The following is a 143,023-nucleotide window of genomic DNA, read 5'->3' on the forward strand; positions in this document are numbered from 1 at the left end:
AGAATTTGTTATGTTTTAATTAGTACTTTGCATCTGCAGAAATACAAATTTAATCAGGGGTTCCCGAAGGGTCGTTTCTCCTCAGCTCTGCTCTTTTTAACCTCTACACACTCTTGCTTGGTACTATAATAAAGATAATAATGTCCTCCCATTCCTATGCAGATGATACATAGCTGTACATATTTTTCTCTGATGGTGTACAAACTAATGAGCTCCACTGCTTGACATTAACAGCTGGATGTCTTTCTAGAACTGAACAAAGACAAGACATAAATACTGGTCCAGGTTCAGAAAGTCAGAGATAGAAAATGTGTCCATATTTATAATTTATCATCATCTATTTCTCTAAAACACAGCGAGCAGGTCAGGCACCTTGGCATCATTTTAGTCAATGATCTCAGTTCAGTTCAAATGTATTTATATACTGCCAAATACTAGTAACAGTTTTTTCCATGCACTTTATAATATAGTGTAAATCCATCCATCCATCCATTCGCTTCCGCTTATCCTTTTCAGGGTCGCGGGGGGCGCTGGAGCCTATCCCAGCTGTCATAGAGCGAGAGGCAGGGTACACCCTGGACAGGTCGCCAGTCTGTCGCAGGGCCAACACACAGGGACAGACAACCATTCACACTCACATTCACACCTAGTGACAATTTGGATTAATCAATTAACCTATCCCCACAAGCTGCATGTCTTTGGACGGTGGGAGGAAGCCGGAGTACCCGGAGAGAACCCACGCAAACACGGGGAGAACATGCAAACTCCACACAGAAAGACCCCGGCCTGATGTTGGAATTGAACTGAGGACCTTCTTGCTGTGCGGCAACAGTGCTAACCACCGTGCCACCGTGCTGCCCTATAATGTAAATGCCCTGCAATAATAATAATTATCAATAATTATAAATATCAGTTTTGATAATCATATTAATAAGATTACCAGGATTTCCTTCTATCACTTAAGCAGGTTAGACTACTGCAACTTTTTATTTGCCACATTATCCGAATTGTCATCAGGACGACTTCAGCTTGCTCAGAATGCTGCCAGAGTCCGGACATGTACACAGACATTTGAACATAATACCCCCAGAATTGAAGTCACTTCACTGACTCCCAGTTCAACAGAGAATTATATATATATATATATATATTTTTTTTTTTTATAAATACTTAGATTACTTTGTAATGCTCTCACTAAGCACTGAGCACAAACTGACTACATTCAAAAACAGACTCAGAATTTTTTTAATCTCCTGGTAATAAATGTGTGTGTTTGTGTTGTATGTATATTTGTATTTATACTTGCATTAGATTTCTTTGTAAAGTTTCGTTTTATTATTTTTTTAATTCTCTTATAGAGCTACATAGATTTCTTAATATCTTGTAATGATGGGCAGATTATGTTTAATGCACATTTAATGTGTAATGAAATATGCTAGATAAACAAATGAAATCTGCAAACAGAACCTGGTGCTTGTCACCAAACACATCCTTTTTTCATTTGTGTGGAAGTAGTGAAAACATACTTAAACATAATCTATTCAAGTATCTATGAAATATTTGTTTTATTTTGTTTGTTTGTTTGTTTGTTGTTTGGAAAAAACTCCAAACTCCAAAATTATGATAAGAGGTATTTCAACATCAGCTCATGTTGAGCAGGTAGTATGTATGAAGTGGTGACAGAAGGCTGAGGAGGACATGAGCTGATGTTATCATGGCTATCATCCAGGTGGAATTTAGCGAGTGAATCTCATCTGCTTTATTAACTTAAATTTAAATAGATGTCTCCTGCCGTTCATTTTGAACACCACATTCACTCTGCAGCAGGCCACCATAGTCCTCTACAGCAGACTTCATCACAAGCTTTAATTTTTCAGTTTATCAAATATCACTAAGGGATCCTTACCTTTAAAAATAACTATCTCTTTTTTTAGTTCTTCTTCTTCTCCTGTCCTGTCTTTGTTACATAGTTCTCGATGTCTAAGTTATCTCACATTCTTGTCTCCCTGGGAAACATAGAAGCTGCATCTTTAGCTAATAGATACACTTTGCAACAAACTACACAGAAACAGTTTGTGTGTTTGCTGATATGTTTTGAGCTGTTAGAAATATTGCATTTAAAATGACCTGTCATTTAAAAAGAAAGGTTCTTCCCTTTATGCTCGCTCGTCTTCTCCAATGCTAAGTAGCTACTAAATTACCACAATAAAAGTTCTGGACACCTGCACCAAAAATAACATTCCAGATCATTCCGGCACACTTTAACCCCAGAGTATAGTACAGCACATCATCTTGGTATGTGCGATAAGTACCAATGATGGCTACATCAACAGGATTGTCTTTGTTATTGTCCCTTCTTTTAGCTGAATTCAGTTTGAGGGCTGGAAGGCATGCAGTGACATGAAACAAAAACTTCCCTTATATGCAAACCTAAAATAACAAGTTTGTTATGAAAGTGTAAGCAATAGCAAGCACAGATGATTGTGTTAAAATTTAAGGAATACAAGTTAAAAGTTGCCAGAAAAATAAATGCCTAAAGTATAGAACATATACCTCTTTTTAAGTACAGTAACAAATAGGCATGGCAATCGTAGTCACATTCCTTAGAATTGTTAATCTGCTTGGCTATCGATCCTGTGTGCTACAATCAGCTGATTTCAGTTCTTCTGCTGGAGGAGGAAATTAGTGGCAGAATCTTCAGTGCAGATATGAAAAATATTTTAATTTTAATACACAAAAGTACAAGGGCCTGACGGTAAAGTGAAAACTGCATCAAGGACAGAAACAACTGCATGATGCTGCTAACACAACTTCAGCTCTTTGCAAGCGCCAAGCAAAGACAGCATGCTAACGCTACGCTCGCCAAGAGCCCAAAGTGATTTTCGTATATTTTGTATATTATCGTATGCAGACTCCAGCACAGCAGAGCTTCAGGGGCACACAGTCTATATGTTAAAATATACATCTGTGTGTGCTTCTTAAATTTGCACAGCTGAATGGACACTGAATCAGCAAAAGTGAGTCATCGCATTTAATTAGTGATGCAATAGTGCCAGGAGAGCCGACACACACATTTACACAGTCAGGCATATGGACATAATCCCTCCCTCATTAGGCGTATTGTGGAGATGCTGATGTAATGCAAGTTAATCTGTTGGCCTCTGGTTGGCTCAGCAGCCCAGCGGGAGCTCTTTGTGTGGGACATTACCCTAGCCCCGCCCCCTGGAGACAGGTTCATTAAGACTGACGCTGATACCCAAGTACCAAACCTTTTGTGTGTGCTTGCGTGCCTGTGTATGTGTGTGAAACAGTGTTTCAATCAGTTATACTGGAGACAATGCAATGAGGAGGACAGCCATAAAGGCCCTGTTTTCTCAGCATGTGCCGGAGCTCACGTAGGCCACAAACCTTGATTGTTGTGCAAGTGGATGTATCACTTTGTGTGTGTGTGTGTGTGTGTGTGTGTGTGTGTGTGTGTGTGTGTGTGTGTGTGTGTGTGTGTGTGGCTCATGAGACATGGTTGTGTGAAATCTGTGAAAGTGTGCCCCACACACACAAAATACTGCCGCCTGGATGTCTCAGAGTCATAAATCTATGATGCATTCATGTTCTGTGTTCATCAAATGGGAATGCAAAGGGTGCATTGCCAGTAAGCCACTGAATAAACAATATGCAGTTCCAATGACCTGGTTTGACATTTCCAGTATGTGCTTCAGACCGTAACGTCTCTAGTAGTTTAGAGGTGTAAAAAAATGTGAGACACAATTGTTTCAGCCTTCCTTTAACCTGCTAACTTACATGTAAAAAGTCAGAGCGATGCCAGGTTGCCTCCTGAATTTACTGCTACCGAATGTGCAGCCTCATGCAGCTCCAGGCAGCTGAACTGTTGAATCCTTATGGAGTATTTCCCATAGTAAGAAGTCATCAGCTGTGGAGTGAGAAAAGACAACAGTGGAAAATACTGCAAAAAAATAGTGAAATACTGAAGGTCATGTTTAAAAAGTGCTTAAGTGGCAAATCATAGGTCAAGGTTACTGGGTTTCACACTGACTGTGGATGTTGTTTTAAGATACACACTAAAACATTACAACAAGACTGTCTTCCTTATATGCATGCAAGACGCCAGTAACCTTACAGCAAGCTTCTTCTGGTGGTCTTCAGCTCACTGTACCACTTACGCTGCCAAAAACCTGAATAAGGAATGCTTTGTGCTCATGTTACCAGTATAAGGATCCTAACATCCTATAAAAGATACTAGTTTTAATTTCTGCTTCATCATTTACTCTCTACATCTACACAGTGTGGGGATGCCTCAGACAGTTGAGAGTCAGTGCTAGCAATGTTTTACATTTACAGCCGGGTTGTTTGTCCTCAGTTGCAGGAACTGTTAGTGAAGGAAACGGTTTCCAGGGCCTACTCCGTGGATCGACTTCCTTCGAGGCGTGGACGTCTATCAGCAGAGAATGTACCTTCACCTATCAGCAGAGAATGTCCCTTAGTCTGTAACACAGTCAAATATATTCTCAAGTAATATTCAAGCATGCCATTCAGCGTGTTAGTACGAGCAGCTCGGGAGCAGCTTGGGAGAACAAGAAAACAGAGACTGCTTTAGATTGTCTTCCCAAATTGACTCAACTTTATTCACAAGTACAACAGTTTATATAGAGGGTAAAATTCATGAGACAGCAGATTATCAGTTTAAACCAGTACAGACCAAGATAAGGGAGCGTCTTCCTGCCCTTGGGTGAAGAAGCATCCTTTGTGTAGTTTATTAGTTCAGCTACAATTGTGATTATCTCAGCGACATATTTTCAAGGCACAAAACAAAGAGTTCTTACATTAGTGAAATCTGAAACAAACCATTTGGCCTTCAACAGGCGTCTAAAAGATTAAGAAACTAATGTAGCTGAGGGAGTGATCTCTGTGGTATTTCAACCTTGTACCAGCCTGTGATTCTCACACATCAATTCTTGGGTCAAAGAGAAAAATAACTAAAACAAAGGGGCCTTATTGAATGACAGAGTTTTCCTGCATAATGTCACTATAAAACAATATCCAGTAAATGCTACCATGGTACTAAAATACCTAACAGTTAGTAAAACCTGGACACTAAAAATGCCTAATGCTTGATTCCTCAAACTGATTAAAGACAAGTTTCTAAATATAATTCTACATTTGAATTATCAGAAAATTTAGTAAGCCAATGTTGTACATTTCTAAGTTGAATGTGTTCCTTATACAATATCTCTATTCAACATGTTACCATAGCTGTCAGATAAAAAACAAAAATAAAAAAAGTCAATATTTAAATATTTAGTCATGTTGGTTACTTGACGTTTTCCCCCTGTAATTAGCTGTTATTATATACCGTCTAATCAGCCAGGGATGATCATGAAATGACACATAAACAAAATCAGCCCATCTTTCCAGTCATCCCTGCAGGCTATATCCCTTCAGCCCTGCTCAAAATAAAAATAGGAGAGGGATTATTTGTGGTGTGGTTTTACCGTGCGAGATGGAGCGTGTGTTTGCTTCCCTGTGCAGCCAGCAGCACACTTAGCATGGGCTTTAAATAGCTAACTCAAATAAAGTGAGACGAGGCTGGGGATCAGAGGCTGAGAGGGACTCTGTGAGGGTGGCATTCCCCAACGGAAGCTGGTCTTTGGATTTCCAAACACCATTCGGGGCGAGCAATGCCAGGAATGTGGTGTCGTCCAGTAGCGGCGGCGGCGGCGGTGGTGGCTACTGTGAAAACCACCGTGCGACCAGGTGCCGGCGGGCTGTCTGACAGGAAGTGCAACAGGAAGTGCAAGAAGATGTCCAGCTGGGAAACAAAATGGCGGCAGGTGACTCAGCAAAGAGGGAATGAGAGCCGGGTTGAGGGTCGCTGCTGTGAGCAGAGTCTATGTCAGGCCTGTCAGAGTGAAAGCAGAGCCTCTATCAAGCCTCCAAATCTCTGAATTGCTGAAAAGGGAACACGAGTCCCCCTTCGACACAGCCTCCTTTTTTACACACTGTGTTAAATTTCTATTCTTTCTCATCCTTTTTACCTTTTGACGGCCTTCTTTGTGTTCAGGCTGTGGGAAAGTTTCCCGTAATGGTGAGGTCATCCACCACCAGCAACTACCCCCACCCCAACACACACACACACCATAACTACCCCAACCCCCCACCCCCACCCTCCATGCTGTCCCTCCAAGCCAGGCAGGACTGCAGGACGGCAGCGTGTCCCACTTCCAGTTCCTCAGCACTCCCCACTGAGCAAGAACTTGAATAGAGCCCGATTCAGAGCTGGTATCTGATGATCTGGCCTCCTAAAGCAAGGCGCGACACACAGACACAGACAGACATCAGTCAATCTATGAGGCCCCCTGAGACCTAACAGGCATGTAAAGCACCCTTTTATGACAAGTGTCCCAAAGATACTCCTCATCCTCTTGAGACACAAGCTTGGACACACACTGGCATCGGCTGGTTTTCAAGAGGGTGGTTCCTCGCGCATTTGTGGACCTGCTCAGTTTGGTCTGCAGTATTCTAATATGAAAACGAGTGCAGTCAGGAAAACGAAACCAAGAAACATCAGAAAATTAAGCAATACTTGAGAGTTCTGGATTCAGTATAAGATATGGCGACTGACTGCTACCATCTGTTGACAATGCTGCAAACTACACAATGGTTTTTAAAATCCTCACCCAAAATTACTGAACATCGTTTTTCACATTATATACACCAAACACACTCTTTCTAGTTAAATAAGTAAATTAAACTAATTCGGGTTACATACATCAATGAAAAATTGCTCTTCCTTTTTTTATAACAACGGTCAAATATATTCATCTATGCGCTCAACTCATCCATAAGGAGGCTTAGTAGAAATATTAATAAATAGTGAATGGCATTTAAATCACCTTATTTAATAGTTTTTTACTGCGCAACTGTTTCTGATCAGTCACTCAATCATTCTCAAAGTGTTAAAAACCAAATTAAAACTTGATTAAACCAAGCAGAGGGAACATTATTATTGCTCCTAAGAATGAGAGGAAGAGGAAGCTCTTGTGGGATTTTATCATATTGTAAAATTAAGAAAAGGAAGGACATGGAATTAATTTTGAAAGGAACTTCAAAATAATAATCACAGTTAACTAGTTTTTGCTAAAAAAGAAAAAAAAAAGAAAAGAAATTTTAGTCAATAACAATATAGTTAAAGAAGAATGGCATTTCCATTCTTTTATACATTTCTGACACTCATCCAGACTCGGGCAGCTGTAGCTCAGAAGGTAGAAAAGGTCATCTGCTAATTTGAAGGTTGGTTCAAATCCTTCCTGCTCCGGTCTGCATGTCAAATATCCTTGGGCACGATACTAACCCCAAGCTGCTCCCTGATGCATCCATCACAGTGTGAATGTTAGATAGAAAAAGCACAGAAACAAGTGCTGGTGTGAATGAGGCAAGTTCTATAAATAAAGCGCTTTGAGTGCTCATGAGTACAAAAGCAGTGTGTAAGAATCAGTCAATTTACCACTCCACCTTCTCCAGTTTCCAGTCCCCATTTAAATCACTTCCACCTACAGTGATTTTAATTTTGCAGTATGGCTCTGATCTAAGACTTCTCTCATGAGGAAACCAGCACAGGGATGACAGTGATTAACTCAGATGGAGCTAGAAAGAAGGATCTGAGGGGAAGGTGGGTTGCAAAACGGCTTGCAGATACATAAATGTAGACAGGCTACAGGAGCTTAAATACTGTGACCTAAATGAGTGAGCCAATGTGATGACACTGAGATCAGTTGATCTGAAGTTACTTTCAGCTTGCTTAATCATAAGGGGTCACTACACCGGGTAGCTCTGCATGTCTGATTGGGCAGAGTTTGAATGGGCAGATAAAACTGTCAAGGGACACGTGTCTGCTCTCAGGATCAAACTGTTAAGCTGCGGTGGACTGAAACGGTACACTCGATTTCTGGCTTTACATCAGAGCGACAGAAACAAACAAAAGTTAATCTTTGACATGCTCCAGTAATTGAATGGAAAAAACCATTTTGTAACATGGAAACAGTAACAATACATCAGAGATTCATCGACATTCATCAAAAGATCCAAAGAGAAAATTTAGGGCATAATAACTGCACACAAACCGGATCAATAAAAGACACATGAACAACTGTATATGTAATAGCTCACTGTGTAAAACATTACAAAGTATTTTTCCACAATTTGCAAGAAAACTCCATAAATTCTTAAGTTCACTTCCTTTAATGCTAATGTACAATATGTGTTAATATACAAAAAATATATGACAAATATATTTTGGGAAAATAAAGACAATGACACATCTTTAAAATGGATAAATATCTCAACCAATACATAAACATGACATAAATGATTCATCTTAAGTACAGGGAAACCAAAATATTGCCTGTCATGCTAAAATATTGTTGGTTTCACTGAACATAACAATTAGTTTACAAAAGCTGATGATGAAACCTGTTTTGACTCTTTTTACAAGTAAAACACAGAAAAATCAGAATTGAAATTGTGTTTAGAATATGTGTTTGTGTGTGGACTATCTAATATTCCTTGATTTGAAATAAGTGTGTTACAATGGGCAGTTTTCACTGTCTGCCACAAGCAAGATCAATGTCATAAGTGTGTTTAGAATAAGTTTCAAAATAAAATTTCAAGAAAATAGCCAAAATGTGAACTGACTTTCATACTTTTGGCTCCCTCTGGTGCTAGCATCCTGCAGTGCAAAAGACAAATGTACTCCGCAGGTAGGAATAGGAGCTGAAAGCGCTGGAGTGTAAGGGTTCAAAGTTTTTCATATTTATATGCCTTTTGGGCAGGATTCCTATAAGTCCAAGTTCTTTACTCCACTGCTCAAGTCTCTTTCTCGCTACTTCTTGTGCGACCCGATCATGACCTTCGAGACAAAGTTGACAATGGCGCTCGCAGGCTGCTCAGGGTCGTGCTCAGCAAACAGATGGCACACGTTTTCAGTCTCACTCTGAGATTTTCTGGCAACAAATCCAAAGATCCTGGAAGAAAACGAGAGAGACACACAAGAGAAATTTACACAACAGCAGGGAAACTTTTCACCTCTCAGAACAGAGACTTAACGCCAAACATGGATTAGATGGAAACGAGCTGTGGTCCTCACCAAAGTACAGTAAGACTCCATTTGTTTGACATTTTTAGCAATAGTTCAAAGATTAAACAAAACAACTGGATTTTCAAAAATGAGTACCACTGATATTGATCGATATTAATATTGATATAGAACCAGCTCTACAGTTTAATCAGCTTTAGTACATTTACAAAAGAAATTCATATGATTTTTCTAATGCACACTCTGATTAACTGACAACATGCACGAGAAGACCCTTTCTAAAGCTGACTTACTTTGCAGTGGAGCCGCTGTCTCGTGTCCACCTGTTTGGGACAGAAGAAATTAAAATCATGACACTTGTGTCAGTTTTTGACACAATATGTTCAGTGAGTTGAGTTTAGATAAGGTAACCCTGATGAATGAAATGAAAGTCTCATTGATGCGAAAAAGGACATTTTAGGTACAAACTGAGGATGTGTTTTTCACCACTTTTCCATGAAACGTCTCCCATTCTTCAGTAATATAACCTGTTCACTTTTTTGTACTCATTTTCCTGTAAACATTGGCCAGAGTCTGTTTCGATTCTTTAAACTCTGTGAATTCTTAAAAATTTGTTTCCTGTTTTGGAAAATACACATTCTTCCCATGCATCCATCCGCAGTAACGTTAGACTATTAGGCTTACTGAATTAAATAACAAATCGTATTTTTCTTCAATCATTTTGAGAGACATTTTCGACTTGGAAGTTATATCCATCTTATATATGCAGTTTATGGAAATGCATATGTGGATATGCACTGATATCCATGCTGCTACCATGGCGGAATTATACTAGTTGTGTTATTCCAAAGCACACTTTCTGTTCATGTTGTCTTTAGTAGCAGTTAGCATCCTATGTTTCTCACACAATGCCTTTAAAGTGGGTCATGAAGGGATGTTAACAGTGACCCAAGAAGCTTTTGTTTCACAGTTTGAAAGCCATGTTTCAGCCATAGTCCTGTAAGTATCAGACGCCTACTTCATGAGTACAGACTGAACCTGGAGAAACCTCTCTTTGTTTTGTTACACAGATGCCTTGAAGTGTGTGCAAAGCTGTATTTTTGTTATCCGTGTCCAGTACTCACTTCCTGCCCTGCGGGTCCAGAGAGCAGAATATGACAGTGTTGACAGCGTAGTGTCTCCTGAAGAACAACCTGCAGAGTCAAACAAAGAGTCTGTGTGAACACATCAGATTTCTTATCGGTGTGTGTTTGTGTATGTTTGGCCTGCAGGTGCAAAAAATGCTCACTTCCGCTGGTTGTCAGTGAGTGTGATTCCCTGCGCTGAGACTTTGAAATGTACGACAGTGGAGGGAGGTGGCGGATCCATGGAGAGCGTGACTGTGGTCGCCTTCTGGACCGCCTGGTGGCCCGTGAGAGATTCCAGCTCTACGGAGCCCAGGTACCACACATTGCACGCTACAACGGCACAAAGAAAGAACAAGTCTGACAAGCTTCTGCTGATAATAAATGAATATTCTGTGTGCACAGATTAATTTAAAATGTCATACCTGCTCCTTGTTTGAGAAGCTCAGCTGCTGAGTTCGTTGCTGTCTGTGTAGAGGAGTCATTCAGCTCCTCTAGTGGATCTGCAAACACAAGATAGTGATGAGCTCTCTTGAAAAAACTCACAAATTACACCAGTGCGTTAACAAAACAAACTGCATTTGTAACCAAGCAGACACGAGGTACGTAACTCCTGCTTCATCTCTAGTACATGGTAGTGTAAAAGTTTGTGAATATTCAGAAGCGTGGGGATAAACCATCTAACTGAAGTATTTTTCTCAGTTTGGGCTTTTTGAATATATCGTAGTCACATGTCGAGACGTTGGAAAGAGCATACAAAGACTGTACATGGCAACATTCTTTAGCCCAATTGTGGCCCATCCAGTTTTCTTTGGGCCACAGTCAGCCTTGACTGATGGAGTTGATTCAGGGTAGGTTTGGTGTAAATGAATCCCTAAAAATACAAGCGTACTGACACGCTGGGAGAATCTGTAACCATAACTGTACAAAAATATACAAAAAGGAAAACAACAATTGGTTGTTGTTTTCCTTTTGGAAAGTCTTGCTGTTTGCAAACGACGTAAAACCTACTCATAAAATTCAGTTCCTAATAACTATGACAAGCGTGTTCCAGATAAAATGATTTGGAAATCCGAGTGACTTTCAAAGACCAGGAACTAATTTGAAAATATTTGTCTTGCATATTTTGGAAAAAGTAAACAAAATGAATATATAAGAAAATATAGATGGAAATAAATGTAAGCAGATTCAGCTCCATCCAAGCAAAGTGTGGAGAGAAATGTAATGGTGTGAGATATGGCCCATGAGTTCTTCAGCAAAATGTATCAAAGCATTTTTCTTTGTGCTACACTCCATTTGGAAATGTATTTAGGTATTTACTGCACTGTTTTGTGAAGTCCTTTTTCATATACAGATGTCAAACAAAGAATGAAAACATTTAGGAAAAGCAGTGACTTTTTATGATAGAAAAAACTTGCTCTGAAAACGCTCAGGGAGTTTTGCACAGTACTGTATTTAAAGCATCTTCATTGCAGTGCCCCTTTTGTAATATCCTGTGCTTAACTGACTGAGGTAATCGATTCCCTGCTCCACTTGTGTTCCCATTCTGTGATATAAATTTATATTTCGTTACCTTTGTCAGGCAGAATGAGTTTACAGGGCAGAGCCAGTGGCGTGATGGAGTGTTGACACACCAGCGCTGTGAGACTTCCTGTCAACAAAAATCATCATGCGTATGACTATTGAAATGAGTCAGCTGCACTCCAGTGTTATGACCAGTAGGGGGCAGCATGGTGCTTGTCTGTTATGACCTGGGATGGACTATAAACAGCTATGAGGAAGCATGCTGCTCTCCTAGCTGTCGTTAGACTTTGATCAGGTCAAGGCTGTTATGTTTTACTTGGGTATTTAATCTGGATCATAGCGTGTGAAATGTTTCTCACCAAAGTAAGGCTCATTGGGGCATCCTTTAAGCCGAACACCTTTCTGTGTGCACTCTATCAGGAAGTGTCTCACCAGCTCATTAGACAGATCTCCTCCTGCAAAACATGGCCTCATGGCTTAGTTTATTCATATCTATAAATTACATCAAAGGTTAATATTTAATTAACATGAACTGTAAATTAAAATAGTGATAAAAGTCCAAAATACTAGGAAGCACACTCCCATTTAGCTGACTCACAGTGCTGAGGTTTGCACCTTTAAATATCATTTTTGCAGTGCTCTCTTGGCAGCTCACAGAAAGTTTGTGTATGCAGAACATGGCATTCAACCCACCTTTTTTGCTCTGTATCACTGTTGGAGGAGGTGTAGCCACCTTCATGGCCAAACCGTATGCGCCACGAAATGAATGGCTGTCTCTGACAATGAACGAACCCGGCTCTTTGTCCTTCAGCACCGCGATGGCTGTTCAGTAGGTCAACAGAAGGAGGAAGTAGAGATAAGCTAAAGTTAGACTCAGTCTGCATTGTACATAGAGGAAACCTTTGCACGAGGGTGTATTATCTTCTCACAAGTGGCCATTAACCACTGTGGTCCAAGACCAATATTTACCTTGGTCTCTGGAAATGTCGGGCTTGTACCAGAACTTGGAAGTGTCCTGAACAAACTTCACAGTGTCCTGCTTACTGCCAGAGTCTGCAAGACACAGGTTAAAGCTCTCTGTTAGGTTTCACACCAACTTTGAGCCAAATATGACCAGACTCACAGTTAAAGGGTGAGCACATCGTGTAGCCACACAGACAAAAATATCTTCAGTTAGCCTGATTCGTGATTTTTGGTGCCACCACTTTGCAACTTAGATTAAGATTGCTCTTACTCTTTCTATAACAAAACCTAACTAGTGACCAACGGTAAGTTAACAGCCAACATGTGGTCACGTTTGAATCATGTTCCTAAAGAGCCTTGATCATTTTAACATATTATAATATAGAACATGAAATTAGCTAATTGGATTGAAAAGGCAAAAGACCTGTGAGTGACTCAGCTTTTTCTCCCTGAACTGAGTGACTATGCTGGACAGATAGTAATGGGATATCATTATGAAACAAATTCTGTCTTCCAGATTTGACTCTGAAAACAGCTTTACATTATACATGTATTATACATATATATTTTGGGCTCTTTGTTATTACATTTCAAACACTCTTACACCTTAATTAGCTAGCTGTTCAATTTAGTGATGCCTGTTTTGACATATTTGAGCTTTCGAAAAACACTTCTCATTGTAAATGAGGAGAAGTGCCCATCTTATCTTAAAGACCTCATAGTACCACAACATCACCCCAACAGAGCACAGACTGCTCTCAGACGTCTGGATCACTATTACTGTTGCTCCCTCTATTCCTATGACATTTAAAAGAAGAATGGGAGGCGGAGCCTTCAGCTTTTAGGCCGCTCTGCTGTGGAACCAGCTTCCTTTTTGATAAAACATATAGTCAGAGCTGGATCAGATGACCCTGAATCCTCTCTTAGTTACACTGCAATAGCTGTAGGCTACCAGGGGCTTTTCCTTAATGCAGAAGTGTTTCTTCTTCACTACCTTTCTCACCCACTATGTGTTTACAATCCTCTCTGCATTCATTTATTAGTTATTATTAACCTCTGGTTCTCTTCCAAAGCATCGGTTTTGTTCTGTCTCTCTTCTCTCACCTCCAAGTGGTCATAGCAGATAGCCACTCCTCCTTGAGCCCTGGTTCTGCTGGAGGTTTCTTCCTGTTAAAAGGGAGTTTTTCCTTCCCATCGTCACCAAGTGCTTGCACAAAGCGAGTCATCTTATTGTTGGATTTTCTCTCTATTATTTGTAGGGTCTTTGCCTTACAATATAAAGCACCTTGAAGTGACTGTTGTTATTTGGTGCTTTCCCTGATGTGTGCATTTAGCCTTTTTTCTCCTTTAATTGTTGTTAACTCAGTGAAGCATTTTCTGTTTTACTTTAATGTAAACAAAGATTCTTTTGATATTAGAATCCACCTTCAATCCTGAGGTGGAAGCATAAAATGTCCCACTGGATCAACTTTGTAATATAAATCTCTCCTGTTTTTACCATATCCTGTAACAACCCCAGCTCAATAAACCAAAAGGATAGCTTTGGATGTTTGATTTGACAAGGACAGTTCAAGAAAGCCAATTGGTGTAGTGCACAGTCTGATGTATCTGGTCAAGGAAATGAAAGTCATCTTCAGTTTAGGATGCTTGCTGCATTTGTGTGGTTCTGGTTCAAAAAGTTGTTAATAGTAAGACTGGGTTTGGGGTGATGAGTTTTACAAAGCTATCTTTATAGTTTGAAATGTTCATGTCAGGATCAGAGAAAATAAATTATCAGTGACACATTCAGAGAATCTATGTGGGACTGTTTACCTGCTCCAGGTGACGAGGCCCCACTGATTCCTCTTAAGGGGTCAGGGGTCATGGAAGATGAGAAAGGGATGCTGAGACTGCTTCCACTACGAGGGCTAGAATATCCACTCAGTGAAGGGGAGCGGGAGCTAAGCTCTCCCCCTTCACCTCCCCTTCTTTTCTCAGGCAACAGTGGAGCAAGGCCCTCCTCTCCAAACAGGTTAAAACTACCAAGGCCCTCCATTGCCTCCAGCAGGCTCTCCTCCAGGCCACCATTCCCCAACAATAATGAGGACAAGTCTGTGCTGTCCCTCCCCCTGTGGGCCCCTGCGGGCCCATGAGGAGAACTGTGGGCATTGGGAGAGTTGAGAGATAGAGGAGGTGATGGCTGGGAAGGATACGGGGAGTTCAGGGAGTTTGAAGTATGGTCGTGCCACACTGGAGGAGGAGTGGAGCTGTGGGAGAGAAGGTTATGATGTGGAATTTAAAGCATACACGTAAAAAAGACAAAAGAAAAACACAAGGTCAGGCAGTGCATCAGTGTGAAGTGTTACAGCCAACATACACTATATTACCAAAAGTATTGGCTTCTGCCTTCACAGGCCTATGATCTGGAGTGACATCCTGTTCTTAAGCCACAGCCTTTAAAATGCTGTCAACCCACCCTTTGCAGATATGCGAATTTAGGCTTCTTATCAACCAATCAATCATGTCTCAAAAGCCACAATCAGTTTGTTTACATTTAGCATGTATCGTTATTGACTATGTGCATCATGTTATATTGGCTATTTTCATTCATCCTAAACTGGTTCCTTGAGCATGAAAATGTGCTTCTGTGGCTGGACCAGATCTGAACTCAAAAGAACACCTTTGTGCTTTTGGGGTGTGGTAGGAATGGAGACTTACAGCATTTGCAGCTGTAAAACTTCAGAAATGATTCTACCCAGCATTCATATGGTCATTCAAAACTGCTCGTTGGAAACATACCCGGTGAGTATGGGTATGGAAGTGTCTGTGTACCTGTCTGCGTGTGGGAGGTGGCTGCCCGATGACACTGAGCACATGGAGCCAAAGATCCTCTGACAGGAAGCAGGAACGTCTGATCTGAATATCTCTCCCTCTGTGGAGCTGCTGCCGTGGTTCATGCTGTCCAGGAAACTCCGGGAATCTGGAAAAAAAAAAAGGAATACAAAATGAAGCAACTGCTATTCTACTGTGTTTAGTGTCCAAAAAAAAAAAAAAAACATACGAGGGTTCGACGTAGTTCCAGAAACTAGCCCACAAAATCACTGCTAACTGGTGCTTGTTTAAGCTTTTGTTTGGGACCCTACCTTTGTTTGGATTATAGACTGAGAGTTGAAACACACCTGTTGAGGTTTGACAGAAACTGTTCATATAAGGAATAATTCTTTAAAGTATATTAAAGTATTTATTATTTATTATTTATTTATTTATTTGTTCTCACCTTTTATGGAGACTTGTTTAGATTGTGTAGATTTCCGTTGTTATATTTTATTCTTGGACTCTAGTAGACTAGCTCTGCATGATTCATGATCCAAAATAATTTTTGTTTGTCCTAAACTGAATCTTGCACACCTCACGTCACACAGTACCGTATATTAAGATCACACAACCTTTAAGCCAACTTTATTCTGATTGGCTGCCTTTTGCAAACAGAAGGTATGAACAGCACTTGGTTATTTTGTTGGACACTCAACAAATCCCAGTTAGAAATCTCTGGGAGAATTCTGCATTGATAAAGAGAAAGCTGACTCTCCTTTTCTTCGCCCAAGACAACCAATTAACAGCTGAACTACAAAAATATATGAGCCAATCACGTTGTTGCACAGACACATGCACACAGCTGAGGTTGTAGTTCACAACAGTTTGGCCAAGATACATACTGTATTTGTAAATGTTCCAGTCTATAGTTGTTGTGCTAAAGATGTAGGTAAGGTCAAACTTGTGGTTTTTCTTGGTTGACTATCGATAATGTGAATTAGCAATTGCTCAGTACTGCTGGGATGGACTATCACCTTGGATTGCTAAATGGCCAGACTATCACAGAAAATGAGGAAAACATAACAGGCCCACATGGCTTCTGTTTTTAATTAAGTTGCTACGTAAAAGAGCTAAAAGTAAAGGATACATGGCTGATGTTTCGGTAGTGCTGACTTTACCAAACTGACCATTTTTTAAGCTCTGTTTAAGAAAAAATTCTGTGTAACCATCGGGACTAACATTCAGTTAAAACTCAAATCGCACATACAGAAGAGAGTTAGGGAGAGGTTATCGGAGCCAGTCTGCCAATAAAGTACATTTCTGTGAATTGACAGTGTGTGTGTGTCTGTGTGTGTGTTCCAGGAGAGATGGGGGTCACTCCAAACATCCACACTGGGCATTCTGATCATGCAGTGTGTCATTCAGCAAACATGAGGGCAGGCTTCCTCAGACTGCAGACAGGACTGTGAACTACGATGAGTCACCGAGAAAATAGTCAGTCACTATAAAGAGCTCCTTGTTTGGCTGGCTGCCCCCCCCCCCCCCCCACCTCCCCCTTCCTCTCTTCCGCTCGTTCTCTCCATTCAAGTACTGGTAGATGGAGGCATTTTGACTGAGCTTTGTTTGTGATCATACTGGACAAGCGGCATCATCTCAAGTGGATTATATAATCCTACATGCTGACAGTGAGTTAATGAATTCAAAGAATTTGTTACAAATAAGGCCCAGTGTGTAAAGTACACCGTGTGTGTGTGACAGAATAAACTGTGCAACAGTTTAAAGAGTAAAACTTAAAGTTAACTAGCTTACATGTTCTCTGTCCTTAAATTCCTAAGGTTACCTAAAAGACAATATCAACTCTCTGGGTGACAAGTCCTGTTATTATTAACTAACCGTGTCTGGATTCTGGTGCATATCAACAAAAAAAACAAAAACAAACAAAAAACATAGTGGTATAAAGGAACATTTCTAAATTAAATCCAGGAGTAATATAGCAAATAATGAGCGTATTTTTCATCAGCCACTAGTGAAATGCTATGGCTTCTTGCCATGATGCTATGAATTTCCCACAGCTTAATGTTCACATACATTTTTACAGTGCCAACACTCTGTATGGCATAACAAATGTCCTAAAGTTTAAATGTAAAGTGTCAATATAATGGCAGCTGCTGTGGTAATGGCTCCTTTCAAACATATCAAAAAGTTTATTTTGTATGCTTTAAACTAGAAACTGGTGCCACTTGAACTGGCACTTCTCTGGTCAGTTGGTGACTGAATTTCTAAACGCGTCTGACAAATAACAAAATTTGAATAGAAGCTAGGTACAGCTACCTGTGCTTCGGCTAAAACGGCTTCCTTTTCTTACAGAGTTTTGAAGGGCTTTTGTTTGTGTTGCAGAGTGACTTTTACAGAGTCATATCTGAATGCTTATTCATCACAGCTATTTGTCTGCAGGTCTTAGAGAAAACAAATGGGTTCTTGCATATGCAAAGATGCTATTTTATGTTACAAGGAAAAGTGCATCACAGTCCAGAAAATATACTAATAAAAGTTAAAGATAAAAGTAGTTCATGCAAAAAAAATAATAGATTAGTGTTATAATATCATTACTTATTGCAAAAGCACCCACATCAGATACTTAGAGTCAAAAGGGACCTCTTCAAATTAATTGTTCAGCACAACTAAGAATTTAAATATCTAAATTATTTTTGAAAAATTAAAAGAATGAAGGAAAAACAGTGAACCCTTCTTCCTGAAAACCTAACACCATGAAATAGTTGGTATGTTGCCTGAAAATTAAGAAACAATCTTCTGTGAATCAGTTTTTGTAGAGGAATAAGTGCGACACCAATCACTGAAATGTGGTGCAGTATCAGAAATATGAGATGGATAAATATGTAAAGAAATGTACTTATTGACAAACACCACATTCCCACACAGTATCCGATACACCAAACAGTAACAGTTGACACTCAAATTGAACTCTCGAAGGTTAAAGGTCAAGAGCTCAGTGCACAAAAAGTTACATAAATAAAACCAGGCGCACACAAACACACACGCACATGTACACACATAAGCGATAATGTGCAGTTCAGAAAGCAAAGATAATCCCGGGCTGTGTTGGTGTCGTTGTCTCTTACGGGGAACACACTGAAGGGAGAGCAGCAGCCATTCCCACAGTCACTGTCTATATTCCTCTCTGGGGATGATTCCAGGAATGCAGCCAATTCTCATCTCCCCACCGTTCCCACGGTCGATTATCTTCACCGTGATTTTTCACATCTGTGGCTCATCTCCCCTCATCCCAGCATGTTTGCTTAATTACAGAACAGCCATACGTGTGGCAACACCAGCTGACCCCAACCTGACCTCTGACCTTAGATTCTGCTCTGTGACTGAATCCACAGCCTGCTTTACACCTTTCACTGGCAGCAGCTATGCTACACAGTATCCATAGCTACACACTTTCAGGAAGGTACAAATTAAAGATGAAAAAAACCCAACCTGTGCTACGCATGAAAATAGAAAACTGATTTTTCATGCAATATATTTCTTTACAAGTTTCTTATAAGACTGCATTGCAGGACAGGACATGTATCTTTAAGAGCATATATATACAGTGGAGCAAAAAAGTATTTAGTCAGCCACCGATTGTGCAAGTTGCCCCACTTAAAATGATGACAGAGGTCAGTAATTTGCACCAGAGGTACACTTCAACTGTGAGAGACAGAATGTGAAAAAAAAAATCCATGAATCCACATGGTAGGATTTGTAAAGAATTTATTCGTAAATCAGGGTGGAAAATAAGTATTTGGTCAATAACAAAAATACAACTCAATACTTTGTAACATAACCTTTGTTGGCAATAACAGAGGTCAAACGTTTACTATAGGTCTTTACCAGGTTTGCACACACAGTAGCTGGTATTTTGGCCCATTCCTCCATGCAGATCTTCTCGAGAGCAGTGATGTTTTGGGGCTGTCGCCGAGCAACACGGACTTTCAACTCCCGCCACAGATTTTCTATGGGGTTGAGGTCTGGAGACTGGCTAGGCCACTCCAGGACTTTCAAATGCTTCTTACGGAGCCACTCCTTTGTTGCCCGGGCGGTGTGTTTTGGATCATTGTCATGTTGGAAGACCCAGCCTTGTTTCATCTTCAAAGTTCTCACTGATGGAAGGAGGTTTTGGCTCAAAATCTCACGATACATGGCCCCATTCATTCTGTCCTTAACACGGATCAGTCGTCCTGTCCCCTTGGCAGAAAAACAGCCCCATAGCATGATGTTTCCACCCCCATGCTTCACAGTAGGTATGGTGTTCTTGGGATGCAACTCAGTATTCTTCTTCCTCCAAACACGACGAGTTGAGTTTATACCAAAAAGTTCTACTTTGGTTTCATCTGACCACATGACATTCTCCCAATCCTCTGCTGTATCATCCATGTGCTCTCTGGCAAACTTCAGACGGGCCTGGACATGCACTGGCTTCAGCAGCGGAACACGTCTGGCACTGCGGGATTTGATTCCCTGCCGTTGTAGTGTGTTACTGATGGTGACCTTTGTTACTTTGGTCCCAGCTCTCTGCAGGTCATTCACCAGGTCCCCCCGTGTGGTTCTGGGATCTTTGCTCACCGTTCTCATGATCATTTTGACCCCACGGGATGAGATCTTGCGTGGAGCCCCAGATCGAGGGAGATTATCAGTGGTCTTGTATGTCTTCCATTTTCTGATGATTGCTCCCACAGTTGATTTTTTCACACCAAGCTGCTTGCCTATTGTAGATTCACTCTTCCCAGTCTGGTGCAGGTCTACAATACTTTTCCTGGTGTCCTTCGAAAGCTCTTTGGTCTTGGCCATGGCGGAGTTTGGAGTCTGACTGTTTGAGGCTGTGGACAGGTGTCTTTTATACAGATGATGAGTTCAAACAGGTGCCATTCATACAGGTAACGAGTGGGGGACAGAAAAGCTTCTTACAGAAGATGTTACAGGTCTGTGAGAGCCAGAGATTTTCCTTGTTTGAGGTGACCAAATACTTATTTTCCACCCTAATTTACGAATAAATTCTTTACAAATCCTACCATGTGGATTCATGGATTTTTTTTTCACATTCTGCCTCTCACAGTTGAAGTGTACCTCTGGTGCAAATTACTGACCTCTGTCATCATTTTAAGTGGGGGAACTTGCACAATCGGTGGCTGACTAAATACTTTTTTGCCCCACTGTGTGTGTGTATATATATATATATATATATATATATATATATATATATATATATATATATATATATATATATATATATATGCTCTTAAGAATAAAATTCTCCACTTACTGATTCTTTGCTTTGTTCATGTTTGAATGATTCTCAGTTCAAAATAAAGCTTGTTCATGTAGTACTGGGCTTTGGTGAATCTCCTCAGTTGTTTTAAAGATACAAAAATATAACACCTTAGACCAACTGTATTATTCTATTAGTCAAATCATAGGATATAACCTTATGTATAATTACATACAAACAGACTGGATACACCGAAACTACAGAACCCAGAGCACAATTTCCAAGCAACAAAGGTGAGTTAATCTGCATTTATCTTTCCGGATAGACTGAAGTGCATGAACACATTTTTATTTGGATTGTGTCTCATTCAACATGGATTCACTTGAAGCATCTACTGAATAAATAAACATAAGCTAAATCACAGGTGCAGAAGGTATAACAAGAGCAAGCTTAGTGCTAACTGTAACAGAGTGTGTAGGCAGGAGGCTGCTTGAGTGCAAAAGATGCAGGAAGATGATATTTATAAATGTACAATACAATGAATCTTGCCAGTCTAAAGAAGCTTGGAAGAAGGTAAAGCAGAAAGAAACATAACTCCAGGAAAGAGGAGCTGAAAGGAATTATGTGTGAAACATCTGTCCACTGAATTTTGATAGACAGCTTTCATCCAAGTCCAGGAAGATCACAGCTATCATCCAAATAAAGGCAGACATAGACATACAATAGAAAAAAATGTATAAATTAATGGACTGAATGTTGCCAATGAAGTCTAGAGTCAAATATACTCCACAACAAACTAAATGGACAGTGTAACCATCCAGGTTTGCCAGATACTATACACTCTGGTGGTTTAAGTAAAATGATGAAAATTTGATGCTCAAAAAAAAAAGAAATAAAAAAAAGTGTTGGCATGTAAGACATCAACTTATGTTAATAGTGTGGGTTAAAAGAAGAAGATGATGTTTTGGGAAGGATAGTCATTTCTTCATTTGAAACAGAAAAAGCAACAAAATCTTTGTCAAATCCAAACTGCTGAGCCAACCTCCACTCTCAGCAACCTGTGGTTCACACTGGTTCATGTTTCCGCTCACAGTAAACAAGAGTCATTACTATCAATGGCAGCTAGAAGTCTCAGTTATTTGCTGGAACTAATGATTTAATCAGATTCCTTGTGTCATCCTTACTCATGTTCAGGTGAAAAATGGTCTTTTGCTAATTTGCTAAATACATTAATCAATCAATAATCAAGTATACTTCTGACTAAAATCACCATTCAATAATTATTATTATTATTGTTTTTGATTAAGATGGTAAAATACAGTTATTTACCCTGAACTGCTGAACAGAAAAAATAGTTTTAGTCTTTGAATGTTGTGCTTTATTAAAAAGAAGTCAGGAAACATGTAACTTCTAGCTGCTTAAAGTTTATTTACAGAAAAATATGTTTCTGTTCCTAAAACAGTAGCTCAAGATACCAGAGTTATATTGGTGGGTCCATCACTTTGGTCCAGACCAAAAGAGCTCAAGTTTTCACATGACATTTTGTGTTTCAGTTCCTTCCCTGTTGCACTGTAAATTTGTTCATTTCGTCACTTTCAGCTCTTAGCGTGATATGCTAAACTTGGTTAGTAACCAATTCAGTTGCTGAACAAACTATGCATTGAAACTTTAGGATGATTTTTTTTCCTTTAGCGTTTTCCTGTGCACTGTTTTGCTCTCACTTGAACAAAGCCTCTTCAGTTTACCATTAAACCATGCAAAACATTTTCCAAATGGCACAAGCCCATGTGGGCACAACTGCCAAGCACCTCCACCCCTCCAACTCCAAACGCACACACACACACACACACACACACACACACACACACACACACACACACACACACTTTTCTGATCACAGTGAGTGATGGTTAGGTGGATCAGACTGTGAATGCGTGTACTGTATACCTTCTTGCTTAGAACAAATATGAATTCTATTCAATAAAATAAAACCTGATCTGGAGATTATATTTTCCTCAGACTGCAGAGCCTGCTGAATAAATTAGGTAAGATACAGCGGGCTAATGTTTTATCTGACAAAGAAGAACTTTGTGTGGTGCATTATTAGCAGAGAAGGCTGAGCCTACGCACATACATAAACACAAGGATGCATGCAGCTCTGCTGGAGAAACGGCATGCTGACCACAGGAATGCAGAGTGCAAGTATTCAATACACACACATACACACACACACACACACACACAGACTTAGGCTGGCACGTCTGGAGTTTCACAGTATGTTACAGTACAGCTGTTCACTGGGATCACAGACTGCAGCTTCTCAGAGAAACAATGGGGGAGGAAGACACCTGCTGCTACCCATATACCCAGTGAGACTATGTATTATGAAGAAATAATAATGTCAAAAATAGTTTAGCTTAAGTAAGGTTCTTGTTCATTCCGGTGAATTTAAAAGTTAAGCCCTGACAGCAGAAACCTTAATTTTAATGAGAACAAGTCAAACCCCGAGTTGAAGCTTAATTTCTATATAAATCTGCCAACGTGAGTTTTTGGATGATTTAAGTACTGGTTTCCTGTTTATAAACAACTCCAATTCCGAGTGTGCAACAGGAAGGCTGAAAATATGCTGAGGTCTTAGAGATGGACTTTTTCTGTGCGTACACAGCATTTCTCATACTTTTTGCCTATTTGATCGATACCTGACAGCATGCAGTCGAATTTTGATGATAAATAGCAAAATACTTACAATCACTTAAAAGACAAAATGAAATCTGCATTTGTTTAGAAATCAACAGCAAATCTATTAAATAAGTTCAAAGTAACATTTGCATATGTAAGTACCAAACCTCTTGTAATTTATCAAAAATATTTACAGACTACATACAATGGATGGTATATATGTGCAAAAACTACAGCAAATTTTTAAAGCATATTGAACAAAGCACATGAATCACCATTTCCATCTGCAAACTGATGATGTTTAGGTTGGGGGAATAAAAACTGCTGGTGCTAATTCTCCAGTTGAGGAGTATTCGTCCATTACAGAAGAAGGAACAACAATTACTACATCTCTAACAAGACGTCTGTCCTCTAAAAGAAAGGCAGAAGGCATGATGAAAATATCTTTTCAGCTTGTTTAATATATTTCTGTGAAGAATCTCCACACACATTAGATGTATTTTAAGTCAGTTTTTGCTAAGTTGGCTCTTGTTATGTTTTGCTTTTTATCTAAAAGCCAAATTTCAGTATATAGTTTCATATACTCTCATTGGGAGAAATTGGTTGCTGTGCTAAAAACCTGCTAATGTTTGCTTCTGGTGCTAACAGATTTTAATGGTTGCCTATAATTTTTCATGTTTGTCGCCAAACACTCACTCACTACTAGACGAGCAGTAGTAGCACTTGGGAAATGTAGAAGATTTGCCTTCAAGTTAAAAGCCTTCAAGTTAAAAGTTAGCTAATGGGCTTTGAAGCCAAACAGTGTCAATCTGCTGTTCATTTTGCAGTTTTCACTATAGATCAGTGTTTGTAGACAAGTCAGTTTCTTCTCTTCAAATGACAACCACAGCAATGTGCCAGCAACCAACGTGATCCACATCCAACTCATCTGGCACATGTAAAACATTTGCTTCTGTTTTTCTTTCTTGATTTTCTAAACTGAACAATACAATTATGATTAAGTCTCCTTACTGTATGGGCAATTTAGCCAGGACCTAACCATCAATGAAGATGATAAGCTGCCAAAAGTATCTCCAAAAGCAACTTTAAACAAATTTAGCCCATTTTTCTGCAGTCGGATCAACTGTTTGTCTGAGTCTGGGGAGAGAAGGGCATGCAGCTTTCTCTTTGGTATCACCTGGCCCTAAATCAGAATGCAATCAGCTGTCTGGTAAGGCCTTACTTGGAAAAAAAAAACTCAATCAATTTGAGTTTCTGCGGTGTCCTCCTTCCTCCTCCTCCTCCTCATCCTCCCATTCAGCTATTCAGAAACTTAGTGTCCAAGTTGTGGGGAGGGCAAACTAGTAGGAGGTTGTATGTGAAACAGATTCCTTTGCTCTCTGTTAGTGTTCAGACTGACAGTTTTATCAACTCAGTAAATTGGCAAAGGAGAGGGAGTGACGAATAACAACACTGTAACAACAGATTTCTCATAACAACACTGGTGAGAAATCAGCTCAAGAGGACGAAGGCAAGGAAGGCAGCAGGTCCAGATGGAATCTGCTCCAGACTGCTCAGGGACTGTGCAGAGCAGCTCTGTCAGGTGGCCCTGTACATCTTCAACCTGAGCCTGAGCCTGGAGAGGGTTCCTGAACTGTGGAAGACTTCCTGTGTGGTTCCGGTGCCAAAAATCGCACACCCCAGGGAGCCCAACCACTTCAGGCCTGTTGCCTTGACTTCTCATCTGATGAAGACCATGAAAAGGCTCATCCTGCACCACCTTCAGCCACTGGTGGGCTCAGAGATGGACCCCCTGCAGTTCGCCTACCATTCTGGAATTGGGGTGGATGACGCTGTCATCTACCTGGTGCACAGATCCCTCTCTCACTTAGAGCAGGCGGGGAGCACTGTGAGGATCATGTGTTTTGACTTCTCCAGTACTTTCAACACCATCCAACGTGCACTACTGAGAGGGAAGCTGGAGGGAGCCGGAGTAGGCAAACAGCTGACTGCATGGGCCATCGACTACCTTACCAACAGACCACAGTATGTGAGGCTCCATGACTGTGTCCGAGGTGGTAATCTGCAGCACGGGGCCACCACAGGGCACGGTTCTCTCACCTTTCCTGTTCAGCCTTTACACTTCAGACTTCTGTTATAATTCGGACGATTGCCATATACAGAAGTTCTCAGATGATACAGCCATCATTGGATGCGTATCAGACGGGAATGATCAGGAATACAGGGGGGTCATCAGTGACTTTGTTGGCTGGTGTGAGACCAACGTACTCCGAATCAACGCCGGCAAGACAAAGGAGATGATCATAGACTTCAGGAGGAAGTCACCCCCTACAACACCGGTGAACATCCAAGGGAAAGACATTGAGATAGTGGACTCTTATAAATACCTGGGTGTTCACCTCAACAATAAACTGGACTGGACTACAAATACAGACGTCCTGTATAAGAAGGGCCAGAGTCGACTCCACCTGCTGAGGAGACTGAGGTCCTTCGGAGTCTGCAGGACTCTGTTAAGGACATTCTATGACACTGTGGTAGCATCTGCCCTTTTCTATGCAGTGGCCTGCTGGAGGAGTGGATGCACGGACAGGGACAGGAGCAGGATTGACAAACTGGTGCAGAGGTCTAGCTCTGTGCTGGGATGTCCCCTGGAGTCTGTGGAGGTGGTTGGTGAGGAGAGGATGTTAGTAAAGCTGACATCCATCATGAACAACCCACATCACCCACTGCATGAGTATGTGAGTGGGCTGAGCAGCTCCTTTAGTCAGAGACTGAAACACCCTCGCTGCAGGAAGGAGCGCTTTCGCAGATCATTCATCCCAACAGCAGTTAGTCTCTATAACTCCTCAATCACGATGTCATAAGTCACTGGACACTGTGAACATCCACGGTCACCACTTCATGCATAATGGACCTTCCATGACCTTCCAAGCTATATAGTTTATGTCTTCCATATTTCCAACTATATCCATAATCACATACTGTGTATGCTACCATTGTATATAGTGTATTATCTTACTTTTTTCATTGATTGTACTTATTTGTATTTTTGTATTTCCTTCATATATCTGTACCTGAGCTGAGGCGACGCAAAAATTTCCCCGCTGTGGGATCAATAAAGTCTTATCTTATCTTATCTTATCTTATCTTATCTTATCTTATCTTATCTTATCTTATCTCTTAAATAAAGTCCAGTAATCAAGACTGTGTTTGAAGGGACTAGACCATCGCTCGGGCTTTTATTAGGGCATTGTCATGATGACAATGATTTTATGGACCACAGTCAGATTCAGTGCTATGGTTTCACTCATAATATAATGACATAACTATGCAAATCAATCATCACATGCTCATGTTATTCAGTTTTAGCTCCCTCAAGATGAAGATGAATATCAGTATTCTTCATGTATCAGTAAAGCATGTAAACAACCCAGATATTTGATCAGTTCAAGTGAAATTCCTCAAACTTGACCCGTCTGGAGAAGTAATCACATGTTGGAGCCTTTCTAACACAGTGGAGACATGCTAACTAAAAAACAACTTGTCAATTTATTTTTTCTGTCTCAAATCACTGTAGGTCAAATAGACATGTTGATAAGTCTAATACAGCCATTCATTCAGTTTAATTCAAATTAAATTCAAATTTAACACAACAAGTAATTAAAATGCTGCACTTTTTTTAATCTGTCTGTGTGGAAATAATAGTTACAGCAAAATAATGAATACAAAATAACTGGATGTAAGTCCTCTTCTGTGAGCATTTCTGCTGCTCCATAAGTCTATATCGTTGTTTAGTTCTTCTGAGAGATAAACCTTACCCTGTTCAAATCTGGCCATAAACTCCACCCTTGTGCAAAGATCATGTCATATGGACTGCCTATAGATTCCATACTTCCTGCTTTGTCATATGGTTCCAAAGTGCAGATGTACTAAAAATGATTGCATCATCAGCATTTGCATGCTAGACAATGTATGCTCTGGTTAGTCTCACATAGCCAGAGCTTTAACACGGACCAGTTGTTGATTAATGGTTGGAGGAACAAAATCCTTGTTTCGGTTTTTCCATCTTGGTGCCTGTGTCCTGAACAGGCCCTCTGTCTGCTCTGTTGTCAAAAGTTTCCATCTTGTGGTTTGATTTTCTCAATCTTTGCCCTTGCTTTCCTGCGCCACAGCAAAAGTCAAACATCTGCACAGTGTCTCTGAGCAGCCTTTGTCAATAAATTTGTCCCATAGGGAAATGGAGCTTTTTTTTTAAACTTCTCTAAATTCTGAACCTGTTATTGACACTGTGCAGCTACTTATGCTAACAACAACTATCTTCAGATTCCTTGATATTTTTGTCTAGTCCTGTTCTGTCTTCCTTCCTTCAGCCCCAACTGGTTGCAGCAAGTGGTCGGTTTGGTGTTAGCTCACAGGACTCATCTAGTTGTTGGGGTTTTCTGTTTTCTCTGTATTGTTGTCCAGTCTTTACCTTACCATATAAAATGCTTTATGTAACTGTTTTTGTGATTTGGCACTATGTAAATACAACTGAACTGAAAATTTAAAAAACAAACAAAAAACTTAGTGATTAGTGATAGTGCTTAATTTTAGTGTGCAGTATGGTAATAAACGAAAAAAAATTCTTGAATTGCTCTACTTTAACCATAGTACTTAATTCTTACTACTTAATAGTGTCAAATTCTCATTGAATACACTTTTTTGGTGATTATTTAGAATTAATTAACTGAAAATAGCTACTTGTTATAGTTATTAGTATTTGAAAAAGCTTCTACACAGTAAAAGGGCTAAAGTCAGAATACTTGAACATTTGAGGGCAGCAAAAACATATTCTGAATGCAACATCGAGGAAACATCATGACACATCCACTTCACCATAACACTCAACCATTTCTGTGGCTGTGGCTTTTATTTCCGCATGTCATGCAAGAGACTTTTGTACGTTGCCAGTGGTAACAAAAAGAAAAGAACCCACCTCCCAAGCAGTGCATAAATGTTGCATGCGACATAGTTTTGGCAATGATGTCTGGATACTGGTGGAGATGGATTTCAAACCTGAGACTGGTGCAGTCGTTGGAAAAGACACTGTGCCAAAAACTTTGAAACCACTTCTTTCACTTTTATCCTGACTACAGGGCAGTGTTGACATCATGCCAACAATTACCAATGCATCAACCATAACAGCATCATAACAATTGTCATAGAGAGATGACTCTGTTTATTTGTTAGTTTGTAGCTGTTCTTTCTCTGTGGTGTTGAGTTTTCATGTTTCTATCAAGACATTTTGTGCTTTTGGTATTTTACTCTTGTCTGCAGTTTAAAGCAGTTTAACATTTTGTAATGGAATTACACCTGTTCTTTGCCTACGCCTGACAGACTATCTCTCTTTACCCATAAATGTTGGACTGTTTTCATTAACCACAGGTGGGTAACAAAATAAAGGGAAACAGTGACCCTTTTGACCCCTATTATTTAGGGATCTGGTCATCATGCTGTTGGGGGCAGTTTCCTGTCTATCCTGAAGGGACAAGTGAACCAAAACTGCACTACAAATCAACCCAGTGTTGTTCTGAGGGATCACCTTTATTCTGTGCCCAAGGTAGTGCTCTCTTTTACGATATACAATGCCTCCTGTTCATATAGGAACAAAGACTCACTGAAAATCCAAATCATGTGAATCATAAAACTGGATCTCAACATAGTTGATTGCCTATGGGAGACTGTGAACCACTGTGTTTGGAAAAACTCTATAGCAGTAAAATGATGGATCACTTCTCTATGGAGATGTGGAAAATCCAAGTCAAGACACACTGAAGCTGTTCTGGAGGCATATGGTACACTCAAGACCTGAACTCTTTCCACCATAAAGAAGTACCCTCAATGATCAGTTTTGACACCTCTGTATATATAAATAAAGATTTTGTTTGATGATAATTAGAATATTTTTTCTAGGATAGCTGCATAGGCAGAGATCCCCCTCACTAACTTCTGATGTAAACTCAGCCATTTTGTTCTACAAGCTGGCCTGAAATATGGCAAAGAAACCACCCATTTCATAAAAGGGTTACTCAAGGAGTGATTTTGATAATGAAGCAGGTGATTTTCTTTTAATGTGCCACTCTTCTCTAGTTATGTCTGTGCCTAACTTTCCTTCTCTGTTGCAAAGCAGGGATTATTATTAAGTGTGCCTATGCCAAAAGGCACACTTATTACTATTGCTCGGATTTATTATTATTATTATTTGTTTATTACTTCTATAGTTTTTTAAATATGAATATTTTAATGCAAGTTTTTGCCCATTCAAATGAATGGGAACGAACGAAAGTGAAACTTTACTTACTTTGTGGTGTGTTTGCTCACTCACTTAATTTGTGGTGTGTTGGCTCACTCTAGTGGTATGTCCCCGTATTTGGATTACCATAATGACAACAATATGAACGGCGCGCACAGCGTCGGTGCTTTCAGGAACCATTGGAATTCTTAAGGTTGCACGAAGCATTGAATAGTTACGGTAACGGCAAGGGTGTATGCTTGGTGGAAAACTGCATATCCCACAATTCAAAGCACGCCTCTACCAGTCAAACAATGGCGGCTGCCACTTGGTTTAATATATTCCTCTTATTTGTGTTTCTAGGTCACAAAGTAAACTTTTAAGATATTTTCAGGTGAGAATGTAGGTGTGTAAACGTCAAATATCTGCTCGTTTTGTCAAAACATCCCATATTGGCAACAGATTTTTCACGATGTTGGCTAGCTAGCGCCGCTTCACTCAAAAGCACCCAGGCTTGGCTTTCAGTGAGGCGTCTCTAACTCCTTTCATCCCCGATAGCTCCGCAAACAGTCTTTGTCTTAGCTGGACTTATTTTTCGTTTATATGGGCCGATGATGCTGGTCGATGAGGAAAAACTGAGTTGTTTGGTGGTGGCTAACGCGGAGCTAGCTAGCCACCGGTATGTGTCTCTTTCCCCTCATATGTGGGGAAAGAAACATGTGAGGCGGCCGCCGATTGACCGGTTTTCAGGTGAGAATGTAGGTGTGTAAACGTCAAATATCTGCTCGTTTTGTCAAAACATCCCATATTAGCAACAGATTTCTCACGATGTTGCTGCTAGCCGGCTAGCTAGTTCGGCCGGCCGGCTAGCCGGCGCCGCTTCGCTCAAAAGCACCCAGGCTTGGCTTTCAGTGAGGCGTCTCTAACTCCTTTCACCCCCGATCGCTCCGCAAACAGTCTTTGTCTTAGCTGGACTTATTTTTCGTTTATATGGGCCGATGATGCTGGTCGATGTGGAAAAAATAACTGAGTTGTTCATATACCGGTGGCTAGCTATCTCCGCGTTAGCCACCGGTATATGTCTCTTCCCCTCGTATGCGGGGAAAGAAACACCGATCGACCGGTGGTGGCTAACACGGAGCTCAATCGTGGATAAGGGAAACCCAATGCAGGAGAAGCAGGCGGCTGGTGAACTGAATTTCAGGTAAGACGTTATTAACTGCACTCTATTTGGGTCAGATATAAACCGAGTTTAGGTGTAGTTTATTTTCGTTGTGCTGACAGTTACAATAACTGTACTGCGTGCTAGCTAGCACGACGGAGTTTCTATACAGCTGTGCGCGCTAAGTTACTGATTTTGAACTTTATGACAGCCTCCCCTATTTTCAGGCGAGAATGTAGGGGTGTAAACTTCAAATATCTGCTCGTTTTATCAAGAAGTCCCATATTTTATCAAGAAGTCCCATATCTCTCACGATGTTACTGCTAGCGCCGCATGGCAGCTAGCTGGCTAGGGCGGCTTGGCTGACACCTAGGCCGGGCTGACTGATACCCAGGCCGGCTCACGCTCTCGTTTCACCGCCGCATGGCAGCTAGCCGGCTAGCTGGCTAGCGCGGCTTGGCTGCCACCCAGGTCGGGCTGGCTGACACCCAGGCTGGGCTGGCTGACACCCAGGCCCGCTCACGCTGTCGTGTCACCCCTAGTCTTTCGTGATGACTCTTGGTTGGCTGCTGGACTTATTTTTCATTTATATGGGCTGGTGATTCAGTATGAGTGTCCGGTGAACTGAATGTTAGGTAAGACGTTATGTATATGTAAGGTAGTGACTGGAATAAGTCACAAGGTGTCGCTGTTGAGCTGCATATATGTTGTAAATTTTAGCAATTTTGACCATTTGTCCTCTGCAGGACACCGTAGTTCAGATTTCGCCATCTTGGTTCAGTGTTTACTGTGATGTGCAAAGGTAAGCACTGTCAGTGGCGAACTGCATTGGTTTTGTTTAAAAATAAGTGTTCCACTGTGTAAAATAGCGGTTTGTCATTTAAGCCGAGCATATATTTTGTTTATTGAGAGGTTCATGTATTGTCTGATGAGAGTATGAGACAAAGATATACTTTTCTTTCTTACTCTCATATAAAATATTTAGCTTTTATTAAATAGTTATCTGAATCTTACAACCAAAGTTTGTATAATAATACACAAGATTGGCTGTAGACCATTGTTAATCATTCAGAACACTGTGTAAAAATAACAAAAAACAAAAAGTGAATGAAAAGTGCATAAATATTTATTTTACGTGTTTGATGTGTGTGGCAGGGCGTGGTCTGCAGTGCCGCTGCAGGGGAGGTGGACCCACCTCAGCGGCATCTGCAATCACGCCTCTCAGGTGTAAAGTCTGTGCTCTCTCTGCTTTTTTTTTTTTTTTTTTTTTTTTTTTGTGTATGTGTCGGGCTATGAGATGAAAAGCTACAGCTGGCTGTGTGGGTACAGCAACTATGTGTGAAAAGTGGTCCATAACGTAATGCTTCAAAGTGTGTTCATGCAAACATTGTCGGGTCTGCTTATGAACCTCTGCGCACAGCGTCTACAAATTGGGGCTGTACGAAGTCACCTCATCTTTACACAAAACTGTAAGCTGTCATCTGTGAGGCGCGAGCGGTGTTTGGTTTTACCATAGTTCATGGTGGAGAATGGCTGCTCTGCTGAGTTTTGCTCTCTGTAGCCGTTTGAATGGCAAACTATACTGATTAGCGGCGGCATAGGCACACTTAAAATTTCTTCAGAAATTTTCGCTTTCTAGTTTATTATTATTATTATTATTTCCACCGCACTGAAGAAGTCCTGGTGACCAGTTTTGCAAATTTGTATCTCATTTCCTTAAGCTTTTCATATATTTTTGCTTATCAAATGTCCAGAAAATGCATCAAATTCAAAGGATGCACCATTTTGCAATTTCATTTATCCAGTATTATAAAAATATCAAAAAGACCAGCTGTACTTACTCCAAGTTCAAAACCTGACTTCAACACTTAGAAATTAAAACCAAGACAAAGATTGTTCCTGGAGGAAAAATAAAGTTGAAGTTTACTTGTGGCTTATTTTGTTGAGTGTGACATCCCGGGGGAATGCTGGGAGCAATAAGCACCCCAACAAAAATGAAAATCTTCAAAGACTTTTCAGTTCAACCCAGGTCAGTAGGGCAGAAAAAAAGGGGGAAACGGGACCTCCTTCGGTTAACCACCAATACATCAGCCTCCATGACTGCACAACACAGGCCATAATAGCCTTTAAAGGGATGACATCATGAACACGGCAATGGAACAAACCACCTCACCATCCCACCGAGTGTGAGATGTCAGACGGGCTGCACGCTAAATCGTTTTTTCATGCACAAAAAGAGACAGAATGTGGGGTTTTTAAGGAGGGATGGGGGTGGATGAAAAAGGAAAAATTCCAGGAAGCGTTGGCTAATACCAGAGACCTGGATTAGAGAGAAGAGAGGGGAAGTGTTTCTCTGCATGTGCGCCTCCTTAAAAATTCCGCGAGGGACTGAGGGAGAGGTAACATTTCATAAACAAGAGACAGAATATAAGGAAAACTGAGAAAATAAAAATAAAGAACACAAGGAAACCTGTTAAAAGCTCACCGGTGTATCATGACTGTAGGTGGTTGCAGCCGGTGTGTACGCACACTTGTGAACAAAACTATTCAATCATACACAATCATTCAGGCTTTCTGGTATATGTGTGTGTGCACGTACATACCAAGAGATGCAGTCATGACGGTGACACTCTCAGAAGTTGTCCTCCTGTTTGTAGGTTTCCTGTTTACCCCCAAACTTCCAGGATCTCCCCTTCCTGTTCCAAAAACCTCTATCTCTTTCTACTACGCTCTGCCTCACTGTGTGAATGAAAGCCTCCCTGTGACCAAGAATCTCCTCCTCTCTCTCTCTCTCTCTCTCTCTCTCCCTTTTTTCACTTCTGTATGCAACAAAGCAATGTGAACTCAACTCACTGGAGGTTTCGTGTGTGTGTGTGTGTGTGTGTGTGTGTGTGTGTGTGTGTGTGTTCAGGGGCTGGATAGTTTCGCTGCCATGCCCAATTCCTTTCGTATCCCAGATGGAAAAATGAGCTCCCCTGTTTGTTCCTGGCGTGTTGTGACTCCGCACAACTTCTGGGTTTGTATGAAGGGAGGGACAGAAAAGAGAGGGAGGAAGAAAGAAGAGGTAGGGAATCCCCCCCGCCCTCCCAACCCCCCACTCCCTCCCTCTTACTGACCACTGAGCATTGTTCCTGCTCAGCTACTGTGAGCACTTTCCCCCAATCAGAGTGGATACCAGAGGGGTCAGAGGTCACTTGTGGCCTTTTATGGACCATAGAGAGAGAGGAGGAGGTGGTGGGGTTTGAAGACTTTCTATGAGCTCTCTGTCAGGGCATGTGTGTCCACTCCCACCATCTGCTCACTACAAATGCAAAGGAAAAAGCATGCAGACACACTGACAGCGTCTCCTGCCATGTGTCTAATCTTAGCACCTCGTAAATTACACCATAAAGCTCCTGATGAATTGAATTGTGTTTACTTTTGCTTGAAATGAAGCATGTGCTGCATGCCTGGTTTTGACAGGAAATGAGATGGAATGGATTTTAGTTTTATCTTCATTGTTTGTTTTTTCTTTTTCCTTTTTTATTTGTAAAATGCATGCTAGTTTTACTGCTCAATTTGCTATACACTGCTGTAACATTTACAGAGATGAAGTTGACTTGAATTGCTGACTTCAGTTATTCATCTACACACGCCTTAAACAGCATCAAAAAGAGTTATCGAGTGTTGCATTAGCTCAGGCATGCTGCATAGTCACTCAAGCTCAGCTTGCAAGCCACTTTGAAACCCACCTCCAGCTGCTTTTTGGTGTTAATGATTTCATCTTTGTCATATCTCTTATCAGTGATGACTGCTCAGTTTTGTAATGGGATCTTGCTGTTGCTCTCCATGTGGAAGAATGTGGAGTTTTATGGCCAAATATAAATTACTTCAAATGAGAAAACAGTCTTCTTTTGACTATCAGACTCCAAGCTGAGATGCACTGGGACACCCCAAGTGTGACAAACTAAGCAAAGTACTTTAGTTGCTTTGTATATCCATCTTGTATATAATCGTAACTTCTATGAGACACATGTGTAGTGAGTGAAATTATCACATTATTCATTATGCAAGCTATTTTGCATGACACTGTGCATACTACAGGCAACTTTCAGTCTTTTGTTGACATCTGGATCATTATACTGCATGTCTACACAATGACCGTTGAAATATTTAGCTAAAGACCCTTTAGCTCACTCCTATTCACTAAGCACAACAAAAAGCAACCGTTTGAAGAGGTCGTGCTCCCCTCTGTGCTATACCCTCTGACTTGCTCCCGACCTTTCACCCCTGAGGTTCAGAAAGTCAAGTGTCTATCTGAGCAAACCATCTGACTCTGTTAAACCTCAGCTCGTAACTACATCTACATTCCTTGGCTAAAGCCTGCTTCCGCTGGCTGAGACCTTCTGTATATATATCAGTGTTTATTTTGATTCATACAAAAGTACACACAGAAATTATCATTACATAACACTTGAATTTGAGCTTGCCATCACGAGGATATGAAAGTACACAAGTGCAGAAACCGCAGCAGAGTTCATCTTTAGGTTGATGATTGCCTGGTACTGTAATGTTGGTTTCCCAAAGGCTTAGATGTGAGTCTGCTATCCATTTTAAAAATCTTAGTGTTGTTACTAAACAGCCTTAAAGCATATAGCATGTGTGGGGTATCTCTGTTTTGGTAAGAAATCTCTGTAGGCACTCATATAGTAGCATATACGCAATGCATTGACTGGTTAAAACACTTTTTATAACAACATCCCATATGTTATATGCAATGTTTGAATAATTACCACCTAACTCTGAAATCAACCCTAGTTCTATCATGTGTTTTACCCTACTATCATTTCTGGGTATGGTCCCCAACTTTATAGTTTTGGTTCAGCTTTATGATGCAGCAGCTCTTCTCTTTTGGCTATTTACCTTTAAGAAATAAACAATATGTTGTTTTCTGCTTTATATTATACTTTTAGATTTGGCTTTTGTGCTACTAGGGTGCTAGTAAATGCATTAAGTGTAACTGGCAAATTCTGTGACTGCTTTACCTGTTTCACATGTTTTTTTTGTTTTACATTTTTTGTCTTTTCTTTATTAGGAAATGAGAAACACTATAGTTAGATCATTTTTATGGTTAGATAAGACTTTCAAGTTCATATTCTGGTTTATTATCTGTCTAACTCTATATTGCCTATGTGTAGCTGCTTTTTATCTTTGCATACTTTTGCTCAAGTGCTAACTGCCCTCTAACTCCAGAGATATAGAATGAGTAATAGCATCTCACTAAACTCTTGGCAAAGAAGCAAAAGACAATTCCCCCTAATTTATATTTATTTAAATAAAAAGAACTTTCACATGTTAGTTTAATAAACTCAGTTTTCCTTTTAGACTCAAATTAGAGTAGACTTTAAAAAAGTCTATCAAATTCACTGGAATACTAAAATGTACACTATAATTCTACGAGCTTCATAAAAATACCAGCACATATGACACACCAGGATCTGTTGTGAATTAGGGCTGCCACGATTAGTCGACTAGTCACGATTACGTCGACTATCAAAATCGTCGACGACTGATTTAATAGTCGACGCGTCATTTGAAGCTTTGTAAGATCCCAAAAGCAGGAATAAGTAGCAGGATTTAAGAGTGTAATAACGGACTGAAACAGAAGATGGCAGCACTGCATGTACAAGGATGCCAGCTGCCGTTAAACCCCGAAGAAGAAGAAACTGTGTCCCAGAATTCATAGCGCGGCCCAGCGCAGTTGTCAACAATGGCGGCAGCTAGTTAGTTTTAATATTACTCTTATTATTCTTTCTGGGTCACAAAATAAACGTTTAACATATTTTCAGGCGAGAATGTAGCTGTGTAAACCTCAAATATCTGCTCAGTTTATCAAGACACCACATATTTTCAAAAGCGCTCCGACGTTTTCGGAGGCGTCTGTTACCCACTAGCTCGATAGCTAGCCGGGGGCCATGAGAGCACCGGACTCCCGGCAGATAGTTTTCAAACCCACCGCCCTACTCAGGTTAAACATATACAAGTCACTTAGATAACTTAAAAATGTTATTGTTTGGCTTTTTTCAGTATTTTATTTGTTCCTGAGTAAATCGGCTGAGTTTATTAAACTCCACCGAAACAATCTGCACATTTAATTAGAATTCAATTAACTATCATCTTGTCTTTATTTTTAGTTAGCACAGACCTTAAACACTTAAAGCTGTAAGCTAATGATAGTTATATAAGAGCAGATGCTGCTGGTGCAATAAGCTGTACTTTTACGTTCAATGGATGATGATCTGATTAGTCGACTAATCGCAAAAATAATCGGTGACTAGTCGACTATCAAAATAATCGTTTGTGGCAGCCCTATTGTGAATACCTCGGTAGTCGTTACTGGAGCGTTAGTGTGTCTGACTGGGTGCGCCGTTGTTTTTTTAGCTGCCTGATGCTGTCCACAGCAGTAGCCTAAGGTCAGACTGTGATTACAATAATGACTGTAAACATTAAAAAAATATTTCAAATGTGGTACGTCACTGTTTTGTTCAGACAAGGCAAACTGTTTCCCAGACTGCAGTTTAATTTTAAGTTGGGGAACAGGAAACTGTTGTCTGATCCCCGAGCGAAAGATATTTGGTGTTGTTTGTTAATTCATCCATGCAGTAAAGAAAAAAAAGCCTTTTTTTACATAACTGATGATTACTCTTTCAGCAGCTATTACTCCATCCTGCTGCCGCTCTGCTTTGAAAAACGTGTTTACAATAAACAGGCAGACCCGCTGTTTCAAAGCTCAAACTAATCTGCCTGCAATACAATGCAAAATGCCACCATAAATATCACTTTAATTACTATCTCTATAATAGGATATCACCATTGCAACCAGTGTTCCAAACCGCCTCTGCCATTGCCATCAGCACAAGAACTGTGCACCAGGAGCTTCACAGCATAGTTTTGAATAGCAGAGCAACTCCTGTACATAGGGATGGGTATCGTTTAGGTTTTATCCGATACCGGTGCCAAATCGGTACTTTTGAAACGGTGCCGGTGCTTAAACGGTGCTCGAACCGGTGCTTAAAGAATGGAGAACGCAAACTTTGTCCAAAAACCTCCCATGTTCAGCTGTTTTGTTTTTTGTTTTTTTTTTTTTGTAAAAAGATAACAATGTTAGCCTTTTCTGCAGCTATGGGGCATATATGGTATCACTCTTGGCTGGAAGCAGTGCTTAAACAATGGAAAAAAAAACACAAACTTTGTCCAAAAACCTCTCATGTTCAGCTGTTTCCCACTTTTTCTTTGGTCATTTTAGCCTTTTTGTCCAGGGTGAAAGGAGTATCTGCCATCAAACAAGAGGACAGCCGCATGTAGCTATGATGATGTTTGCTAGTTCACCTTACATGCATTAATGTAATAACGTGGTTAGCCTACTCAACGTAAATTACACACGAACAACATTTAGCTACTCACGCAGAGAAGAACGGCTGCTGCCATCATCATCCTCATCATTTCTGCTACACTGGCAGGGCTAGGGGCCAGGACTCTATTCTTCGGGTTTTTGGGGGATGTTGCTCCGGGTCCGATAACTGGCAACCCACCCAACGTGCACAGTGTGAGGTCTCGCAGCAAGCTATCAAATACGGCGCATTTCTCGGCTTTTAAAAAAAACGCTATGCGTCGCCAGGTGTTTCATCAGTTTCGAGGTGTTACCTCCTTTGACAGTATCACAGTATCAGCTTAAAGCACTTGTTGCAGGCTGCTGAGTTTGCATATTTTGCTGTGAAGTACAACCAGACTCTTGACCGCTTCGCCTTGGACATTTTTAATCTGTAGCTCTGCTCTAACTGAACGTACGTACCTGGCCCCGCCTACTATCCTGGGAAACGTAAAATGATTGGCTAGAAGTGTATCACAGCTCAGGAAAAAAAAGCACCGAAATAAAGCACCGAAATGTGCGCTGCTTTTCGGTCTGGTTACTACCGTTTATGTCAGAACCGGTGCCATCATGGCACCGGACACCGGTACCCATCCCTACCTGTACATATAATGTGCGATTGGCCTTGAGACAACATCACCATGTTGCCTTAGTATGATTAAATGCTCATTTTTACTCATTTCTGACAGCACAATAAACTCCTCCAGCAGCTATGTGGTACGCACCTTCTTAAGCAGGATGTCCCAACAACAAAAGACCCTCCCCTCTCCCCCTGTCCCCTCCCAGAACAGGACATGAGTGGACATCCTGCCAGCAGTGGTCTCTTCCTCTGTTACCGAGAAACTATTATTAGCGGATATCCAGCATCAGCTGTCCTGCATGACAAGATATCGAAATCCTTTTGGTTTACCGTAAATAATATAAAGACATAGATGAAAATAATGAAGACAAAGGTCTAGAAATCAGGCATATATCTACCCTGACCACACACAAATGACCAAAAACAAAAGCCATGCCAGCATATGCAGCTAATAGCAACAAAGCATAGGTTAGGTATGTGTATGAGTGTGTGTTTTTGGTATCCTATGCCAGAAGGACATTCCAGCCAACTCTTGAACCCTGTCCAACAGCAATCAGGAGCTCAAGTGTTTGGATTGAGTGCTTTTGTCAGTAACACACTCATCTATGTTTTTGGTCTCTCACACACTCCTGGCAAAATGTACCTTGTGTCAAGCTGTGTTGGTCAAACTGCCTGCCTGTCCTGAGCTGGGAAAACTCTGAGAAATGTTTCACTGGAAAGAGAAGGAGAACACTGATAAGACTTGCTAATGCGAACACACCCACGAGCACAAGTGTTCATTCTGACATGATCTCTTACCATAAGGCGTTGGAGGAGACACTGGGAAGGCAGGAGTGGGAGGGACGATGTCAGAGCTAACTGTCCGTCCTTGATAGTCCACACTGTTGTATTTATAGAGATGTCCGTGCTATTTAAAAAGAAAGAAGTAAGAAAGAGGTATGAAAAAGGGGAGACAAGTAAAAAGCCCATTTTTCCCCACAAAGTCTTAAAAGATGACAAGACACACACACACAAGCAGACATCAGTCTTGTGATCTGTGTGTGGCTGCAGCCTGTGTTTTGGTGTAAACACTTGGGCCATTCATTCCACCCAGCTGTAAGACTGAGTGCAAAACTAAAAGACTGATAATAATAATAATAAAAATAAGAGCAAAGACAAAGAAACATCAACATTAAGATGTAGACATTGTTTCACAATCAGGATCTCTTTATCTCCTTCTCTGTAACAAAATTGAAAGTGCTACATCTAGTAAAGCCCTGTCCACACAAACATGGGTAATTTGGCCGTTCACTAGTGACGAATGAAACACGTACTTTTGGAAAGAGGGCATTCATGCATTTTATGCGGTTGCCAGCATGTAGCATAACAACCACAGCCACTGGAATAACCCCAGACGTGCTTGTAAAAGAATGGGTCGAGTTTGACTACTGATTGGGCATATGCCTTGCATTCAGAAGGAGACACATTGACTACTTTTACTCAGGCATGCATTTTAAAATTTATAGCATGTTTCTAGGGTGATTACTTCAAAGAATGTAGCTTTTTGAAAGCAGATGATTATGCATGATCCAATGCAATGTTAGCTTTATAGCCAATTTGCTCATGCTTTTAGCTTACCCCTGCTTGATTTTGTGACCTACTGTATTAGATTTGCTGATTCTCTAGCACTGCTAATATTTTCTTTGCATTGTTTCAAATTAGCTGATGATGATTTGCTGCTTTTTGCTTAGTTCCATTGGTGATATTTTAGCTTTGCATATTCCATTTATAGTAATGTGCAAAGCTAACGTGATGTTACCTTTGTGTCACACTAGCTAATGCTATAGCTCAAATATTTTAGCTCTATTCTTGATAGTTTATCTGTTTCATTTAATTCTACATTTCTAATAACCCACTTACCATAGCTTACATCTCATTTCAGATTAAGCTTCTTAACTGAGGCTAGATCGTTGGCAGGTTTGCTGTGTTGTTATTTTATGTGTTATTTTATGTATTAAGGTTTAAATAAAATTGTTTTTACAGATATATCCCAGTATGTAGTATATATTTTACTAAAATGAAACCTAAAAAGTGTGTTTACCTGAGAGGGCAAGGAAGGACTGTAGCCTGGGGAACTCCTTAGGCTCTGATGTCCACCCTCTCTCCATACTGGACTATGATGACCAGCGTAATCTGTAACATCAGTGACCTGCTTCTGTTGTATCCAACCTGATTGGAAAGCAAAGTGATAACGAGGGTTGAGGTTGGGGAGGGCAGTGGTGTGTGAGGAAGAAAGGGAGAGAACAGACAGTCAGTCAGATTATGATCTGAAATGCAGTCAACCACAGATTCAAATTCAGTCATTCCTTTTTCTTCTCCATTGCATATGCTTAAAGTTTTGTCTAATCTAATACAAACAACACTGAACAGTAGTTGGACTTTATTCTGACCGGTTGCAAATTAAGAAAGAAAAGCTGATGACGGTGATTCCTCTTTGACGTGTTGCCTCTGACAAAAAGCTTCTATTAGTATACATGTATCAACAAAGCAGGGAGACTATCACAAGGGCAGAGCTTATATGACTAAGCAAGACTTCACTGTGACCAGATGGTGGAACATCGGGGCGGCTTCTCTGGAAACCATCTGCTGAAACAATCAGTTGTTCTCTTTTCAAATATGAGTGGATAGCCCCCTGAGCTGGATCTTATCTAACATCAGAAATACTTAAATGATCTTTCTCAATAAGTACAACATTTGTTGTATGGAACTATGAAGAGAGTATAGTTGATAGCTAAAGATTCAAAAAGAACCAAAAGTCAACCAATTGATAAGGAAGTATGAGATAACTACAATATTACTGTAACTTAAATCATCCTAAGAGCCTGCAACAGTTAGCTTAGTATTGGCCTCGCTGAGTGCACACAGCTTAGAAAAACAACTAGATACGTCCTGAGCTGACTAATCAAATGTAGACTGTATGAAGCCTCTCACCATCGGCTTATTGCTTAGCGCATTCCCCTTTCCTTATGGTTAACCTTGCAGTTCCAGAAATCACATCACTTTAAGAAACAACAACATCCAACCTACGCACATCTGGATGGAGCAAAAAGGCAGCACTGCTTGGTTCTTTCAATGAACAGCTTTAAAGTCTTACAAAGTATTAGTCTTGCAAAACCTGATCTAACTCCACAGCTTTGTTCACAATGGTAGCGCTTGCCTCCCCATGTGCAAAACTCATCAGCAACCCACGCCACCAACCAACCATTCACTAGGTTCTTCTCTCATGTGTTGTAATAGAGGATTGTATCCCTGTTTTGGGGTTTTTAAATAAAATATTATAACTATAAATCAGTTACCCAAATTTGTTGACAGATATTTAAAGTCAAAGTGGTAGTGCCACAAACTGACATTCATGGAATGTCTACATTAAAGAACACAAAAAGTAAGAAACAATTCCCGAGTTGCAAAAACAAAGCCAATGGTGATAGCTTCTGTCTTGACCTCTGCAAGCACTTTTCCTGATGAGTTTGTGGGCTCAGACACTCATTTGGGGTCTTTGTCCTAGTGAGTCAATTCCCATAGGTTCCCATATTAAAATGTATCACTTCGAAGCATTAAAAAGCATATCTACAGCTAAAGAAAGGGGGGACAGAAGGATCATGGTTGTTTTCACTGAAACAGGCACTGTTAAAGTTAAATTCTATAATTTGTATCTTTATATTTATATGTTTATGTTTACAGCACTGTCTGCAGCTTGCTAACATTGCTTAGTAACACTAGTACACACTGAGTACACTCCTTCCTCTCACCACAGCATGATCCCTTCTAGGTATGAATTACAGCAGTCAGAACACTGACACTGAGTCCAGAAATCAGGGTTTTATGCTGTGGAGATTACATCAGTAGATTACACACAGTTCTATATGTTTCAACCAAAGAAGAAAAATATTTTTACATGCAATTGTGACCACAAAGTAAAGGCGGATTTTTTTAAAACTATACTTGGGCAAATATTTTGGGATTATTGTAAGTTATAAAACAGTCTTACTCAACAGCAATCACCAAAACCACACCATAACACAGCAACCACAGACTGATGTGAGTCACAATACAGATATACTGTACATGAGATCACCCTCAGTTGTGGATTCATGTATAAACAGTGACAAGGAACACTGTGAGCTCAGCTTTCACTGTGAGTATTCATCATCTCAGAATCACATGAAAGCAAAGCTAAAGTGGACCAACTGAAACTAATCCAGTTACTGTCTGTCACACACCGGCGGGGCTGCCGAGGGAGCAGTGTCGAGTATCACTTCGTGCCCACCGTGTTTGTGAGAGGGCTATTCTCTTCTGAAGATGATGAGAGGGAGAAGGACAGCAAAGTGTTGTGTCGCAACTTCAAAAGCATTCCTGATTGCTCACACGTTCCTACCTCGAAACATTTCCACAGTAATTAAGCAAGTGAAGTGTTAGTTACAGATCAACCTCCAGCCTACTGATACACTTCATCAGCTACAAACATACATTTTAAGAACTGATATGAACGATTTAGGAGCTGTCAACCTTGCAAGCGCTCAAGTGTTGGGGTGGTCTTACATGAACCACTGGTGGATGATAACATCACTTGTACACTTAAAACCCACTGACCACAGATGACTACCAACTCAGTGGTTGGCTGGTAAATGCATTGAATTCTTTCCCATTCAGATTGCAAGTAATTGCGGCAACCATCTGCTCATATAGCGGTTGAGGGTGTTGCACGTTCAACCTCTGTGCAACCACTTTCAATTGCATTACACAAAGATTTCAGAGTTAAGCATGCCAGATATAAACAAGCCAATCAAAACTTACGCACCCATCAAGTAGTCTGCTGAGTTAACCTGTGGGGATAGGGCCACATCAAAGTCTGTAACTATTTAACGACAAGTAAATCAGTAAACCTTAGTCCTAAATCTGCAATAAGACTAAACTGTCTCCTGACAAATGTATAATATCTTAACTTTATCCAAGAGCATCTGACATTCCCGACTGAATTTTGATAAAATTAAATTATGAAAAAGGATTGTTTTGATTTCTTTCACTGGCAAGAAGTCGAGTATGTCTGTAACCACACATACCTTATTTATGTAACCTTTTATTTCTGCCTCTGTATATTTCCATTCAAAATAAGACAGACTGGAGGGCAAACACATCATTGCATAGCAAGCAGTGAGGGCCTGATTTTACACTGCTTACATAGCAAGAATATGTAAGGCTGTTTAATCAAATGCTTCCTCCTTCTCAGGAAATACACTTACAAACACACCTTCTGTAAGAAATGCAGATGTAGCTCACAACCAAAGAGTGCATCGGCACTGCAGGCAGGGTTATAAAAGCTTCCATGTGTTCAGACTGAACTGAGCTTAACGATATATAAAATACAAGTTTCATCTGTCCACAAGCAATTTTCACAGGTGTGGTAATGGTAAATGAACTGAATCTTATATAGCGCTTTTCTACTCAAAGCACTCTATACAACATGCCACATTCACCCAATCACACCCATTCACCCTTCTCTCTTTTCATACAACACGAACAAATGTGTATTGTATTTGCTACATCTGGCTTTTTAAAAATTGTTTTTATCCATCATTCTGACGTCCATCATTTGTCCTCTGATTGCCAAGAATCTCGAGAACAATTTTATAAAATGACCTATTCTGATCAGGTTAGATGTTAAAGTCAACACTGATGCTAATCAATATTTTTCACTTTTATAGTAGTATTCGCCACACTTCTGTGTATAATAAGTGGAATTTCCATTTATTTGTTCACAGAATATATTAAACTTAATCTATGTTACTTGTTAAGCACCTTGGCATACCCTTGGTTTTTAAGTGTGCTTTATAAATAAAGTTTATCATTATTATTATTATTATTATTATTATTAATCCTTAGGGGAACATAGTTACAACTGTGTGGTGGTCTTTCACTCCAACACACAAATGTCGACCTCTAAAATGTCCCTCTGGTGTTGGAGATATCTCGGATATAAGAGAGGAATCGCTAAAATTTGAGGCTTCCCATTCATTGATGAATATATTACTTGTAATAGCTGATGTGCCATGCATTGTGTTTGCTTTTACCTGACTGATGAGTTCTTCCCTTGTTGCTGAGGCCATTGCTGTGTAGGGAAGCAGAGCGAGTTAAGGGGGAATAGCAGGTAGGAACAGGAACAAAGGTGGGATCCAAATCCAGAATCAGCTGATTGAGCTGCTCTATGGACTCATCAATGTCTGTGGATAAAGACGCTAGTTCGTCTTCTTGACAAGCTGACGTTTGTGTGGTATTAGCAGAGTGTATGTTCTGTGTTTTATCTATGATATGTGCATCATTCTCATGCACCAGCCCTCTCTGCACTGCTTCCCTGCTGCTGAGTCCTCGAGGTGGAGTGTCTGGAGCAGCCACAGATGCAGCCAGAGGTGGTGGCCTCCCTTTCTTTATCCTGCTCGACTTCCCATCCCCATCAACTGTAATGAAGTTATCACTGACAGCAGCCTTTTGTTGCTGCTGTACCCAGGAGTGCGTCAAGTACTCACTTTGGGCTAGATTCTGAGTTTTGGGCAGATTTTCGGACGAGAGGGAGCAAATACTACTTGAGTTCGGAATGTCTAGAGCAGGAACTGCACCACTATCTGCTTCATCCTCATCATCCAATATGTCAGTCTCCCTCTCGCTGGACGAAGCCTCTCCATTGATTGTGTGTCCCAATCCAGACTCATCTCTAGCTATCTCCTCCTTTCTTCCACTAGTTGAAGCCAGCTCAGTCATGACTTCCTGAAGACGCTGAGGAAGCTCAAAGTCCACCTCAGAGACCAGCTTCCCTGCTTGGGTGCACTTGTCCTGGTTGGCTTCTCTCTTCAGTCTGGCTCCAGTCAGCCCCTGTGAGGCAACAGACAAGCCAGAATCACTGCTGGCAGATGGAGCTCGGTCACTGCAACTACCACTGCAGGTAGTTAAAGGGAATGAAGCTCCTTCCTCACTACTCGTCTTCCTCTCTCTGCCACTCAAAACAATGTTTCCAGGGTCCAGGGCATGGGGGGGAGCTGTGGGTAGATGAAACAGAATTATACCATCAATTTTTTAAAGCAAAATAAAATAGAAAGTAATTTAGTCAGAGATAATATGGCATTCATATTTCTGACTTTTTTATGCCACTGGAGTTCTTAATGTTTAACTGCCATTACAGGAGAGTACAACAGACAACTGGCTAATTACCTCTTTTGAAGCAGATTTTTTTTTTCAAATTGCTAAACTGTATTACGTCAGCAGCACAATCAGAGGACACAGATGTGATATTTCAGCATAAAATGGTCAAAGCTGCACTCGGACAACTGTATTTAAAGCTGAAAACAGCACCTTGGAATTGAACATATTCCTGCTACCGGTGATTCTGTGCCTGCACAACTACTGTACATGACTCATTACGGCAGACACACTCCATGGAGATAACACAGAGCCCCATTGTGTTTGCTGGTAGATGCATGTGTCACACAAAGGACGTGTCTTTCATAGACGTCTACCTTGGGTCAGATACAACCGATAGCATGGTCACGCACACAGCTTTTCTATCCTTTAACTGGGTGTAGCAACAAGAGAATATATTTGTCTTCCTGCAATTCCTGCAATGATATAGCTTCAGAAATGGGACAAATTGCTATTTTTTGTCATATACGGTGCTTAACAAATTCATTAGACCACCTGTCATAAAAACAACAAAAAACTAATATGTTAGAAATCCTGTGTAAAACTAATAATGACTGAATTCATGTTTTATACTTTGCTGAGAAGTCACAAATTAGGTAAGTAAGGTTCATTCAGGTAGCGCTTTTCACAACAAAAGAGTGCTTTGCAATACAGAATGAGTGTAATTCAGTGTAACAATCATTACTGGTAGTTTTATTTTAGCATTAAAAATATTATTTTGATTTAAGAGCTTATCCATGCTGGTGGATTAACCACTAAAGTATTTAATATAGCATCATATTAGATTTTCAATACTTTAAACATACTTTTATGTATAAAGTATTTATGGTTAGAACATAAAAGCAGTCTAATAAATTTGTTAAACACTGTATATCATATGACAGTAAGCTAGGTCTTTGACATTGTTATAGACCAAATGAAAATATCTGCACATTGTATCCGTGAAACACAGAAAACTAAACAGTGCTGTATAACTAAAAGAGCAAGTTATCTTCCAAAACAGGGTGCTGCACTTCGACAGGACTGCCCTGTATAGTAAATACAACAATACGTACAGTGCATACCAGAGCTGTATGAAGATAGCCTCTTAAGTCCAGAGAGGCAATAAAACTCAAATACCAGACATGCATGGTAAACCCTCACAGCTGGTCTAATAGCTCTCTCACAGAGAGATGCACACAGTTTCCAAACATGCTGCATAACTCCACAATTTACAGAACTTCATCACTTTAATAGAAGTAAATAAATAAATAAATGAAGTCGAGCTTACTTTTTCGACTGCTAGGAGTAAACTTTCACTGGCCCCACTGCAGACTAGAAACAGGATGGAAATGCTTTGCTGAAGCCTAACCACCCGAGTCACAGAAAGAGGAAAACAGGAACAGATGACAAGCAGAATGGAAAGAGACACAGGGACGAGGGTAGAATGAAAAGGATGGAAGTGAAAGCAAAGTGAAAAAAGATTTAGGCTAGCTTCTCTTCTTCTTACAGTGTTTGTAGTCCTCACTGTCTCTCAGGCTGCCACAGGAAGACAAGCAAAGAACATTCTTTCTCTTAAGGTGCTAAGAGCTCTCCAGTGTCCCCCCTCCTACTCTCTCTTTCCCCTCTCTCATGTCATTCTTGCACTCAGTCCTTGCACTATGAATCCCCGCCTTTGCCGTCAACACGTAATTCGCTCTGCTTTGCCTCCTTTTTTTTTGCCCTCCCCCCTGCATCCTGTCCAGGCTGCGACAGGTAGGCAGAGAGAGAGTGCACTCATGCATTTTTATGTCCAAAGGGGAAACTGGAGAGAAAGGAAACTGAAGGGTGGATCATTCACTAGACTTGCAATCACACACACACACACCACACACGCACGCGCACACACACACACACACGAACACACAGGTGGAAAAGTGTGTACAACACACATATTGCACTTTCAAGGGAAAAAAACACACACACCAAAAAAACAAAAACAAAAAGCAAACAAAGCATAAGGACCTTGAGCTCTCCAAATATGGAGAGGGGAATGTAAACATGGAGGCGGGCTTTGGAGAGATTGTCTGGAAAAGGGGGATGGGGACACATTGGACAAATTGCAACCTGTAACTTGAACTTGAAGGTAGAAAGAGTGAGATAGGAGATTAGATAAAGGAGACAAGAGGAAGGGAGAAAGTACAAGAAGATGAGGAGATAAAGTGAGGAGGAGTGTGTGGGAGGGCAAAGCAGAAACGTCTGTGATTGAAAACAATGTTCTTGCAAGTGTCTGTGCGGCTAACTGGCATTGCACCTTCATTACGCTTATGTGTAACGTGTAATGCCTATTTGCATTCATGTGAGCGTGTGTCTATGTGTGTTTACATGCCGCTTGTAAAAGCTCTATCTAAATTACATGGCTGACCATGGGCAGGTTTAGCAAAACAGCTGGAACCGAAGCCTTAACCTTCCACTTACAAGTGATTGTTTCAGCTGTCTCGATTTTGAGGTCTTGTTTTGTATTGTTTATTTCCTGTGTGTGAACATTTATTCCACCTAATGTATAAAAAAAATTTTAAAAACCCACACCCGCCTCCAAAACACACAGCTCTGGTCTGGCTGCGCTCTCAAAGATTGGCATTACACCCGTTCCCAGGAATGTCAAAGAGGCCTTTGTGACCACAACAGTTGTAAGCTGTCACACTGATGACCAGGCAATTACCCACAAGACTGGCCACAGCAATCTCAGGGATCTAAGGGTATTAACTACTACATAACAGCCAAAGGTACTGTAATGGAAAGGTTACCAAAAAAGCTACAAAACACACACAGATATATAAATATTTGACATATCATCACCTTGTAAAAAATTCTGGGATTGGACCTTAAATTCGAAAGATATGCTTGATGCAAATTTGCCAGGCGTGGTCTCTTCCATCTCCAGATTGCTTGGAAGAACTATGTTCCTTGGACCACTTTCTTAATTGCATTTTCAGCACAACCTTCAGACAGCAAACATCACCTTCTCTTTCAAATTGAGATAAATATTATTTAAAGGGTATCTCTGATATATTCCAGTAGTTTTCAGCAAATGTCAACAAAATACTTTTCTAGTCCATTTTTGATATCAACAAATCAGGGCACCATACATTGGTCCCTTGGGGAAAAGGCTCTTGGCAGGAATATGGCATACAGGGGGTCTCTATTTTGCAGAAGATTCAACTCACATGGTAGAGGCACAGATAGCCATAAAAGGATTACAAGTACACAATTTAATAGTATGGGCTGTGTTAAAAGCTGGAGACGGAAAAGGATATAATATTGAAGGGGAGGTCATCGAAGTCAGAGAAGTTTTCTTTTAAAAAAGTAACAAGACAAAGTTACACCATTCCATTTGGATAAGCAAGGCCACCAGTCCTTGCCCAGTGAAATCTAACATTGGACATTACTTAAAAACAGATTAAATGAAAGTGATCACTTTTGTTTAACCTCAAACAGGATATTTTTATAAAGCTCCTGAGATACTTGCATACTGCTTTAAATTACTGTTAGTAGCTGTAATTGTGGCTGCAGTTGGCTGCTGTCGAGGGAAGCTGGCTTAACTCTGGCTGCATACAGAGCTACTGCAATCACTTTTTAAACCTCTGTCCTTCCCTAGTAGGCTACTTGAGCATTACTATAATGCTTGCTCTAGTAAAGGGTTATTTCACCAATTGTAAGCTTTTATTTTGCATTTGTTTTTCAACGCAAAAATATTCTTTACAGTCTTTGCTATTGCTATTGGTGTGGCTGTATTTAGGAGGTAGAGCGGGTTATCTACTAATCAGAAGGTTGGTGGTTTGATCATTGGCTGCTCCAGTCTACCTGCCGAAGTGTCCCAAAGCAAAATACTGAATCCCAAAGAGCTCTCTGCTGTGTCCATTGGAGTGTGAACGCTCTACTTGGGTGTAGAAACAAGGGCTTGTACAAAGGTGTGTGAATGGGTGAATAATATAAATCACAAATTCTCACTTTGGACAAAGTTAACCCAGATATTTTTATGCTTTATACTGGTCTGCTTTATTTCACTAAAAGCCTTTGTGTGAACATGAGCACGATATAGAGGGATTATGTAATCCTAGATTTTGTAACATTGGACAGGGTGGCTGTAAAGCAGGTACTAAAGCTATCTGCCCATATGGAAATTGCATCTTTACTGGTTCACTACCTGCTTAGATGTGTGTAACGTTTTTTTTAAATGTATTTATTTTTACTTTTATTTTGCGACTATTTCTCTATCACAGACATAGCTTTATTGTTTTTTTCTTGTTGTATTTATATATACTATGTTAAAGCAGTGAAGACAAGCTAATCTATCTCCCAAAAGGGGTATTCAGATAAAATGTTATCCTGTTCAACCCTGGGTAATAATAAATTCAGAGGAAGTACAGAAATTCAAAAAACAGGAAAAGAAACTGAAAGAAGGAGAAGAATGTGGGGAATTTCTGATTAAGAAATATTAAAATACACCTCACCTGTTTCTAGACAAGATGTGTCCTGATAAGAGTCTCGTCTAACCAAAGGGTCCAAGGTGTCATAGTCCACTGTCACAGAGCGTCCATTGTGCCATAGCTCTCTGCCTGCACATGACAAACAGTGCTGGTCAGGAGTCAGTGAAACAACAACAAGACACACAAACTCAAACACTGGTGTTAGGGCAAATCCCCAACAGCCGATCCTGCAGCAAATCTGCTTCAAATATTGCTGTGAGCCTTATTTTGGGTTAGACTCTGATTTCTATCAGCTCATTAAGATCTGTGTGTCTGGATGTGTGTGTTTGTGAGTCCGGCTGTATATATTTTCCTGTGTGCACAGTATCTACAATCCAAATTCCTGTCAGGTGTGTGTGTGTGTGTGTGTGTGTGTGTGTGTGTGTGTGTGTGTGTGTGTGTGTGAGAGAGAGATATCTCTGTGTATTGCTTCCTGTTGAGAGGAAAGGAGTGTGACTACAGTTGATGATGGCCAGTTTGGCCGGTGTGGTGTCCAACACTGCCCCCACCTGGCTGACCGATCATTTCATTCACAGGCAATGTGTCAGAGTGTGTTATTCTTCAGTTTGACTCCTGTCTTGTCTGCTTGAATTAAAGACACATTGAAGCCTGGTGCAGCCTTTTAATCCAAATAATATGAATATAGTCTTGCTGCATCAATTAGAGAGGCTACATGTTTGGATTTTTCAAGGTTTTTCACCAAACAAGAAAATAAAAGTCAGAATATCTGAGGGGTATCGCAGAGAGACAAAAACAGTAGTTCTCCAGGCATCTTGAAGGGCATTACTAAGCTCTTCTTTGGATCTTGGGTTCACTTTCAAGTGATAATGTTGAGGTCCAGGCTCTGGGGAGGCCAATCTATGACTGACAGTGTTGCATTGGGTGATTTTCTATCCAGGTATGCTTTTACTGCACTGGCAATGTGTTTGGGGTCACTGTCATGAACCTGAATTCCAAAAGGACCTGTTGCCACTTATTTTTCACTTAAAATTAATAGAAAATTGGCCAAAATCCAAAGCAAAGTTGGAGAGCTATTACTGAAAACCATTTTAAAACTTAGAACAAAGTCCAAATGTTGCCATTAGGTTGCTGACTGACCAGTCTGTAAGCCAAGCTAACTGAAGTTAAGTTATGATAGATATATTTCAGTGCTTAAAGATGGGTGTGATAAGTGACATTTTGGGGCATATCATTGCTGGTATGATTGCCATAGAAACACCCCCAAAAAAGATCTAGCATAGTTTTTATTAGCCATTAGCATGAGCAAAGCTAGCAATCCTTTACTAACTGTACAGCACAGCACAGAGCTCATTTTCTTTTTCATTTCCTCTTGGAACATATTTATAATGTGATTTGACTAGCTAACTGCAGCTCTGGAGCAAATGACTAAACATAGTTTGTTTGGATGGCAGCGCTGATGCTTGAAAAAATGAAAATGAAAACTCTAAAAGGTTATCTATATGTCATCAAGGGCTACACAACAATCAAACAAATTACAAGTAGGCATGTTGTATAGCTGGTTGCAATACTTGTCTAAGTGTCTTGTTTTATCATCACCATTGGATTTCATCTTGTCAAATTGTGAGACTTTGCAGGAACGCTTGGAAGTATACATTTAATGTAGTCCTTATGCTAGAGTTTAAGTTGTTTAAGTTGTTCCCTCAGTGCTTTTTCTGTGTGGGCCTTCAGGTTATTCATTCTATAAAGTTCTTGTCTCTGTCTATATCTATTTCACTTCCTCTTTTATTTAGGTAGTCTTCTGTCTTGCATTTTTTGCTTCTTTTGCATCACTGTCTTGATTAATTTCAACCCTGCCTGGTTCCTTTAATTGTGTATTTATAGCCAATTTCTGTTGTTCTTTTTCAGATCATCTGTTAAGCTCTCCTCATCTGCTCCCTGTTCTCTGCAGAATTTTGGATTTTGACTTTTCCCTCTGTGGACATTTGCTTTACTGCATTACAGATTTAATTAAAGGTTAGTTTTTGGTTTAATCTGCTGGTTACCGCATTACCGCATTTGCATTCTTCTGATTCCACACTTCATGACAGCTCACAAACACATATACAAAAGCAAAGAGCTGTTACACAACAAAATGCACAATCAACACAAAGATTACTCATTTTTAGTAATTTAAACATTAAAAATGTAATAATACAGAGTTACTATCTAACTTAACATGGAAACTCTCATCGATATGTTCTTTGTAAAATTCCACTATTTTATTACTTTTATTGGTAATATATGAAAAAAGAATATCACAGTAGAGTATCTTTCATGTTTTTTGGATTATCAATTTAATTCAAGAGTTAAGCTGTATGCTGACCCCAGACAAGCAGCTATCACCTAAACTCAAACAGGTAACAGGTAGCAGTAGGACTTTGTTGCTACCATTTCCAGTACAGTCGCTGTGAGGATGGCTGTGAAGTGCTCTTTGTGCTGCTTTTCAACTTTGCTGTTGGGGTTTGTGTTGATATAGAAACACTAAAAGAAAGACCTTGTGCGCCCTCATCCTCAGGATAGAGATTTGTGTCAGTGTGTGGGACTCTAGCATAATTTTTGTACTGTTAACTAATAATTATACAACGGCGCATTTCATGTCCTGTTACAGAGTAACACTAAAGTAGTGTAAGAAATGACTTTCTCCAGGAAGTAACTGAATAATTTAACACATTAGTTCGTAATAATTAGTAAAGAATTATTACTACAATAATAACTAATGTGTAATGTGCACTTATTTGGAGTAATGACTCCGAGACTGACTCTGGATCTGGCATTAACAATCTAATCTAATCTTTTCTGTATCTTATTACTGATTTAAAGAGTAGCGAGACATATTTTCTCATAGCTAGTGTGGTGATATGTAGTGTGTTCTGTGACCTGAATTATAAATGCCTGTAATAAAGGCTGCAATCAAATACTATTTAAAAAAAAAAAAAAAACTTCCTCTGTTTCTGTAAGACACCAAATATTTCATCTCACTTTCTCCATCACTAGGCCAGTGAAATTTAAAAGACTGCAGCAAACAGTGAACAAGGAGCTGGTGATGCTAATGTTATTGGTGCTGTTCCAGAATTATTCAACTCCAAATTTGGAGTGGGGCTGAGTTGCAAAGTTGCTTAAAGGCACACAGAAACTGTGGGCAAGCTAAAGTGATATAGCATTTATTTATTTGTGAAATCCGTTGCAAGGGTACAAGCTGAGCCAAAAGTATATATATATTTAAAAAAAAAGGCAAATGTGGTTTGGCAATTAAATCAGTGCAGGTGAGCTAGACTAGACTTGATCTAACAGTATGCTTGACTTCTAGGAATCTGTGTATGAGTAATGCTTTCATATGAGTAATTTCTTTCTACCCTGACACTAATACCCATGTGCGGTATTGACCCACTATGTCTATGCTCTTCTAGGGCAACTGTCATGCAGCTTTAACTTGGCACTAGTACATTCGTGAGTCAGATCAAGTTTTATATGAAGAAGAAATCTTTCGCTTGAGACCTGCAAATACATTTCTTTTAAGATACAGTACAATGTATCTTGGTATATAGTATTGCTTTATATTTTCCTTCCAAGGAGCCAAAGTGCTTTAGAGCAATAGTTTTCCAGGCATCTGAAAGCCTTAGAACGTTTTTAGGAGAAAGTCTGACTCATTGGTGGAGGCTCTGTCATGGTTTGGAGCTGCATTTCAGCCAGTGGTGTTGAAGATTCTGACAACACCGATGGAAATATGAAAACAGAAAAGCACCAGCTGTTTTTGATCAACCATCCTGTATCATCTGAAAAGCATCTGATTGGCAACAGCTTAGTTTTTCAGCACAACAATGACCCCAAACACACTGCCAGTGGAGTAAAAGCATACCTGGATAGAAAAACTGAATATTCTCAGTCATGAACTGGCCTCCCCAGGCTGGCCTCCCCACACTGCTTCGATAATGTACTTCCACATTATCGAAGCAGTGTGGGCTCATCTCGACAGAGAACAGAAGTCAGCCAACGTTCAAAGAAGAGCTTTGAATGTCCTTGAAGAGGATAACTATTCCTGGAGACTACTTAAGAAATTACACCCAAGCTTGCCTAAGAGAGCTCAGGCTGCGTTGAAAAATAAGCTGTCATAGCAAATATTGATTTCCAAGCTTATTAGAATTGCACAAACTCAGTTTTTTACCTTATATCCTGTATTTCCATACTTGTGCAAATATTTCAATAAAGCGCTGCATCTTTTTTCTATTTCGTAAAAAAATATAAAGAAATGAGGAGTGGGTCAGGAGTTTTGAACAGTACTGTAGTTATTCTACAAATGGCAGCTGCCAAACGATCTGCTTTTAATGAGTGGTGGAGTATATAAAAATGTTTTATGTTTCTAAACAGGATCAAAAGACTTTAGCTGGCTCAATGAGAATTCTTAATATCCACCAGAAACTGCAACACCTGCATCATATTTTAACCAAAATTATGATTATGCATATACAAGCTTTACTGAAGAACACATCAAAGGAAAGTTTTTTGTGAGAGACAGCCTACCTGCAATTTTTTCAGGACTTTCAGAGAATAGCAGCTCTACTTTTCCATCTTCTGGGAACCGGGCATCTGGAATGTTAAGGGAGAGATCAGAGAGCTGGACAGTTAACTTGGCATTCTGTGCATATTTCCATGTGCCCTTCACACCTGCAGAGCTGATATGGTTCCAGGGTTAGTTCAGGTAGATGGAGAGCAGACTGGCTGATAGATTTATCAGTTACTGATTAAGCTTGATAGTGGTGCTGCACTAAGACTGCACCTGGCAGTGTGTAGGCTGAGGTAGCAGGTCATAAATACCTTCTCTGGCACAGTCAAGGTCCGCCTTTGAGAAAGTGAGGGCGTGTCCACATATGAGGCCCGTGTGAAACTGGAGTCGGAAGACGACCTGACGACTAGCTGACCGGCTGTTTTTGTCATAACAAACCACCTACAAACAGACAGTGAGACGGTAATAAAAACAAATAAAAAATAAAACATGACTGTTCGTTTTTTTTGTAAAGACTTTTAAAAAGTTACATTTAAAATTTAGGCAGATTAAAACAAAGATAGATTTGGGTCTGGCATTAGACAGAATGGTCAGTTCTGTTTAACTTGTCCTGTTGGTGCTCAAGCAAAAAAATGTACACTCATGCATACATGCAGATGCACAAATAAACCATTAAAACCATATATATATACATATAACTGCAAGTGCAATATTCAAATAATGCAACACAGATGTGTCCTCCAATTACAGAAATGTTTATTATTATTAGTAGTAGTAGTAGTAATAGTGCCGGAGGGGTTAGACATGGGGCTAGATATTCAAAAATCAGTCCACAGGGGAGCATTAGATTCAGGTGAAAAGTTTTAATAAACTTTTCATTCATGAAAGTTCATATTTCTTGAAGAATGAAAAATTCAAAATCAACACATGTTCAAAAAATTGTTTACAAAATTAAACAATAGCTCCTTACTCTTGTGTAAACATCTGCTCATCAGTTAGCTGATAAAAATCAAAATATACAGAGTATCACAACTCACCATGATGTCCCCTTTGAGCAGCTGAGCGGGCTGAAGCACAATGTAGAGGCGATCTGTCTCAGCTGCATTAACATGGCTGAGATGAACATGAGATGCACATATTAGTACCTTATGCTTTATGTAAGCTCCACGGTTACTGTGTTTACTGTGTGTAGATTATGTATTTCTTACTAAATTGGAGACGTGCAAACAGCTTGTAGACTTTGGTAGACCCTCAAGAACAGGAAACATCCTGAGACAACATCAACAGAGATATTATAATTCAAGTTAAACAGGGTAGTTTAAGAAAACTTTGACTAAAGATAGACAGATAAAGCAAGTTCACAACAACAGTGACTCCAAGGCACTTTATATAGCAAGGTAAAGACTTAGACCGTCACTTTTCAAGCACTTCACAGTGGACAGCAGCAGTCTTTGGTGTACAGGCTGGGCACACAGCCTTACACTAGGAACACTCAGAGAACCCTAAGAATCCATTTACAGATTTTTTTTTTTTTCATTTTCTGTTACAATAACATGCAAGGCTCACCTTGGTTTTCACTACCTTGCTGAATTTTGAAATTGTGTCATGTTATGTGTAAAGATCTGATCGAGGTGTTGAGGATCTCTAGATTAAAACAATGGGTATCTTGCTAGGCTCATAAAGGCTCAAATCACATCTCTCCTTCCTCTACATTGCAAGGGAATGTCACAAAGTGCAGTTGGTGAAATAACCACTTGAGGCTCGCTCCAAAACAAAAAATCCATAGATTTTCATGTCAAAATGGCTGAAATAAACAGACTGGTATAAAAAAAAGGTTTTGATTCCTATGACTACTTTTTCACTTTCAATGTTTATTTAGCTCACCTGTTTTAATTTTAATAAGCCATAAAGTTATGCACAAGTTTACCTTGTTGAGTTGTACATTCAGTTTTTTGGGGTGTGTCTTAAGTCTGTTTTTAATCAGCTCATATCTGTGTCCCATAATCTTATAGTGAACTACAAATGAGCTTTGCTATCCCAGCTATCCCAGGTTAAATATATGGTCACAACTAATTGAAAAAAAAAAAAGAGAAAAAAATCAGGATTGCATGAGCTAAAATGCCAAACCTGTTTGTGCTGCTTACCTCCATCTGGTCTTAGTTTGGGGAGACTATAAAGAACAACACAGAGCAGGAAAGATGGAGAAGGAGACATCTTTAGTCTGCCTTTTAATATGCTGCCCAGCATCCATACATACCTGAAAAAGCAGAAAGAAAGTCTGTATCTATAACATTATTAGAAATGGAAGACAGTATAGTTAGATTTTCACTGAATTCCCTGGTTCCATTGGTTCTCAGTAGCTTTATTATGTTAACTGTTTCACAAAACGGTCAATCAGGTGATCAATGAGCATGCGATCTGAGGTCAATGGCAGATGTTTTGGTCACAGAGCAGAGGTTTAGAGTTGAACCACAGTTGAACTTTGACCTCCAGGAATCAGTCATGTAAATCTTTACCGTTTCTGTGAAGGGGTCATAAGAGCAGAGAGCGTGTCATTGTAGAACCTCCTCATGGCGAAATGGTCGAGGGAAAGGTCTGCACTGAGAGACAGACACATTTTTAGATAATGTTCTAGTGTTTCATGTTGATGTGTATATATATATGTATAAGAGTGAGGTGTTCAAGTATGGAACACATGCACTGTCAACGTGTCTGAAGTTTCCTCTTTTTCTGCATTTTTTTTAGTGATTTGCCTCAAATTGAACTTTCCCAACATGCCATAATAAGATGTGGCAAAACAAGGACATCATTTTAATAGTTCAGCTGTGGACCATAAAATCACACATAAGCTATATGATGATGCTATGAAGGCTCTTGTGTTTGCTCAGAGTCGGTGTAAATGTATTCACTGGTGTCCAACAGAAACAGGATCCCTGCCCAAAAATCAAACATAATCACAGTTCAAAGTCTCTACTGTCAGCCGTGCTGCCCTTTGCCTGGTGGAGACACGCAGCAGATCAGCCACTATTCCCTCTGTCTATTGTTCAATCAGCACTCTTTGATCTGCAAACATGTCCAGCACTAAATGTCACTACTGGCGCAATACTTCACAGCTCCATTTCCTGCACTTTGATGTAATCAGAGATAACATTACCAACATGTGAAGTCCAGAGCCTGAAAGGTTTTTTGGACACAACAACATATGAAAATATTCTTTTTGCATCACTCCGAGAAGTCCATTTTATGAGAATTTAGGATGAATCCTTTGCAAAACTTCAATATCTGTATCAAAATGTAAGGTTATACTCCCAAGAAGAGAAGAGGCCTGTGTTTAGGCCTGATCCCAAATTTTAAAAGACGGTTTATTGATCCAGCTATCCGTGCATAGTTTCTTGATTTATTTCAGAAGCCAAACACCAAAATGAAACAACAAAGTTTATACTAACACTGTTGCAGAAGGTCTCAAAAATGTTTTAGTCCTGCTTAGTTTCTCCCTTCTCTCTAGTTCATCCAAAAACCAACTTAAGGTTTGACCCTGGAGATGTGTAACACTTCTCTCATATAAAGCCTAGACCGGTGTTGGGCAACCAAGCCTCTGGAGAACTTCAGGACATGTTGAGGAGGTTGTTTAGCCATTTAAATCAGCTGTGTTGGATCAAGGACACATCTAAAACCTGCAGGACACCGGCCCTCGAGGCCTGGAGTTGCCCACCCCTGGCCTATTATCTTGCTGTAGGATGAACTCCTTTGAAAAACCTCGAAAACTGACAGCAGGCTACATTTTATAAACCAATATGGCCTGAACCCAGTATGATGACTAGGGTGATCTAGATCCCTTTATATTAACTCCACCCCAAGGACACTAGTGTAAGATGAGACCTAAGCCATGTGATATTGCTTTGTTTTACATAATGGCAGTGCAGTTATTTAGTCCCAATACACAACCAATATCCAGCACAGCAGAAACTTTCCCTGCTGTTTAAAAATTCAGTGTTACCTGGCTGAGATGGAGGTGAAGTGAATGTAGGATGCCACCAAAACTCCAAGTCGACCTTTTCCTCCCTGTTAGGAACAGTCAAAGGATCAGGATAAATAAAATTTAGGTGCTTACGTACATCGCACAAATGCCTTTAGAGAACATGCCAGTGTCAGTGACTACAGTGATGTTTACCCTGCAGTGTAACACGAGGACATGCTTGAGATGGGCGTTCAGCCAGTTCTCTATTGCTGTGCACACACCGATGATCTGATCCAGGCTGGGAGCCAAGAGATCCACCCATCCTGTGTCCAAAACCTGACGGAAAAAGCCCCAGTTGCGCTATAGTACCTGCTTACAGTTTTACATTGTGACATTTAAACTGAGTGCATTAGAATTACCTTGTGGTTGAGTCTGCTCACAGTGTCATGCTTCCGGGAGAGGTTGATGAGCTGAAAAAAGGGTTGTTTGCATGAGATAAAATAAATCAATCACTTCTGCTGGTTGCATACAAGATTTTTCTGTGGTTTAACATTTATTAACTAACATTTAACCTTACAGTTACCTGAATGTTTGCATCTAGGTATGAGGAACATGATGATTAGAGAAGCAAGGTCAAGTAAGGAACTTTTATAATATTTATCCTAATATAGAGCTATATGTAACTTATAAAACATATCCAGTCATTCAAGGACAGAAAACAAAGACTTCCAAACATAAGACAAATTATACTACAACGAAAGGAAGAGTGTAATGAGAAAAATGATAAACTAAATAAAATGTTTTAAGTTTCTCATAGTATGCATTTGATTTGTGTTATGTGGTTGTTTTGATGCTTTCCATATTGTTTTGGAATAAAGAAATTAGTAAAACAACTGAATGTACGAACGGGAAGCGTCATAATTGTTTAAATTATATTTAATTTTTTATAAAAGCAGGCCACTGTCTCTCAAATCTCTGAATCAGTTTGGTTTGCTTTTCAATTACCTTTAAAAATAAAATTTCTCTAGCTACCTTTATCTCATCTACTTGTCTCACCATGTAGTTTTGTCCATGCTTGGACTGCAGCATGGGAATAATCTCCCATAGGTTCTGCAGATAGATCTCCTCTGGACACCCGGGAGGGGAGTATATGGTAATGATACGTTCAGTGATGTAGGTCAGATCCATTCTATGTGCTTCCTCCATAGTTGGTTTCAGTCACACAGTTGCCTGCAAAGACCCAAGTAGTGATACAGAAGGTGAAAAAAAGAATAGCTGAAGAAAATTTAGAGAAGTGAGACTTGCTTGTGTCACATCGGCTGCACTTCTGCATTTCAGCTTACACAGCATGGGACTGAGTTCAAATGCGATCAGTCTTACAAAGCCTTTTACATGATGTGTTGCTAAAACAAAGCAAGGTCATGGACAACCAAAAGCTTAGTCACCGGAAGCCTTACTGAGCTTGCAACCACAGAAGAGTTAACAATGAGCCACAAACACCAAATCTTAACCTCATTACTCATCAGCACTAAACCTGAAAACACTGATTCTGACAAGACATGGAAAATGTGGCTGAGCTGTTTTCAGTCTCATGACTGGAACAGCTTGACAAAGGTCTTTTTTTTAAGTTTTAAGCATTACTGGCCCTATATTTCGAAAAAAGAAAAGTCATATCAGCAGGAACCTTTTGACTAGCTATGCTACTTTGTTTTCTGTTCCGTTATTTAGCTGACAAAGTCAGTCATTTCACTCAGTTTCTCTTTAAAATAGGAACAAGTGGGTACTAAAAATGATAATTCTAGAAAGACAGTAGCACCTCTTAGAGTTTTTAAACATGTTGATATCCATTTCAAGTGTATAAATAAATGTTTTGAACCTGATGAGATTTACTACTAAAAATGCTTTTTGCTAACTAACACTTCACTATGTGGACAGCAACTAATATTCATACTATATTACACATGTAACATTAGTATAAAATGTCGAAGTAGCTTTCTGTCCTTAATAACATGCTTTAGACATTTACTTTTGACGCCATTTTTAGACCATATAATAATGTTAACAACTCAGCAAGTCACAAATCAAAATTTTGTCACATTAATGCAAATATTGTAATAAGTTATAGAATTCTTCATCACTTAAAGTTATTGACAGTGATATAGTGGATAAGTGGATATAACCTGTAGTTACAAAAAGGCAGCTTCCATCTTCTACGACCTCAGTAAATATTTTAAGTTTATGGGTTTTGCTGTTATTTTCAGGTCAAAGAGAGAACATTATGTCAATTTTCATGAATTTCCAAGAATTTCAGAGAAGAATCATCCTTGACATGCTCAACCAATGAATGTGCCGTTTCATAGTAAGAACTCAAAACAAAAATGTGCAAAAAAAATATATATATATAAAAACATGTTAAAAGCAATAGCAGAGAGGTATCGTTTGACTGTGTTTATATATGTTTATATATATATAATATTTTTATTGTCAGTTGTGAAAGTGTGAAAAGTTAAGCTGAAAAGCTGCGCATACAAAATTATATTAAAATTAGAACAAAGAAATAAAAGGTCTACCCTTTAAAATCCATTGGATAGTCAAGTTACTTGAAAAAAGTAATCAGTAACTAATTACTGATTACTTCCCCAAAAAAGTAATCCCATTACTCTACTGATTACTTATTTTCAAAAGTAATTAATTACTTAGTTACTTAGTTACTTTTTAAAAACACGATTTACAACCTGAATAGGTGATAAAGTGATAGATCTTTCAGCCCAATTCTACTTTTTCTGCATAATCCATCATACAAAATGTAATCAAATGGAAAAGTCTCTTTTTAAAACTTGTTTTATTCGTTTTATTCTTTTAACTTTATGCATCAAACAAAAATTAAACTATAAGCAACATTCTCTGACTTGAATAAATTAGTTTAACATTTAAACCTATTTTCTACACATTCCAGCACATAAAAAAAAAAAAAATTGTGTTTACACTCAGTCTTTCAAATAGATGCAAGTAAAACACAGCAGAAAATAAATAAAGTCAAAGACTCAGCGGTCCTGTTGCTCTATTTTCACCTGTAAAGCAGGACTGTGGTAGGCGGAGGTTTACCCTGGTGCAGGTGTGCCGCGGTCAATGGAAGAATCCGCGAGTTTCTCTGTGAATTTCCCATTACGTGATAGGGCACTCAGTGTTTGCTCGGAAGTTTAGGGGTTTTTTTCGCTGTAAAAAGAAGTTTTCTTCCCACGCACAACGGACACTAATGTTTTTGTCCCTTTTTATGGAATCAAACTCAAAGTAAGGTCAGTACTTCCACGCTTTAAACGCTGCACGCTCATACTCTCTCCCGCACTCATATGTGATCCATTGTTGATCTGCACACAGCTGTTGTCACTAACTGCGCACTCGCTTATGTCACTGTCGTGAGACATTCTCGCAAAAAATCACGGTTTTAGTAACGCAGTGTTCCTACGGGAAAGTAACGGTAATCTAATTACCGTTTTTGCAATAGTAATCCCTTACTTTACTCGTTACTTGAAAAAAGTAATCAGATTACAGTAACGCGTTACTGCCCATCTCTGATATCTAGAGGAGTGATACCCACACACAGTAGAAGAGAAATTAGTGTGACAAGAGCAGTGGTTGACCTGCTTTTATCTTGACCATGTGACCACAGCAAAGTAAACAGAGACAGGCATTTTCATTGAAACAACATACAGGAATAATCTACTGCAGCAGCAGCCTGCGTCATTAAAGGAACTACATTTTTTTAATTTAGCTGCCAAAAATTAAGCTCTAAGTTATGTTGTGTGTCCAAGAACTGCGTAAAAAAAAGTCTTCAGGACGTTTTGGAGAATGATACAGTTTTTGGGGTTTTTTGTTATTATGTTGTCTCCAATTTTGAGTGTAGTAAGCAAAAAAGACTGGCAAAGGACCAGGATTTGTAAACCTCAAGCTGCTCAAGACTGAACCTGAGAATCTAGAGTTCTTCAACAATGAAAGAAATGAATATGCTAGGATAGCTGACAGCTTTACTGTAGCCTCTAAAGACTAAATGGCAGCAGAGAGATGCAAAATAAGTGCAAACAGACATGAACAAATTGCAAAGAGATGCAAAATGAGCTGACATTGATGCGAAATGACTCCAAAGAGACACAAAACCACTTAAGAGAAGCAATAGGCTGCTACAGCCTATCTCAGGTACCACAGGCCAACAGGTGGGGTACACCCTGGACAGACCACTAGCCTGTTACTGGGCCAACACCTAGAGACAGACGACTTTTTTTCTTCTTTCATTCACACCTGTGGGAAATTTAGAGTCACCAATTAATGTAACCACACTAACTCCATGTGTTTCTACTGCGGGTGGAAGCCGGAGTACCAAAAACTAAGGGGAGAGGACGCAAAAACATAAAGACAGACTAAGAACAACACAAAGACAAAAAAAGGACTAAAAAGAGATAGCTAATGCTTAAAATGAGATACAAATCAGATAGAGTTACAAAATTACTATAAATAGATAAAAAAAAAATAAAAAACCTACTCAGCCATAAAGGTAACCAAGAATCATTAAACTACTGCAAACTACTACACACACCAAAAAGACTGCGGGGCAGGGGTGGAGGGGGGGCTTTTACACATCTGTGCTCAGGGACCCGTTGGCCTCAGAATGCACGCATACATATACAGCATGGTGGTTTAAATCTTAACTGTCTGTGAACTGGACTTGTTGCACTGCTGTTTTCGAGTGAGCCCTTTCTGACAGGGTTGGGTAAACACTCTTAATGACTGACTGCTCTCCAATGATGTATTTCTGGGCTGTTTTTCCAACGTTTTAAGACTGCTGCAATCTAAATTTGTCCGCGCTCCGCCTGTGGAAGCAAAACAAACGGAAGTGTGCGACTTAACCGCACACATGCATATACACATGTTGCCATAGGGAGCCCAAACTGGTCACATCCAATTACAGCCTCTCTTTCCCCTTTTAAAGGAAGGCATTTCAAAATGGATTAGCCATCTTTATTTCTCTATTTTTCTCCTCACAAGCGAAAGACTTCCCTCTTAAATGCAGAAGGAGCAGAGCCAGGGTTTGATTTGTTAACTCAGCCAAACGGGCTGTTTGAAATTGAAAGTGTTTTCACAAAATAACACAAGTGAAATTGACAGCGATGTCCCACCATGGTTGTGGTGGTCAGGATCTATTGTCCAATTCTGTGCTCTCCGTTAAAGTCTCCTTTGTCCTGAGCTTTAAGCTAATCTCCATTTAGTCCAACTGATCCCCACAAAGATTTTTTTATTTTCTTACACATTCTCCCACCCCAACCCAGAGATACACTGAATTGAATCCTGCAGCAACATTTGTATCAAAATCATGTCACTTCACTCAAAGGAATTCTCAAAGCAAGTTGTTAGCAATGGAAATGAGTGGAATTATCACAGCCCCACTGGCAATGTAGGCAAGATTTTAAGACTTAATATAAGATTAAATGACTTAAGACGGACTAAAGCCCAGTGGAAACACGTCTCCTGGGATTCAGTGTCTTAATGTGTCAGTGGGTTAATCTTTGCATCTGCGTGGGAGTGGTAATCCTAGCCCCCCGTTTTGAATTTACCATCCATCACATGCTACCACTAAAGAGATTTGGACCAGCATCAGAGGCTACTGGATTTCAAGGAAAGCTTTCAAGCGGGAAAGCAGGATGTTGGCTAACACTGCCGCACACTTACTGTAACGTGTTAAGAGAGAACAGGAACAGGCTTACCTTGGCCTCTGGTGCTGCAAATAAGAAGTCAAATGTACAGCCTGATGAGTGAAAGTCTGTGTACATGTGTGTGTGTGTGCGTGTGAGAGAGAGACTTCACAGGAGGTGGGAGGAGGGAGGAACGGAGAGCAAGAGAGAGCGTGATAAACTGCACTGTTACAGCACTGCTTGCACTTTGCCCTCTGTTGGACTGCAGTGTGACTTCACTGTGTGTCCACCCCTGTTTGTGAAAAAGACAGCTGGAACAATCCAATCACAGTACTCTTAAAAAAACAGCCAGCAACACACATGGGAGCTGACAAAAATGTTTGTTCTAAGTTATCTCCACTCCAGGGTAACTCTATTCAAATCTACTGCATATTCTCCCAACATTTCAATGTTAACTATTCACATTTTTTTAAACTAGAGAGTGGAGAAACAGAGTCCTCTAAGATATGATTTACCTTGTAACGTCACTTCTTAAATTGTTGCTTGTATGGTTTATGTCTGCCAAGCCCTTTGAACCTTCATGTGTGATAATGGGTTATACAAATAAACTGAGTTAGGTTGATTTGACTTGTAAAACTCAATAGTTGGTGAAAAATGACTGTTTTGCATGCAGTTGAACAGTTGCAATGTTAAATCTAATGTATGCAAGACCCACCACTAGATAAATAGCACAATGTTTTAGCACTGATGTGGCTACTTCAGTGGATGCTTACATTTTACTGCAATAGCATTTTAAACACATATTTTTGGTGCTATTGGACACTAACAAATTTATTTCTATAGGCAGTTTCATACAGATTAAATGCATTTCATAGTGCTTTACCAGAGACTGATCACTGATCGTTATGGTAAATCGGGGTTAGGAGGACAATATGTATAATGAAAAAAACAGTACAACGACTATAACATAGTGTCGGCAATATCTCAATAATAACGTCCATTTTCCACTAGATGGCGCCAGATGACGGGTTATTGATTAATAAGACCCGTACGGCATTTAACACAAATATCATCGACAGAACAATTATAAATGTACACTCTAAAAAATGTTTTGTTGGCTCAACTTAAAAAAATTGAGGTAACAATTTCCACTCAGCTTTTTAAGTTACAAATTTTGCATATTATTAAGTAAATCCAGCAAGTAATTTTTAGGTTTGGCTAACTCAACTGGTTCAACAAACCAACATGATTTACTTTGACCTGTAAAAGCATAATTAAGTTTAAGCAACCTAATATTAATTTAGAATTTCTGGTAATATTGAGTTGACAAATTACATTAGTTGAGTTAATCTAACTTACTTTTTTACATATATCCTACTCACAATTATCCATGCAAACATAGCCATTTAAATTATTCCAGCTGATGAAACAGTTTATTGCATAACATTTTCGAAGTAATACACTTCTGTGTCATACAACATAAATCAAACATTACAGCAGCCCTTTAATTATAAATGAGTGGGCAAAAACAATAATATATTTCAGTACAATTCCTCCGCAAACAACCTCAGTAACAAAAGAAAATGTAGCATGTTTATTACTTGGACAAGGTGTGTTGAATCAGAAGCTAAAACATACCAATTCACTTCGTTTTTCTTCATCCACAATGGTGTCTACAACTTCTGATTAACTGAACACACCAGCCAATCAACAGTGTTTAGTTATTAATAGAAACAAGCAGAGCAGTGGGGCCTGATGACCGACTTTGAGAACCACTAAGTTTGTACTTAAGAGACATTACCCGTGGGCTGGCTTTAAGCCCATCAAGTTCCAGAAACACCTTCTGGAATACCTCTAGTGTTCTTTACTTGTTTGGGGTAGCTCAGATTGAGAGCGTATATAAGTCCCATCATTAAGGCACATGCTCTGGGCACATCAAGGTCTTCCAGGACAGCTGTTCCTTCAATCACAATTTTAGCGACGGCTGGAAGAGACACTGCTGCACGTCTGGTGACTACGATCTTTACCACTTCTTCTGAGAACTGTTCTTCACCATCCTGGCAAGTAGGTTAAAAAGAAACATGTCGGTATTTTATATGCTATTTAAAAATATAACACAAAACAATGTGAGATTTACCTACCAGCTGTTCTCTGAAGAGATCCTCTTCTTTCTCTTTCAAATACACCACCAGGCAACGGATTGCGACCTCTCTTCTTGTTTCCACCGAACTCTGGAGAATAAAAAAGTTTACTAGGCCAAAAGTCAAACACATTACATTCATAGGACTAGCGTTTTGCTAATTATTGATTTAATTTTTGTTTTTAACAAATAAACAATTAAATTTTTATAACTTGAATTTAATCTGTTACATACTGCCCTGCTTTCAATGCACCCTTTGCTAGCAGTAGGTTAAGGTGAGTGAAAGTAAATGTAACCTAGATTTGGAGACTATTTCAAACAGTTTTTGTTGAGCTCTAAGGACTATAAAAGACTACAAAGGCTTACCAAGGCTTTTGAGTTAAGTTATTTTAAGTATAAAACCTTCTCTAAAACACCACAATGAAACACTGAAAAGATGAATCCAAAAACTAAATAAATAAATAAATCTACAGACTGTAATTTAAAATTGGAAAAATTGTGTCATATCCAAATGTGTGAGAGAATTTTCTTTTTAATTATTTGAAGACCACTGTTGACATGCTACAATCCCACACTTCACATTATGCTTACAATTACAGAAGGTAACGAAAGCAAGTCTTGTGTGCACACACACAATTTTGTTTTTTTCTTGCTAGGTCAACTAACTTTAACCTCAGGCATATTTCACATTTGAGCTTAAAATATCAATACATTTGATAGAAATACTTTTACTCACACTCTGTCAGTAATTAGTTACCTCACCCAAGACCGTCGAAACACAAATTTACTCTGACACCATGGTAGATAAAAATGCAGGCAGCTGCTGACTGGTTAATTTGAACATATACAGGTTCAAATTGAACATGCTGTGCTGTCTGCAAGGTCTATCAGCTAACCAAATGCACCCTGACAAGTGACAAATTTTAAGTATAAGTGGAAAAATTGACAATTGCGAGGAACGTTTGCAAGCTAAAAGAAAGCTAGCTAACAACTTTAACTTTAGCAACTTTACTATGCTAAACTATGATTAAAACCATCAAATTTAAAGTGTACAAATATAACTTGTAATTAATCTATTTTGAAATTCAATGCTTGGTTAACTCACCGAACACAGTCTAGGGGAAACACACCTCTACTCCCACAAAGTGATAAGAATGCAGACAACTGCTACGCCTGTGATGATACGAACATATGCTACGGGGTTACCCTCTGCTGTATGCATGGTCTCATACACACCTATGGCTAACCAAAGTAACCACCAGAGTGACAGATTTAATTGACAGATTTCATTAATAACAGGAAAAAATACAAACGCTCTTTTATACTTTTATAGAGTAACAACTAGCATAACACAGAGTGTCAATTCACATCATGTAGCTGCCATTGTCAGACTAAACTTAAGCAGTAAATTCCTGTAACTAGTACATATTTATAAAAGACTATAAAACAAGAAACTTACCAGGTAGTGGTGCCAACCTCTGTTTTTTTTCCGTTCCGTCTTTTTTTATGGCAGTTGTAATTATTTTTTCGTTATGGTCCAGTTATGGGCAGGTCAAACACGAAGGATGTTCAAGCTCACTTTTACATGTTACACAAACTTAATATTTTGTGTTGTTGATTGATGACAAAAGTATTTTGTTCAATATACTCAAACATTTAAGTTAAGGAGGTGTTTATTAATTTCTGTGTTGCACTGACTTATAACATTGATTAGTCAACTCACTGAAACGTGTACATGTAGACAACTTACTTTTTTAAGTAGAAAAATGCTTTTTTGTTAAGTTCTACCTACAAACACCATGAATATTTTTTAGAGTGTATGTTGAAGAATTAAAGATCATTAATACCAGTAAAAAGATACTTTTACTGTTGAAAATTAACACGCCGGGTGTGTTAACACAAAATCAACTAATGTAGCTACAGTTTATGTTTCCTTCACTGGCTCCTACGAAGCGGATCGTAAAGTGAATTAGATGAAAACATTTCTGCAAATCATATAAGAACTGCAACTGGCAATCAATTCCCCTCTTTGTCCGTCTGCTGATTGTATTCTTTTGGATAGTCTTCAAAATATTGTCAGATCCTTTAATCCCTAGCTTGTTTTGTACAAAGCCTCAAACATATAATAGATTTACAAATATTTACTTCTAAAAATAATTTCATTTCCATATTGTATTAGACTAAAAAAAAAAACTACATAAAGCCAAGTAAATATTTCGTAATTTCGGGATTAAAGGTTTAGGGTGTGGTGTAGAGCTTTAACTGTCAGGCTTTTTTGTTCCTTAAAAGCCAGCGTTGGAGAAAATAGGATTTTCCCCGTTATTTTAACTACGTTGACTGATCGTGAAGCTTTTCGTACGTTCACTGGGAAAATTCCGAGCATTCTGGTAGCAAGCGAATGTGTCATAATTCATATCCGATGAGACCCCGCCCTGTCCACGGTGTGCCTCTGACCATTCGTGAGCAGTCTGTACAGTGGTGGTCGCGCCAGCTTCCATGGCGACCAGCTAGAAATGCGTTTTCTCATCTCCACCAGCCGGTAAGCTCCCGTTAGAGAGCTAACGGGCGTCCGATGTCATGGGAAGATGTAGCGTACTAATTCTTTAGAGCAATTGCGCTGTACATTAGTATGCTAAGCTAATGTTGAGCCGTTTACGTTTACCAGCCAGCAGTGACTAGGGCGAGCTAGCGGCTCTAAGCTAACTGCTAGCGTTTACCTGCGGGCTGCTGCTAACTACTCTACGCTGCTGTTGCAAGCTAACAGAATGGAAAGTGTGAAGGGAAACGAGTGTGGAGCGATTTCGTCTTCTTCGACACTGCAGGGAACACTTGATTCTAGCAGTGACAGTAACTCCGTGAAGCCAAGCGGATTATCGCCGCAGCACTCTGGAAAGAGACCATCTATCGGGGAGGATGACGGAGGAGGCGCAGAAGCGAAACTCTTCGGGAAGGGGCTTGCGGCCACCTCCCTTCTCCAGATTGCGATAAGGAACGGGATTTATCAAAGCCAAGTTGCCAACGCTATCGGTGGAGCGGCCAAAAACGCAACCATGTCCGTTGTGAAAACGGCCAACATTTACAGTCTGACATCGGTGAACAGTTCCACCTCGGTAAACTCTATGCTGAGCAGGAGGCGGCACAGGCACAAGAGGAATCTGTCTCTGGGGGCTCCGCCGACCACCGGTTCGACCGGAGCGTCCTCTGCGGAGGCGGCCAGCCCAGCTCCCTCATCCTCGCCGCTGAGTACCCTCAGTCTTGATCGAAAAACCTTCCTCCGACAGAAGCAGTCGAAGCAGCTTCAGGCCTCTGATAAAACATGGGTGAGATCGGACCTCCGGCGGGGTTGCATTCACGTCCACGACTGGCTCACGCCCTCCTACCCGCGACCAGTGCTGTGTACAGTGGACACTACTTCTAAAGAGGTAGCCTGTAAGCTCGAAGGAAGTAAAGCTGGGGCTGTGTTGAGAATTAACTGCAAACCTACTGCTTTAAGTGACCTCAACGATCTTTGTAAAGATACTAATGGCCATGCTGATGACATGAAAAGTCTCAGTGACAGTGTGGATATTAAAAATCTCCAAAGTGAGGAGAATGAACTCACAAAAAATGTGGAACTGCCTTCTAACTTGCTACTTGATGACAAAACTGCTAGTAATTCTTCATCTGAGGTCTACCTGAATGACATTGGCGTGGATTTGAGTACTGGAGACTGTTATGGAGTCTACTCAGGCTCTGACATAGAGAGCAGCACCTGTGAGGACTTCAGTGCAGGGGGACCAAGAAGCATGGAGCACGGGGACTCACTCAGCGATGGGTTGGGTTTGGGCACCGACTCTTCTGTGCTGAGCCCAAACTGTGACAGCGCTCCAGAGGGACCTGACCCATTTGAGAGCTCCTCTGATGAAACAGACCTCATCTCTTCTCCCTCACATTCAGCTATCTCTCTCTCAGACATCCCCAAGACTTCAAACCAATCCGCAAGACCAAGTGTTGACACTGAAGCTGGGGCTGGTGACCACACAGATACACACATATTAATCAAACCTCCTTCTAAATGCTCCAGCAGCTCACAGGCTCGCCCTCTGACCAGCCAAGCTTCTGTCCAGCCTGAACAAGAGGTCCCTGGGGGGAGCAGAGGATGGCTTGAGCCCATCAATATAAGCCCAATGCCGGCCCTCTACATCCAGCTGCACGGTGGAGCTGTGAGGCGGCTTGGGGATGATGAAAGACCTCTGCAGATCTTAAATGAGTACCTCACTAATCTGGGGTTTGAAGATCCATGGCGAGTGCAGGAGGAGGGCATGAATCCTGAAATTGGCTGCCTGATCCGCTTCTACTTTGGTGAGCACTTTATTTTTAGTGAGAAGGAAAGGCATCTTCTCTCAGTAAAGACAACAGTTGTCCCAATTCTTATTAAAACATCCTGCAGTGTTAGATGTAAGAGCACCACAAACTAATGCAAGCCACTTTAGTTGTGCTTGGCTTGTCTCTACACAGTCATTGTTCTTCTGTTCTCACCATACCATGAGTGCTGTCATTATGTTTGGTCATTCAGACCGTTAAACAAGTGGATTCAATTGTCCCAGCAGCACAATAAGCTGTGTTGTGCGTGTAAACTGGGTAAGGCAGGGAGACACATCTGGAGGTAACAGGTGTACTCTGTCAGCAAAGACCAAATCCTGATGCATTATAGAATCAGTTTGTCTTCTTCCCTCTTCCTCTTGTTGTTGTTGTTGGTGTTATTGATAAAAGATCCTGTTTTGTCCACTGTCATGGTAAGAGGATGGAAAAACAGGGACTCTTATGGGATTAGCATTGCTGGATATTGTTTTTTGACCTCATTTTTGACCTCATCAGCAAAGGCTGCAAAATAAGAGTCGGGAGGAAATGATTGGACTTTGATATGTGCTAAAATTCCTTATATTTTAGCCCCCCCCTCCCAAAAAAGAATAAATAATTAAATAGACCATTACACATACCATTGCAACCCTCATAGACACACTCGTGACATGCTACAAAACTGGTTTCTCTGCACTCTGAAAATGCAGCTGGACAGATTCCCCTGCCCGTCATTCTCCTTTTATGTCTCACAGTAGTAACATAACACTAAATAGAGTTGTGCAGCTGACAGTGAGGGCCCTTCTATTAATTCAGGAGAGGACATTTTTGCTCTACGTTTTTTTTTTTTTTTTTTTTTTTTTTTTTGTTGTCCCGTATGTGTTTGCACAGCACGAGTTGGTTAATTCTGATGTCCCGAGCTGAGCCAAAGAAGTTTGACTCATCTGAAATCCCAGCAGCCAAATGCACATTGACACGTTGTGCTTACGCTAAGAGAAAAGTGACCTTAGTGGAACTCAAATTTCACCTCCTCAGTGTTTCGGCTACCTCTGAGACAGTTGCAGCTGCAGGCTCCTCTTCAGCCTCAAACTGCAGCATCCAGAGGTCGCAGCTTTACTCTCCCAGACTTTACAGCCTTTTTTTTGAGTCTGAATGTCTGAGTGGCATTTCCAACTTGAAACTACAACTCTTATCCAGATTTGGCTAAAATTCAGCAACTTGACACGAGAGGTGGCTCAGGATGTCAGATGCTTTTTTTTTTTTTTGGACACAAGCAAGAAAAAGTTGAGGTCTAGCATCAGTAGGGTGTGGCTGTTGCCTGCTTCATGAGAGACAGGATGTTCCCCATTCAGAGAACTAGACGGACGGAAAGGGCATGTATGTGTGTGTGTATTAACAACCAACATCTTACCTCCTCCGCCTAGGAAAGGGTGGACACACACAATGCACATTCCTCAATGTTGTTTAGTGTAAACTGGGCTCTGTTCATTGTGTTCATGTTTATGTTAATTATATATTATTTTTTGGACTAGATACTGATCAATCTACCAATAATGACAACAATTTTACCAACCAATCATAAGGTTTGTTAGTTTAAACCCAACAGTTCACACAGATCTTTTTCTTCTAAAGCTGCAGGCTAATGAAATGAACTATAGTAACTCTTGGCTGTCTTCTTTTCAACATTGTTTCACTTTCAGAGAAACTCTTCTCCTTTATTAGGTTCTAGCTTATCTACATTTCAGTGCACCATTGGTGTCTGCAGAGTCAGACCTCACTGTTTCTGTTTGTAATGAGGAAATGCGCAGAATTTAGAAAAGGGGAAAAGGACATGTTAGTAGATCTTAATTATATGTCAGTCTCCTAAATGATTTCAAACACAAGTAATGTTGAATGATATGTTAAAATATTAGCTATTTTAAAAAAAAAATTTTTTTAATTTTTTTTAAATATTCAAGACATGCTGCCTCCACCTTCTCTGGGATTTGCTCCTGTTTCATCTGATATTTAGCAGAAAACTGAAATGTTTGGTGTGTAAAGCAGCAAATTAAGTATATAATCTTTTTCCATTGAAAGCATAACGTATTTTACAATATATAATAAGAACATATGTTATAATATTAATATATAATGTTTTGCAGATGGCAAATGAATTGAGTTTCCTCAGATTAGGTGTGTTGCCATGGCCAGCTTTGCATTTTGCACTACAAATGTCTGCGTCAGGTTTTGAAAAGTGTAATAACACCTGAGGTGGCGTTCAGCTTGCCATTATTGCACTGTGTTTTTGTTTGATTTCGCCACACTTCAGAAGTGACATCATGGTGTCATTCTCCATCAGATGGTACTGGTACTAAAATTTTGCTGCTAATTAGGGTAGAGACGTAATTCAGTTGGTACCGTTAAAAAGTATAGAGTTTGGTAACCAACTGATGATGGATGATAAAATTTGATTTGAAAAAACTGATTGCTCCATCAGTTTAAATTGCAGATGATACAGTGACGGTGAAGTTCTGGACAACTTTTTCAGGGTTGTTGTTGTTGTTATTTCTCTTTTTGTGAGATTCTGGTTTTAGCTTTCCAGGTGTGCTGATTTTCCTCCCCTTTTTTTGGTATACTGTAGGGGGTCGGCAACCCTAGGCACGCGTGCCACAGTTGGCACACGAAGGGTTAACTGATGGCACGACCATAGCTGGACTGGCCATCGGGCATACCGGGCATTTGCTCGGTGGGCCGATGATTTTATTTAATTTTTTTTTGGTAACGGTATAAACAATGAAACGTGGTGGATTGGTGTGTAAAAATAACTCAGTTGTTTGGTGGTGGCTATCGCGGAGCTTCCACAGATTCAGTAACATTAGTAAGTGGTGGAGGCCAGCAGGTGGATGAAGGAGAGGGGAGGCAGGAGGAGGAGAGACCCGAGGCAGCCGCCGGTCCGAGTGTCAGGTGAACTGAACTTCAGGTAAGAAGTTATGACCTGCAGTCTATCTGGGTCAGATATAAACCAAGTTTAGGTGGAGTTTATTTTTGTTGTGCTGACTTTTTACAGTCAGTTACAATAACTCATACTGCGTACTAGCTAGCACGACAGAGTTTCTATACAGCTGGGTCGGTGCTATGATGTTACTGATAGTGAACTTTATTTTATTCAGAAGGTTAGTTAGTAGAGTTGCCAACCGTCCCGTAAAAAGACGGAATCGTCCTGCATTCAGAGAAATTATTACGTGTTTCGTGATGATCTGAGAAGGGTTTGTCTAGGATGGAAAAAGACACAAAGGTGGATTTATTCTGTCGTTACGCTGCACACCTGCCTCTTTTTCTCTCATTCTCTCCCCCTCTCTCTGCTGTTGCTACTTTAATCATGAAACTGATCAATGATCAGCTGATCGGCTTTTCTCTCCTGTTTGTTTATCGCCCACTTTGCGCCAGAAAGAAGAAACTGCCGGATGTCGCGCTAAACAGCAGCACGTTTAAGCTTGATCAGCTGTTGTTAGAATTTATTTAATATTAATTTCTAGTATCAGCTGATTTTTGCTGGAGCCACAGCTGTAAAGCTGCTGGTCATGATATCGGTTTGTATATCTGGTGAGAGGGAAACATGAAGATGAAACCAGGAGATGTCCTTACTGAATCATCAGAGCAGAACAGGTGATGGAGAAACAGGTTTACCTTTTAGGTGACATAAATGAGTTGAACGGAAGCTATGAACTGTTTCTGAGAGACAAATAACACCAGGATCCTTTTCTAAGTAGCTGACAGCTGGTAACTGTGCAGGGGCGGGTCTAGCAAAGTTTTGCCAGGGGACAAGGTTGGGCATTAACAGGGAAAGGGGGGCACAAAGAAATACTTTCTTATTCTCATTTAAAATGTCTGATAAATAATTATCTGAAGCTTACAACCAAAGTTTTTATCTGACGTAAAATGTATAGAAATCATACATATACCAACAAGATTGTACATCACTGTCACAACAGCATTTGTTTTCATTCAAAGGCTTTATGGCTTTAATACCTGGTGGGCCAGTCTTTAGTCAAGCCGGGCTGTTTTTTTTTTTGTTTGTTTTTTTGTCCCAGTCCAGCCCTGGGCACAACACGCAGTGAATTAATCTGAGAAGGTGCATCAAAAAATAAATGGCCGCGCCAGCGGTGCACATCGCAAATTAGCTCGCATAGACACATTAGTTGTGCCTCTTCTTAATGACGGTATTAGCTAACAACCCAAACTACCAGATTCAACTTGTAATTGGCTAAAAATAACTTAGCCTACTGGTGAGAGGGACGTTGTTAGCTTTCCACTTTCCAACACTTCAAAAGCTTCAGGAGCTTTCTGCTCAGCACAGCATCAGCACCACGGAAAGACACGGATACATCTGTAAACTCGAGACACAATGCATTTTTGGGACTTTCAGGTGTGTGGACCAATGTTTGATTTTCTGAACAAACCAGAAATCTTTAATGAGCAGCTGGATTTGTCTCGCATTAACTGGCTGAGTTAATGCCAGTTAATGCGACATCGAAGCAGCTGGAATCCACAGCTGTGCGTGTTCATGGAGCTTGCATTTTCACCTGCTGAACATCACTACCTGACAAGTTTGACCTTCTTCAGAACATTGCAGAGGCGTTATTGACGGTATTTGGCTCTACATATCTGTGAGCAGATTTTCTCTCACATGAGTGTCCTCAGGTAGCCGTCTGGATGCTGGACACTTGGAGACCTGTGTCTCTGAGTGGGAGACCAGAGATCACATAACATGTGTGTCTCTGTATTAACAGACATGTCATATTGGCTTAGTTTATTTTTCTTATCATTGTTATGAGGAGACCATAAATAGCATTTGTATTTTCTGTTGTACAGTTCATTTGCTGTTATGGAGTTCTTGTTATGGGTAAAAGGTGTCTTTTTTGTTTCAAAATAGCTGATAACTATTCACTGATAGCTGCCAACATCTGCGAACAAATATAATTCTATAAAGTGGTTCTATATAGTGTGTAACTGTTCATATAGCGCGTTATTAAATTTATTGCTAATGCAATCATATGGCACACTGACTTCTGAGGAAATTTTAAATGGCACTTGCCATCAGAAAGGTTGCCTAACCCTGCTGTAATAGATACAAACCTCAGTGTTAGTGCTGATCATGGAAAGCATACAATTGGAAGATATTGCACTGATATAGGGTTTTTAAAATTGATGCCAGTGTTTGGTGATTTAAAAATCCAATATGAATATTGAGGTCTAAAGATGTAAATGATTTTCAAATGATTTGATAAAGAATATAATCTCCAGCAAGGGCAGGAGTCAGTGAGTAATTCATAAGATACATTTTACATGATGATACAGTGATTCTATGATATGTTAGAACACAATAAATCATGATGTGCGTGAAGCTGAATTGGAAAAAGTAGCCCAAATGTTTAGTTTGCATGCTTGAATTAAGAGTCTAAAATAGGTTTAACAAAAAAATAAAAGATTCAGTTTAAGACTCTATATCTGACAGATTTAAATCCTTTGCACTTTACAGATTTCATTCAGTACCATTAAAGCACTGAGGTTCACTGAAGCATTACTGATGAGTCAGCTAGGGCCGGTGAAACCTAGGTGATGTTGTGTGTAAGTCACTGGAGGAGGCAGTAGGGAGGATGTAGGTGCTGGCATTGTAGGACGTTACATAACAAGGTAATCTGATTTCAGGCCTCTCAGTGGCTCAGACTCTTCATGTGTCTCCCTTTTTCTTATTCACTGGTAAGAGCATATAAAGTAACTTTGAGTTTCCAAGAATTTAAAAACCCTGGACAATGTAGTCAGTGCTTTAAAAGACCTAGAATGTATTCTGGCTTATACTGGCAAAAGTCAGCTCCAATTCATTACTGAAGCTAATTTGTGTCAGCAAAGGGTTAATGTAACAAATGATGACTGAGTGACTGCTCTCCGCCAGCCCACAGGCTATTGAGCTACAGTTCTCTTACATAACCACGCAGCTCTCACTTTGTGAAAGAGAAGACCATTGAGAGAGAGTTGATTCACAAAATCCCATAGAGCAAACAACAACAAAAAATACAGTAACCTCTATAATGCTGTTATGAAAAGTCTGTTTCTGTCATACTGTATTCTTTCCCTCCGCAGGTAAACCTCGTAGTGTGGGAGGTTCTGAGCGCGTGCAGCTGTCCGGGGTGTTTAACGTGCGGAAAGGGAAGCTGGCACTGCCCGTGAACCGCTGGTCAAAACGTCAGGTCACTCTGAGTGGAACCTGCCTCATTGTCTCGTCTGTGAAGCATGCCCACACTGGCAAGATGCACATCCTCCCTCTCATCGGAGGAAAGGTACTTTGTGAGACGTTTCATGTCTTTGACACACAACAAGCAAGTACTGTGGCTGGGTATCTGTTTATCAGGGACAAAAATACTCTGCGGTTTAGACCAGAGGTCTTTTTGTTCCTGCTGCATCAGGATCTTCTTTCCTAGGTCTTCGTTCTAGCTTAACTGCAAGCCTTTGTTGAGATTTGGATAATATTGACCTAATGAATCATTCAAGCTTAAAAAGTGTTTTCTACACATAATAGACAACTTGCCAAAGAAACAAGTTTATATTGCATCTTTAGGCATTAGTACTTGTTGCAAAAACACATCATTGGTTCCCATGTCTTCAATTGAATCTACAAAAAAATAAATCCCATAGGTGTGACAAGTGTAAAAGGGTATTTTTTTCATCAGTAAGGTGATTCCTTAGTCTCAGTGGAAGAGTGGCTGTTAAGAAGGTATTTTAATGATGGAAACAGGGAGAAAATATCCTAAAAAATATAGACGGGAAATCGGTGGCAACAAGGTATGGAGTGACGCATCCATATTTGAGATTTTTGGTTTAAATTGGAGTTCAGGAGAGAGGTACAGTTACAGCCATATGTAAAACATGGTGGAGGCTCTGTAATGGTTTAGGGCTGCATTTCATTTGAATGATGAGAATGTCATTGGAAAGATAGATACTCAATAAATGTAATTTTTAATGCAGGTGGAGGAAGTGAGAAGACACAGCCACTGTCTGGCTTTCAGCTCAGCTGGTCCCCAGAGTCAGACCTACTACATCAGCTATGACTCCTACACAGAGAACCTCCGCTGGCAGAGGACAGCCTCAAAGGTACAAAGTGCAATTGTAGTCAGAGGCACATCTGAACATTTAAACAATTTGCTGTCATCATTGCTTCTGTCTGTACTGGTTACTAGCAGTAACTTGCTATGTGCTTTGTATGCAAGTGTAAATCTAAAGCTTCTCAAGTGCAGAATTGCCTTTTTGTGTTAGTATCTCTTCTGCTAAAGAATAATACTGGATATTGAGTTTCAAACTTATGGATGTGTACTCTGTCCACATTTCTAAAGAAAATACATCATTATCTGTGTGAATTTAAGGTTTGAATTTAGGATTAAAACAGTATGAAACTATGGATTTATGTGACTAGTAGACTATGTTTAAGCATTGCAGCTCATGCTTGTTGGTTCCAGAAATATTCTATAATTCCAATTTCATTAATATATAGTGGCAGAATCTGGTTTAGAGATGTTACAGGGTTAGGGTTAGCAGAGTGTTTCTGTGGGTCATACGGACCTATTTACACTTACATACCACCAAACAGTGATCACCATCTTGAGCAACACGTGTCTCAGTTACATGCTCAAAGGACAGTTAAGCACGTGAATGAGAGGAGTCAAAGATGAATCTATGAACTCATTTGACAAATATGAGCATTAGCCTCATAGTTGACATACTTGTTGAGTGTTGTGTAAACAGGAAAAATAATTCCAGTAACACAAAACCGGTTTTGGTGTTGTACGAGCACCTTGCTTTCGTTTTTGAAAGGCTTTTGAATGTTTCCTTTAAATGGGACCGATTCTGCTTTTCATTATTTCCTGTCACACCATTGTTACTGTTACAATATCAGAATTTATTTAATGAGTTTAGTGTGTGTACGAGTAATCCATGTGATCTAATAATAATAATAATAATAATAATAATAATAATAATAATAATAATAATTTTGTTTATAAAGCGCTTTCAAACAAAGTGCTGTACAGCTATTTGGAAATGAAGACATAAATAAATAAAAGTGATACGTACAAGTTAAAAACACAATAACAAGTTCAAAACATAATAAAAGTTAAAAGCAATAAAAATTAAAAAAAACAAAATGGCATAGAATCAAGACATGCAGGATACGGTAAACAAGTGGGTCTTCAACTTAGCTTTAAAAACCTCCACAGAGCATGCCTGCCTAATATCTTGAGGGAGGTTGTTCCACAAAAATGGGGCACGAAAAGAAAAAGCACGCTCCCCAGTAGTCTTTTTTTTTCTGGCTCTAGGAACTTTTAAAAGGCCAGAATCCTGGAATGGGAAAGCACGGGATGGAACATAAAGGTGCAAAAGATCAGAGAGGTATGAAGGTGCCAAACCATTTAAAGCCTTGTAGGTGAGCAGCAGGACCTTATAATCTGCTCGAACCTGACAAGGTAGCCAATGAAAGGATTTCATTACAGGGTGCTCAAATTTTCCATTTTTAGTTAAAATGCGAGCAGCTGCATTTTGCACCATCTGTAAACCTAAATACTCACACAGTTTCATACCATTTTGTTTTGTTGTTGTTTTTTTCTTTAGTAAATATTCATTAAATATTCAGTAAATATTCCTAATATGGTCATCTCAGGCACAAAGATGGTTGTAAGCACAGCAGCCCCACTCACTATTCAAACTTTCTGTTTATGAGGGGTAGCCAATGGGAAGAAACTTAGCTGAAAAGCAGAGGAGCTAAAAGCGTGTGTTGAAAACAGAGGATTAAGGGCAGCACCAAGACCTATTATAATGAAAATAAGGATCATTGAAGACTTTGAGTGTCAAAGAATAAAAATTAGTCTGAAATGAACTTAATGGATCCCGATTATGGCTAGTCTCTCTCTCTCTCTCTCTCTCTCTCTCTCTCCCCCTCTCTCTCAGATCGCCTCTCAGAGGGTGAACTCGGTGGACCTGTCATGCTGCAGCCTGGAGGAGCTGCCTGCTCAGCTGTTTTACAGCCAGGACCTTACCCACCTCAACCTCAAAAACAACTTCATGTCCCCTCACAAAGGTGTTCCAGCACTCACCAGGTCAGTTTCTCACATCAGCTCTCCTGCACACACCGATTCTCAGAGTACGTCTCTCCCTGTGCGTTTAATGATATGGCACGGGGAGGATCTGGTAGTAAACATTTTGTGTAGTTACCTCTTTTTGTGTGTGTGTGTGTGTGTGTGTGTGTGTGTGTGTGTGTGTGTGTGTGTGTGTGTGTGGTTTCGTGCATGGTTATCCATGGGTGGTGGAAGCATGATGGTTTTTGGGTGTGTGTGAGTGATTAAAAGAGAGCTGCAGCAGTGATGAGAGATTTGACGTCAGCTGTCTGGCCTCTCGGGTAGAGGGCTTCTCTGTGTTTTCCAGGTCAGATTAGGCGACGTCAGCTGCTGATGTCACGGTTTTATGAGGTTTAGCAGTCTTTCTCTGACTTTCTTTTATCTCTGGCTTCTTTTTTCCACACTACCTTCATAACAAAATATTAAGTATAATGTCTTGCAAAATTGTCTTGCACAGTTTTCCTGGTGTACAAACAAGCTTTTACAAAAGCTTGATTATGAGGTCTTGAAACCCGTTTAGTATCACGGAGGAAAAACTTTCCAGGTCTTGAATATGAATTACATTTACTTCTTAATTACTTTTCAATTGGTTCATCATGGAAGTTTTCATCAGTTTCTCTTATTTATTTCTCGCTTCTGCTATCATGTACAGCAGAAGTGGGAAAGTGAGGTTTGGTGCTTTCATGAATCACAGAGAAAGCACCAAACTTTAAAGTTTGTTTACACAGTGAGATGCAAGATCTAACATATCAGCTGAACAGATAAAACACTATTAACTCGCACTGTAAACTCATCAGGAAAACACTAATAAAATTTGCCTCGCTCTTTAGTCCCTTGCTTTATTCCGTTATAGTTTTTTTGGAGGCTGTTTTTATTTTGAATTTTTAAAAATAAAAAACGAAAAGCAGGTTTTGTTTTTATAACGTCAATTAAAAAAGAAACTCACTGACTAAAACTCAGAATAAGGTAATTGTATAATGCTTTACTCTCAGCAGGGAATCAAAAAGTTGTTTTCCCCAACTGTACTTTGCCATGGTAGTGTGCTGCTCCTGAGCTTGCTCTGTTTAAATAATGGATTGATCCATATAACACCACAAACTGACTGATTATCTGGAAATGCCCTTTCATTATTTCTAGAAAATCACTTAGACCTTATTGTGCAGATAAAAGCATTCCTAGTTTTTAGAGATGTTCTCACTTTACGCTGAGCATCAAAGAGACGTGTTCTCAGCAACTGAGACTTGGTCCTTGTGTCATTTTGTTATCTTGGCAGCAATTTTAAAGACATTTGACCATTCTGTAAGCTTTGATTTGCGACGTAGAGCACGAAAACTTTTCACTTTGGATAAAAATGACAACGACAGGGGTTGCACATTGTTTTTGACATGTGCGTCTTTTCAGAATTGACAGTAGTGCAGGTGTAGTCTAAAAAAGTGTTTAGTAATAGTTTTGTGCTAATGAGGACATCAGTATGAGACAGTACAATCTCTATTTTCTTAAGTTTTGGTACAAAATTTGCATAGATAAGTAAAAATGCCCTGATCCTCAAATATAGCTTACACTTCTAGCATAAACTGTCTGCAGATTGTCTTGTAAAGTGACCAGCGTTACGTTTTATGGTAAAGTGGGTAAGTAAAGTGACCAGCACTGACAAACCTATTATGTACAGTCAGAGATTAGCAGCATTCATCTGAACAGCCTCGTTTTCCTTTCTGTCTGCCTTTATTTTGGCTTCTTGCATCCATGCCTGTCAAGGCAACATGACATCAAAACCTGAAATTTGCCTGATGGCAATCTCTACACGTCATTGTTTTGGCACAAGCATATGCATATCATGCAGTGTTTTAAGGACTGTATCCTTGCTGTGGTGGGCGGGTGAGTCTAACTAAGAAGAATGTGGGCCTGGATCAGCCTTTCACTCTGATTGCTCTGTGAACTGGATTAGGAGGAGAAGAGCGCAATGAATATAAACAATATACACAAGCTTCTTACCTGAAGCACAGGCTGCATTGTTCTGTTGAAAACTTGATACTTTGTGTCCTTGAACCTTTGTATTAGCTTCTTCTGTGCTGATTTTACTTTTTTAATCTGGCAGGTGTTATGTAAGTAATAGTTGTTCACTGTGTGTGTTTTTTGTGTTTTAAAGAAGGCCAGAGTCTTATTATAGCACAGAGATGAATATCTTTGTCTCTCTTTGTCTGGCCCTGTTCCTCTTGCCCTTCCCTCCTCTCTCACACACTCTTGCTGAATACTTCTCTCTTTCTCTCCCCTTTTCTTTAGGTTTTGTAAACTGAGAAGCCTTAGTCTGTCAAATAACGCTCTGTCTGAGTTTCCTCTGGCCCTGTGTGACATCACCTCCCTCACGGAGCTAAACCTGTCTGGAAATCGTCTCTCCTCCGTGCCTGCAGAAGTAGGAACAATGCACAAGTAAGTAAATGACGATCCAAGGTTTGCAGTTTCATAAGAATGAAGCCTAAAATGGGATGTGTCCTCACTGACCTGCATTTTGCTGACAGAGACATCAGTTTGGAGTTGTTGTTGTTAGTACCATTACGGTACATCAGCGTTGATTAATCCATCTCTCTATTGAGCGAACAGCTGGCTGTGCACCAGACTTCTGTCGTAGAAATCTAGAGGTGTTGTCCAAGTGCCCATAGTACACAGTGACACTAACAGTGTCTCTGTGTGATGTGGGAGCTTGGAGTTTCTGCGCATATGCTGGCTTTTTTTTTTTTCCTTTTGAAATTTTCTAGGAATTTCAAAAGGCAAAACACAATTTTTATGTCTAACTTGGAATCGGGGCGTTTATTTGGAAACAGTATTTTACTTTTAATGTAAAATACTCAGCTATGTTCCATAACTGAATATAAAGTAATATTTAAAAGTTCCAAATTAAGCTTGTTTATACTTACAGACAAGTCAGTACAAAAATGTCAGAGTCCTGTTTAGTGTCTGAAGTCTTTTCTTAACACTATATTTGCATAACATGTTTTTTACACACAGTATCTGTATTACAGTTTTTCTCAAATGTTAAAACACAAAAGCCAGTCCTGTAACCCAAATGACCAGTAGTCTAAACACATTTACTAAATGTAGCCACCATATTCCAGTACCATAAACACATGTCACATGAAGACACAATTCACAAAACACAACCCTCTGTACTCATAAATCTAAACACATTTTTCCTTGCTAAAACACATGTTGCAAAACAACTCTGCTCATATTCTCAAATGAAAGCCCATGTGATGCAAAATGCTTGCCACAGTCACCAATCTTTGAACACAGGGAACACACCTGGCGTCATTCACTACACACAATGACTCAAAATTGAAGACACTTGTTGCTAATGCTGTACCCACATGTAAAAGCAAGTTCAGAGTGCACAGTATGCTGAAGAGTCCAAACAAACACAATGGATGAAGGCAGAGTCAGGGGAAGAGGAATTTGATGCAGAGGAGGGAGAAGAGCTGGCCCTGGAAGAAGAGGAGCAGGCCAATGAGGAAGAGGATTTCAAATGAGAGGAGGAAGAGGAGCGACCAACGAGGAAGAGGAGAAGGCCAACATGGGAGAGGAGAAGGTCCAGGAGGGAGAGCAAGACCACCTCGCACCATCATTACGGACGAGATGCGAGCAACAGCTCAGCGACATGATGCCGCACAGTGATTGTGGTGTGTGTGTGGTGTGAATAACGTAAATAAAAAAACTTCACACCCTGTTCATGTTTTCAAGATTACTGTTGTGTGCAATAGATTCTGTTTTTGCATTGAGTTGTGTTACAGTAGTGTACGTACATGCAGGATTTTCTATAGATTTATACTACTCATATGAAACTCACAAATCTAAATGCCTAATCCTCTGCAGAGATCTACGACGATCCGTTACTGTATAGTTTCTAAAATATGCATTGGCAGTTATGAAACAAAGAACCTTCTCACAAATTGAGCATTGTGTTTTCAATTGTTTTGCTGTAGTGTGTAATGCTGTGTATAGTGTTTACAGTTTTGACAGCTTCGAGCTGCTCTATTGGTGTGGGAGTTTGAGTTTTGCAGTGGGAAGGTGTGGTTGTGTTTATGTAGCTTTAGAGAAGGGTGTTGTGTTTGGACATTGGGGGACCTGGTGGTAACGTTTGTGACATGTGTTTTAGCATTTGAGAAAAACTGTAATTACGACTAAATGCCCTTCCCTCTGTTTGGCTCTGGCCAGCCTGCAGACTCTTCTCCTGGACGGTAACCTTCTGAGTTCACTGCCTGTGGAGCTGGGCTCTCTGGAGGGCTTGACCTACCTCGGCTTATCCTTCAATTGTTTCAGCTGTGTGCCCCCTGTCCTAGAGAAACTTGGAGGGATGGAGAGACTCTGTCTGGCAGGGAACAAGCTCTCTGTCCTGGACTTGGCTGGCCTGCAGTGGCTGTCTGCTCGCTACATAGATCTCAGGTAAAAATGTCCGCGCAGTAGCTTACATTTTTAGAATTGCCAATGACAAATACTGCAGTTCTGCATGACTCCCCTTTCATGTTTGGTGGTCTTTGAAATGGCAACAAAGGTTTAATTTAGCCTTTTGAAGTACAAAATAAAGACGGAGACGGTGAAGGAAGGGAACCTGTCGGTTAATTATTTTGGTCAGTCGTACTACGAATGCCTAACAACTTCTTCTCAGGTTCTGAAATGTGAAACGGGTCAGAGGTTAAAGTGTTTGCTTCTTCTGGTCCTTTCTTCCCTCTTCCTTTACTTCCCCCTTCTCTGTTCCTCTCTGTGCTGTATGCCTCGAACAGGCTGAACCAGCTTCAGAAGGCGACAGTGGCAGATGTGGAGCAGCTGGCCCACATTGTTCATCTGGACCTGAGGGATACAGGTCTAGACGAGCTGGATGTCAGCTCTCTCTGCAAGCTGGAGCTCCTCCGCTGTGACAGAAACACTCTTGCCCTCCTCAGAGTCTGTGGCCACGCCCTCAAGAGCCTGCATGCTGCACACAACAGTACGACCACTTAATTTTTTCTAGAGAGATATTAAATCCAGAAAGACGTTCGTGCCATAAAGAGTTGTGTTATGTTTTTAGAGCTGAAGCAGCTGGAGGTGCATCCTGTTCCAGAGAATCTGACTGTGCTGGATTTATCCTGGTATAAAAACTAAGAATACTTCACTGTCCTATTTACAATCTAGAAGAACAGAACATGTGCTTGTTGTAAGCTGAGTGCTGACTCGGTTTGTTTTCCTAAAGGAACAAGCTGGGATGTGTCCCCGACTGGGTGTGGGAGAGCAGCAGACTGGAAGTGCTGGACATCAGCCATAACTGTGTCACTGAGCTGCCTGTACGGTGAGCATCGCACAGACACATGATTCTTATGCTTTTCATGAAAGAACAGGTGGGGAAATGACAAAAATCAAAGTGAGGGAAAGCAGCTTGGACGTAACAGCTGATAATAATGCATCATTGGAACTTACTTGATCTTCAATGTGCCTGTGGTAAGGTTCTTAAAATATATTAAATTACATTTAAAAAGACTTAAGAACCAAGCTTGCAAAAATTAAACTAAACTGAAGAAAGTTATTACTGAAAATAAAAACTAATGAAAAAATACAAAACTACATCTCTTTCAGGCAGTTCTTTTTTTCAAATCGTGAAACTGTATGATATTGATTGATTAATTGTATGAGGGATATCACCTAACATTTTTAGCTACAATTTAAACGTGCCCCTTAAATGTATCACATACAATAATCATAAAGTTACTGTTTAGAAAGGAGGACAGCTAAAAGGATCCACTGACTACATGTGTCTGTGTGTCTGTGCACGTTACTTTGTTTAAAACGTGGCTGTGCAGAATGAGGAGATTGTGGGTTGCAGTTTTCTTTTCATCCAAACCACATGAGTGGCTAGAGCCTTTATCACAGGAAACCAAAGATATCAAAATGATGCATTTAAATAAAGCGCCTTGAGCTTTTCTGTGAGAACCAGTTTACATTTTTGCCGATTGGAATTCTCAAAATTTGGAAGTTTTAACTTTTAAAAAAAATTGTCAGCTCCAATTTTACACCTCTTCAGGGGCCTGTGTTAGGGTTAAAACATGTTTTTAAAGTTTCTAATTAGAATTATATTAGATTAGTTATTTTGCACTTATTTGTGATGATTGCAATTATGGGTAAATATGGCATTATTATCAGTGAATGTCTTCACACAGGTAGCAAAACAAACGTGTGTGTGTGTGTGTGTGTGTGTGTGTGTGTGTGTGTGTGTGTGTGTCTCTCCACATACAGAGTGGAGTAGGCAGCAGTCACAGTGTCAACACTGTGCTTTCAGCCATAATATGAGAACTGCTCATCAAGTCTGGCCTAAAATCACCACTTCATTTATTCAGACCTAGAGCAACACACCTGCCAAGTGTTAAGCAGATGGGTGAAAAACGGATGAACAGACAGATTTTCTTTCATTCGTATGATGTAATCCTGCATTCACAATCACAGTTATTTGGGTTCATTCATGCTTGATGATAGTTTCCAGCTACATGAATCTCAAGCATAGATTAATTGAATACAAAGTGAACTCATTGAACCTCCATGGGAAATCAGATGGTGCTCAGCATGGTGGTCCCACTAACAGATGTACAGCACACACACTGAGTTGGCTGTGCTGTTTGTGTTTAGGCTGCTGTCCAGTGGGAGCCTGAGAAAGCTGCTGGCAGGCTGGAACGATGTGTGTCAGCTGGATGAGAGGCTGGAGCGATCACAGCTAGAAGTCCTGGACCTCCAACACAACCATCTAACTGAGCTCCCACACAACTTGTTCATCAAAGCGCAGAGGTGGACACATCTTTTTCTTCCCTCCTTTTGTTCTTTTCTTGTGTGTTTCTTCCCATCAGCATGTATCCGTTATTTATCTTGTACTAAATTTGTACCCTCTGTTGGAAATTCCTCCCAGCCTGCGATACCTAAATGTGTCGGCCAATAAGCTGGAGAACCTCCCTGCAGCCAGCCTATCAGAGGATGCCTTCAGCAGCCTACAAGAGCTCTACGTGACCAATAACAGCTTGACTGACAAGTGCATCTCTCTTCTGACTGGACACGGCCACCTCAGAGTGCTTCACCTCGCCTACAACCAGCTGCAAACCTTCACTGCCAGGTGAAATACTGCACCTGATATAAACTGAGCTTTAAAATGTGACCATAAAGGCTTCTTTACATCTGGACATGTTAGATTTAACTGTAGGGTTCCTTTATCATTTCCGCTCCACTATCTTCACTCACTCCACCTCTAACCACCAATTCCCACATTCCTTTGCTTTTACAAGGTGTTCTATTCCTAAGTAAATGGTACACATCCTTCATCATCCTGTATAAAATCTGAGCCTTGGTGCAGGTCATGATTACTCCTTTTTACCTCCACGTCCTGCAGTAAACTAGCTCGACTGGAGCAGCTGGAGGAGCTGGATTTGAGTGGCAACAGGCTGAGAGCGGTGCCCACGACCATTCTCAACTGTCAGCGCCTGCACACGCTCTCTGCCCACTCCAACTGTATCAGCGCCTTCCCTGAAGTCCTCCAGCTGCCTGAGATTAAGGTAAATCTTAACTTAACTCTTTTTCACCTAGTAATAGGGAGGTAGCTGTAGTGTACTAATGCCACTCACTGAATTAATGCTTACCTGCCAGAAGTATTATTTGAGAGGAGGAGGTAGCTGTGGTAATGCTAATGCTGGATAGATTATCCAGCGTTACAGAACAGAAACAAAGAGAAAATAAAAGAAATGCAAAAGGAAAATTGAATTTATGCAGTTTATAAAACAAATTGGAAAAAGATGATAAATTAGACAAAAACACTTAATTTAATCTGACTCGTGTGCACATGTCAGGACTGACACTGTGTTTCTCTTCAGTGTGTTGATCTGAGCTGCAATGAGTTGACTGAGGTGACTCTGCCAGAGATCCTTCCTTCAAAACTCCAGGAGCTCGACCTCACAGGAAATCCTCGACTCAGCCTCGACCACAAGAGCCTGGAACACCTGAAGTATGACTCACTCGCATAAACACACCACCACCTGAGCTTGGTAATAAAAGAGCAACTGCCTGACCTGTCCTGTTCTCCCTCTCTCTGTAGTAATATCCGATGTCTGAGGGTGGATCCTTCACCTTCAGCTCCTTGTGTGAGTGAGAGCCAAGGAGTCCCTGCAGTCTGGAGTCATGGCTACACGGAGGCCTCTGGAGTGAAAAACAAGTCAGTCTTTCTTTGATGCTTCAGCCTTTTTTGTTTTGTTTTTTATGCCCCATCTCTGGCTTTGTGTCATTGTTCTTGTTCTAAACTGCCTCCTTCTTGCTGTTCTCAGGTTGTGTGTGGCTGCTCTGGCTCTGGACAGCTTCTGCGGCATTCATGAAGCTCTGTATGGAGTTTTTGATGGAGACAGGAATGTCGAGGTGCCTTATCTGCTGCAGTGCACCATGGGAGATGTGCTCGCAGAGGAACTTCAGAGGGGCCAGAGGCAAGAGGACTACATCATCAACACTTTCCTCACCATGCAAAGGTAAACACTGACCTCCAAACGATGTGTGATTTGGAAGGAAAACAGCCTCACCTCACTCAGGATGTTGTGTGCCCATCTCCTGCAGGAAACTGGGCACAGCAGGCCAGAGGATGGGCGGGTCAGCAGCTCTGTGTCACATCAGACATGACCCGGTAGCGTCCAGTGAGCATGGTGGCTGCTTCACTCTGAAAACTGCCAACGTTGGCAGGTGCCAGGCTGTTTTGTGCCGAGATGGCAAAGCTATGCAACTTTCACACATCCACACTGTCAAAGACGAGGCCGAGTACCAGAGGGTTCGGCAGCATAACGCTATTATCACTGAGGTAACGACACGTTTCATATGCTGCACAAAGTGCTGAAACAAGTCCATTTATCGACACCTGTGATTCTCACTTCCAGCTCCATATTTGTATTTTTGGACTCTAATAGAGTTGTTTTGCATATTTGAAACTTTAGCCATGGTTAATATGAACAGCCAGAATTTGCATGCTTATAGTATATAAATGGATAATAGAAAATAAGAAAAAAGGCAGATTTTGGCCATTTAATGGAGCTAAATATTGTCTGGCTTAAGCTGTTCTCTGTCTTAAACCACACCAGTTTTTGGACTACTGATGGGGCGAATCTATTCACAGACTGTTTTGTAATGTTTTTTAAAATAACTGACAGTAAACTGTATTCAATTCATTTAGTTTGGTGAGACCAGCAATATAGAGCACACAAATACTGAATCTAAACAGACAAAAAGAAAAATTAACTTTGGAACAAGAGAATATTGGTTTTGTTTTACAGCTTGTTACTGAAACAGTCAGCAGTCCGTTTTCAACCCTACAAAACCATAAATAAATGTCATTATTGTCGAGTTTTTTCCGGGGGGGAAATACAAATGCTTCTGTTTGTCCTTTTCCTCCCTGCAGGATAACAAAGTGAGCGGCGTAACAGACTCCACCAGGATTATGGGTTACTCCTTCCTCTGCCCATCAGTGACACCTCACCCCCATGTTTCCACGGTGGCGCTTACCCCGCAGGACGAGTTTTTTCTCCTGGGCAGCCGGAGACTGTGGGACATGTTGTCGCCCAGTGAGGCGGTGGAGGCGGTAAGGAACTTACCAGATGCTCTGGCTGCTGCAAAGAAGCTGGTGACTCTGGCTCAGAGCTACGGCTGCTCTGATAGCCTCAGTGCCGTCATTGTGAAGCTCAGCATCACTGAAGAATGCTGCTGCTTCTGCGAGCCGCCACCGCCACCACCCAGCCCTGGCCCGGCAACTCAGCCCGGTTTACATCCTTATTCGGGAAGCAGTGATGGCAGCATTCCGCTGCCACAGCCGCCGCCCACCTCCTCAGCAACAGTGAGTGAGTTGAGCAGCGAGTTCAGCACATCTGAGATGAGCAGCGAGGTGGGATCAACGGCGTCCTCGGAGGAACCGCTGCCGCAGGCTGAACCCCCAACCTCTCACCCGAACCTCCCGGGGCGAGCTGGCACGCACAGGCCCGCCTGTAGGGGGAGCAGCTTCCACAGGCAGTTCTCTGGAGCACTGTCTGATAACGGGCTTGACAGCGAGGACGAGGAGCCCATCGCTGGTGTCTTCTCCAACGGTAGCCGTGTGGAGGTGGAAGCTGACGTCCACTGTCTCTTACGACACAACTGTGCTCAGTCTCAGCAAAGCACAGACAGCCCTCCCCCTGTCACGCTGCAGAGTGAGTCTTTGCCTCTGGCCTTCCCTTCCCCATCTGCCTCCCCCGTCCCGCCCTCCTCTCCCTACCTCGGTGGGGAGGCTCGGTCAGGAACTCTGGGCCGGAAGGCTCGAGGTAATGGCTCTGTGGCCTGTCAAGGCAGGAACCAGGACCTCATTGAGGAGGCTGCCGATGCTCCTGTCAAGAAGCAGGGGGGCTACTTCAACGCCCCTGCCCAGCCAGACCCCGATGATCAGCTCATCATTCCCCCGGAGCTGGAAGAAGAAGTCCGGCAGATCATCCAGCAACAGCAACAGCAGCTACAGACACACAGCCAGCAAGCACACAACTACCAGAATCCTGCAGACTACTTCCTCACACCCCTCTGACAGCTGCTCTCCACAACTGGAGTCAGTCTGTTTCACACAAGACCACAGAGTCTGTGAACGAGCTCAGCATTAAGTTCACTCAAGACCTCAGAATACTCTGACCCGGCTTTGACACTGTTTCCTTACAGCTTTTGTTTTGTTTACTTCACCTTGAAACCAATGAAACTTTTCTAACACTCATGTTGATGAAATGTTCACCTGTAAATTCATTTGTTCCACATCTTTGATTTGAAGCACTTTGCTTTGTGTTAGCCTCATTGATTTTATGTTCACTGGTACTTAGAGTCGGACCTGTCTGTTTTTGTCTTAGAGCAGACTGTTTCTCTCCTTGCTCGCCATGGCTGATGGCCTTACAGTTACTGGGGTTAGCAAAACGGTTGGACTAACTCCCTTAGGAGTTGAATACTTTTAAGTGACCTCGTCACTGAAGCGTGCTAATGTTCTCTGAGAGAAAAGATGATTATTTGTGAAGGCTGATATTCCAGATGTTTGTTTTTCGGGGTGTGCAGAGTCTAGTGGTGCTGCAGTGGCTACATGCTGATCAGTGGTTGACAGCTTAATGAATGTTCTCAAAACAGTGTTACAGTTTTCAGCAAACCGCACAAGAGAGCTACTTTTGCTATATAATAAAGTTTTCAGATAACCAAAACATGTCGGACTTGGGTTTATCTGTTAAAATCTTGCTCATTCAGAACCATCCACACAGTATCACTTTTATGTTTTTATGTAATAAGATTAAAACACATCTGCTTCTCGAACTTCCGGTTGTCACCTGCATACAGTCCACACATGCTCACTCATTTCTTTTAATTAATTTAACGTGTGTATGTGTATAGTTGCACTGAGAAGGTGAAATGATTGTATTTCCAGAATTCAACTTGTAGTGCATTTCTTCTACAAGCCTTATTCACCTAATTTCTCTCTCTCACACAAACATACACACACACACACACACACACACTTACAATTAGGGCAGGCCAATATGGCCAAAAATATTTATCATGATATATATTTGAAAATTTGCGATAACGATATAACTGACTACATTGACGCGAGGCAAAATACTTTACAACTCCACAACTTTATTAGTGCAAAAAAAAACCCATCAATGTATTTTCACTTAATCAAGCAGCTGTTTTTTTTTTATGTGCATTTAAAGCTATATAAAAATGTATCAGTGCAAATGCAAATTCCTTGCTGACTAAAGGCATTTCCAGTGGAAATTGGCTGACATATCCTGAGCATAACGATGTATAATATCCACAAAACTTAAAGTCACAATACGGTAATATTATGTTGAAGCACAGTACATATTACTCCGCCGAGGCTCCTGTCTACGGTAGCTGTAATGTAGTGATGTGCGATACCACTGATTTCCTTTCCGATAACGACGGCCCGCTTGCATGTTCTACTGAAAATTGTGCTTTGGTGAGTATCTGACGGACGAAAGCCAAACCAGTTCCACACCACTGAAGTTTCAGCATTTTTACAAACAAATTCTGGTTCATCCGTTTCATTCAACGATCTGCTTCCGCCCTTCTCATTCTCCGTCGCCACCATGCTTTTTCCGCCATGTGCGTATGAAAACAAAGGCACTGCGCATGCGCGTTTTACCCATATTCTATCGCGATCTTTCATTTTATCATTGCCTAACATTATACCGGTATTACCGTGAACGGTATTATATGGCCCAGCCCTACTTGCAATGCTTTTATATTCATTTTCTTACATTTACACACCGATGCATTGGGGTCACTCAGGATTCAGTATCTTGCCCAAGGATACATGGTCACCGTGTATTTGAAGTCAATAATTGTCTAGAGGTGAAATGACTTTTACTGTTGTCTACCACATTTTTTCCTTCATTTTTAAAGATGGAAAATGCTCCTCACGATTTTTTTATTAGATATATAATTTAGATATTTAATTGTTAATAGCTTTATATATTTTTTTTTTCATCACGTCCCTTTGCTGACAACACAGGAAATTGGAGCAGGAGAACATTTGCTTGTCCATCAGTTTCCTGTCAGCTAATTATTTCAGTCTGATATTTAAAATAAGAGTTATCTGCAGCCTTATTATTATTATCATCATTATTATTATCTTAAAACAGGTATGTTGGCAGAGCTGAGCAACCAGAATATCCAAACTTAAAAGAGCATAACCAAAAGAAGAAATTTGTTAGTGCTGCTGTGATGATCAGGCTGTCTAAAATGGTAAATTTAGAAGTCAGGTCATTTTATCACTCTGGGGAATTTTGACAAGTTTGTGTTGTCAGCGCAGTTACATCACTGCTGTCCTTTTGTATGTGTGCGCTCCACTGTGTGACAGCAGTGATGTCATGGCTGGCACAGAACAGGGGAACACAAACAGCAGAACAGGCGCTCAGACTTCTGTTGCCCCCTAATGACAGTCGATCCAGCTTTTAAATGGAATCATAGTCTGTTTAATTACAGTAGATAAAATGCTGCAAACTGGTAGAAAAAAAAAAAACATTAAGCAGTGTACATGTTACTATTAGAAAACTATCTCCAACAGTAAAACAGGCCATTTGAAGATTTACTCAGCGATTTAACTTACACAAGCCGGTCATGTTCAGCATTACCTGAGATAACTGACACATTTGAGAACAAAGTTACATTTGGATAGAAGATTTTTTTTTTTTTTTTTAAAGACACATACAAAAACTTCTACATAAAAATTGACAAAAATGAGAGGGAATGTGCATAAAAAGTCAACATAATACATTTCATTTTCTGAGCTAACTAACAATATGTGGGGCTGATGAATGATGGCTGAGTCTTCACTTTATTTTCTAGTTCTCTCCATAAGTGGAAAAGCTTTAATATTCATCCATGTATTACAGTGCCGGAGGGAACGACATTAAATTCACTAAGTACTAGGCAGGTTTAGTTGTCATACATTAGTTTTAGTGTTCAACTGTACTGTTTTAATCCCAAATGTATTCTAGCTATGCAAGATTTTTCTTTTTTTTTTATCCAACTAAGCCACAGCAGCACATTAGTGCTACCTCACTGTACTGTTTATGTCCCCTGATCCACAGTCACTTTTGGGCAGTAACACAGAAGTAGTTTATACTACAAAGTAGCTGTGTCCATGTGGAGACGATGAAGAGTTGTAAGTTTAAATGTTTCCTGTGATCCGTCTGTCAGTCTTACACATTTGGAGCCAATCCTCTTTGAATCAGTTCAGATGTCATTGTAGCAGAAACTAAAGTGTCCCCTTAACCACAGTACACAAGTCTCCCTCACACAGATGTGGTCTCGGCCCACAGCGGAGCCCTCTGTGGGTTGTTCCGATCCTGCTTTTTCTCCTCTTCCCGCCGCTTTTGTTCCTGTAGGTAACGCTTCACGTGCTGAATGGTCTGGAAAGTGAGCACTGTGCCAGCAATGTACAGAATGGCGGTGATGAGTCCGAACAGAGCCACAGCTGCATCGGCCCCACTCACGTTACAGTTCATCCAGGTGTAGCCGTTCCGCGAATACAGAATCTCCCGCTGCTTGCACACATCTGTGGAGTTGACTTTGATCATGAAGTGCAGGTAGAGGCCGACAGCCACCACATACACCACTGCGCCCACCGCCTGAAAGACCAGCGCTCCAAACAGGAGCTTTCGCGACATCCGGTGGGGGGGTTTGTTCCCAGACACCACAAACAGCAGTGAGACTATTCCAAAGGTGAGGCTGAAGGGGATGCCGCCATAGATGCTTGGTGCCCTCATTTGGTTATACTGCATGTCTAGTTCTCGTAGCTTCTGCAGCTCAGTACCCTCAAAGTTGATGTTGGAGTTGAGGTTGAAGCCGCCCATGCTGGCTGCCGAGGACATTCCCGACGTAACCATCTGAGCTGCGACCACACAGATGAGGACCAGGGCGTTGGTCAGCACAGCGCAGATCAGGATGATACCTTTGTCAGCACACAGAACAGGCATTTGAGTTCATTTTACAGAAAAATCAATCTTTCAAATCATTTAAAAAAAAAAAAAAAAAAAAAAAAAAAAACAGCACCAGCGTTTTGTGGTGAGGCGTCCTGATTTTTTATTTTTTTTGCCTCATATGATCATTAATTAAATATCTAAGTTTGGAAGTGGTGCGCAGACACATACAGTTTAGGGCTACATTTGATTCAGCTCTTGGCACTGAAACCAATTTAAATCAAATTTTAAAAATACTCAAAATAACCCAACAACAAAAATAACAAACAAGTCTGTCCCTACAGTCACCAAATGTGTTTAATAAGAAATGTCATGAATAGTTGCTACAAACCATCCTAGAGGTTTGTGCTTGGGTGAAATCTTATAATTTAATTATTCAATTACTTAGCACCAGTCATCAGGTATCTGTGCTGTTGTCTGTTTGTGAATCAAGCCTACCAGCAAAAACTCATAACATTAACACTGCCATCACCGTGTCTATGGTCACTTATTCCTCAAAAAGAAAAACAACAACAACGAGGGTCAGGGTGAGAGGCTCAGTCTAAAACCAATATGTGATGTCCATCTTTTATATATAGGATTTCTCAACTACCGCTACTCCCTCACTTTGAGCTTTAAGTATTTCAAAATGTTGCACTGAAGCTTTTTACTCTACGTGTTAGAATTTATTTATAGATGTTAATGCTCACTTTTAAAATATGTCTGTGTGTAGCTCCAAGCTATAGAGCAGTTTGAGCCAGTTGGCAGTCTTACATTCTCAGGTTCTAAGGGCTGAGGCTTAAATTGAAGAGTCATCATACTTGCTTTTATTCTTCTTCTTACTTGTACTTCTAGTTATTGACATTTGAACTTTTTAGCTTCCTGATTTTTTCTCCCGAGTACTGAAATTTTTGATCTAAAATCAATAAGCTGTTATGCATCAAATGGGCTTCAGAGAACTATAATGGTGGCACTTAGACTTTATTTGACTTGAGACCTAACTTCAGCTGTACATTTGAGGTCTTTATTAGTGTTCTCACAGGAGAAAACTAATCTGTGAGGCTCTGATTTCAAGTTCCCAGCTTCCCAGAATAGTGTTCCTCTGCCTAACCTCTGAAAACAAAGTTGAGTAAACACATGAAAACCGGTCAGTGCAGTTTTCATAGAAAGAATGAAGTACACTGAAACTCAAGGCCGCCATTAGACGCTACAGTTTTATTTCACACATACAGTACTGTGCAGAGCTCTTGAGCAACTCCTCATTTCGTCATACTTTGCTTCCAAGAAGCCAGACTTTCTCTAAATGTTTAACCTGGCATCCACATACGTGGACATCACACTTTGGGTTGTCTCGACCAAAATACTAAATTTTGCTCTACAAGGGCCTGATATCCACATACGGGGACGTTATACTACGAATGTCCTGATATGTGGATCTCATTTTTCTCAGAAAAAAAAAAAAAAAAAATCACGTCATTCTTTGTTCAGGTCTTAGGAGGTTAAAGTGCTCTTGGGCAATAGTTTCCAGGGGCTTTCGGAAGGTATTTCAAAGTTGTTGGTTTTGGGGGTGGGGGGGTTAAGTTGGACATTAACATACCACAGGAATGCTTTTTATAGAAAGAAACCATTTCTTTAGTTCAATCTATTACAAATTTGGTTACAATTTTACAGACATATAATAGTATATAATAGTATATAATAGTCAATATTTGTGCTCAACAAAATATTGACTTTCAAGCTCATTAGATTTGTACAAACTGGTTTCGTCTTATATACTGTATTTCCATATACACTTCTGGACATGTTTCAATAAATCACTGTTGTTTTTTCCAAGCAAACTATAAAGAGTTGAGGCTTTTGCACAGTACTGGACATCCTGACCTACCTCTTCTGGAGCAAATGTAGTTCCATTTGGAGTCACTGTGATTCACTCGTTCCCGTGCATGACTTGGATGTGAGTCAGCTTCTCGGGGGTAATATGGGGGTGATGAGGAGGACCTGAAAAAGATAACAATGAAGGAAATCATCAACCAACTAATCTGAAACACTGACAGAAAGGCCAATGAGACAGGAACATGTGTTTTTAGCCTTTTTCCGCCTGAGTCCATTTTTCAGACATTTTAAATGTCATAACAAAATTATAAACATGGTTAACTGCAGAAATAGAATATTTTCCCTACTGACAAAATGAATTTAAAACAAGGTGCTTTTAATGCTGTTTTGGAGCTTTCAACAGACCTTTCTACAGCATGTAGTTTCCTCATTTAATTTAATTTCAATTCAGTTTTATTTATACACCCCCAATTCACAACAACAGTTGCTCCAAAGTGCTTTATATTGTTAGGTAGACCCTACAATAATACATGCAGAGAAAAACGCAACAACCATATGACCCCCCTATGAGAAAGCACTTTGGCGACAGTGGGAAGGAAAACTCCCTTTTAATAGGAAGAAACTTTGAGCAGAACTAGACTCAGGGATGTCAGCCAGGTACCAAATTTCCTTCCGAGCTGCTTCTGAGAACAAGACTAATTGTTAATAATTATTGTTATTTTTTAATAGTCTCCAAGTATAACAATAATATAAATCTTTTCTATACTAAAATAGAGTGAATCACAATTTGACAACTACTGTGAAAAGGCAGTAATTAGAAAGATAAGTGAGAAACAATGGTAAAACACATCACAGCAGCCCTGCCCTGCAGCCTGGATCCTCACCAGTTTGCCTACAGAGCAAACCGGTCCACAGAAGACGCTGTAGCCACAGCACTCCATGCTGCCGTAACACAACTGGAAGAGCATGGGAGCTATGTGCGAATGCTTTTCGTGGATTACTGCTCAGCTTTTAACATCATCCTTCCACACAAACTGGTGGCCAAGCTATAAGACCTGGGGCTTCTTTACAACACCTGCATGTGGATCAACAGCTTCCTCTCGGGCCGTAGACAGAGAGTCAGAGTTGGCCATCACACATCCTCAGCCCTAAATCTCAGCACTGGCTCACCCCAGGGCTGTGTGCTTAGTCCACTGCTCTACTCCCTCTACACACACGACTGCACTCCTCTCCACCAGAGCAACCTCTTTGTGAAATTTGCAGACGACACCACCGTGGTGGGGCTCATTTCCAGGGATGACGAGTCTGCATACAGAGACAAGGTGGAGCAGCTGTCATTATCGTGTAAGGCCAATAACCTCCTCCTCAACACTTCAAAAACCAAAGAACTCATAATAGACTTCAGAAGGAAAAAGGCAGAGACCCAACCACTATTCATTAATAGGGACTGTGTAGAAAGGGTGGCAAGCTTCCGCTTCCTGGGAGTCAACATAGAGGAGAACCTTTCCTGGAGTGCGAACACCTCCGAGCTGCTGAGAAAGGCCCAACAGAGACTGTACTTCCTGAGAATTCTCAGGAGGAATAACATCATACAGAGATTGCTGGTGTCCTTCTACAGAGCCACCATTGAGAGTGTTCTAACCTGTTGCATATGCATCTGGTACACTAGCTGCACAGTGGCTCAGAGGAAAGCACTCCAAGGGATCATTAACACTGCCCAAAAGATCACTGGCTGCCCTTTCCCCACACTGGAAGATCTACACCCGCTGTCTTAAAAAAGCCCAAAACATCATAAAAGATACCTCACATCCTGGCCACTCCCTGTTTGAACTGTTGCCCTCAGGCAGACGGTACAGAGCAATCAGTGTAAGGACTAATAGGCTCAAACAGCTTTTATCCAACTGCAACAAAAAAAAAAAAATACTGCTACAAAAAAAATGCCAATCACGCCACTCTTGTATTAATCTGTGTGCTGACTGAAGCATGTATGTGGGAATGTATGTGAATGTTTGTTGATACTTCTTATTAGCACTTTAAGTATTCCATTTATTTTATTATTGAATTTTGTTTTATTTATATGTTGATATCGTTAGGGATGATGCAATGATCGGGGACCATTTTTAATTTCGTTGTACCTGTGACAATGACAATAAAGATTCTGAAAACAAGTCCTGATACACTGCCAAATATGAACTCTGGATTCAGTACTGGAATTCAGATTTTTATGGCACCAGTGGACAAAGTACTCAGAAAAAAAAAGGAACAAAGCAATATAACAATAATGAATTACAAGTCAGTGTTCCTCTGAAAACCTTACATCTCTGAGGCTTGAACCATGAGTAAATTGGGGATTGCTTTACTAATACAATAATATACTGTAATGAAACCAGCAAGTGAGAATTGAGAGCAGCATTGGGTTGTACTCTGATGTAACCAGAAGCAAAAGATTCATCAATTATAACAAGACTGCAAACTCTAACTCACAGTAGAGCCCATAGGGATTAATAAAGTCTGGTCCATGACCAAAAGAAAAATTCTTTCAAGTTCTTGGACTGGGCTCAACAAAGTTTGGAAAAGTGGGTTAAAGTCATTTTAAACAAAACGTTTCCAAACTTCAGAATGAACACGTCTAAGCTTGTCCAGTTTCCTATTAAGGTCAGTTTGAATGTTTCTGAGCTGGTTATAAAAAAAAAAACAACAAAAAAAAACAAAAACGTTTTTATGATTTTTTGTTGTTGTTAAATATTTGTGCAGACGTACAACAAAATATCAATCCTCTGTTGCTTCTGGGGCTCCCCTTGCCACATTCATAGTGGTAGAAGTAGAAAAGACTGAGGGCAGCTGCAACTTTTTCTACAGTGTCCTTCATTACTCACAGGCTACATGTTATCTTTTGATGAAAAGACATGTAAATAATTGTGCTAACAGTACAGCTTACATTTTTTCACTAATAAGGACAAGACTACAACATTCATTTTGACGCAAGAAGTCTGAGGGTCACAATTGTAACGCTTAACCCCCCCAAAAAAAACAAACATTAAACAAGTGAATAATCAAATTATTACAATAACATCTCATAATTTAATTTAAATGGACATCTTTACATGTCTATTCAAAAGCAAAAGAGTCAAAGGGATATTTTCTGTCTGTACAAATACAAGAATTATTATGAAAATGTCTTTTTTTTTGTTTAAGAATTTCCCAAGTGCTGTTAAAAAGAGCAAGGAATTTTGAAAGAGTTTTTCCAAACATCCTGGTTTTATTTGGAACACTTGCAATATTTTAAATAGAAATACAGAAAGATTTATTTCACAAAAATACAAAACGTACCAGGATCAAAATTATTAGCTCCCCTTGGTACTATCAGTCATATCAGTCATTTCAGTCATTTCCTTTTTGCTAGATAACAGCATGCAGTTGTTTGTAGTAGTCTAAGGAGCTTGGAAAGAAAAGCATCTGGACTTCTTTAAGTTGCTTGAAGACGTTTCACCTCTCATCCGAGAAGCTTCTTCAGTCTGCTGAGCCATCCCAGCTCGTTCTTTATTGGTGAATCTCTCAAGCTCTTCCAGATTTGTTGGTCTTCAGTTCACCACACAGATTTTCAATTAGATTCAACTCAGGGCTTTATGCAGGCCAGTCAGTAACATTCACTTGAGTCTTCCGGAGGTAGATCTTCACAGTAGTGAATTATATTTTGGGTCGATGTTGTGTTAGAGAACAAAGCCACGACCCAGATCCAGTTTTGTTGATGTTTGAGGATTTCTTTGGAAATTTTCATTATATCCTTCTTTCCTCATGATTCCTTCCACCTTGACTAGACTCCCAGTTCCAGATGCACCGAAGCATCCCCACAGCTTAACACTTGCACCACTGTGATTCTTTGGGTTTTATGCCATCTTTATCTTTCTTTCATCAGGTTTCCCCAGCATACTTCAGTCTGGCTTAAAGGTGTATCTTCTGCAGAAGTTTAGTTTTTCTTGATCTGCAACCTGCCAGTCCATTCCGCTGCAGGGTTCTACTGATCGTCTTCTTTGAGCTTAAAATTCCCAGCTTGGTCTTTACTAGTCTTTTACTAGTGTTGGCAGTTGTTCCGAGCCCTTCACACAGATCTCTCACTATTTTTTCTTCCAGAGTCTTTGAAGTCACTCACTTCATACCTCTGCCAGGCTTGTTCTGTACTGTGTGGCTCTCTCTGAATTTCATATTTTTCACTGCATTCTTGACACTTGGAAACACTGTGATAACTTTGTAAATCCATCTGCTCCTTACTGAACATTCACTTTTTTCCCCTCAAGTTTAAACTGATTTCTTTTGTTTTTTGCACTATGCTTACAACTCACACTCTGGCTGAAGTTTAAAGTGGACAGTAAGTCTCAGTTTTAATGATTTTATATGTTTTGAGAATTATACAGTTAAAGCAAATCATTGCACAGCAGAGGTTTGTGCTGCAGTTCAAAGGTCAGTGTTTCAGGGGGCAAACAATATTGACCCTGGTTATTGTTGTTTTGTTTCTTGAGATAATTATGTGACCGTGTGTCACAAATAGGTATAATCTATGCTTTCTCAAGAAATCTAGTATGTTTAAAAATGCTGTGATGAAATTTCACTCCATTTAAAAAAAAAAAAAAAAAACACTGATAGAGGGGGTTAATAATGTTATCCTCATCTGTATGTTATATTGCTTGATAAATATGGAGCGAGAGTGACATTTATTTTGTGTATGTCAGTATGTAGGCTGATACTGTTTTAACACATGTAAAACGTGATGTTTGATACAAACAAGTATTTTAATTTTTAAATGTCAATACAGACAAACAAGGTGTCCCTGATATGCCGTCCATGTTTACAATCTTTTACCCAGCAACACCTATGTCAACATGGTTGTTCTCTAAAGTACTACTGATGGAGATTTAAATCCAGATTTAGGGAGGAAAAAAACACTGTGCATTCAAAAAGCATCTCCCTTATCTGAAAACTTGTTTTGTTCTTGGGAATTTCTGCAGAAATGAAGTACCTGCGCTTCTTCCACGGTCAGAGAGAATCCTAATGAGGGTGTGCGGAATAAGTGTATTTAGTTTCTGATCTGAGGAATTACATGGTGAGACAACTGCCCCAGTCGCCCTCACTTCACAGTCTGGGTTTAAAACAACGGTGAACGCAGTGCGCACCTGTTGGATGGTGTTGACCGGTCGCCATTGTGCTGCCGGTGGTCTCCGTTCCTCTCCCGGTGCCCCCGGTTTGATCGCGGCTGCTGGCTCATTCCTGCTGACGGAAAGTGGCACACTTAAACACAAAAACGACGTTTGAAAAGCACGAAAACTGTCCCGCATACTACAGGATGAAACGTATGACTCTAGAGGTTTTTATTTATCTTCTTTAACAGGAAAAAGAAAAGAACAAAAAGAAAACGCTTTAATGTTTTAGCTCCTGTTGGCATGGAAATATAGCCTACAACTGACGTAGAGTCCCCCCCAAAGTGAAAATTATGAAAACTACTAACAAATGAAAACTAGGCTAAGAAAGCGTGTAATTTTACATGAAAGCTTAAATTTCCCGTCAAGCACCCGAAGAGCAGGTACTACTTCCAAACCAAAGCCAAGCTTGTGCGATACGTCAGCAAAGTAGCCAAAATGTCTGATTCAATTAGCGTTATCAAAGACAAACTTACTGTAATGTCGATAAAAAACACTTCAGACTGAAACAGCATTACTGAATCCAAATATAGTTATTCTGTCTGCTGTCAGAATCCAGGTAGCAACAACTCCACCCTACGAGGCGGAGGCGGAAGAGGAACTAACAGGTGAACAGAAGAGTTTCTGGTATGAGGTCAAAGCTACTACGAGCTTCGTGCGCCGTCTCTCATGCCACAGAAGCCTCTGTTTACTCACTGTTTGAGGGGGTGTTGTTGGCCTTTCATTACCAGCACGCTGCAGCGGTGACGTCGAGCGGCACACCATTGGCCAAAAGCTGTCGTCTCCATCTACGTGTACGTACGTAGATCTGCCAGAAGGGGGCACTAAACGATCTGTTTTTACACTGCACAAGATATCAGACTATACATTATAATGCACAAAAAAGAAATAAAGGCACTTTTGCAACAGTTATTTACACAGTTTGAATTAAGCGTGGACTATGTGGGCAATTTAACTTTGCTTACCATTTAAAAATATCACTGTGTTCTCACACACCATTGTTTTCATCATCTTTTAGTAATAAAACATTTAAAAATAAATAGAAAATCAGAAAGTGTCATATTGTGGCCCTAAAATGTGGTGTGTGCGTTCTGATTTCTTGATTTTTCTCCTAATATCTTCATTTTACACCTAAAATAATAATTCAAACTTTAGCATTTATTGTTTCAGGCTTTGACACGGGTATAACCTTAGTACGAGGTTTCAAGAATGATCATCAAGCACCAATGAAGCTCTAACTCAGTTGCATTTCCAGCTGAGCAAGTGTGAAAGAATTCAAAGAATTTAGTTAGTGGCCAGAGGACTGTTTTTAACACAGTGTTGTCTCTGAATTTGCCTCACCTGCTGTAATTGAATTGAAAGCATTGACAACCTCTTTTCATATCTTAATAATAGGATGCTTTTTATCACACATGATTGAGTATCACATACACGCACACACTCAGACACACATCTTCTTTATGCACCATTTTCTATTTGTGGTTTGTTTAGTTTTTGTCTAATTGTTTGGTTTTATCATGTTTTCTGTCCTGCATTTTCATTTTCAGCATGAAAGGGTTCAGTGGCCAGCTACATGCTGACAGCACCAGGTCATTTTTCATAGGCCTGAAGGTCATCCAGGTTCCCATATGAACAAAGCCTCAATTAGTCATGGTAAGATGGCTGTTTTGAATCACAGTTTCAAAACATCTGCACTTCATATGATTGAACAGTGTCCACATGTCCGTATCAAGAATACCAATTTTGCAGCAGTGCGTGAGTTGATGCTGGTGGAGCAGTTTCAGAGTTTTTCCTAATATACAGTGTTGGGAAGGTTACTTTTAAAATGTATTCCATTACAGAATACAGAATACATGCCCCAAAATGTATTCTGTAACGTATTCAGTTACGTTACTCAATGACAGTAACGTATTCTGAATACTTTGGATTTCTTAATATATTATCATGCTTTTTACAACAACATGAATGTCCTATTGCTGTGTGATTTATTAGTATTACTGAAGGTCCGCGACTCCGAACTGTAGTAAAGGGACCTCTGACTAATACGGCGGGGTCCCTGTCTGTGGAACGCCAGGACTGCCATAATGAATTAATTAAATACACCATTAAATAATTAATTAAATGTGGCAATAATTAATTAAAATTGGAATTAATTAATTAAATAAATAGTTATGACACATGTAATTAATTAATTATTGACACATTTAATTAATTATTTATGTATTTCACATTTTAATTAATTATTGACACATGTAATTAATTAATTATTGACACATTTAATTAATTATTTATGTATTTCACATTTTAATTAATTATTGACACATTTAATTAATTATTGACACATTTAATTAATTATTTAATGATATATTTATTTATTTCATTTTGGCAGTCCTGACGCCTGGCTCTCGTCATGAAATAATTTTATCTGTCAGCCTCACCCATCAAACTCAGGGGGCGGGGTTAACGCTGCCCATGCAGCTTCTCTAACATTTGATTGGTTGCCGTGCAAAGTAAGTCAAAACAGGTCGATCCTAGAAAATCGATTGCTTGTGTAGACTTGGGGCAGCCAGTTATCCCAGAATGCAGATCAAATCACAAGCAGCAATGGTGGTGGTGTAGTTTTAAAATACCCCGTTTTTCTGTCACCAGCTACACTTTTAACAGTGTTTTAGCCGCGAATGTCGCGCCGTATGTCTGGTCAGGTTGTCAACATAGAACATGTTTGCAAAAGTGCTCAGATGTTTTCAGAGATTTCACTAGCTCTGCTAACAGTTAGCATGCAGAGTGCACCGAGGGGGTTACGTTAACCGGTTTGTTTACATATTCCACTCTCCGTGTTCCACATGTTGCATTCGCAGATTCTCATTTTCACCGAACGATCGTCTCTTTCCGCCTGGTCTTGTGTCTCTGTGCTTCTGTAACATAAAGAACGAGCTGACATTTTTCTCACGAAACCAGCGATCAGCTCAACAGACCCTCAGTTTACCTGCATGCATCCTCCTCCTCATCTGTCAGCTGTTTAACACCTGCTGCTAATTCAAGAAACACGCCTAGTTACCTGGTGATAGTCACAGTTTAACTGGGCAGCCGGTGCTCGATATAACGCAATGTCAGCGCATTTTTCTGCACAAGATAAGTAAATATAGTATTTTCCCCGAGCGCAGAGCTGCTGGAGCTCGTTTCCTTACAGAGCACTTTATAGGCGAGCCAGCTTTATCAGCGGCTGATGTCCAATCACCGGCACACAGCTTTCAAACCTCAGCTGAGTTTTAGCTCTCAGTGGTTAAACGCTGGACTTCATTCACTCAGGTTCTGTCTGTCGGGTCACGTTTACTTCGCTGTTTTATTTACAACTGAGCAAATCGGTTTGGCTGAGGTTAAAGTTACGTTTCATAACTGCATAGTTTCACAGACGTTTAATGGTTCACTGGCACATGTGTTAGACTGAACTATCATCTAAATATCATCTGTTTTTTAATAGTTATTCAACTGTATTCTAAGCACCAGCTGTCTGTTAGAATGTGATTTTTTTTCTCTCTCTGTTGGCAGAGGTATAAAAATGCGCAGGAAAATCTGACATGCATGGCAAACTTCACCGACGATATTTAGGGAGGAATAAACACACATCAAACATAAATGAACCATTTGTCTGTCTCCATAATTGAGAGCATTTTCTCTTCTTATGTCAACACTCTCTCTCTCTTTTTTTTCTTTTTTTTTTTCTTTTTCGGTCATGTTATGTTTACCTGTCAAAGGCTTGTTACAAACTATGAAACACATTGTGCAGACTTCTGGATGTTAGAAGAAAACGAATACTGCTCATGAATGAGACTAAAGGCAGGAAGGTGTCCTTTAAAACTAAACATGTTAATAGGACCTCCCTGTTTATATCATAGTTTATGATATAGCACGTGTATTTCAGTAATAGCCTGCTGAGGCCACTATACGTGCTGGCCTCATATCAAATGTGAAGGCAGACTGAGTCTATGTTTGACGTTTGTTTATATCTAATCTTCCTTTTCAAACATTTAAACAGCAGCGAGTCTGCAGCTGAGGGAATACAAATTCAAATTGTCGGAACAGGTTTGCTCGTTTCTTGGATTCATTTGGTGATTTATTAAATGTATAACTGTTATTCTAATCTGCTGCTGAGTCTCTTACACTTTTCTTTATGCTGTATATTTTCACGTCTCTGGAATAGTTGGCAGTTAGATAGTCAGCTGGGAAACTTTGTGTTAACTCATGGAGCTGAGGATATCGTGGATATGCTGACCTCGCTGCGTGGTGTACAGAGCGAGGTCAGCATGATTAATATTCACAATAAAAATATTAGCCGAACATCATGAAGTCTGTATGTGTTTCATAGTGTCGAACAACCTTTGTACAGTTAAAGCCAGCAGTTACTACATGACGGAAACACCAACGTTATCTCTTTTATGTGTTTATACACAGGTCACGCTGATTACTGAACAAAAACCCAAAGATCAGATGTTAAACAGATTTATTTGCTCTCTCTCCTCCTTAAACATGTTTTTAATGTTAGTTATAATTCAGAATTGGCGACTGAAACACGTAGGACACATAAGAACATCAGGAAATAAAACACCGATAAATATAACCTCAGTAAAAGAAGTCAGCGGGGGTTACTACAGCTGTTTACCGGGGCCTGCGCTTTGTCGGTGGGATTGCTTGCGAGGCGAGCGGGTCTATCCCACGCTTTGCCGTGAGACTGGGCAGACATCTCCGAAATCATCGAAACACTTTTGCAAAGAGGCTGTATCTTGACAAACCGACCAGACACATGAAGATTAAACCACTACATTCTCGGCTAAAAAAATATTAAAACGGTATTTGGTAACACACAAACAGGGTTTTTCAAAGCTCAGTTCTGTTAGCTTCCACATGCCGGTTGTTGTGTGCTAGAAACAATGGCCACCAGGCCAAAGCAATGGTTTTGACTCGATCAGCGTTAACCCCGCCCCCTGAGTTTGATGGGTGAGGCTGACAGATAAAATTATTTCATGATGAGAGCCAGGCGTCAGGACTGCCAAAATGAAATAAATAAATATATCTTTAAATAATTAATTAAATGTGTCAATAATTAATGAAATGTGTCAATAATTAATTAAAATGTGAAATACATAAATAATTAATTAAATGTGTCAATAATTAATTAATTAAATGTGTCAATAATTAATTAAAATGTGAAATACATAAATAATTAATTAAATGTGTCAATAATTAATTAATTACATGTGTCATAACTATTTATTTAATTAATTAATTCCAATTTTAATTAATTATTGCCACATTTAATTAATTATTTAATGGTGTATTTAATTAATTCATTATGGCAGTCCTGGCGTTCCATACCTGTCGGCTCGTAGCCGAAAAATAGCTTTACTTTGTTGTCTGGGTCAACTTTTCTTGCGAGAGACAGAGAGAGGCGTTGAAAGACTGCTGCAACGGAGCTTATTGTTTCAGAGGAAAACACGAACACGGTGTACAGTCGAGTCTTAACAGCTTACTTACAACTGGGCTCGTCAGGCACTCTTCTTGGCTGCAGTGGTTATTATTATATTTACATGCTTCCAGCTCCCGTTTTTCCTCGACGACAGCTCGTACCTTTTTCTCCCTCCTCGCGCTCACAGACACATAACGTGTATGGCAGTCCATTCTCCCTGCAGCACGGACTACACTGCCCATGATGCTACATTCTTTAGAGCTATGCTTGTAGCATTCTGCCTGTTAGCTTAGCACAACAACAACAACAACGAAAAGGCGTTCTCTCGCCCAGGAAACACACAGTCGCAGAGAGAGAGAGAGCGTCGCCCTGTAACCATGGCAACCGTAACGCTGCCGCCTGGAACTACAGAACGTAGCTGTCAAACAAAACCCAAACAGTCCTGACCTGCGACAATATGAAACAGGAAAGTACTGCAGTGTATTCCATTTATTTCAACAAAGTAACTGTATTCTGAATACCACCTTTTTAAACGGTAACTGTAACGGAATACAGTTACTCATATTTTGTATTCTAAATACATAACGGCGGTACATGTATTCCGTTACTCCCCAACACTGCTAATATATATAAGTAGCTTTATCAAGCATGACATCAGATTCCCCTGAAAAGGCAGTTAACAAATCTGCTTCCACGTGCAAAAGAACCAGATGAAAGTTTTAACTCTTTATCTCCACAGGGAGTGTCAATAACAGGGAAGACTGGATCAACACACAATTACTATGCTGCATGATTGTAGTGATTCACAGTTTCTCATTTTTTCCAGTGTCTTGCCTCTGAGTTGGTGTCATGTTTGCTTGTGAAACAGGTGGAGTAGTGACAGGTCATGGAAAGAACAGAGTCAGACCCAGCTGCTGGCACATTTAGTAGCTGTTTATAATGCATTTCCAGTGAAATACATTCATTTCATCATGGGTGTGACAGCCCTTTGCCTTGGCCAGGCCTTCTGTGTTTTCCTCTGTTCCTTTGTGTTGTCTTGCAGGTTCCTGGTAGGCGGGGTTAATCAGTGTAACTGGGAACAACTGGCCAGTCTCCCTGGAGCACTTGTGAGCTGGGTGCTCTTGACTTTTTTCTTCATTGAAGCCAGTAACAGGGTATTTGTTTGGTTGGCTTTGCCTTGATTGTTTAAGGTTTTATATTTTACAACACTAATAATACTTATAATCAGTGTTGGTCAAGTTACTTGAAAAAAGTCATTAGTAACTAATTGCTGATTACTTCCCCAAAAAAGTAATCCTGTTACTTTACTGATTACTTATTTTCAAAAGTAATTAATTACTTAGTTACTTAATTACTTTTTAAAAACACAATTTACAACCTGAATAGGTGATAAAGCAATAGATGTTTCAGCCCAATTCTACTTTTTCTACATAATCCATCATACAAAAAGGTAATCAAATGGAAAAGACCCTTTTTAAAACTTGTTTTATTAGTTTTAATCTTTTAACTTTATGCATCAAGCAAAAATTTAATTATATGCAACATTCTCTGACTGGAAGAAATTTGTTTAATATTTAAACCTATTTTCTGCACATTCCAGCACATAAAATATATATTTTTTGTGTTTACACTCACTCTTTCAAATGGATGTAAAAGTAAAACACAGCAGAAAATAAATAAAGTCAAAGACTAGCGGTCCTTTTGCTCTATTTTCACCTGTAAAGTAGGAGTGGGGTAGGCGGAGGTTTAGCTTACCCAAACAAAGAAGACTAGAATAGAATAGAATAGAATCAATTCCTTGGGGAGGTCCCCTTAGGGAGATTATGTTTCAGAAATTGACTATGCAATTGTATATGATGACTGCTTATGGGCTAAAAAGCAGAACCTGCAAAATAACCTAAATTTAGTTTAGAGGGAAACAAACAGGGGCAAGTGTAATATTTATAAAAGTGTGACCTAAATGCTAAATTTACTGTTCTTATATGGTGCTTTTCTACTCCATGAGCACTCAAAGCACTTTGAAAAACTTACCTCATTTGCACAAGCACTTTTGTCTACACACATTCATTCATGCACTGGAGAGCAAGTTAGGGGTTAGTTTCTGGCCCAAGGATATTTGGCATGTAGACTAGAGCAGACAGGGATCGAACCACCTTAAGGTTAGTAAGTAACCTTCTCTACCACCTGAGTGCAGGGGCAGATCTAGAAGGGTAGCATGGGGTGGCAAGTGCCACTGGCACACATAATTTGTGCGCCATCTTATTGTTCTCTCATTTTAGTTTGAGTAATATTTTTAAATGGTTGTATAAAATTTAAAAAAAAAACGGGAGGTTGTATTGGCTGCATTTCTGGATAAATAGTTATACATGTTCACAAAATGTGTGCATAAGTTTTCGAAATGTACAATTTGTATTTGCATTTCAAGTTATAAAAATAATTTACTCAACATATCTGTGTGTGTATGTGTGTGTGTGTGTGTGTGTGTGTGGGGGGGGGGGGGTTACAGAAAAAAAAAACTACTACTGGGATTTTAAGTTTTTTGTGTGATTTCAGATCAGTTGTGTTAATACAGTATGTCAATGAAAGAACAAGTAAATTCACACACGTGAGGTTGAGCTTAAAAGAATGATACGAAGGCAAGGGGAAAAAATAAAATGAAACAAGTGAAATACAAATGTAAAATCAAAAGGAGTCAAAAATGGACAGTTATATTTTGGACCTGAGAGGGTTAATCCAACAAATCGTGAAAAATTAGGTTTACATTTTTATTCATGACTGTACAGATTTCTGAAATTTTGTGTAAGTTAAGCAACAATCTGTTTTTTTTCTAACAAAAAACAGTGAAAGTTAGACTTGTGTTTGTAAATAAACCGCCCCATGTTGTGTAGCTTTCTGGATTTTATACTTATTGGGCTACATGTTTATTTATTATACCGGCTATACAGCACATAACATCGCATGTTTTATGCAACTAAAGTGTTTAATTATGTTGGCTACAGAAAATAATTGAGTTATAGACTATATTTATATGAAAAAAAAACACGTGTATACTTACTGCATTTGAATCATTTTAACCATATGTAACAAGCTGCATATGTGTTTGGTAAAAAAAAAAAAAAGGCTTTGATTTTGCCACCCCATTTGATTTCTTTGCCACCCTCATGCCACCCTAAGAAAATTTCTCTGGGTCCGCCCCTGCCTGAGTGACAAACACTGGAATTTTAAATGAGGAGGAATAAGCAATGCATCTACAAAGGAATCATAGCACTTCACTGCTTGTTTTTCATACATTAGTTTGTGTTGCTCCTGACAGAATGCTGGTTATTGCTGAAGCATACTGGCTGGGACTTTGTGTAAAAATTATAGTAGATATTTTAGTACATGACCCTGCCATTGCCTTGTCATAATAGGTTGTCCTGTGCAGTATAACTGCTTCACATCCTACTGACCTCATGAATGCAAACTTAATTATACAGAACCGTGAATGTACTTTTACCAATAAATGTAGTTCATAGTCTAGATTTAGAAAGCCTGTAAAGATCTATGTTCTTTATGCAGATCTGTTTGTACTAATGGGAAGCAAGGGAACTGAAAAAAAGGAGGGAGGGTGCGGCACTACAACGAGAACGAACAGCTTGCAGTGTTTTGGGTGTATGGGGGCGTGGGCTCGCTCCTGAAATTCAGTTGAATTATTTCCAATTACAGTCAAATGAGAGGCCATGTGTTTGACAGCTAAAGTTAACACAGAAAAAAATATACAGAAAAGGATTGCTTCAAGTTACTACTGCCAAAAATGGTTGCACAAACAACTAAATGATGGCGTATGTTTGGGGGTTTACCGCTTTGAAAATTTAGGCTTTATTTATCGTTAGATTAATAATGACAAATTGTAATCTGTCATATCTTGCTATTCATCTGACGGTGTATTTATCTGATTTTACAACCTGTTAAGGACTAGAGCATTTTTCCTATGAAAAATCTTAGTATTATATGAAGGTGTTATTTTTTGTTTTTTATCAAATATAATATAAACATTACAGCAAATATTATGTTCTTCACAATGAAAACAAATCTTACGTCATTAATTATTATTCTCCGCTCTCTACTTGTTTTCCCCACACAACATAATCTACATGGGCTCTTTAAGAGGCACACTAGAAGTACCGTCTTATATTAGATTCTGTCCTATGTTATTCTAAGGAGGCTCCCAGGCCTCTGGTAGAGGACCCGAGCTTGAAGGACAGACCGCCCGCAGAAGCGAGAGGGGAAGTTTTTTTAATGTACTCCTACTGCACTCTTCTGGAGAGAGATCACAGATGTTGTTCCTGGGATCTGCTGGGGCCTCTCACCTAACAAGCGCTCTAATTACCACTGGGACCGCTTTTAACCTTCACACTCCACATCTTCTCCAGCTTTTCTCTCAACCCTTGGTACTTCTCCAGCTTCTGATGTTCCTTCTCCCTGATGTTGCTGTCATTCAGTGTCACCATGTCTTTCAGTATGGCTCTCTTCCTCTTTGTCTACCACTACTCTGTCCAGGTTATTATATGGGTTTTTTTGCCTGTCCTGGCAGTGTAGCAATCAGAATTATTGTCTGAAGGGCAACAAAAATGCCCAACAGATTTATTTTCCCAAGTGGACTATTACGGTTTTTGCTATACTGGTGCACTTGATTGTCATAGTTTATTAAATGTATTTATTTATTTATCTTTTAATTTGAAGTTATTACAATGAGAATGGACTGGACTGGGAGATGGGAAAGAAAAAGAAGAAAAAAAGAGAAGTTAGGAAAAGAGCTAACAGAAAGAGAGGGAGATAAAAATAGAGGAGAGATAGAGAGAGAGAAAGAAAAAAGACTGAAAATCTGTTTTATCACCTGCAGAGGACCACTGCAGGGGCAATCGTGCCACCCACCTAGAAAAGGAGAGGAGAGCCCCTGACGGAGGTCACCCAGCAGCCACAGTGCAAAAGCCCCAGGGGGCCTGGTGTGATAGACACCAGGCTCTATGGATCTTGATGGTTCTTCCTCTTGCTCCTCTTCTTTCTCAGGTTTCTTCTGCCTGAGGTATTCACTAAGCACACCATTGACTGGCCATCTTCCTGATGTACTCAAGGACGTTTGTTGTCTAATTCTGGATTGTGATTCCAACACTCCCAAGTCACCAGTTTCCTACCTTCCATTTAGCGTACAGTCTGAGGATGCTGGATTTGAGGTGTGTGGCGGAGGTGTGGTCCTGGGCACGGCTGCAGGGGAGGAGTGGTGCAGTGGGCTCAACGGGGCGGTGCTGGAGATGCCGGTGAGAACAGCTGATGGCGATTTGGACTGATAATGGTTTCCTTCCCTTTTTATAGTGAGACGGAGAGGAGCAGAGGGAGAGGGAGGGAAATCAGCTGGGACTGACAGCTGTCAGACTGTGTTCAGTCATAACGTGGGAAAATTGTAAATAAATGTGGAACCTGGTGATAAAGACCTGTGTGTGTGTGTACCTGTGTATAGTGCATTTCACAGGGTGAAACCCTACATGCATGGTCAAGTTTCCTTGTCTTAATGTAAGTAGCCTCTATGTCTTTGTTTGGCCAGCAGGGTACCTGATCACTAACAATGCGTAGGTGCTGATAGCCTGGGAGCCTTATCTTGGCTCACACCAGGGTGGCTTCCAGCGCGGTCGGCTACCCATCTACTCTGGTCTCCTGGGACCACTACCCTTACTACTATTGACCATGAGTGGGCACCCATGGTCAATAGTAGTAAGGGTAGTAGTCTGGGGCCTCCATCTTTCTCTTGCTTGCAAGATAGATATTACAGAAATGTGTGGCATTAGGTCTTCAGTACTCCTGGGGCTGCAGATAGCCCAGATCTCCTGATCCATCTCTATCTGCCTCTGGCTCCTAGATACATAATCACTCATACTTGAAACTCCCTTACACTCTCTTACGCTTTATCTGACACCCACACACCCTTCCTCTCTCTATGTCTCTCTCAGCTCGCTCACACACACACACACACACACACACACACACACACACACACACACACACACACACACACACACACACACACACACACAAAAAACATAGGCATGCATCCAAAACATGCATGAACAAATACCTAAAATAATTTCACACAGCAAAAGAGAAAATGAAGGTTCAGTGATGCTTAAAAGGAGATAGTTCTCATTCATTTATATTAAATTTAAAAAGCCGTTGCTTTTTGTTTAAATGCACAATTGAACAAAGGGTGTGGCAAAGTGCACTGCCATAATGATTTGACAAAGGAGGAGATGAGTGTCTGAATGTTCATGTAAAAATATAAAAACACCCAATCCTGCGCTCATCTGTTCAGTATATAAATTGTAGAAGTGCTCTTCAGGTTTAGTATCACAGTCCAGGGAAACTAATCTGACTGTGTTTTGGATAAAGCAAGTGTCTTGTAGTGGAAAGAGACAAATTATGAGGGATATTTCTAAAGGGAAAAAAAATCCCACAAACCTTAAAGTGCACTTGAAAAGCTCACACAAGAAGGCTAACATAGCTTACCTTGAGAAGGTAAGGGAGCACGCTCAACCCTCATCCCCAGAAAACAGAAGCTAACCCCAGGCAAGGCAGTGTGATGCATCCCGAGACAACAGGACTGGGATATCTACATAACTGTGTGAGTCAATTGCCTTCAAAAAGTTTATCAATTCACTTGAACCAAAATTACGAACACCCAGTGCTGCAAGAGTTAATAGTCTCATTGGGGCCAAGATATACATTTTATAGTTGCCTGGTATCAATGGTTGTTCATCTGCCTTTATTTATTTATGTATTTATTTATTTAAAGAACCCATAGGTGGGAATGTGAGTTGTCTGTCTCTGCGTGTTAGCCCTGCGACAGACAGGCGACCTGTCCAGGGTGCAGGGTATGGTAGCTGGAATAGCAACATACCCAAGGATAAGCAGAAGAGAATGACTGATATTGTCATGGTTCGGCTGTGTGGCAGGCAGGAGAGGACCCAAACGCAAACTCACAGAGACAAAAACATAAACTCAAAACACAGCTTTAATGCTGGCATAAAGTGAAACACAAAAAACAGTACTAAACTTAATCTGGGGAGACTAAAGTACAAGGAGCCACAGGGGAAAAAAATCACACAGCTATGAGGGAGACTACGACACAGAACTGAGGGAGACGCAGACCTAAATACACAGAGGGTTAACGAGGGAAGTGGAAGCACATGGGGAACACAGGTGACACCGATAATCATAACAAGACACGGCAGGAGTGAACACAACACCGACGGGAGACGGGTAAAGTAAAACAGGAAGTACAGAGGTTCAGATAGGAGGAGAGAGAACACAGACATAACGGGCAGGGGAAACATGGAATAAACACAAAGAGAGACGAGGGCTCATAAATACACAGAGGGGCACACAGGGGGTAAGAGTCACGAAGGGAAAACACTTAGGGAACAACACAACAGGACAACTCAGGAAACATGGCCTAAATAAGGAACGAAATACAAAAATACAAGGAACTAAGAATACTGGGCCCACATGGCCCGGGACCATGACATCACCCCCCCCTCAAGGGCTGGCACCAGACAGCCCAAACACAGAAAAACAAAACCAAACAGAAAACGACCCAGGGCGGGCGGCGGGGGCCCAGGACGGAGGGCCCGGAACAGAAAACAAAAGATCACAGCAAACACCGGAGCCCAAGAAAAACAACCCAAAAACACAGTGCAGTTCAGGGGGCCGACCATGGGGACGGCAACGGCGGCGGCGAAGGAGACGACGGAGCATTTCAGGAGGCCGGCCGCGCGCAAGGCAACGGCGGCGGCGAAGGAGACGATGGAGCATTTCAGGAGGCCGGCCGCGCGGAAGGCAGCGGAAGGCAGCGGAAGGCAGCGGAAGGCAGCGGAAGGCAGCGGAAGGCAGCGGAAGGCGGCGGCGAAGGAGACGACGGAGCAGTTCAGGGGACCGGCCGCGCGGAAGGCAGCGGCGGCTCTCCAGTATTAGGTGTGTTGGCCATGGCCCGGTGGGCACAGGACCAGACGAGGCGGGACCAGACGAGGCGGGACCAGACGGTGGCGATGCGGGGGCCGGACCAGGCGTCGCTGCAGAGGCTGAAGCTGGACCAGGCGACGGCGAAGCAGGAGCTGAGGCTGAGGCCGAGGCCGGACTGGGCGAAGCACAGGCCGACGCCGGACCGGGTGTGGGTGTGGGTGATGCGGGGGCCGGACCAGGCGATGCGGGGGCCGGACCAGGCGATGCGGGGGCCGGACCAGGCGATGCGGGGGCCGGAGCTGGACCAGGAGGAGCAGAAGCCAAAGTCGAAGCTGGACCAGACGAGGACGAAGACTCTGAGGCTGGGCCAGGCGAAGATGAGGCTGAAGCCGGAGCCGGACCAGGTGAAGCACAGGCTGGAGCTGCAGCAGGCGAAGCACAGGCTGGAGCTGGACCAGGCGAAGCACAGGCTGGAGCTGGACCAGGCGAAGACGTAGACAGAGACACGGAGGCCGCAGCTAGCGTGGGTGAAGACACTGCAAACATGGACGAGGCTGCCGGTGAAGCAGCTGGTGGCTGAACGGGCCCCTCGGACCCTCCAGCGGAGACGAGGAGGTGCTGGCCGGGCTGGGCAGAGCCGCCAGCGGAGACGAGGAGGTGCTGGCCGGGCTGGGCAGAGCCGCCAGCGGAGACGAGGAGCTGCTGGAGGGGTCCTCCTGAACCCCCAGCGGAGACAGATGCAGAGCCAGCAGGTGCAGAGACTTCTGGCTGAGGGGACGCCAACTGTAGCTGCACAGGGCACGCAGTCGGCTTAGGATGCAACGGCTGGGGCTGTGCAGGGCAAACAGTCTGTCCAAAGTTTGTCAGCACCACGCAGTCCTCAGCTGGCGGAGAAAGCTCACAAAGGCTTCCAGCTGAGGTTGGCAGTGTCTGAATGGGTTGCTGAGCGATTAACTCGGCTGGTGACTGAGCTAACTGAACTAGAGACTGAGCTGGTGACCAAACAGGGAACTGGGCTGATAACTGAGCTAATGACTGTGCTGAGGACAGGAGTGCAAGTTGTAGTTGTGGTTGTCGTGATGGTGGAACAGCAGGTAGTTGAACTGGTGACTGAACAGATGACTGACTCTTGGCTGCTCTCCTCCGAGGGACAGGAACAGGTGCTGGGCCTGGCCAAACACCAGTCATCCCCACCCGAGAAACAGATACGGGTGCAGGGACGAGCTGGGCTCTGGCTGCCTTTACCCTGGGGGCCGGTGTAGGTGCAGGAGCTAGCTGGACCTCTGTCGCTCCCACCCGAGGAACTGAGACGGGTGCAGGAGTCGGCAGGGTCACGGCTGACCTCACCCGGGGAACCGGGACAGGAGCAGGCAAAGGCTGGGTGTCCATCAGCCCCACCCGAGGAGCAGGTACGGGTGCCGGGATGAACGGAGCCTTTGCCAGACTGGGGACAGAAGCAGGGACCAGCTGGACCTCAGCCACCCTCTCCCGAGGAACTGATACGGGTGCGAGGGAAAGCTGGGCCTGCGCTGCCCTGGGTACAGGAACTGGAGGTGGAGAGCGAAGCACAGGAACAGTAACAGTCACTGGGTGAACCAAGTTGGTGGAGCCAAACACAGTTTCAGTAAACAGAGACTTATGGTGGGCTGGTTCTCGCAATCCTGCTGTACTTAAGTTGTCCATGACATAATTAGCAGTTTTAGAAAGAGTGAGTTCAAGAGCAGCCACAGGTACAGGAGAACTCACACAAGCAGCGTCTGGATGAGCTGGATGTGAAACAACACTACACACAGTCGTACAGGATGTAGTCCGAGACGTAGTGCACACAGAGTCCGTGAAACCTGGCCGAAAAGCATGGCGCACAGAGTTAAACTGACATGACCAGGGAACAGAAAAGTTAACCTGTGCAACCAGCTCTGCAGTGCTCAAACCAAAATCTTTTGCCAGTCTATGTATAGCAGATGAAACCTTGCGGCTCTTAACCTTAGCAGGCATTGAATACACAGTTTCCAGGAGTCCACGAGAAAAAACAGAAACAGACTCCTGCTTAGCAGGCACGAGAGAAGGTGAGGTTACACAGGTAAAGTCCGAGTTAACACTTTCAAGTTGTGGCACAGAAAAAACCACAGCCTGAGAAACTGATGGAGCAACACTGGGAGTCACAGATACAAGAGCTGGTTTGAAGATTAAACTGTTCACAGCAGAGGAATGGATAATAGTCTCTGTCACCTGGCTCAGGCAGAACGCTAGGAGCAGACGTTAAATCGGCTTGCTCAGCAACACAGGTCTCATTCTCAGTAACTCTTTGAGGAGCTGAGAGAGCAATGGCTGGTTGAGGAGTTGGCTGAGAAATATCAGGGATGTCTAAAGACAAAATAGGCTGGAACATGAAACAGTCACTAGGAGGAGCATTAGCTATTGAACACACAGTTTCAGGGGGCATGTGTTTCTCAGCATGCACTGTTACATCTAGAGCTGATGATACTGATGGTGTGTGGCTGAGCTCAGACTGGGAAACCTCAGAATCCAAAGGCTGAGTAAAACAGTTCTGCGGGGCTACAATGCTGGTAGCAGAATGTAGGAGAGTCTGGTGTGGAATAACAGTCTTAGGTTCAGCTATCTCTACAGGTGGCACATTCATATCAGCTAAATCAAAGAAAATACTGGGCACAAAAACACAAAGGTTACTAGCGAGAGCAACCGGTGAATGATCTGACACTGAGGTGCCTCGCTGTATTGAGTCTCTGGAGTCCAAACAAAAGGTGACAGAATTATCCGAGTCAGGTAACACAACGGCGGGGAAAACGGAGCCACTCACAGTAGTGCATAGGTCATGAAGTTCGGGTCCCGAAAACTTGGGCGGAGTGTGTGACGCACAGTCACTCTCTCCCACAGGTGCAGCCCGCTCAGCGGTACTGGCGCGACGGCGGCGTGAACGCCGTTTTCGCCGAGAGGGGGAAGGAGATGAGCCGGGCCGCGAATCCTCCAGCGGACCGGGCTGAACGTCCTCCGACCCCTCACACTGGAGAGGCAGCTCCGGGCGGACGCCTACGGTGGAAACGAGAAAGTCCCGGATGTGGGGGCGCAGCGCGCCGAACAGCCACGGGAGTCCGGACACCATCCGCTGTAGACGGACGGCTACGACCTCCCGGTGTTCGTCTCCTGGCAGCGCCTCCCACTCCTGACAGTGGTACTCCACCGTATAGATCAAATCCTCCCGGAGCTCAGCGGAGGGGTTGTGAGTCGCTGGGTCCATGTCGTGGTCGTAGTCTGGCATAAAGTGAAACACAAAAAACAGTACTAAACTTAATCTGGGGAGACTAAAGTACAAGGAGCCACAGGGAAAAATCACACAGCTATGAGGGAGACTACGACACAGAACTGAGGGAGACACAGAACTAAATACACAGAGGGTTAACGAGGGAAGTGGAAGCACATGGGGAACACAGGTGACACCGATAATCATAACGAGACACGGCAGGAGTGAACACAACACCGACGGGAGACGGGTAAAGTAAAACAGGAAGTACAGAGGTTCAGATAGGAGGAGAGAGAACACAGACATAACGGGCAGGGGAAACATGGAATAAACACAAAGAGAGACGAGGGCTCATAAATACACAGAGGGGCACACAGGGGGTAAGAGTCACGAAGGGAAAACACTTAGGGAACAACACAACAGGACAACTCAGGAAACATGGCCTAAATAAGGAACGAAATACAAAAATACAAGGAACTAAGAATACTGGGCCCACATGGCCCGGGACCATGACAGATATGATGAAACTGGGATTTTGTTACACTTAATTTTTGCAAACACAACTAAAACTATAACTGAAACTAATCAAAACTAAACTGAAACTAAGGATTTTCAAAAAAATAAAAACTATACTAAACTAGCAAACAATTGGTAATTAAAAAAACTAATTAAAACGGATATAAAATTGAAAATCTGAAGTCAAAACTAAATAAAAATAAAAACTAATGAAAATTGCAAAACTATTAAAACCCTAGCGGTGGATTACTACACGTATTGTGAACACCACACGGTGTCTCATCTTCTGGTTTAACTAAACTGACGGTTAAGTTCTGTTTTTCTGACTGTTTATCTTTTTTCTCTTGTTTCTTCTTTTTATTTTCATCTCACCTAGCTGCTTCTTCTTTCCAGGCCTAGAAATATTGTAATTCTTGCGTACGTTTTCCTTTCTTTTTTAAGTTTTTTGTTTCTCCTATTTCTTTCAAAAGAGCGTCCTTCAGTTGTGTTAATGCTGAGGGGCTGCATTTTCCTTCCCAAGTGGGACATTTTATTTTCCTAGGATTTCTCCATCTACAAGCACTGATTTGTCCGGCGCCTGGACATTTCTTTTCTAGCCACTGCTCGTCAGCAGTGAGTTTTGTGGGCTGATTCCCCATTATCACAGAACTGCAGAGCCTTCTCTGGTACTAGACTCGGGGGTGGTGGCTGACACGCCCTTCTACTCTGCGCTATTCACGGAGCGGTGTCAGTTTTATGAGACGGAACTCAACCTTTCCCCTTTGTCACCAGTACTTGGGCTTTTTGCAGGAACACAAAGAAAACAATAAAAACAATGGAAGTAGTTCAGCAGCGTGTTGTGCTGTAAAATCAACTTACTTCCAAAACACATATACATACACACAGATAGACATTTGCGCGCGAATTTGTCACGAAGTATTTCACGGCCACTTCTAAACCACTCTAAACACAGTTCCTTGTGGCGAACTTAAACCTTTCTTATTATATCACGCGTTTTTTTCAAACCCTTGCGGCGGGTTAAACCCAAACAGTGTTTTCTCACTCCCAGTCGCCTTTTGCTGGTTATTCAAGTTGTCTTGGCTGGATCCCAACGCCCTGGACCAGAAATGTTCACCGGCCTGAACCCGAATTTACGTCCCAGGTCTTTCACCTCTACCTAGAGAGGGCTGTCGACAGACTTCGGTGCTGGTCAGGATACAGCAGTCAGACCTTGAATTGGAGTCACAGATACGTGTCTGTTGTTTCCATCGCTAAGCTTGAAGGACCAATTTAAATGACAGGGGATTTCTTTAAATCACCCCAGTAATTCTTCAGCTAAGACACCTGAGTTAGAAAGCACAAACACTGCAGTCGTCTTTACACGCGCGGGCAGTGACGCACACTCTGCGATCTGCGTCTGCCTGCGTTATACATGTCTTGTGTGTGTGTGTGTGTGTGTGTGTGTGTGTGTGTGTGTGTGTGTGTGTGTGTAAAAATAACAACGTCACTCAGAATGAACAGAATCAGCACAGCACAAGCACGCTCTGCAAAAGCCTACGCTTCCTGTCTACTTTGCACAGAGTGTACTCAGAGCAACGGGTTATTTCCCCTTTTCTACATCTGTTCTCTAAAAACAGGAAGTGGTTTAGTAGCTGAATAAGTTCATCACAAAAGTTATTAGGTGAAAAGTTACATAGACATGTAGATTGCTTAGTAAACAGAAAAAGCACATTTCATGAAGCTGATCACATTATACAAAAACAAAAATCCTTTGACAGGGGGGAGTCTTTGAAATTATACAGCCTACACGGCGTCGCTGTAACGTAATCGGCCTACAAATGCGGCCTCCGAAGGATGCGGCCCCTGAATTTGGACACAGCTACAATACCGGAAACTGCTTCTTCTTCTTCGGGGTTTAATGGCAGCTGGCACCCTTGTACGTGCAGTGCTGCCATCTTCTGTTTCAGTCCTTTATTACACTCGTAAATCATACTATTGATTCCTGTGTCTTTCGGGATCTTACAAAGCTTCAAATGACGCATCGACTATTAAATTAGTTGTCGACGATTTTGATAGTCGACGTAATCGTGACTAGTCGACTAATTGTGGCAGCCCTAGTTGTTTTACCATTTAACATGTCTTGTGACTTACAAAAAGCCACTAACCAACATAATAATACATATTACTGGATATAACCAAACAGATTTTTAAGATGTACTGAGTAATGCTTTAAATATGATGATATGTCATGACATCGTGACATTTAAAATGTATAAAATTTTTCATCTGCAGTGAGAGACCACATCAATACTTTCCCAGCTTGCGGCTGTGCATCTACAAACCTGTGTGCAGCTGCCCAAAGCCTGGGTTCACTACTTTTCATACAGACAGTTGGTACCATAACAAGTGGACCAACCTGGGGTCCGTTCTTCGTACCTTGCTAAGTAAGTTAGCTGGATTTGATTGTTGACGATTTCGCGTGATCTTGGATCGTTCGGTTCTCCGAAGCTCATCCGGGACTTGCTGTCATAGCAACAGATCCGTAAGCGTAAACCTGCTCGGGAGCAGGCTTACTTTATGTAAACAAGATTAGATCGCGGCCACTCAGGTATGTCCGCTTCATTTATACGAAAGCAACAGCGATATTTTACCACTGTTTTACCATAAATAAATATTATCAATGTAACTAAAGATAATGCAGTAATTGATCCTTTTATTGATTCCATACAGATACATACAGGTCATTTCCTAAAAAAAGGGAAATGTACTATTAATCATTCTATTTCATGTATTTGATTATTTCAGATGTAATTCATATTTTAGAGTAGTAATAGTAAATTACTTCATGTAATCAAGATGAGAGACCACGGCTATAAAAGCGAAGGTGGATTTGGGAAGTCTGTCGCAGCCATGTCCTGTCCGTATACGCGAGCCACCCATTGCGGAAGGTGCGAGATTGATAAGGAGAGTTTTCAGAACTCAGCGTATATTGTGGGATAGACAGGATCCTTTAGCTCAGCGCGACAGTGTGCTCATAGAGAGATATCGATATTCCCGTGAGGGTATTATTTACTTAACCAACTTGTTGACGAGGGGGTGCAGGACCACCACCTGTCTTTTTTTGCTCTGCCCTTTTCTTGGTTGCTGTTATAAACAAACAGATTATTCCAGGGTCTCTTTTCAAGAGACTAAAAGTAATATAAGTGATAAATATTACCATTCTGTAGAATATTCTTATATTTCACTTTTACTTGTTCCCATGTTCTAGTGGGTCCTGCTGTGGCTCTAATGTGAAAGAGGATATGATGTAATATAATATAATATGATATAATGTAATATAATATAATAAATTTACCCTACCGCCTACTGGTGTTGGCCAGAGGGGCCGATGGCGCGATATGGCAGCCTGGCTTCTGTCAGTCTGCCCCAGGGCAGCTGTGGCTACAACCGTAGCTGCTTCCACCAGTGTGTGAATGTGAGAGTGAATGAATAGTGGCATTGTAAAACGCTTTGGGTGCCTTGAAAAGCGCTATATATATCCAATCCATTATTATTGTTATTATTATTAAATTATTTACGAGTTTAATTTGTCAGCAACTTTCTGCCAGCCCTCTCTCCTTGCTTTTGCAGCCTTTGCAGTGTTCTTTTGCGTTTTAATTAAACTCTTAAACTCCTGAAATCCCTCAATCAAGAGTTCTTGCTCTGCTGGCGTAAAATACTGAGCGCGCTCCTTCGACATTTTCGCCGACCAATCAAAGGGTTGCCGATCAATGTTTCTACTATCGATGCGTAGCTCCTGTTAAGCCACCCAGTGATCTCACATTACTTCATCCAGCTGTACTAATCGTCAACAGCAGGTGTGTTCGGAGAACCGGAATAGCGAGCTCAAAGTTAACGCGATGATTTGATCTTGGATGTGTCATTTGATCTTGGATGTAGTAAGCGAGGTACGAAGAACGGACCCCTGTACTTCACCCACAGCGACTGTAGCATCAACCACAACCACAGCTGACCCAACAACAACAACAGCACTACCAACCACAACTGACCCAACCATAATAACAGGTGCTTCAACCACAACAACAGCTGCTTCAACCACAACAACAGCTGCTTCAACCACAACAACAGTGGCACCAACCACAACAACAGTGGCACCAACCACAACAACTGCTGCTCCAACCACAACAACTGCTGCTCCAACAATGAACACAGCTGCTCCAACCACAACCACAGGAGCTCCAACTATGACAACTGCACTGACAACAACAACAACAACAGCTGTACGAACTACAACCACGACTGAACCAACCACAACAACAGCTGCTCCAACCACAACAACTGCTGCTCCAACCACAACAACAGCTGCTCCAACCACAACAACAGCTGCTCCAACCACAACAACTGTGGCACCAACCACAACAACTGTGGCACCAACCACAACAACTGCTGCTCCATCAACAACAGCACTGGCACCAACTAAAACCACTGTGGCACCAAACACAACATCAGCTGCCCCAGCCATGACTACAGCTGGCCCAACTTCAACTGCTGTGGCACCAGCCGCATCAACAGCTTCACCAACCACAGCAACAGTGACATCAACCACAACAACTGCTGCTCCAAACAGAACAACTGCTGCTCCAAACAGAACAACTGCTGCTCCAACCACAACAACTGCTCAGACCCCAACAGCTGCCCCAAACACAACCACTGCCACACCATCAACAACAACAGCTGAACCGACTACAGTTGCTACTAGAGATGGCACGATACCACTTTTTTATGTCCGATACCGATACCGATATCATAAATTTGGATATCTGCCGATACCGATATGAATCCGATATAGTGTTTTTTAATCAACAAAACTGTTTTTTAAAATATCTTGCTGCATTTTGCAAGTCTGCAAGTTCATACTCAAGTTTAAAACAACAACTACACTAAAGCTATTCTGTTATACCTGTATACAAAAAAAATATTTCATAGTTCAGCAATACTGATCAATCTAATAAACTTAGACCTACACCATCCTCCCTATTCTGGTATTTTAAAGAGTACTTAGCGTAAATATTAAGCAACCTAACTAATAGGGTTCCAACTCCCAGCAACAACAAAAATAAATAAATAAAAAATAGGGAACCACCCCTCACGCGCCACCTCATGATGCTTAATCGACGTAATCAACCTTAATTTGATGCAGTGTGAAAAAAAATGCACAGAAATCAATTATTTTTCAAGAAATATTAAATAGATTCAACATCTTTCTTCAACAAAATTGCAGACTGCACAGATGGTACCTTCCCAAAGGAAAAAGTACTATAGCTTACTAGGGTATATATATTAGACTTAATAGTCAAGATATACAGTAATTGACTTCTATTCATTTTACATCAAATTAAAACTTTGTGTGTCAGATAATTATTTATTAAAAGCTAGACATTTTAAATGAGAATAAGAAAGAAAAGTATGTCTTTGTGCCCCCTTTTCCCAGTTAATGCCATATCGGCCCCCCTGGCTAAACTTTGCTAGATCTGCCCCTGCACAGTTACCAGCGTCAGCTACGTAGAAAAAGATCCTGGTGTAGAAAGTAATATTAAATAAATTCTAACAACAGCTTATCAAGCTTAAACGTGCTGCTGTTGTTCAGCCGCTGGTTTCCTCTTTCTGGTGCAAAGTGGGCCAAAAACAAAGACGGACTCGCGACAGAAAAGCCGATCAGCTGATCATTTAAGCAGTTTCACGATTGAAGTAGCAGCCGGAGAGCGAGAGGCAGTCGCTCGTTAAGCTTAACATGGGAATGCTTTACAAACATTCAGAGATGGACTTACACACTTGCTTTACTTCTCTCGGGGATAACTTTGTCGGAGATGAAATGCCAGGTTGCTAGCGAAGCTCCAAATGCTATCCAGACCACAGGTCCCGCATGCCACAGCCGCTCTATCACGTGATGCATACTGCTCCGACGTGCTAACGTTCTGAGGTGAGTTACGGCGTGTTGCAAGTTTTGTGAGGTGCTTTCGTGATATTTAATGGATCGGATTACATTTTTTATTTTTCTCCGATATCCGATCCAGTCATTTAGGTCAGTATCGGACCGATACCGATACGTAATATCGGATCGGTCCATCTCTAGTTGCTACACCAACCACCTCCGCAACAACCACGACCACTGCTGCACCAACCAGCACAACTGTTGAGCCAACCACCACAACTGCTGCAGCAATCACTAATACTGCTGAACCGACCACAACAACAATTGCAACAACCACCACAACAGCTGCCCCAACCAAAACAACAGCTGCACTAACCACCACGACCTTTGCTGCACCAACCATAACCAGTGTTGCATTGCCCACAACCACGGCAGTACCAACCACCACAACTTCTGCACCAACCACGACAACAGTTGCACGAACAACCACATCAGCTGCCCCCTAACCACAACAACAGCTGCACTAACCACCACAACCTCTCCTGCACCAACCATGACCAGTGCTTCATCAACCACAACCATGGCAGCACCAACCGCCACAACTTCTGCAACAACCACCACAACAGCTTCACCAAAAACCACAACAGCTGCCCCAACAAAAACAACAGATGCACTAACCGCCACGACCTCTGCTGCACCAACCATAGCCAGTGTTGCATCACCCACAACCACAACAGCACCAACCGCCACAACTTCTGCAACAACCACCACAATTTCTGCACCAATCACCACAACTTCTGCACCAATCACGACCACTGTGGCACCAACCACCATGACTGCTGCAGCAGCTACGACCACTGCTGCACCAACCAGCACAACAGCTGCACCAACCACGACAACTGCTGCACAAACCACGACCACTGCCACATCAACAAGAACAACAGCTGCACCAGTGACCACAGTTGCTACACCAATGACAACCACTACTGCACCAACCACCACAGCAGGTGCACCAGTTCCCACAACTCTTGAGCCAACAACTACAAATGCTGCGCCAACCACCACCATCTCTGCACCAACCTCAACCACTGCTGCACTAACGACCACAGTTGCTTCACCAATAACAACTGTTTCAACCATGAAAACTACTACACCAACCACCACAACAGCTGCATCAACCACTACAACAGCTGCGCCAACCATGACCAGTGCTGCATCTACTACCACAACAGCTGCAGCACACAGCACCACAACAACCTCCCCAGATGCTACAGCAACTGTAGCATCAACCACTACAACAGCTGCACCAATCACGATCACTGCTGTATCAATCACCACAACAATACTAGCACCAATCAGCACAGCAGCTGCACCAACCACCACAGCACCAACAACAACAACCACCACAACAACAGCTTCCCCAACCACAACCCCTGCTGCCCCAACCACCACAACAGCTGCGCCGACCACAACAACTGGTGAACCAACCATTACAACAATAGCTTTACCAACCACCACATCAACAGTTTCTCCTACCTCAGCCACTGGTGCACCAACCACCACAACACTTGAATCAACCACAATAACAACTGTTTCAACCATGACAACTAGGGATGGGTATCGAAAACCGGTTCTTGTTGAGAACCGGTTCCCACTGTTTCAATCCCTTGGAATTGTTTGCCATTTTTGCAAACGATTCCCTTATCGATTCCAGTTGCCCCGAATGACGTCACCACGTTGCGGAGCGTCATTTACCTGGCAGGAAACACGACGCGTAAGCGGCTCAAACGCTCAAAAGTTTGATTATACTTTACGAGAACGGATGACAATAGGGCAACTTGCAATACTTGAAAAGTAGATACTTCATTTAAGGGAGGAAACACTACGAATATGCAAAAGCATTTGCTCACAAAACACGTGATAACCTTAAATGAATGTCAAGTTTTTGTTTCTTTACTGTTTACTACAGGAGGTACAGTAGAAACACGGTATGATAGGACAGAGAAAGTTTTACAGTATTGCTTACAGTGAACAAAATATCCATGAAACACACAAGAGCATTCTGAACAAAAAAACAACAGCAAAAAGCCAAGATAAAAAGGGGGGTAGGGGGAGGGGGGCTAAAAAAAGGCAAAAAATTTGCATCTAATCTCTGCGATCTTCAGGGTTAGGCCACATGTTTTCATCAACATCACATCTGATGTTATCCAAGTCGATGCACCTGGGATAAAACCGCCTGGTATGTCGGATCCACCCTTGGCAATCGTCAACTGTGATGTCCCTGGAGCCAGCATCCATGGCTTCAAGGAGGGACATCTGGTCATGTGGCTGATGGTCATAAACCTTCCACCTCCATGCAGAAAAGAACTCCTCTATGGGGTTGAGGAAAGGTGAATAGGGTGGAAGGAAGAGACTTACCAGTCTTGGGTGGACTTCAAACCATGTTGTTATTGCTTGCGAGTGATGGAAAGCCACATTGTCCCAGGTAATTACAAAGGTCCTCATGTTTTCACCCTCCTGACCCTGCTCTGGAACCAGGCGCTGGTGGAGATCATTGAGAAAGGCAAGCAAGCGCTCTGTATTATAGGGTCCAACCTGACATCTGTGAAGGAGTAATCCTGCATTTGCAATTGCTGCACACATGGTAATGTTTGCCCCTCTCTGTCCTGGCACATCAACTGTGGCCCTTTTTCCAATTACATTTCGTCCACGTCGACGCCTTTTGGCCAGATTGAATCCTGCCTCATCGATGTATATGAATTCATGAGGGGCCTGGTTGGCCTCCAATTCCATAACTCTCTGAAACAAAGTTTAAGTAAGTCATGTTATTACTGTATACCATATTGTACTGTAACCTAGTATTGTGTAGGTTACCTACTTGCAAAGTGCAAAGCTTATAGAACTGGACATTGGATTGAATATACACTATACCTGGACATATTGTCGTCGTAGCTCCTTGACCCTCTCACTGTTCCTCTCAAAGGGAACAGTGTAGAGCTGTCATGGTCCGTGGTCCTGTGTCTGTGGAATGCGTGATGCTCGGGTAGCCACACCCCCGGGCTGGGCCATCACCAGCACACCTGCTCTCCATCACGGTGACTACACGGAGATCTACTTAACCCGGCGCTGACGGATGCTCCACGCCAGTCCGTTAGTCATCCCCACAGTGGTAACCAGACTTCCACGAAAAGCGTGCATTCTCTGCTGGTTTGGAACTGTGTTTAACCTGCCTACTTCTGTCCAGGTTTCTACTCGGCGTCTGCTACCTGCCTGTCCTCCGGCTCAACTGGATCTCGCGGTGCTCACCTGGCCCACTCACCATTTCCACGGACTTCCTGCCCCCACGGACTGCCACACTTCCCTCCCGAGCTCCCACGGTCCCGTTCTATCGTAAGCCCCCTACTCTAACTCAGTCCTGATGTGTTTCCCCCGTTTCCTGGCTCCCTAGTAATCATCTCCCCTTTCTTTTTTTTTTTTTTTCTTTTTTTTTTCATCTCCCCTTTCTATTGCAGCCCCCCACCGTCCCGATCCCAGCTTCCTCGTGTCATTGTTTCCCCGGTTTTTTAGTTTCCTGTTTCGCTCTCTAGTTTCCCCGGGTCGCCTTTCGTTGTTACAATAAAGTGTTTTTCTGTCAGTGCGGAGTCTGCGCCTGGATCCTTTCGTGCCCGCGCACCACGGCTCATGACAAAAGCTGCTTCATCCGCACTCTGTGTTTGGACAATGTCCGCGTAATGGTTGTGAGGCTGATTCTATCGATATTGTCAAATATCTCATGGTCCGCCACAATTCTAGTTTGAATTTCACGCAGTTTTATTGCATTATTTGCAGTAACCATTTCTACAATGGCAAGCTCCTGATCATTACTGAGGAGCTTTCCTCTTCCCCCAGAGGGTGGAAGACGTTGCATTCTTTAGAAAGACAAAAAATTCAACATATGCATTACTGTATGACCATATTGACAAGTGAGAATAGAAACAATCCATGTAAAATGCAATACTTACCTGTTGGTTTGTTGAAAGATGCGTATAATGGAGGCAACCGTTGACCGCCTCAAATTGGGCTGCACTCTTTCACCAGCCTCTCTTAGTGAAAGACCATGGTTGATTACATGGTCAATGATAGTGGCACGAATTTCATCACTGACTACTGTTCTTGCAGCCCTTGGAATGCCACCACCACGCATTCTTACACCTCTACCTTGCCCTCTCCTTGGGCCTGCTCTTCTCCCTGGGCCCCTTGCTCTTACTCTTCCTCAACCAGACATTACAGTGTTTGTCTTTTTTTTGTTTCCAAAAACGTCACTCCTCAAGGTCTTGCCTTATAAACCCCACTGAGTCTAAGCCAGAATGGAAGAAGCTGTGGTTGGCCCAATTTACCCAACATAAATCAGCTGTGTGTCAATTATTCAATTGTTTGTTTATTATCAGCTGAGATATATTTTTGATATTGATATTGTTTTTGTACTGATATCATTGCAGAAGCAGAGGTTTCTATACTGTATCTAAGGTTTGGAATATTGTTTTTGCTATTGTGGGATGTTGTGTGTTAACATTCGTAGATACTACAAAAACAGTCCATAATTTTGTTGGGAGGTATAGCTTGTCTGTTAAGAAAATGTAAGCATTGTGGAAATGTGTTCACTGACTGCATATTGGGTGAACACGACATGAAATGTGTGAATGGTATGGCCACAACAGACCGATGCTGTGCTAATTGTGTTTAGAGTTTTGCAAATGTGACAACTGTTTGGACAAACGCTTGTTAGCGACTGAAAAAAACTGTAATTATTCTTGGCAAAACACTAGAACAATTGCAGGTGTCCATCTAGCTAGCCCTAAAGAAGAGGAGTAAAAAGGGATTCAGGTTTTTTAAGTGGTGGGTAATTTCAACTGCAACATTACTGTCAGCTCTCCAGGGCCGTGCAGAGATGTTTAATAAGGGGCACAACTAACCAGGCTCAATGACAACAACCCACATTCATCAAGAATCTCATTTGGAATTGCATCATACTACATCACTGTCATCAGGTGGGGACAATGCAAAGCAAATGCAGCCTGTGTTTTACCTGATGTGGTACAATGTTGCTGTTGAGGAGTTGCTCTCCTTCTGCCGATAGTGTTGGAGGGCACAGCTGTGTTGATCTGAGACTGTAGGAGAGGTGATTTCTGATTAAACAAGTGTTATGAGATAATAATAAAATGCAAAGATTGTCCCACCCTTGCCCTTCCGCCCACCAATATGAGTCATGGTCTGAGTAACCCTTTCAGGCCAGTCACACACAGACTCTGTACTCAGACCAAGTTCTTTGTACTACTTCCAAGCACTTTGGAACCTGTTCTCTAATGTGTGCCTTTTCTATTGTCCTATTAACCTGTGGCAAGTATAAAACTTTCTAAAAGTAAACACAGGATAGCCTATAGCTCTTCTCGGTTCGTAAATTATTTAATAAATGACCAACGTACCGACTTAATCTGCCCTACAGAAACCTTATAGCACAAATATAAATGTTAGTTCAAATTACTTAGCAATTCTGAGTAATTAATTTGATAAGAATCAATGATAAGGGAATTGATAAGAATTTACCAATTCCGATTCCATTATCAATATCAACTATGAATTCAATTCTCTTATAGAATCTCATTAGGTTATCATTGGCTCCACTTTGAGAGTTACCATCAATACCAAGCAGCAATAAAGACATTTTGAACTGCATGCTCTATGGTCAAAGGTTTGACGGAAGTATTCCCCATCACTCCTGTGATCAGTTTTAGGGTCATTACTCAAAAAGGAATTATTTACACATATTACACAGTACACTTTTCTTAAAAGTAATGCAGTACTTTTCTTAATTACTCCCAGGCAAAAGTCATTTGTTATACTACTCCTTACATTACTTTCATGTTTCTCTGTAAAATGACGTTAAACACATTCTCTCATAATTGCCATTTACCAAAATAAGCAGACAGAACACAGTCCCACGCACAAATAAAAAAACTATTCTAATGAGGCAATAAATAGGACCTTTCTTTTTGTATTGACATAAGAACACAGATGGAACAAAGCAAAAATGCAAACCAACACAAAGAAACTTAAAAAAAAACAAGAATAGGTAGAAACAGAGGCAAAAGCCTGACTCGCTGCATTTGTTAACTGTTGAAGTTTTGGGTCTGGCTGTTGGGCTGGTGTTGGGATTAGCTCAGGTTTAACATTATTCTGGGGCTTTGGCTAACTTAGCATTAGCGTGCTGTTTGTGCAGGTACTTGCAAAGAGCTGAAGTTTTGTTAGGAGCATAATGCAGCAATTTTTGTCCTGGATGCAGTTTACCATCACAGTCTCATTCTCTTCTGGAATAAAACATAAGCAAAATGTCTATATCCATGCTGTAGACTGTGCTGATATTTTTTTTAAAACAAAAATGCCAAGGAGGAAAGACATGAGCCATATTATGCCACTCCAGCTTATTAATCAGCCATAGAACCAGACAGAATTCTAATTGATTTGAAGTTTGAGTCTTATCCTTGTTCACCCTTTCATGTATGCCATAGAAACATAACATGTGACAGCATTCTCTGAAAACCCTCTTTTGTCTGATCATTTCATAGTAACATTTACATTTACTGTAACAAATTACACAGAAGTGGGGAAAAAGTGTTTGTTGCTATGACACTATTCATCACTGGTTGAAGAAAATAAGAACCCCTTAAACAGGCGTTTAGGGTCAAACAAAAATAAAAACACAACCTGAAATTCATACACAATTCAAATGCAGATGACAGGCCTAAATGACGCACAACAGGAAACAATTGTCATTCATTTCATTTTAGAAATGAACGTAACTGTTTACCCTTTTTTGTTTTGACAGTATTAAATGCTGGATTAAAAGAGTGTGGGACCTGTACTTACGTCATGATTTTGCAAAAGAGCGAACTGCAAGTTTGGAATTTAAAAAATGTAAACACACCCAGTCTGTTCAGCATATAATTATATATTATATAATTTATAAAGTAACCATTAAAGTGTATAATTTAGAACACAGAGTAACAGAGAAAACAAAATAGAGTAATGAAGAGGAAAAGGCAAAAAAGGACTATTTAAATTTTCTATATCAAGAGACAGGCACTTGCGGTGGCAAGAAAGGAAACGCTTCTAATTCCATTTCCTGAAACCTAAAAATTGTTTCCTCATGTTTTGTTTTCCGTCCTGCTTGCCTTACTTGTCCTGACAGAATGCCACTCCCAGTGCTACGTATTGTATGTTTGCCTATTTAGCTGCAGTAATAAAGTCTACTATTTCTACAAATATTACCATCACCTGGATGACTGAGAACCTATACAGACATAGAAATTACTATGTCTGCGTAAGTTACAATGCAGATAGACATTAAACACATAAAGAGAGTAAAAACAAATCAACAAACAAAAAACAGCACTTTTCTTTATGTATTTAAAAAGTTATCTATCCAGCAGGTAAATAAAAGAAAATAAGATTTAATGTATAGACTATGGAGCAGTTATCCTGCACAGGTCAAATTATTATGGTGAAGTATTCACAGGGTGATCTACTAGCAGTGTGGTGTAATTTAGATGCAAAGACCCAGCAAGTTCACTTCAGTAATGTACAGTGTTCTGCCAGGAGGAGCCCAAACTAACATCTCAAAGAAATGAGCAGACCAGGTAGGGTCGCTGAGAGAGCGAGTAATAACCTATTAACTAAAAAAAGGTTTCAATTCAATTTGATTCAATTTTTTTATACAGCACCAAACCACAACGACAGTCATGTCAAGGCACTTTATATTGTAAGATCGACCCTACAATAATATAACACAGAAAACCTCAACAATCATATGACCCTATGAGCAAGCGCTTTGGCAACAGTGGGAAGGAAAAACTCGCTTTTAACAGGAAACATCCTCCAGCAGAACCATGCGGGATGAGAGGAGGAATTCAGGAAAAGACCCAAGGACCATGACAACATTGTTTGTGTGTGCACGCATTTTTTATTTGTTTGTTTGTTGGGGTCTTTTTGCCCAGCTGTCATATTGTAATATTCAGACTTTATTATGTAGCACATTAACATGGTTTCATTAATATTTGTATTTTGGCAGACATTTCCCTTTGGTTTTTTATGCATGGATATGGAGAAATGGTTTGCTGAAAAGACAAGTTAGTTCAATAAAACTACTCTCTGTTTCAAAACTGTATTTCTGAGGAACAGAAATGAGTGGGGCTTGGGTATAAACGCTCAGCGTAAGGTTCAAGTGAAGAATTTTAGGATAGAGCTAACGTTTTGACATCACAGGCATAACTTAATTTTACCTAGAAGCAGCTATCTTAATGACATCAGGCATAAAACATACGCTGCTTTTTTTGTCATTGAATTTAGACATTAATTTAACTGTATCGCCAGCTTTGTAAATGACATTCTCAGGTACATTGCCTGCCTAAAATATAACAATAAGGACATGGGATAAAGTAAGATGTGTATTTTGTTGTCAATCTTTTGCACATTGTAGTTTCAATTAGGCAGGCATCTGACATTAAATTGTTTGAAGGCTTGTGTAATATCATTCGTAGAACCCTCCTCTTTTTTCCCCTAAGTCCTTAATGATTCCCCTACCCAACCTTGAAGATTTGTCAGGTAAAGGTCAGGTTAGGAAAAGGAGGTACTTCTAAATGCACTCTGTGTGTTAAAACAAAAATGCCAAGGAGGAAAGACATGAGCCATATTATGCCACTCCAGCTTATTAATCAGCCATAGAACCAGACAGAATTCTAATTGATTTGAAGTTTGAGTCTTATCCTTGTTCACCCTTTCATGTATGCCATAGAAACATAACATGTGACAGCATTCCCTGAAAACCCTCTTTTGTCTGATCATTTCATAGTAACATTTACATTTACTGTAACAAATTACACAGAAGTGGGGAAAAAGTGTTTGTTGCTATGACACTATTCATCACTGGTTGAAGAAAATAAGAACCCCTTAAACAGGCGTTTAGGGTCAAACAAAAATAAAAACACAACCTGAAATTCATACACAATTCAAATGCAGATGACAGGCCTAAATGACGCACAACAGGAGACAATTTCATTCATTTCATTTTAGAAATGAACGTAACTGTTTACCCTTTTTTGTTTTGACAGTATTAAACGCTGGATTAAAAGAGTGTGGGACCTGTACTTACGTCATGATTTTGCAAAAGAGCAAACTGCAAGTTTGGAATTTAAAAAATGTAAACACACCCAGTCTGTTCAGCATATAATTATATATTATATAATTTATAAAGTAACCATTAAAGTGTATAATTTAGAACACAGAGTAACAGAGAAAACAAAATAGAGTAATGAAGAGGAAAAGGCAAAAAAGGACTATTTAAATTTTCTATATCAAGAGACAGGCACTTGCGGTGGCAAGAAAGGAAACGCTTCTAATTCCATTTCCTGAAACCTAAAAATTGTTTCCTCATGTTTTGTTTTCCGTCCTGCTTGCCTTACTTGTCCTGACAGAATGCCACTCCCAGTGCTACGTATTGTATGTTTGCCTATTTAGCTGCAGTAATAAAGTCTACTATTTCTACAAATATTACCATCACCTGGATGACTGAGAACCTATACAGACATAGAAATTACTATGTCTGCGTAAGTTACAATGCAGATAGACATTAAACACATAAAGAGAGTAAAAACAAACCAACAAACAAAAAACAGCACTTTTCTTTATGTATTTAAAAAGTTTTAAAAAAATTCCTCACTAGGAAAATGATTCCTAGAAAGTAGGTAGTGGTTATTTTCCAATTCAAGCTACACTTATACTTTTCCAGTCAAAGGTTAATTATAATTTCTTTTTTTTTTGCCTGTCCCGTTAGGCTCTTTTGCCATCAGAATTGTTGTCTAAAGGCAAAGAAAGGTGCCCAACGGATTTACTTCACCAAATTGACCATCCCAGCCTTGCCGTAATGGTCCATTTGATTCACCTTTTATTGTTCATTTTATTTTCACTTACTGAATACGGGACAGACTTATAATTTCTTTAGAATGATCATTATTTTAACTTCTAATTAGAGTTGATTGGGATAAAGTGATCGATAGAGGAAATTCTACTTCAGTCGTTAAACAAAGTGGAGGAAAGGCGTTACACTCAGTAACTATCCAGCAGGTAAATAAAAGAAAATAAGATTTAATGTATAGACTATGGAGCAGTTATCCTGCACAGGTCAAATTATTATGGTGAAGTATTCACAGGGTGATCTGCTAGCAGTGTGGTGTAATTTAGATGCAAAGACCCAGCAAGTTCACTTCAGTAATGTACAGTGTTCTGCCAGGAGGAGCCCAAACTAACATCTCAAAGAAATGAGCAGACCAGGTAGGGTCGCTGAGGGAGCGAGTAATAACCTATTAACAAAAAAAGGTTTCAATTCAATTTGATTCAGTTTTTTTATACAGCACCAAACCACAACGACAGTCATGTCAAGGCACTTTATATTGTAAGATCGACCCTACAATAATATAACACAGAAAACCTCAACAATCATATGACCCTATGAGCAAGCGCTTTGGCAACAGTGGGAAGGAAAAACTCGCTTTTAACAGGAAACATCCTCCAGCAGAACCATGCGGGATGAGAGGAGGAATTCAGGAAAAGACCCAAGGACCATGACAACATTGTTTGTGTGTGCACGCATTTTTTATTTGTTTGTTTGTTGGGGTCTTTTTGCCCAGCTGTCATATTGTAATATTCAGACTTTATTATGTAGCACATTAACATGGTTTCATTAATATTTGTATTTTGGCAGACATTTCCCTTTGGTTTTTTATGCATGGATATGGAGAAATGGTTTGCTGAAAAGACAAGTTAGTTCAATAAAACTACTCTCTGTGCCTGTGACACACACGCAGACCCGATACAAAGAATACCTTATGTTTGATTTCCACCATGCTATTATTAAGATATAAATAGATTATACCTCAACAAGAGAGGGTGCAGCAATGTCATCAGAAAGCAGAACTGTGCTGTGAGAATAACAATTCCCGTGTTTGCTATTATTTAACTTATTACACCAAATACTTTCAAATATTTTAAGCTTTTATTAGAGTCACAGTATCATCTGTACTTGGTGATGTGTGCAAACTGTCAAAATAACATGTTATTAGCAAAATGAACAAAGTGCAAAATATACTTTTCAGTTTATGAAAAATAAAACAGAAATGTTTGAGCTAATATATAGTTAACTACAGCAATGGAGTAAAAGTGCAGTTCCTTCAAATAATAATGTGATACTCAAAGAGAAACTGCTGCCACATCTGCTGCTGGAGTAGTTTTACACCTCTGTCCTGGTTTATCAACATCACAGATTAGCAGGAACAACAAAAGTACAAGTGAGCCATGAGTCCAGTGATATTACATCTGCATTATAATTTGCAGATCACAGTGGCTCTATAAAGTCAAAATGCTTGAAACAATGGTGTCGCATCACAACAACAAGAATAGCAGTGCATTTAATCATGAGGGGGGAAAAGCATCATGATAAATTAAGAGCATAATTGAAACTTGATTTCACACTGTCTCTGTAAGTTATAGACATAGGATGTGTGTTTGCATATAAGCTTTGACTGTTTGTAGCTCCAGTGAAAAACTTGCATTGATTATGGGTTTACACTAACTACAGCGGGACAGACAAGCATCCATGGCTAGTGCCATTATAGCCAAAACTTTGTTTGCTGTACTAAGCCTTTAGAAAACAGTAGTGAGGAATAAATACATCTGTATGTTAAACTGTACATAAATGTACATTAAATCTTCAAAAGGTGTTGAGGGATTTCTAAAATAATGCTGTGCAATATTTCATGTAGTGTGATGTAGAAAAGATCTCACCATGACTATTCATTCCTTACTCTACAGGTTTTTACAACTATGAAAAGTAATCATGGACTCATATTAATTTAGTGAATAAAGAAATGCAAAACACGGAAAATATAAATAAAATTTACATTGCAAAAGAGAAAATGAAGGCTCAGTGACGCATCATAGGAAATCGTACTCATTCATTTATATTTAGAAATTAAAAAGCTGTTGCGTACCCTTTTTGTTTAAATGCACAATTGAACACAGGGTGTGGTAAAGTGCGTTAGCAGAATGATTTGACAAAAGAGGAGATGAATGTCTGAATGTTCATGCTGTAAAAATGTAAACACACCCAATCCTGAGCTCACCTGTTCAGTATATAAAGTGTGGGAGTGCTCCTGAGATTTAGTATCACAGTCCAAGGAAACTAATCTGCAGAACTGACCTGTTCATCACAATGAAGCTGACTGCTCTAATTGTCCTTTGGGCACTCTCCAGCACAGGTAACTGCTCTTTTCCTTATCATTCAGGATTTAATTTAAACATTTAAAGTCTAAATTTAGAAGAAAAATAAAACCTTAAAGTTTATTTTATATAGATATTAAATGTCCTTTTCCAAGAACATTCAAACAGTTTACAAGATTAGGTAACTACATGAGCATCACACCACAAACATAACTAAGTTTTCTCTCAAAGCATTATCAGGAAACCAAATATCTGTCAGCATATATGTAGAGAAAACCGATCAATGAGTGTGATACACCCAATTAAAAAGCAAACAAGCAAACAAAAAAAAACCAAACCAAAAAAACCCAAGACGCTCTGAGAAAGATATGCCATACATTTTGTTTTAGTTTATAAATTCTGTTTCTGAATCTGTTTGGCAAACTGATGTGGAAATCTTTTACTTACGCCAAATCATTTCACTGAGTGGATAAGTTCTACTTCATGCTGAGCAAAACTGGGAAGTGGACATTTCTTTCAGTGTGGACATCTTGATGGATGGCTTAACACTTTGTTCAGTTTGTGATGTGGATGTCACAACCTGTTATCACGTGAACTGTTTGTGATTGGGAAAACAGGTTTAACCCAGAGATAACTGGGGGTTAAAGTCCACCTTAATATTTCATATTGCTGATCGCATCTAGTGGTCAGATTCTTTTCTCACACTAGGTGGTGCTACACATGCCATAAAAATTATAACATTTTAAATATAGTTTCACAAACTGTTAAATGTTGGAAGGTTTTTAGAGCAGGCCTCCATGGTGTAAATTATCCTTAATAGATTAACCTTAAATTAACTTTAATGTAGTGTTTCACGTCGACTTTATTAAAAATATTTATACACACACACATGTTAAAGAGATTAACTGCATTTTATCAATCTGTGTAACAGTGTAAAGAAATCAAAGAGATAACGATTCTTTAATTATGCCAGTATACTGGGGTATTTTAAAACCTTTCATTTTTCATTATAACTTCAATCCTTTTATTGTTTCTCTCCTGATTGCAGCTGGAGCCCTTGAGTGTCAAACCTGCACAGATCAGACGTGTTCAAGCACAGCACTACTTCCATGTTCTTCAGAGACCATGTGTGTTACAGCTACTATTTTAGGTAATCTTCTCTTCATATTATGAAATTTCCCCTTGTGGGACTAAAGGTATATCAAATCAAATATTATGTAATAAACTTCAGTAAATTTCAATGACTTTGAAATTATGTGTACTTTCCATCAACATTAATAAAATACACTTTGAATTTGCAGCTACTTCATCTGGAAATACGGCAACACAAATCTACAAGGCATGTGCATCTTCCTCCCTGTGTCCAGTTACGAGCTCTCAGATATTTTCAATTAACATGGGTGTTCAAAGTGCTCTTGCATCTGCCACGTGCTGCAACACAGATAACTGCAACTCACAAACTCTGGATGGTAAGTACAAATCTATAAGTGTTTTATTAAAGACGCAATAAGAAACAATATTCTGATATTTGCTGAAATGTTCTCAGTTCTGAAATGAAATGATGCTCTTTTCTTTTACAGCTCCTGCTCCTCAGTCAAGTAATGGCCGACTATGTAACATTTGTTCCACCCCTCTGTGCGACACTCCAATACAGTGTCAGGGAGTGGAGGACCAATGCTTTCAATCAATGAGTGAGTCTTCATCATATATACTTTAACAAAGATCATCTTTAAATTGGCTTTTATACCTAAAATAAATTCAAAACATATTCTTTTTTAAAAAAATTAGTCAGTGGCAACATTATGAAGCATTTCATCAGTATGTGTAAGACATTTTATTTTGTACCTTAAATCTTTGAAGATGAAGGTCAGGATTTGATAATTAGTTCATGAAATTATATATATGTATTAGTTAACAAGTATTCCCCGCACGAAAATAGAACACCCAGTGTAGGTACACTATTCACTAAAAGGGAATCACAGTGGCTTCTGAAATTGTAACTACATGTTTTCATAAACGTGAAAGTCACTATAAAAATTGACTGAAAATCAGGCTCTGTTCTTCTCTCTGATTAAAAAATGTTTACCAGTGGCATTAGAAATGTTAAACAAACAACTACACCCTTTAGTGGTGTTCTCGGGTCACTGCAGTGAGATTTTGAGTTTCAGCAAACAGAACACAAACAGATTTTAGATTACTCTTTATGTGAAAGATATTGAAGATAGGTACAAAGCATTTCCCTAACCATTTGCAATCCAATAATGATGGTCAATGCCCACAACTCTACAGTTGATCTACAGTGTAGCGTCATGATTTTCTTTTGACTAAAAAATAATAAGAAGCTCTAAATAAAATGTAACAGAATATATTTAATAATAATTGCTGTGACAGGAGTGTTAGTGCATAAAAAAGGAAACCATTTTAATTATAATACTCTGAGTGCATGTTTGGATTGTCACAGGCTACTACACAGGCATGTTTGTCTTCTTATACATTTTTTGGTTAGAATTCACATGTCAACATGAAAGATTCTGAACATCAAATTAACCTCATGCATTATAAGTGTTGCGCACAACAGTTAGAGAGCACAAAAAAGGCTAACTGTAAAACTGCTGTCTGAGTTTCAAGTTTTATTGTCATGTACATATAAACAGTGTAGCCACATTTACCTCTAGTGAAATTCTTTGGCTCGTGCTCCTCAGCTTTATATGAACATATATAAGTCTGCAGTTATATTTTAAAAGAAAATAACCACAACAACAGCAATAATAATAATAATGATAATAATAAAGATAACAAATAACAAAAAACTAAAGTATTAATATTAACAGAATTTGAGACAGTTGTTCAGAATTTACAGTTTCGTATTTAGAGTTGTGCAAAAAGTATGCAGTGAGGATATAAAGTGGCAGTGTGTAAAGTCTAGTAATTGTAGGGAGTGTGTAATGGTCAGATATCAGAATCTTTATTGTCATTGTCACAGGTACAATAAAATTAAAAATGGTTCCCAATCAATGCATCAACCCTAACAATATCAAAATATAAATAAAACAATAAAATTCAATAATAAAATAAATAGAATTCTTAAAGTACTAATAAGAAGTATCAACAAACATTCACATACATTCCCACATACATGCTTCAGTCAGCGCACAGATTAATACAAGAGTGGCGTGATGGACAGTTTTTTGTAGCAGTATTCAGACGTGTTATTGCAGTTGGATAAAAGCTGTTTGAGCCTATTAGTCCTTACACTGATTGCTCTGTACCGTCTGCCTGAGGGCAACAGTTCAAACAGGGAGTGGCCAGGATGTGAGGTAACTTTTATGATGTTTTGGGCTTTTTTAAGACAGCGGGTGTAAATCTTCCAGTGTGGGGAGAGGGCAGCCAGTGATCTTTTGGGCAGTGTTAATGATCCCTTGGAGTGCTTTCCTCTGAGCCACTGTGCAGCTAGTGTACCAGATGCATATGCAATAGGTTAGAACACTCTCAATGGTGGCTCTGTAGAAGGACACCAGCAATCTCTGTATGATGTTATTCCTCCTGAGAATTCTCTGGAAGTACAGTCTCTGTTGGGCCTTTCTCAGCAGCTCGGAGGTGTTCGCACTCCAGGAAAGGTTCTCCTCTATGTTGACTCCCAGGAAGCGGAAGCTTGCCACCCTTTCTACACAGTCCCTATTAATGAATAGTGGTTGGGTCTCTGCCTTTTTCCTTCTGAAGTCTATTATGAGTTCTTTGGTTTTTGAAGTGTTGAGGAGGAGGTTATTGGCCTTACACCATGACGACAGCTGGTGTAAGAATGTCAGCAGTTCAAAAGCCTGATGGCTTGTGGGTAAATACTATCCCTGTGTCTGCTAGTGCGGTTCTGAATGCTTCTGAACCATCTGCCGGACAGCAGGAGTGTGAAAAGGCTGGGGTGCTTGGGATCAGAGAGTATCCGCTGCGTCTTCCTCATGCAGGGCTATCTATTTAGATCCTGCAAAGCATGCAGCTCAGTCCTGGTGATGCGCTGTGCTGATCTCCCCACCCTCAGCAGAGCTTTGCGGTCGGGAGCGTTACATCTGCCATACCAGGTGGTGATGCAGCTGGTCAGAATACTTTCAATGGTGCATCAGTAGAGGTTTGTAAGTATTCTGGAGTTCATGCCAAATCTTCTCAGGCGCCGGAGGAAGAAGCGCTGCTGTCTTGCTGCTTTTGTGATCACACCAACATGGTGTGACCAACTCAGATCCTTGCAAATGTAGATGCCTAGGAATCTGAAGAAGCTGACTCTTTCCACCTCTGCTCCTTCGATGTGAATGGGCGTGTGCCTTCTTCTCTGTAGTTTCCTGTAATCCACAATGAGCTCCTTGTTTTTGCTGACATTAAGCAGGAGGTTGTTGTCATGGCACCATGATGTCAGGGCTCTCACCCCTGCCCTGTATGCTGTCTCATCTCCATCAGAAATGCAGCCAATGATGGTGGTGTCGTCTGCAAATTTGATGATGGTGTTGGAGCTGTGTGTTGGTGTACAGTCGTGGGTGAACAGGGTGTAAGCAGGGGGCTAAGCACGCATCCCTGGGAGGCATCTGTGCTGAGTGTGAGTGTGGATTAGGTGATGCTGCTGATCCGAACCACCTGAGGTCTGTCTGTCAGGAAGTCCAGGATCCAGCTGCACAGGGAGGAGCTGATGTTCAGGTCACGGAGTTTCATGATGAGTCTGGATGGTATGATGGTGTTGAAGGCAGAGCTATAGTCTATGAACAGCATCCGCACATATGTGTTTTTCTGGTCCAAATGCGAGAGGGCAGTGTGGAATGCAATTGCGTTGTCTGTAGATCTGTTTGGCCTGTAGGCAAACGGAGGGGGTCGAGTGAAGCAGGGAGTAAAGGTGTGATGTGAGCTTTAACTATGCGCTCAAAACACTCACACAATGGATGTGAGTGCTACTGGGTGATAGTTATTTAGGCAGCTCACATTAGTTTTCCTTGGGACAGGGATGCTGGTGGCCCTCTTAAAACATTTTGGGACAACAGACTGGAGCAGGGAAAAGTAAATGTGTGTCTGAACTGGTAAATATGACTTGGTGGAAAAATTAAATTGGGGGCTTTATTAAAGTAGAAGACAACAATAAATGTATCAGTTGTTTTACCATTTACCATGACTTATGACTTACCAAAAGGCACTAAACCAACATAATAATGAATATTACTGGTGTAAGATTCTTATTTTATCATATGTTATCCTATCCCTATAATCGAACTGTGTGAATCATTATACTACTGTAAGCCACACCCTACTCCATATTATAGAGAGTATAATTAGTATGTAGTTTTAATTTGCATTATACCTCTGGATTAAGAAATTGTGAAAATCATTAGATTTATTAGATATGTCTATATTATCCTATACTGTTGATTTACTGTGAATGATTTACACTGTTTCATTGCATGTCATACTGCTGAGTTAAGAAGAGAATATTGTGTGCAGAAGGCCTTGTTTTCTGATAGTGGAGGAGACAGACCACATTCCACAGAAGTTCTACCCCCACCTTTCTCTATGTCAGAAAGACAGGGAGCCAAGGTCATAATACAGGCTCACTGAGAGTTAGAGGGTATGTAAGTTTAGGCTTTTTGAGACTAGGTGGGGGTCAACAGAGGCTATAAAAGCTTTGGGTAACGCTCCACCATTTTGAGATTTGCTGTGC

The 143,023-nt window shown here is 40.7% G+C and overlaps 3 protein-coding genes and 1 long non-coding RNA gene across 10 annotated transcripts; 1 reads left to right on the forward strand and 3 right to left on the reverse strand.

Annotated features, from left to right (window-relative positions):
• Positions 1–3,017: 3,017 nt before the first annotated feature.
• On the reverse strand, positions 3,018–5,197 carry LOC146689091 (uncharacterized). The gene is made up of 2 exons (XR_014916147.1): positions 4,349–5,197; positions 3,018–3,928 (listed from the first exon to the last, which is right to left on the reverse strand). It is a non-coding gene; the product is annotated as an uncharacterized LOC146689091 (long non-coding RNA).
• Positions 5,198–8,139: 2,942 nt separating this feature from the next.
• Positions 8,140–64,973, reverse strand: tns3.2 (tensin 3, tandem duplicate 2). 4 transcript variants are annotated; one of them, XM_085436283.1, is made up of 27 exons: positions 64,815–64,973; positions 60,115–60,288; positions 59,478–59,528; positions 59,272–59,394; positions 59,098–59,162; positions 57,617–57,700; positions 57,245–57,357; positions 56,309–56,369; positions 56,138–56,213; positions 55,412–55,541; positions 55,118–55,183; positions 50,585–50,689; positions 44,993–45,952; positions 40,966–41,093; positions 39,684–39,792; positions 39,529–39,597; positions 15,529–15,676; positions 14,530–14,963; positions 12,724–12,807; positions 12,448–12,576; positions 12,114–12,209; positions 11,804–11,881; positions 10,656–10,733; positions 10,395–10,563; positions 10,231–10,299; positions 9,400–9,429; positions 8,140–9,035 (listed from the first exon to the last, which is right to left on the reverse strand). In XM_085436283.1, exons 2-27 carry the CDS (start codon positions 60,262–60,264, stop codon positions 8,894–8,896), a joined length of 3,747 nt encoding a protein of 1,248 aa, XP_085292409.1. In that variant the 5' UTR covers positions 60,265–60,288; positions 64,815–64,973; the 3' UTR covers positions 8,140–8,893. The 4 variants fall into 4 exon arrangements, with proteins under 4 accessions (XP_085292409.1, XP_085292410.1, XP_085292411.1 ...); XM_085436284.1 differs by lacking the exon at positions 39,529–39,597; XM_085436285.1 differs by lacking the exons at positions 60,115–60,288; positions 64,815–64,973 and having other exon boundaries at positions 57,617–57,695; positions 59,340–59,394; positions 59,478–59,526.
• A 4,344-nt stretch (positions 64,974–69,317) lies between these two features.
• LOC146689093 (PH domain leucine-rich repeat-containing protein phosphatase 1-like) lies at positions 69,318–91,584 on the forward strand. The gene is made up of 17 exons (XM_085436282.1): positions 69,318–71,223; positions 77,341–77,537; positions 78,223–78,348; positions 80,194–80,342; positions 82,641–82,787; positions 84,567–84,794; positions 85,133–85,335; positions 85,417–85,477; positions 85,579–85,674; positions 87,003–87,158; positions 87,277–87,477; positions 87,751–87,913; positions 88,229–88,359; positions 88,450–88,566; positions 88,676–88,870; positions 88,956–89,193; positions 89,788–91,584. The coding sequence occupies exons 1-17, from the start codon at positions 69,648–69,650 to the stop codon at positions 90,931–90,933; spliced, it is 5,130 nt and encodes a 1,709-aa protein (XP_085292408.1). The 5' UTR covers positions 69,318–69,647; the 3' UTR covers positions 90,934–91,584.
• Positions 91,585–93,363: 1,779 nt separating this feature from the next.
• Positions 93,364–107,633, reverse strand: LOC146689094 (MARVEL domain-containing protein 3). 4 transcript variants are annotated; one of them, XM_085436691.1, is made up of 5 exons: positions 107,425–107,633; positions 102,589–102,736; positions 101,869–101,962; positions 96,753–96,865; positions 93,364–94,860 (listed from the first exon to the last, which is right to left on the reverse strand). In XM_085436691.1, exons 3-5 carry the CDS (start codon positions 101,958–101,960, stop codon positions 94,202–94,204), a joined length of 864 nt encoding a protein of 287 aa, XP_085292817.1. In that variant the 5' UTR covers positions 101,961–101,962; positions 102,589–102,736; positions 107,425–107,633; the 3' UTR covers positions 93,364–94,201. The 4 variants fall into 4 exon arrangements, with proteins under 4 accessions (XP_085292817.1, XP_085292815.1, XP_085292814.1 ...); XM_085436689.1 differs by having other exon boundaries at positions 102,589–103,948; positions 107,266–107,633; XM_085436688.1 differs by lacking the exons at positions 102,589–102,736; positions 107,425–107,633 and adding an exon at positions 102,369–102,578.
• Between the last annotated feature and the right edge of the window lie 35,390 nt (positions 107,634–143,023).

The sequence above is a fragment of the Copadichromis virginalis genome, linkage group LG17 (assembly GCF_057382275.1).
Source record: "Copadichromis virginalis isolate Kocher_CV1m ecotype Utaka linkage group LG17, C_Virginalis_male_GT1.1, whole genome shotgun sequence".
Taxonomy (NCBI): domain Eukaryota; kingdom Metazoa; phylum Chordata; class Actinopteri; order Cichliformes; family Cichlidae; genus Copadichromis; species Copadichromis virginalis.

Bases quoted from the DNA above. Each gene is read 5' to 3' on its own strand.
- tns3.2 (XM_085436283.1), bottom strand. From the start codon at position 60,264: ATGGAGGAAGCACATAGAATGGATCTGACCTACATCACTGAACGTATC. The intron at 56,214-56,308 runs GTAAGAAATACA...TGTTCATCTCAG, and splicing joins GTTTGCACGTCTCCAATTTA to CCATGTTAATGCAGCTGAGA. The intron at 39,598-39,683 runs GTAAGAGATCAT...TTCTCTTTCCAG, and splicing joins GTCTCCTCCAACGCCTTATG to TGAAACATTTCTCAGAGTTT.
- LOC146689094 (XM_085436691.1), bottom strand. From the start codon at position 101,960: ATGAGCCAGCAGCCGCGATCAAACCGGGGGCACCGGGAGAGGAACGGA. The intron at 96,866-101,868 runs GTGCGCACTGCG...TATCTTTTTCAG, and splicing joins CGGTCAACACCATCCAACAG to GTCCTCCTCATCACCCCCAT. The intron at 94,861-96,752 runs GTAGGTCAGGAT...GTGCTGACAAAG, and splicing joins CTACATTTGCTCCAGAAGAG to GTATCATCCTGATCTGCGCT.
- LOC146689093 (XM_085436282.1), top strand. From the start codon at position 69,648: ATGGAAAGTGTGAAGGGAAACGAGTGTGGAGCGATTTCGTCTTCTTCG. The intron at 71,224-77,340 runs GTGAGCACTTTA...TTCCCTCCGCAG, and splicing joins CCTGATCCGCTTCTACTTTG to GTAAACCTCGTAGTGTGGGA. The intron at 85,478-85,578 runs GTATAAAAACTA...GTTTTCCTAAAG, and splicing joins ACTGTGCTGGATTTATCCTG to GAACAAGCTGGGATGTGTCC.